This window comes from Gobio gobio (assembly GCF_949357685.1).
Source record: "Gobio gobio genome assembly, chromosome: 6".
Taxonomy (NCBI): domain Eukaryota; kingdom Metazoa; phylum Chordata; class Actinopteri; order Cypriniformes; family Gobionidae; genus Gobio; species Gobio gobio.
The window spans coordinates 17,191,330-17,335,508 of NC_137102.1; the positions used below are offsets into that span (position 1 = coordinate 17,191,330).

At 39.3% G+C, this 144,179-nt stretch overlaps 6 protein-coding genes across 9 annotated transcripts in view; 5 read left to right on the forward strand and 1 right to left on the reverse strand.

The window, feature by feature from the left end:
- atp1b3a (ATPase Na+/K+ transporting subunit beta 3a) overlaps positions 1–4,875 on the reverse strand; it is an 18,885-nt gene extending 14,010 nt beyond the window's left edge. The window contains exon 1 of the mRNA XM_079818528.1: positions 4,370–4,875. Coding sequence (XP_079674654.1) covers positions 4,370–4,484 — 115 coding nt within the window. The 5' untranslated portion in view covers positions 4,485–4,875. The remainder of the gene's footprint in view (positions 1–4,369) is intronic.
- Positions 4,876–11,180: 6,305 nt separating this feature from the next.
- LOC307127363 (uncharacterized protein) lies at positions 11,181–17,762 on the forward strand. Of its 2 annotated transcripts, XM_079818529.1 has the most exons (6): positions 11,391–11,647; positions 11,810–11,980; positions 12,422–12,685; positions 15,709–15,801; positions 15,992–16,006; positions 16,654–16,913. In XM_079818529.1, exons 1-6 carry the CDS (start codon positions 11,590–11,592, stop codon positions 16,770–16,772), a joined length of 720 nt encoding a protein of 239 aa, XP_079674655.1. In that variant the 5' UTR covers positions 11,391–11,589; the 3' UTR covers positions 16,773–16,913. The 2 variants fall into 2 exon arrangements, with proteins under 2 accessions (XP_079674656.1, XP_079674655.1); XM_079818530.1 differs by lacking the exon at positions 15,992–16,006 and having other exon boundaries at positions 11,181–11,647; positions 15,709–15,823; positions 16,654–17,762.
- A 6,865-nt stretch (positions 17,763–24,627) lies between these two features.
- On the forward strand, positions 24,628–53,533 carry xrn1 (5'-3' exoribonuclease 1). 2 transcript variants are annotated; one of them, XM_079818487.1, is made up of 42 exons: positions 24,628–24,848; positions 25,639–25,871; positions 26,112–26,209; positions 27,653–27,762; positions 27,839–27,949; positions 28,058–28,143; positions 28,232–28,319; positions 28,502–28,670; positions 28,762–28,829; positions 29,735–29,869; positions 31,675–31,744; positions 32,036–32,141; positions 32,254–32,343; positions 34,066–34,222; positions 34,307–34,426; positions 34,516–34,685; positions 35,626–35,743; positions 35,844–35,939; positions 36,100–36,200; positions 36,300–36,431; positions 37,908–38,070; positions 38,293–38,406; positions 38,483–38,581; positions 38,743–38,858; positions 39,521–39,667; positions 39,761–39,850; positions 39,944–40,079; positions 40,163–40,219; positions 41,982–42,114; positions 42,194–42,263; positions 43,251–43,446; positions 43,769–43,864; positions 43,980–44,072; positions 44,273–44,362; positions 44,527–44,604; positions 45,251–45,382; positions 45,495–45,636; positions 45,772–45,938; positions 48,640–48,753; positions 48,911–49,010; positions 49,091–49,248; positions 51,756–53,533. In XM_079818487.1, the coding sequence occupies exons 1-42, from the start codon at positions 24,774–24,776 to the stop codon at positions 52,029–52,031; spliced, it is 5,100 nt and encodes a 1,699-aa protein (XP_079674613.1). In that variant the 5' UTR covers positions 24,628–24,773; the 3' UTR covers positions 52,032–53,533. The 2 variants fall into 2 exon arrangements, with proteins under 2 accessions (XP_079674613.1, XP_079674614.1); XM_079818488.1 differs by having other exon boundaries at positions 24,632–24,848; positions 43,772–43,864.
- Positions 53,534–56,851: 3,318 nt separating this feature from the next.
- Positions 56,852–81,591, forward strand: gk5 (glycerol kinase 5). Its single transcript, XM_079819784.1, has 16 exons — positions 56,852–57,471; positions 57,574–57,667; positions 60,181–60,256; positions 60,340–60,433; positions 67,402–67,533; positions 67,608–67,683; positions 70,432–70,493; positions 71,829–71,902; positions 71,996–72,056; positions 72,202–72,328; positions 75,645–75,749; positions 76,019–76,113; positions 76,348–76,451; positions 79,392–79,451; positions 79,535–79,668; positions 80,197–81,591. The coding sequence occupies exons 1-16, from the start codon at positions 57,343–57,345 to the stop codon at positions 80,361–80,363; spliced, it is 1,590 nt and encodes a 529-aa protein (XP_079675910.1). The 5' UTR covers positions 56,852–57,342; the 3' UTR covers positions 80,364–81,591.
- Positions 81,592–81,802: 211 nt separating this feature from the next.
- On the forward strand, positions 81,803–90,811 carry ppp1r7 (protein phosphatase 1, regulatory (inhibitor) subunit 7). The gene is made up of 10 exons (XM_079819133.1): positions 81,803–81,860; positions 82,562–82,657; positions 82,805–82,860; positions 82,948–83,013; positions 83,155–83,285; positions 83,694–83,856; positions 85,649–85,765; positions 85,847–85,951; positions 86,350–86,436; positions 89,506–90,811. Exons 1-10 carry the CDS (start codon positions 81,821–81,823, stop codon positions 89,680–89,682), a joined length of 1,038 nt encoding a protein of 345 aa, XP_079675259.1. The 5' UTR covers positions 81,803–81,820; the 3' UTR covers positions 89,683–90,811.
- Positions 90,812–94,678: 3,867 nt separating this feature from the next.
- On the forward strand, positions 94,679–114,556 carry ubxn7 (UBX domain protein 7). 2 transcript variants are annotated; one of them, XM_079818504.1, is made up of 11 exons: positions 94,679–94,775; positions 96,091–96,247; positions 96,344–96,411; positions 101,735–101,800; positions 101,893–102,005; positions 103,725–103,871; positions 103,981–104,071; positions 106,859–106,986; positions 107,076–107,532; positions 108,368–108,447; positions 114,260–114,556. In XM_079818504.1, exons 1-11 carry the CDS (start codon positions 94,706–94,708, stop codon positions 114,419–114,421), a joined length of 1,539 nt encoding a protein of 512 aa, XP_079674630.1. In that variant the 5' UTR covers positions 94,679–94,705; the 3' UTR covers positions 114,422–114,556. The 2 variants fall into 2 exon arrangements, with proteins under 2 accessions (XP_079674630.1, XP_079674631.1); XM_079818505.1 differs by lacking the exon at positions 101,735–101,800 and having other exon boundaries at positions 94,685–94,775.
- Positions 114,557–144,179: the final 29,623 nt, after the last annotated feature.

Sequence of the window (144,179 nt, forward strand, 5' to 3'; positions counted from 1 at the left end):
TTAATGAAGTAGAAATGTGAAATTATTTTTGAATTTGGTGCCTTCTAGAGTGAGAAAAGACAGAAAATGTATTTTTGTCTCATGTGGATGAAAGACAACAACTCCCAGAATGCACTTGCTTCGCTGCCCTACGCGGCCACTCCCAAAGCCACGGCTATTGGTTATCACTTGGCCACCGCGGCACCGCCCCACCGTCGTTTTGATATTCATAGTTATAAAATCATTTCGTTCAGTTAGAGAATAGACAATTCAAAAGTGAATGTGTCTTTTCAATAAAGAGTGAGTGAGCCGAACGAAAGTCACGTCACAGATCGCATGTGGAATCTAAACTTTCATAGGAATTCATTGACAAGTTGAAACACTTACTTTGCTCCGTTCCGCTCCGTTATGAATGCCCGAGCCGAACGGCAGCGGCCGTGCGCATTTACATTCTGTGAGTGAGATCCCTCCCTTGTGGGCGGGTTGAAAACATGCGGAACTAGTAAGGAATAATTGACCCGTTCAATTATTAGAATAATAATGCACACCCGAGGTGGTGATGCGGTCATGACGCGAAGCGAAGCATTATTTTTCTATTAATTGAACGGCCCGGAGTCAATTATTCCGCTTATATTACGGTTACCACACCTCAAGACATCGATCCGATTATATATTTAAAGGGATTCGTCCGGTTTTTGTACTTAAATCGCTATTGTGAGTAGGACTATTTCTTCCGCGTCTCATCCAAAGGCTCTTTTGCTAGTTCCGAAACGTCATTTTAAAGCTGGTAATGGAGGCTTGAACCGTTGATAGCATTCTACTGCAGTTATTAATGAAGTTATTAGAAAGAGAGAGAGAGAGAGAGAGAGAGAGAGAGAGAGAGAGAGAGAGAGAGAGAGAGAGAGAGACAGCGCTGTTATTACCTCGCTAGTGAACAAATGTCATGTGTAGCCTTTAAGTTGCTAAACTATATAGGCTAACTGATAAAATCGTCAGGGCAGCGCTGACAACACCTTTTTGTGCAAACTGTAGTGCGTGTGCGAGCACATGTGATTGCAGTAATGAGACAAGCTTGCCTTTGAAGTCCGCTTCCGTTTGTTGGTTTTCATCTGGACTGTCTAATACTGCTGCCGCCCAGTTGTTGAACGTTTTATATCCACCGTTAATATATATACTTTAGGAAAATCGTCTGCCATGTTGTATTTTTTAGTCCTGTAATTTCCGTTATTACAGTTAACTATGCGAAGTGATATGGAACTGTAATGCGGTCAAGAGAGCTGCCTGGAACTATGTTCGCTGTACGTTTCCCAGAAAATAATTGCACACCTCAGAACGTTCATCAGCCAATCCGATTCAAGCATTCAACGGCCCGTAGTATAAGCTCCTGTAGTCTCTAGCCTCTGGCCAAAAATCCGAGATAATTATGCATTTTATTTCTGGAAAAAATCCTCCGATGACGCAACAATCGTCATTTTGCGTCATCGGAGGATTTTTTCCAGAAATAAAATGCATAATTATCTCGTCTCAGGGGGATATGAGGGGGAAAAGTACCATAATTCGAATATACTACCGGGTTTCTACTGATACTGATTTTAAATGAAAAAAGATCACAGGGGATACATATCCCAAATCTTAAAGATCGGGGCTTAACGAAAATCCTGTGTTGCCCACTCATTGTGATTCATGTGCGTTTATCTCATACTTGCCAAGTCCACGTATAACACGCGTTAAAAAATCACGTGTCGCGGGTTGTGGTTTTTTGGGCTTATTTTAAAAAATGTGGTTGCTTGTTAGGAAAATATGACAAGCAACTTTACATTTATGGTCACTGTTTTGTCCAATACATTGACTGACACTGTCTTCTCACAGCTAATAGCCAATCAGTGCAATGATACAAGTGCTGTAGTAATGCGTCCTCACATCCCGCCTCCTTCTCCCCATCATTTAAGAAAAATTGCATTCAACGTGCAAGCATATGACATTATAAATGCACGTAATGATAGTTAGTAGACGTAAATAGACGTATACATTTTCACAATCAATTCCACCAACTGGGGGTGGCAGTGGCTCAGTGGTTCATGTAGGTTGTCTACAAAACGGAAGGTTGGTGGTTCGATCCCCGGTTCCACCTGACCAAGTGTCGAGGTGTCCATGAGCAAGACACCTAACTCCAGCTGCTCCCGACGAGCTGGATGGCGCCTTGCATGGCTGACACCACCGTCGGTGTATGAATGAGTGTATGAATGAGTGTGTGAATGGGTGAATGTGAGGCAAACTGTAAAGCGGTCGGTGTATGAATGAGTGTGTGAATGGGTGAATGTGAGGCAAACTGTAAAGCGCTTTGGATGGCCGTAGGTCTGTTAAAAGCGCTATATAAATGCAGTCCATTTACCATTTACCAACAGTGATGTACAGAGATGGAGAGGAAACAGAGGCACCTAATTCAATTTTAAAAATATTTGTATAATGTATTTATCATTACAGGCTATGATTAAAAAAAAAAAGTATACTAATAATAACAGAAGTTACGGTCAAATGTATTTATTTACAGGCTATGATTAAAAAAAAACAAGTATCCTAATAATAACAGAAGTTACAGTCAAATTTATTTTATTATAAATGTGTGGCTATATTGCAGCGCTCCCTTAGTGCTTGCCTGCGTATCAATATCCATACTATCCATCCTAAATAGTATGTGACATTAGTAATTTTCAATACTATTTAGGGCAGATAGTATTGAGATGCAGGGCTTGTCTTTTTCACGGTTTGCAGTGTGTTCACTACTCAATGCTCCTAATATGTGTGCACTAATAATTGGTTACCATAATTGGCCTTCACGTCACTTTTTCTCTTTTTCCATCTCCAAACCTATTCTGTTCACAGCTGATCGGAGGATATTGCGTGATCTTTATTGCAATGTGATGATTTTTGTAAAATCACATCTGTTTTTGCTTTTCAAACTCCGAGAGGTTTCAGTTTAATGTGTTGCAGGCTCATTTATTGATATAAAATAATTGATCATAAATAATTAAAATTATAATAAATAATATAATAATATTGGGCTTTTTTTTTTTTTAAAGCTTCTTATTTTTCTCGCGAGAGTTGGCAACACTGGTTCATCTCATAAATACGATCTTTACGACATGAGTTGAACGCACCATAAAAAAGCAGGCTACTGTAATAGGCCTAGGTGAATCTGCGACTCAGCCCACCATAGGATGGGAGGCCCTAATACACCACTGGAGCTGCGGGGCCGGTGTCCCGTATACCCATGCATTCAGCAATCTTTTTTGACAGTAAAAAAAATCAAAGGTGTCATTCGAACAGAAGGTTTACTGAGGCGAGAAAACGGAAAGATTCCCCACTGGCCAGGCGACGTCACGGCGCTCAGCGGCGCCACTTTGATGTTACCGAGCGCTTTGACGCTGCCATTTAGGTCTATCTTCAAAACCAACGATGATGAATGAGTTTTTGAATCGGGGTCACTATTTTGACTCACTGAAAGCGTCTAATTCCTTTAGGCTTTTAATCATTTAGACGCGCGCGCTGGTATCATCAAGATAATCAGTTGTATTGACTAGGCATAATGGGTCTTAGGCCAATAAGAACAGGAGAAGGTTAATGACAGCCTTTCTCTTCTTAAGCTGTGAACACAGTATGTCAATTATGAGAGTTTCTGATCTCGTTATTTTTAAGGACAAAGTTATTTAATCAACGCAAGGTAGCTAAATAGTGTCTTGCGTTAATAAATAAACATATGTAGCCTACGTAGATTAAAACCTCACAACTACAGTCTGGAATAAAAAGCTTATTCTGCCACTGACCCAGTGTCTAATGACGTTTATTAGCGTCAGAATCCTTTTTCGCTCCACAGTGAATTTTGACTGCGAAACGCGGACAATGGTCGTTTCGTTCCATTTTTAAACATAAAATAACAACACCCTTATGACATTAAAGAATTGCTGCCGCTTCTAATTTTCGTAACATTTATATTTGTAACAAATATGGATTCGAAAATGTGTCGTTGTAGGTTTTACCCGAGAAAAATCTGCTAGAGCTGAAGATGTTGAGCATTGAGCAACATATTTACACTGTAGAACAGATCATTCGAAGCGCAGAGAGATGAGAAGACATTAAAATGCAACTGATGTCATCAGGGAACGAGTTGATGACATTAAGATGTCGGAATGCCAAAGATAACGATTGCGTTGGTCGTTTTCAGTGCTCAGTCGGTCTTCATTCATGACCCTGGGGGGCTTCGGGGTTTATAAGCTTGTGGTTCAACAGTTTCTTTCTGTCATAAATTTTTTCCTTATATGATTATTTATGTAAACTGCACATTTCATCACGAGCATGAATGACGCCGTTTGTAGGGTTTGTGTCAACTCACCCCAATTTCTACCAGTCCGACCGAAGAATTCTCCAGTTCTGGGATTGTAGATCACGTCTTTCCAGCTGCTCTCAGGCTCTTTGCCCTCCGATGGTTTTTCGCTCTTTTTAGACATACTGTAATTTAGGCGCAACTGATGAAAAAGACGCTGTGTGTGTGATGCGACCTGTCTGATGAGGCTGAATTTAGTGGGGCTGATGCCCTGGTCAAAGAGTAAAGAACCTCCGGGCTCTGACGTCTCCAAATGCGCTGCAACGAATGTTCTTGATTCCAATTCAAAACTGGTCCAACAAACCTGACCGACAGCAGCACGTTAGGTTGTGGGGGAGGGAACGAAGGGGCACAGCTGTTTTGCGCATGCGTAAACAGCGCAAACCTGGAATTGCAAATTGATTTCGAATTTTATATCGGAGAATCTTGACCGTCGACGCTCTAGTAGTCTACTGTGCATGCTATATGCTATAAGTATCATGGTACTGAACGAGTAGGCCACCATTTCACATCCTAAGTAGCCTACTTAAAAATTATCTTGGTGTTACCATGGTGCATGTTCAAAAAATATAAAAATACACTATTATTAATAATACCAATAATAATAATTATGGCCTAAATGTAGGTGTTGGGATGTTTTTCATTTAAATAGCATTGTTTGTGTCTAATTGTAGTTTTCAGAGAACATTGCACCAATGTTAACATGGGATGGGACGCATGAATAGACGCGGTCATTCTGAGATTCTGTGATGAAGAAATTCGGTGACACTTTATTTTAAAATGACGTAGTTACAAATTACTACATGTACTTACTATAGTAATAACAGTGAGGTAGTCCCCTTAAGGACTGTGTAACTTTTCTGTGAAACAAAAGTTAAATGTGTCTAGAATAGTTATCCTAGTTTTCAATGACAATGACATTTATAAACCAAGTATGAAAAATGTCCAGAGTTTCCATGTTACTAGATTTTTAACAAAAATTTGATTTGTACCAAGGTGGGGTAAAATGCCCCAACTCTGACAAAGCAATTTGCTTTATACGTTTACAGCTAAATCTAAGTATTAGCTTAAAATTAAAAAGACAAGCCAAAATAACAGTAGATAAATATGAATATTTATTAATGAACCATTTCGAAAATCAACCTTTTTGAAAAAAAAATATTGTTAACTGATGCTAACTGGCTGGCTAACTAGCTACTTGATTCTAATGTGAGATAATTTTTAAATATAAAGTCCAAATATTTTTATTCAGCCTCCTAGTTAGATTAGCCTACATTTGATGGAAAAACAAAGAATGTGATGTTCAGAACATGGTAACTACAGTAATTATGATAGTGGGAAGAGATGCCCCTTGGCTTTTTACCCCACAGACTTGGTTTGAAAAAAAAAATTGTCATTCTGAAAATAGAATTATATTTTCCTTACATAACAAGTACTCTCTAACTACAGGCCTGGCTCTTCTCATATCATATACAATTGTGATTTTCTGCAAAACAACAAGCTTTAAAACACTTTTTTTTCTTACTATTAAAAATAATATCGCTTAAAAATAGTAGGGGGGCGGGGGGCAATGTAACTATGTCACCTTAAAATAAAGTGTAACCAGAAATTTAAGTAGTAACTCCAACTGGCAAGATAGATAAGCTTTATGTATATGGTTTATTCCTAATGGGAAAGGTTTAACACCTTTTAAAAATCAGTGCACATGTAAAGCTTTAATCTTTTGTACTTGGTTGATACACGGATATTCACAAACCTGTACTAAAATCGACCAAACCTGAAAGTACACCAACCCCTTAAACACAAGAAAGAATGAGGTAAATCTATAATGAGAATAGAAGAAGATAAAGGGAACTATGAGAAGAGCTGCAAAATAAATGCTATTACCATCACTATTTTTTTCTGCTTTCTGAGCACAGCTGAGCTGTAATGAGGCTGTTAATTATGACCTCAGTAAACACAGAGGACTTATGTAACACATAAAAAAATAATTTGTTCAATGGGATTAATTATGAATTAAAAGCTAAAATTCCTCATCTAAAAAATGCACTAATGTCACAATTTGTTATTTGAGGTCAGTTGAATAAAACCAGCCATTTCAGATCGTTCATCTGAATGGATACTGCTTTTAATTTTTTTTCTTTCACATAACTGTCACACACAAAAAAAATTCTCATTGCGTGCTTCTGAAATATTTGTAGAGTTTAGGTTTTAAAAAATGCGAAGAAGATTTCTCAGAGCCCATCTTGCCTTATCAAATACTGCCTCTTACTGGTCAATATAGTTCAAGAAATTTGCAACAATGAAACCTATGTCTTATTTTACAATGCTGTTTTTCAGTGGGCTATATATTGCTTTTTAATGTCTTAATATTAAATGCTTTACTGGTATTCTCATGGTTCATATTGCTAAGAAAATACCTAAAAAGAACTGGCAATTCAGGCTCCAGACAGACTAGTAGTGTCACAAGAGGTATGAAGATGACGGGGTTATAAAATATCAACAAGGTTTATTAAACTAGCCATAACAGCTACACTAACACAAACAACAACTGACAACTGAATCGTGAACAAGGAGGAACTTAAATACACAGTTGTGACAAACTAAATGATGAGCAGCTGAGATGAATGGTCAGTGTCCATAGAAACATGAGTGGCGGGAAACAAAGACAAAGAACGCATGTGACTGATGAATACAAACTAAAAGTCCATGAAAGTATAACTAATCATGGACTGGTCCAGATATCCCTGACAAAATGCCCCCTCCCAGTAGGCGCAAACTCGCACCGTAATAGAAGTTGGTGAGGGAGGGATGGAGGGGGCTTTGGAGGAGGCCTTGGCGATGACAGGGAAGGAGAAGTTTATATAGCGCTTTTTACAATGCAGATTGTTTCAAAGCAGCTTCATAGTGTTAAACAGGAAAATAATGCAACAGAATTTTATTTGGCCGTACAGCCACTCCGGAGGAAACGGTGATGTCCTCTAGCTAATTTTTCGATTATCATACAGTGACAATGTGGGCAGATCAGTAATTTAATTTATATGGTTAATTTAGTTTACTAATTAGATTTATTTGGATATTTAGTTGAAAATTTCGTGTCAAAAGAAACAATGACTTGAACTTGACTTGAAACATGAACAGACACTCACCAACAGCAGGTTACATATAGCAAAGCTAGACAAGGGAACACGGCAAACATGAGGGCTTAAATACACAAGGACTAGTGACTAAACAAGACACACCTATGAACAATCAAGACAATGAACCAATGACAGAACTTAACTGAGAACCCACATGAGGATAAGGGAATCACATGACAATGGAGCACATGGCAGGATCACATGACAAACAAGTACACATGACAAAACCAGTAACAGGACAAGGATAATAAATACAAAGACATGAACCCAAACAAAACCCAAAACCGTTATATACACCCCCCCCCCCCCCCCCCCCCCTATGGACGGCTCCCGACACCAAACAAAACAAAAATTATCCAAACAGTCCAGGAGGGGGGTGGAGCGGAGGTGGTCTTGGGGGAGGGATGGTGGGCAGAAAATGTGGGAGCATGGGCGGACCTGGGCCGCGGGGCAATTCAGAAAGCCAAGAAGGCGCAGGCTGTTCAAGGGACCATGACGGTGCAGGAAGTTCAGGGGACCATGGCGGTGAAGGAAGTTCAGGGGACCATGGAGGTGCAGGAAGTTCAAGGGCCTTATCCAGGTACCTACTGCCCCCGCCCCCCAATTTTCTTGGGCAGAGCTATGGGGTAATGGCCTGGAGCCATCTCTGGATGCTGGTCAGGGGCTGGAGCCATCTCTGGATGCTGGTCAGGGGATGGAGCCATCTCTGGACGCTGGTCACAGGCTGGAGCCCTCTCTGGACTCTGGTCACGGACAGGAGATGTCGCTGGACTCTGGTCACGGACAGGAGAAGCCGCTGGACTTTCTGGTGTGGAGGGTACTGTGGGATTGTGGGGCTCCTCCACAACTACCACGGTAAACGAGGAACCACTCAACAGAAGTGCATAGTCTATGTATTCAGCAAGGGAGAAATTAAACAGAGCACAAGGGTTCACTTAATCCATAGCGATATGGCTGGCGCTGGTAAATCACATGAAAATGACAACATGACGAATGTAGTACGTCCAGATTATATTCATACACACATTCATATTATATAGAACTTCTTTTAGCAGTCGTGAAGTAATTACTTATTCAAAATAAGTAGACAGTATGTGATTTCGAATGCAGCCTAAAGGCTACAAACAATTGAGTTTTTTTCAGGGTTGGAGTTCCAGGACGTTGCCTACCCCTGCCATATGGAGGAACAAACTTTTTTTCAACCTGGTCTCATTGTGAAAATGTACCTCTGGCAACGTTTTTGCAAACCGCCAAAATACGTACCAATAAGTACATATCTCTGCAGTTTCAAAGTGAAATGAACAGTAGAGGCAGTAAAACAGCAAGCACTTTTTATCGTTTTTTTTTTTCCATGTAAATGAATAAATTTTGGAGTTTGCATCACTTAATCTGCTCCATATGCTCGGCTTTTTTATATAATAAGTTTGCTCAGTAGCTCAGCTGGTACAGATTTGTACTTGTAATAATGAAAGCTCAGGTACGAATCCCGTGAAAGACAAGTCATGATAAAAGAGCTCAAAGATGAGTTCACACAAGCTAAAAAGACATGGTTACTATTGTATTTTTGTCACATTTGCTTTTGTTAACACTATCGGTTAGGTTTAGGGTTTAGTGTCGGTGTACGTTAAAAAAAACAATGTCACAAAACGTCAGATTGACGCTCATCTGTTCCGGGAAAAAAACGAAGCTTTTGGCGGCACCCAGTGGACATATCACTTTGAAACTGCAGTGATATGTACATATTGGTACGTATTTTGGGGTTTGCAAAAACGTTGCCAGATTTACAGATATTTCCTTTAATCCTAAAACAATAAAATGGAATGCGTAATTCAAACACTGAAAAATCAGTATAGATTATATTATAATCCTTTATATTTTACAGAGTTGAGTGTAGTTTTACTTTCTGATAACTGCACCAACAATGCTGAAACATACATTTTTCAAAATAAAATGTTTCCATACCCTTTACATATATTTTACGTTGACTTCTTTAAAATGCCCTTCAACCTTCACCTTCCAATACAGATTTACAAACTGAATAATTATTTGTAACTATGCGATTTGTGTTAGCCAGAAAATGTGATAGGCATTTTAATGATTTACAGGCATTTGTGAAGCAGTTCTTGTAAAGGCATTTTTTAAGACTCGGAGACAACATGAGAAAATACCATAATCAGCATATTCAGTTATAATGAAAAAAACATAGGCCTACAGGATTTGTGGGAAATTGGAAGTTGCTCCCAGGGCGACCTTCTTAGTTTTGCTGTGCCCAAGTAAAATTTTCCATATAAATCATTGTCTTTAAGGAAGGTAACAGGTAGATACATCTGAAAATATGCTTTCCTATTCATTGAACATTATATCATTTACATCATTTGAATTATTTAAAACTTGAAGGCTGATTGTAACAATTCCATTGTTTCGTTACTGAATGAATCTGCGGTTTTCTTTTGAGTTTGAAGTCGGCCTGGGGCCCCTAGAATCGTTGTCCACTTTCTCCCTTTTAGCAACGGACCTGCCTTAAACCATTAACCAAAAATATGCCCTGTTAAGTCACTGTTCTTTCACTCAGCTCATTCTTTCTACACATTTGTAAATGTTCCAGCACTCATACGGTCCTCTCAGGATGAATGAATTCTTCATTTGTAAATTGCTTTGGATTAAAGTGTCTGTAATCTAAATGTAAACGCATACCACAAAAAAAATAAATGTCAAAGAGTATGTGCCATAAACTTCTACTGTTCTGAACAAGACTGTAAAAACCCTATTGTAAACAACCTTTGAGTTCATGGCTTCTCCAGTGTTTAGGGCAAAGCTAAAGAGATTTTAAAGGGAGCAAGTATGTGTTTTGGGGGATCTAGAACTTGCATGTCAAAGTTCTTATCAGCTTCCTTTTTTGCCATGACGTACATCATACCATGCCACTATGAGTCCTATTTTTGTACATTGTTTAACATGGTTTCTATCTGAAGGATTTTAAACCATCTGCTCTTGCTTTTCAGTAGGCTACTATAAATCCCTGCCTCTACTTTTGTCTTTTGCCATATATGGTTATGCCTTGGTCCTGCAAACTCTGTCTCTCTCTGTTCTCTTAAATATGTAACTAATGTAAGTTAAAAATCTATTCATTTAAAAACAGAATGCACAGATTAATTATTACCAGTTTTAGAAAACTCTATACATAGCCTATTACATAGCCTATTACAGATTGATTGCCTTCCAGCTGTTGCACCCAAAATTGTTTGTTTTTAAAAAATATTGTGCAGTTATTCCCTGCTGTTGATGTGTGGGATTTCACCATCTTCAATTAAATGAAGCCTTTGCTTTAGTTTCTTATAGAGAATGCGTGTCTCTTCTGCTCTTGGTCTTTGTTTACAGTATAGCCTACCTCATCCTGCTCTTTGTCACGTTTTTCCAACACCGCCCTTTATGGCCCGAATGCTTAATATAAGTTAAAGGAAAAGTACAACCCAAAATCAAAATGGTTAAACTTGTATTATAGGTCTTAGCAAATGATGATGACATCGTCGTTTTTGGGTGAACTGTCCCTTTAAACGTTCCACGTGCAGTGATTGTTACTGTGCGTGTTGTGGTCTTATTTTATTACACGATTCATAAAACCATAACATTGCAATGGCATCTCACTTACATTTGTAGATAGGTCTACAGTACAAAAAAGATCACGAAATTATCTAGTTTCCAAACTCTTTTCCACTTCATCCACAGTAAATGTTTTGATTAGTCGTTAAGATGGGAAAGTGACTCTCCAGTACTTCTTCAGATTGTTTTTATAGCTGTTAAATGTCAACTTCAGGTCAGTGTTCGTATGTTATCTCGTTCACCCTGGTCACGGTGTGACAGTCTCCCTCCTCACAGTTCCTCCTCGTGATACCAGCCAATGACAAGCAAGTGCTCTTACTGTCTTGCACACTCCGCCTGTCGATTTTTGCCCCGTATCTCGATTTAGCACACTTTATTCGGCTTTTTAAAAAACTGCGCAGTGTTAATAAGAATGATTACAAATGAAACCGAAAGAAAAAAGAAACAACTGATGCCTGCATCGCCGCTCGAGCTTTTTATTACGCAGAAATGCTCTTCAAAATAACCTTCACTTTTCTTGTCGCTTTATCCTGGGCTCTTCCAAGGGGTAAGTCTTTTATCCTGGCTGTTACACAGTAGCATCCTTATCATTCCCAACCAAGAATAGATGTTTTGTTGCTCATGTTTTGCATTTTGATGTTTTTTTTACTCGCTGCATTTATTGCTGGTTTGTTCTCAAGCAATAAAGGCTCGTGTGTCTTGTTGTTAGATATTGTAATTCAATTCGAGCGCCGAGTGTTGGCCAACGGGACTGTCGTGGAGAGGATCCTTGTTAGTCATGCACATTTAAAGGGACAATTCGACAACACACAACCTGTTGTCAGACCCATTCAAGATGAAGCCCTGAAAATGATGGTGGAGAATGATCATGATACAGCAAGTAAGGAACATGAATGCAGCAATTCAAGTATTATCATTGACCGATACAATATTCTTTTTACGTCAAACCAATAACCGGTTTTTGATCGTTTAATTTTAGCGTTTTTAATGATTACAATTACACCATAGTGTACATATTAAACGATTCATTATTTACGTTATTCATGCTAAGTCGGCTTTAATCTGTTTTATTTACTGTGCAGTTGACCTTCCAAATTAAAGCATTGCTTGCATAAATTGGCATACTCAAGCTTATATTATATTATATTTTCAATTGTCATTATTTGTTATTTTTATGCAGTTCTATTTATGAAGAGTTGGTTTTAATATCTCTAGGCCTATATCTAAAAAAGGCCTATGTGAATTTTAGTGATAAATTCTGGTCTATCACTGATTGTCAGAAGTAGCCACTCTGAGACAATAATTCACATTTATTTTTCAGGTTATGGCACATATACACGTTTGAGAGAATGCAAGCTGCGAGGCTATCGGGTCCTACAGCTGTCCGACCGGTTTCAGCTCAATGGCAGAGATTGTCTGACTTTAGATCCAGAAACTGATTTGTGGACAGTGCTGATGCCAGAGGCGCGGGATCTAAAGCAGTCATGGACGCTTGAGGCCGAGCACACAAGCCTTGAGAAAATTCACCTGAAAGAAGAATGTGAGGATTTCATGAAGCAAATGAACAACACCCAGAATCAAGAGGGTAAATACTTCTGATGAATATTTGTTCGAATAATTTATTGAGACATCTACACGAAGGTCCTACTGCTATTATGCCTTTTCACCTTATAGTGTGTGATATAGCTGTTTGTGAGTTTAATGTCTGCAAAGTTTTAAAGATCAAAGTGCACAACAAATAAAGTTATTGCTTCCTAAAAGAAAGAAAGCGATTCTGAACTGCTGAAATGAGTCAGCAATGCTAGTCTCAACCACAACCACTCTTAAAAGTTCAATGGGGTTCTATTAAATTAAAATTAAAATGAAAAATGAATTAAAACTAAATCAATAAACTGATGGGATGATGGGAACCCCTAAAATGTTCTATATATGAAGCGCTTGACATAACCCATTAAGGTTCTATAACCTTTTCTTCTAAGAGTATACCTTCCATTTTTGTTGTTGACATACTTCTTACATTCATTTCATACATTTTATAAATATAATGTAATATAATACAATATAATAATTAGTGCATCCAAAATAAAAGTTTTTGTTTACATAATATGTGTGTACTGTTATGTGTATATAAATACACACACATGCATGTATATAATATTTATATGTAATATGAATTATATAAATATATAGTGTTGGGGCAACAGTTTAGAGTGAATGAGACACGTGGTGATTTTCCAGATTCTGGAGCAGGCGCCAGCTTGCCCAAAACAACCCGTCCACTCATCTCTTAGGATGCCAGTAATCCACATCCAATACTGTTCTGTAACACGGAATATAGAGCAGATACACAGATACACAATATCTCCAAGGTTGGAGTTGAGCTCTAGTCCAAACCAGAAAAAGGTTTCCAAAACATACTGATAACATGTGCTTCTCTCTCAGTGAGAGGTACAGACAGTACAGGCAATATTCATTCAATTATTTAGGGTTTCAGTAAAAGGAAATATAAAATAAAATAAAGAAATAACATGAAAGACAAATCCATATTTAATCTCTGGAAGCCGGGCTAAATGAGCAATCACTGTTACTGCACTCCTGTCGAGTTAGGAGTGTGTGATACCTCCAAAATCCAAACACATGACTGAAATCAAATGTTCTAGTGACATCACACACCCCTAGGACAGACCCTCAGTCACCACTCAGAGACCAAATACAAACTTTAGGAAATATAAAGGCAGAACCAAAATCATAACTGGAGAGAATCATTAAAAATCATTATAATAATATAGAAAGATAAATATTGATTAAGGCTTTGATTATAAATTTAATTAGGATATATACGATTATATTGAAGCGGCAGTGGATCTCAGAATGCAACCTTTCAAATAATATATAGATGCAAATATTTCTTAAATATATACATTAATGAGTGTGTATTTATTCAATTCAAATTTATTTGTATAGCGCTTTTCACAACACACATTGTTTCAAAGCAGCTTTACAGAAAGTGCATTTCATAAATGTACATTGAAAAATGTTAGAAAGAGAATGTTAAAGAAAAATGTTAGAATAAGTTAATCAATCATGTATTAATTTAGGCCATAACAACGCTGGCGTTGAGCCGTCTCTTCACAGGCGTCGAGTCGTCTCTTCACAGGTGTTGGGGCATCTGAAGTCTCCATGAGAGGCTGGATACAAGCTGGAGCTGACGAACTAGTTACCTCGGGACTAGTGTCCCGAGATAACAACAGAAAAGCAGATGGGAAATAATTAGCATAGCTGCTGTTCAGAATATTAATGCTTTTGATCCGATTTAACTGTAGTATAAAACGTATTTATAATGTGAATGCTTGGCTAAAGAGATGCGTCTTTAATCTAGTTTTAAACTGGGACAGCGAGTCTGAACCTCGAACAGGAAGACTATTTCAGAGTTTAGGAGCTAAATGTGAAAATGCCCTCCCTCCTTTAGTGGATTTAGATATCCTAGGAATGACCAGAAGCCTCTAGTTTAGTGATCTTAAAGAGCACGATGGATTGTAGGGCGATAGAAGATCCGTTAAATACACTGGAGCTAAACCATTTAGGGCTTTATAGGTCAGTAGCAATACTTTGTAATTGATACGGAACTTAATAGGTAACCAGTGTAGAGATGATGAAATTGGTGTTATATGATCATATTTTCTTGACCTAAGAACTCTAGCAGCTGCGTTTTGGACTAACTGTAGCTTGTTTATTGATGATGCAGGACAACCAGCTAATAAAGCATTACAGATTTTCAAGATTTCAAGATTTTTCAAGAGTTTTATTTGTCACATACACAGTTATATACACAATATACAACTGGCAGTGAAATGTAAACAGGTCCGCTCCATGGACAGTGCAAATAACAGTTACAAGAAATTAAAATAGAAATAGAATAAAATTAGAATAAAAAGTATTAACATAAGTAGAATTATAAATAAATCAAGTAAAAGATAAAAATAGGAAATAAGATAAATAAAAATATAAAAAATATGTGGATATGATAAGTGAGATAAACTGTAGACTTAAAAATAAGTGGTTAACATAAAATATATATATATGTATATATAAAGAAGTATAATGTGCTAGGTTTATTACAGGTTGTTACGCAGTAACAATAGGAAAGTAAAGTGCAGTGCAATTGCAGTATGTGGATGTTAATGTTAAAAAACCGTATGTTTATGCGTGTGCGGGGTGAAGTGAAGTCACGTGACTGAGTTCAGGAGTCTGATGGCCTGGGGGAAGAAACTCCTCCTTACAGTAATCTAGTCTCGAGGTCATGAATGCATGAACTAACTTTTCTGCATCAGAAATAGATAGCATGTTACGTAGCTTAGCAATGTTTCTAAGGTGGAAAAATGCCGTTCTTGTAACATATGAAATATGATTTTCGAAAGACAATACAATTTATAATTGTATTGACAATTTATACATACATAATAATTATACACAGTACACACACATATATTATGTGAACAAAAACTTTTATTTTGGATGTGATTAATCGCGATTAATCGATTTGACAGCACTAAATGTAGTATTATATTATATTATATAATGTAATATAGTTTATTGAATGTTTTTCAGGGCTCGATGGGCTAAGAGTGATGGCTCCAGTTCTGGCCACTTTTCTCTTCATTGGATTTGTCTTTATAAGCCACCTTATCTTCAAACGACACGGTAAGCATACTGCTGGAATCATGTGCTGTGTCACATGCGTACTTACTGCAAACTAGTAAAGTCGCTAGAGACAAAAATGAAACGATCACAGTGAACATAAAATTATATTTTGTTTGTTTGGTGTTAGTTACATGTAACAAGGGCTCATTCTCCTTTCTTTGCCTTGCTCTTCCTCTTTTGCTTGATGCAGGTCGACAGCCAGGAGGTGAGATGTTTCACATTTTTTACCAAATGCTTAATTGCTGCAATAAAGGCTGACAGAAGATTAAATATTGACGTTGGTAATGTATAGCTGTCCCTGTGGATTGGATAGCACTCAATGAACTAAGGTTCCCAGACACCTATTAGTTAATAGGAAGTGAATCACTAAATATGTTCACTTAATAGTTCAATTTGGTTTAGAAAATACTGTGTATTTATTCAATTCAGGACAATTTTAGGGTGTATATTTAACTGTTTTGATCACACTTTCACCATACAATTGTGTAATTAAAAACATTGTGAAACTATTTGGTCAGATAAAACGGACATGTGCTTCATGTGATAAAATCTAAATTAACATTTCATTTGAGTCATATCAACCTTACTTAAAGTTACTCTGACAATAATTTGCTTCTGTGATTGTTATTGTAGGTATCACAGAAAGTAGATGAGCAATGAACTCAATATCAAATAGAGAAGTCTTTGACGTCCTGAGAAGATATTGCATACATACATTCCTTTTAAGACCAACAGAGACAGACTAGCCCAGGTGGAAATGTAATATTAAGGACTTCAGACGTACCAGACAGGTGCATCCACATGTTTTATGCTGTTGTTTATCTCATGTATAATTTCATGCCTTCCCTGTAGGTGTTATGGGCTCAATAATCCACTACCCAGCTCATCATTTTGACGAACCATTGGACGGACAGAGCCACAAGAACATCTATCATGTTCCAGTGCTGAAGGGTTATCAATCACGTACCTAACCTCCCTGACCCCATTTTTGTGAAAAGTCAACTCTTTCTCCTGATTGCAGAAGTCTTAGGGCGATTTGTAAGTTCAGTAAGTTTTTACGTTTGTAAGTTCCCAACCTGCCTGGGCACATTATTGTGAAAAGACTCGACTCTTTCTCCTGATTGCAGAAGTCTTAGGCTGGTTTTTAAGTTCAGTAATGAATTTGCTCCAATTTATATATCCAGTAAGAGAGAAGTATACCAGTAGACAAGGACATTTCTATTATAATAATTGTGATAATATTGTATGCACAAATTGTTACATAATGTTTTGCAGATTGAGTTTAACAACAACATTTATATGTTTTTAATGTAGTTGCGCTCTTTTAAATGCAGCTAATTGGTATGCTACCCTTTTACTATACAAAATATAATTAATTGTCTGTAGTGCCAGCTAGACTTACACATTTTTTTATTTGTTTGAAATGTGCTTTTTACGTTTTCCATCACTATATAAAACAGCTAATACCATGTTTAAATGCATCTGTATACCAAAATATTTTGTAATTTTATACATACAAAAAGAGCCAAAAAAGCAAATAACCAAATCAAACTAATTTAACTCATGATAGGTCTCCTCTTTCATGAAGTGTTATGTTATATGAAGAGAAAGAAATAAGTAAATGAGAAAGTGTTTTAGATAAAAATTCAAAATATACTCCCATTTCTATTCAGAGATAAGCAAATAAATGTTCTTGTAGGTATAAATAAAAATAAATAAATAAATGAATGTATGTATGCATTTATTTTTCTTGAAAAACACACACCTCCACTGTCATTGGAAAAGCACAATCTTTATTTTCTGAGTAGATTAAAGAAAGCAAGATTGCCTCAGACAACTTAATTATCAATATACAGTGGAGAGTGTACTGACATAATACATCACATCGTGGTATGGTAGTTGTACAAGAGAATAAAAAAAATGAATGAATAAATAAAAATAAACATCATCGACACACATTACCATCAGTTGAGGACATTTATTTTTCCAGGTGTCGGAGCAGAACCTCCAAAATTATTAGAGATCCCACGCACCCTGCACACTACCTCTTTGATCTCCTCCCTTCTGATTGAAAAAGACTGAAAAAAAACGTTTTTTTTTTTTTTTGCTAGAGCCGTACAACTGTTGAACACTTCCTGACTGATTTCCAGTCCTAAATTATATTTGTAATTGCACTGCACACAACTGTTGATTTTTTTACTGTAGGCCTACTAATTGTTTTATCTTAAGTATCTTTTTTTTAACTATTAATCCATATTGACATTTTTATATTTATTTTTGTGTTCTTTTTTATGCTGTTGTTGTATGTGAATATTTTTTTCAACATACAGTAAAACATACAAGGCAAGTTACATTAACAGCCCCAACACTAACCCCCGCTCTACGCAACGCTCTACGCAACGAGAAGTATGATGTATGTCAGCACATACTTTATATCGGCAAGGGCGCTTCCGGTTTGTTTGGTAACCAAGAGAAACCATCAGCTGTGTGCGAGACACGCCCCCTCACTAATACAATAAAGAAAACGACGTAGTTTTATACGGTTTTAAAGTGTTATACTAGTTTATATCTTCTCCACAACCATGGAAAAGACCGTTTTCCGACGTCAAAAGCAAATGAAGGCAGAGTCGGAGCACTGTAGTGTCCCGCTGTGCTCTGTCTTCACGCTACAACTCCTGTGCTAGAGTTCATTCCTTTCCGGTGAAGGAAGAGATCAGGAAAAACGGATGGTAAACTTTAGAAAGATCAACTTCCAAATCACGAAACACAAATGTATGCAGTGTACATTTCAAACCGGATGATTTTGTGGAAGGAACAAGTAGGAGGCGCCTGAAAAAAGATGCTGTTCCTTCAGTATTTGAGTAGAACCGTGAACAACAAATGCAGCCGCCGAGGTTAAGTGTTTGGGAACGTCGAGATCGACCACCGCTACCGGACTCAGATATGGAGGAAAACGAAATGGAAATTGACCGTGGACATGATTATTGTTCAGTTCCGGAGCCTGCAGCTCTGGACTTATCACTATGTGAAAATGAGGAGTTGAAGAGCGAGAGGCCAAGGTGAATAGCCGCTTTGGCCTCCAGAGATTCGCGGGGTCTGATGAGGATATCCGCTTTTAAACAAGGTAAAACCATTTTGTGATTATTATTTGCTATGTAAGCCATTAGCACAATGGTAAAGTTTTTGTTTTTTTTGTTTGTTATTGTTGTTTAGTTTTTAGCTCACATACCTGAATAGGGTTTTACCATCCATGAACATGTTCTGAATGTCTTTATAATCATCAAGTATCATAGTAAATGTGATAAATGGGACTAAAGTGCGTAGAATGCTGGGGGAACTTGTGTGTGTGTGTAGTGTAATGTTTTAGGTTGTTTGTGTGAGTGTTGAGGGGTGGGCGTGTGCAAAGTCAGTGTAGTTTCATTATATGAGAATAAGTTTAAGACTGTTGTAATTACCTAATTATTGTACCATGTGTTATGCCTTAAATGTTTTAAAATAAACAATTTATTTATTTGCAGATTTGCAACCTACAAACACATGATGGCCTTCTGGGAACAGATTGAACCTTCAACACACAGGATGATTTGCCTCACCAGGGAGACTCGGGCACTTCCTGCAATCGATGAATTCTTCCTCTTCATGATGCACCTTGCTTTGGGCCTCAAGCAGAAAGATCTGGCTCATCGCTTCCATGTCCATCAGACTACAGTGAGCCGCATCATAACCACTTGGGCGAACTTCCTCTATTTTCTTTTAGGTTCCGTGCAAATTTGGTTGCCGAAAGCGAGAGTACGAGCTTACCGGCCAGAGGAATTTGAGAATTTCCGAGACACCCAGGTTATCCTGGACTGTACCGTGCTCCGCTGCCAAACACCTTCGTCTCTGCTATTACAGGGTGAGATCTTTTCCAGCTACAAATCTCACTGCACCTTCAAGGCTTTGATGGGAATGGCACCTCATGGTGCAGTAACTTTTGTCTCTGGACTGTATGCGGGGTCTTTAAGTGACCGGGAGCTATTCAAGCAATCAGGGATCATCGACGTCCTCATGGCCATAATGGTGGACAAGGGCTTCTTAATTGATAACCTGGTACCATGCAAAATCCACAGGCCTGCTTTTGTGACCAAGAGCACACAAATGTCTGCCGGAGAGGTGAGACACACTCAGTCTGTGGCCAGGCTCAGGGTGCATGTTGAACGCCTGATCCGGTGGGTGAAGGAACATAAGTTGTTTGATGCAGTCATCCCCTTGTCCATTTCTGGTAGCATTAAAGGTCCCGTTTTTCCTGTTTTTTTGAAGCTTTGATTGTGTTTACAGTGTGCAATCTAACATGTGTTCATGTTTCACGTGTAAAAAAACACAGTATTTTTCACACAATTTACTTATCTGTATACCGCTGTTTTCACTGTCCTCAAAACGGCTTGAAAGATTTCCCTGTTCTATGAAGTCCCTCCTTCAGAAGCACGTAACGAGTTCTGATTGTGCCAGCGGTTCCCGTGTTGTGATTCGACAGCAGCTTAGCGCACGTTGCCCGGAAAGGTCACGCCTCTTACCATAACGGGGAGATGAACGCGCTCAAACTACAGCCCCTGAAGGCCAAACAAAGGTGATTTGACTCCGGGATGAAAATAACAGCGTCTGGACGACATGGCGACAAACGCAACCGAACGCAACACTTCCTCTTCTCCATGAGGGAGAGCAACAAGACCACGCCCCCTTTTTCGCGTACTCTTGTGGGCGGAGGTTAGTCAACAAACTGTTCTACTGACGTCATTAAAGCAGGATGTACAGGGATGTAGTCCAAACCGGCCGTTCGCTGTAGGCTTTGAAAGGGAACTTCTGTTAAATAAAATATCTCGCTTGGCATTGAACTTTGAGCTATATAATTTTACATGTATTATATATGCTCTAACAGCAACATTGCACACTAACTAAAGTTTGAAAAATGGGATCACGAAGAACAGGACCTTTAATCAACTGTTTGCAGTGTCATGTCTATCAGAATGGACCACTTGTCAAGGTATGGGCCCAGTGGGCCTACACAGTGTCATTCTTGTCTGTGTACTAAGTCTTTTAAAGTCTTTATTTGGCACATTGAAATTTTGTAAATATACTTTTTGTAAATATGGTCTGGAAAATTTTCTTACAGTGATCTTTCAAATTTTCTTACTATGATTGCCTTATAGATTTTTTTCCTTGTTGCTTTTGTCTCATCTGGGATGTTTTTGACTTGCCACATATAATTCTGTGAACTTTCAGAATGGACCACTTGTCAAGGCATGGTTTGAAATATTGTAAATATTTTCTGCAAACTGCCTAATTTTCTCAATATGAAGGCCTGTTTTTTTGCTTGCCTTTTGACTTGCCACATATAGTTCGTACCAACATTCTTTCATTACTGACACCTTATAATTAACATTCTTCTTGACCAGTTGATTTATTAAAAGCAGAATTTTACAATCCAACTTTTGACCTCCTTTCTTTGCGAGAGCAGCCACAGTTCTAATTCTGTCAATCTTCTGCCACCTGCTCACATCTTTATTTACAACTATGGTGAAAGACGAGACTAAGATACAGTATTTTCAAGTGTTTTTTCTATTTATTTGAATGTTGAGTCATAAGTTATATTTATGAATTACATTCATCATGATAGTAACCTACAACATTCCTTTGCAATTATTAAAGCAAATAAATATGTACACACAATCCCTTTCAGAGTCAAGTAACTTGATGGTCCATGGGCACTTTGGGAAAAGCTGTACTATTGTATGCTAGTCTACATTGACAGTTATGTAACAGTATAAAATATCTGTGAAAAACAGCAGTATACAGTGTAACAGTAAAACAATAACCGTATGTGTACTGTATACTAAGTAACAATTTCCATTTTGTATAGACTTGCGTGAACAACAGATCAGTTCTATTCTGTATAGACTCGCAAAAATGAACAATAGATCAGTTCAGAAACTGTATAAAATAAACTATAAATTAACACCTGAACTCACTGGACTGATTAAAATTATTGAAAGATACCATGCCCAAGGCCATTGGAGTGACTTACTGCAAACACTTCTGTATGTAGTGGTAAAAGAAAAAAATATCTGCTCTGTCTCTATTATATTATGTCATATCACCTTTTCAAGGCATGGACCCAGCCATACCAATACATCAATAATGATGATAACAATAGTAATAGTATTATTATTATTATTCAAGGTTCAAGTTTAGCCATTTCATCTATACAGTTGATAGGAATTTGTCTTGGTATGCTCACATAATTAACAACAATGCACTGACACAGCACACATATACACAGACATGAACAACACGTATTGCACATTAGGTGTGTCAACGGTTTATGGACCAGTCCATAAAGCTGCTTAGTGCAAGCGACAGCCAGAAATCAGTCCACAAGTTTATAACCTAAATCAAACATTCAAGTATTAAACCATGTTTAAATATCGTATTAGCTTGGAGGTAGGTGCTATCTCTGAAGCGTGATGTTCTGCTGGTGATGCTTCTGCTTCTTCCCAAAGTCCACAATCATCTCTTTGATCTTAGATGTATTGAGGATTAGGTTATTGTCCTCCTCGCACCACCTGACCAGCTGTTCCACTTCACCCCGGTAAACAGATTCATCCCCATCAGAGAAGACCTACTACAGTGGTATCATCTGCGAATTTTAACAGTTTAACAGATGTTGAATGGGACATACAGCTGTTGGTATAAAGAGAGTATAAAAGAGGAGACAGGACACACCCTTGTGAGGCACCGATGTTAAGAACCCTGGTTGATGACATATGATTACCATAATGAATTTTGACATATTGTTTCCTACAGGACAAAAAGTTCAGGATCCATCGACACAGTACAGTATTAACACATATGGCTATAGAGAGTTATACAGCGTAATAGTGTTAAAAGCTGAGTAATATTATTACAGTATAAATAATATATATATATATATATATATATATATATATATATATATATATATATATATATATATATATATATATATATATATTTAAATTAGCCATTCTGCGAGACAAATTATGTCAAACATCAAATACAGCATCACAACAAGGGTAAAGAAAGAGATTCATAAATGGAAAGTAAAAGTTAACAACTAGGTCATTCTTTCAGATTTTTTAAATATGACAAAATGGGTTCCCATTTGAATTAAACCTGTCCATAGATCCGCTTAGTGTAAATTTTATCTTTTCTAATTTTAAAAAGAACATCACAACTTCCAGCCAAGCTGTTGCAGAAGCAGGGGTAGGGGATTTCCAACTCAACAAAATTCTTCTACGGGCCAATAAGCAATAATGTCCCTCTGGGTTGCAGTTAAAGTAATGGTTATAGTGTAACTGGAGTTCCGAAAATAGCTATTGAAAAACAGGGCCGCAGTGTCACCCCAAGGGTTTCACTGATAGTTTTAAAAACCAATGCTCAGTAATTATTTAGAGAGGAGCAAGAAGGAAAAAGAGCATCTATAACATGCTGCATCTAACCCAGGATAGGCCTATATTCCAGCTAGCCATGCCTTGCTCAAGTGAACCCTGTGCAGCACTTTGAATTGAATGGGCCCTAACCAAACAGAGGATGATGATGAGTGGACCTTTTTAAGTGCCTCCCTCCAAAAAGCCCCAGATAACTTTATTCCCAGTTCATCTTCCCATTTGGATTTTAATTTTATACAGATTGTACCCTTTTTAAAGACATGAGCTGGGAGTATAATATGGAAATCAATCCTTTATTATTGCAATTGAGAGTAAGACTATCTAAGGGCGAGGTAGGAGGAAGGTAAAGGATGAGTGGAAATTTGTTGTTAACAAAATTGCAATTCTGAGGATGGTTTTGTGGGCAGTCATACAATCTGCAGAGGTTCTCGAAACTGTTAAATAAACCTTCAGTATATACATCTCTGATGCATATTAACCTGGAAGCTACCCTTTTGTGAATGTTTGAGAACGTGGGATACCAATAAAATGTTGTTTTGCACAGCAGTAGTACAATGACAATAAAGTCTTTAACTTAACTAACCCCTGGTTTAGGTCTTATCTTAAAATGTCAGTGCCATTGTTTTGTCTCAAGATGCACAATTAATGTTTTTTCTTTTTTTTTTTTTGCTAAGGCATGTTTATAAAAGCTACTTAAATGTCCTAATTAAACTAAGGCCTACTTCTGGCTTAATCTAAGCCTCGTATGTGAAATCAGGCCATAATATGTTAGTATAATACTGTAGATTTACTATGATAGAACAATTGAAACCATCCTACTAAAAGGCATGCAGAAGGATGAAAGAATATCAACTGCATACGTTTATTTTGCCGAGGTCTTTAATTATTACAGGGGTCTTTAATGCTTCTATTTCATATAAGTGACGCAGTAGGCACTAAAGGATGAGTTACATACATACATGTATACATAATGTACTGGTGAACTACACTTAACATTGGTCAAGAGAGACATAATGTTGTCGTGTCATTACATACATACATACATACATAATGTACTGGTGAACTACACTTAACATTGGTCAAGAGAGACGGAATGTTGTCGTGTCAAATAGCCTCTTTTTTTCTCACATTGCATCACAGCCCTAGTGGTAGATACGGAAGGGTGTGCTGGTCGTACAATCCTTGTGTATTTTCTCACAGTTATTAAAACGAGTCATCTATTGCTGTATAATTTTAAATTACTTTTACATTTTCAGATATACGTATTGTACTAGTTTCACGACGTTTATCTAATCTAATATTATGTTTCTATTGTTTTATGAGTATAGGAACGGTGTTACAACCTGTTACATCATGCGAGGTTCCACACGGACATTTTTATTGGCTGGACAGTAACAGCTCATACAGAAACAAAACCGACTAGCAAAATCAGTCTATGAAATTCTGCTCACATTAGCTTCTGCGTAGGGTTTCTTTTCATCCTTGTTATTTGAAGAGTTAAACGGGAAGATGGGAGTGCCTAAATTTTATCGATGGATATCGGAGCGGTATCCGTGTCTGAGTGAAGTTGTCAAGGAGCATCAGGTGAGCTAGTTTGGCTAAATATAACAGGCCGCATAGAGATCATTTACAGCTGTGTGAACAGAAGATACAACCTCGCCTTTTAATAGACATAAAAACCTTACATTTTGTGTCCCTTTACCATAAATATGTTATGTATGGAGGAAATTTTATCTTTATGTTTTACCGACATTATTTTTGTGATGTACACCATAATGACTGTGTCTTTAATTCTAATGAGCTGTCTATCTAGACGTAATTTTAAGCATCGCATGCGCTACAAATGCTAAATATCCAGCCAACTGTGATGAGGAGTAGCAGGTGATTCAAGTACCCAGTCTACAACATTTCTGGACCTTATTCGGAACGCCCCTTTGAAGCCCAAATTTTCTCCCTAGCTTGGCAGCTCAATATATGTTGAAACACAGCCTGTGTTCTGTTAGTTATTAACAGCATTTTTTTGTAATTTAATGCATTAAGAATTCTGCATTTAATGTGGCTAACTTAAAAAAAATTGAAAGCGGATTTGGATCCATACACACACACACACACACACACACACACACACACACACACACACACACACACACACACACACACACACACACACACACACACACACACACACACTTACAATGATACCAGTATCATTTACTTGCTTTTCATATCATCTCAAAGTTTCTATTATATATTGCAGTCGTTTTACTTTTTACTATTTTTTTTTTTACTATCACTGAAATTGTTATTGTTCATGACATTAGTCCTGTTTTGTCGAGTTTACACCAGCCAACTCGTGTTCTCTCCCTCATCACAGATCCCAGAGTTTGACAACCTATATTTAGATATGAATGGGATCATCCACCAGTGTTCCCACCCCAATGATGAGGATGTACACTTCCGTATTTCTGAAGAAAAGATATTCGCTGACATTTTTCACTACCTGGAGGTGCTCTTTCGCATCATTAAGCCCAGGAAAGTGTTCTTCATGGCCGTTGATGGAGTCGCTCCCAGGGCCAAGATGAACCAGCAGCGTGGTAGAAGATTCAGGTATAGCAAAAGACCCATACAGAGCATGAATTTTAGACTTATTTAATGTTTTCTGACAGGTTATATAAAAGCTTTTTTGTCTTTTCTTTTAATAAACTAGAAAAAAAAAAAAAAATTCCATTGCGTTTTGCATAGATTGAATCTAGTGTTCAACTAACTAATTCTTGAGCACCAAAGCAGCATGGAAATTAATGTGTGAAAATAATATGAAAATGTAATACCTTTCTTTGTGTTTTAAAGGTCAGCGAAAGAAGCCGAGGAGAAAATCAAGAAGGCCTTGGAAAAGGGTGAAGTTTTGCCGACAGAGGCCAGATTTGACTCTAACTGCATCACTCCTGGTTTGTGCATCTTTATCACTCTCATGCTGTTGTGTCTCATGGTAGTAATGTTATATACCATTTGTCGTCTCATTTTATAGCAGGATACATAAGAACATTAAAGGGATAAAATCAAGAAGATTAAAGGGTTAGTTCACTCAAAAATGAAAATTCTGTCATTAATTACTTACCTTCATGTCGTTCGACACCCGTAAGACCTCCGTTCATCTTCGGAACAGAAATGAAGAGATTTTAGTTGAAATCTGATGGCTCTGAAAGGCCTCCATTGGCACAATGGCGCTTTACACTCTCAAGACCCTTAAAAGGTACTAAAGACGTCGTTACAAAGTCCATCTCACTACAGTGGTTCCACAATAACTTTATGGAGTGACGAGAATAGTTTTTGTGCACAAAAAAACCCTAAATAACGACTTACATAGTGATGACGATTTCAAAACAAGGCATCATGAAGCTTCGAAGCGTTATGAATCAGTGAGCCGAATCATGATTCGGATCGCGTGTCAAACCGCCAAACTGCTGAAATTTGGCGATTCAAACTGCTGATTCGACTCGCTGATTCATAACGCTTCGAAGCTTCATGATGCCTTGTTTTGAAATCGTCATCACTATGTAAGTCGTTATTTAGAGTTTTTTTGCGCACAAAAACTATTCTCGCCGATTCATAAAGTTATTTTAGAACAAATGGAGGCCTTTCAGAGCCATCAGATTTCAACTAAAATATCTTCATTTGTGTTCTGAAGATGAACGGAGGTCTTACGGGTGTCGAACGACATGAGGGTAAGTAATAAATGACAGAATTTTCTTTTTTGGGTGAACTAACCCTTTAAGATATCTTTTAGATCCAAGAGCTTTCTGACCCCTCCATAGACAGCAACATTATTACCACTTTCAAGGCCCAGAAAGGTAGTAAAGACATTGTTAAAAAAGTTAATGTGACTAGTGGTTCAACTTTTAATTTTATAAAGCGACAAGGATACTTTTTGTGTGCAAAAAATAACTTCATTCAACAATTTCTTCTCCTGTGTTTACTACGTGAACAGCATCAGAGACTGACACGGAAGAGAAGAAATTGTTGAATAAATGTGTTATTTTTGGGGAGTTTTTTGCACACAAAGTATTCTTGTCATTTCATAAAATTAAGGTTCAACCACTGTAGTCACATGGACTACTTTGACGATGTCTTTCTGGGCCTTGAAAGTGGTTATTACGTTGCAGTCTATGGAGGGGTCAGAAAGCTCTCGGATTTCATCAAAAAACGGTTTAGTGAGTAATTAATGACAGGATTTAAATGTTTGGGTGAACCAACCATTTAAGATCTAAATGTTATGTTTCGTTGGGTTTAAAATATGGATAGGTTGGTCTGGTGTTTTGTTATGGGAGCTTCACTGGTGGACCCTGATCTATAATGTTCTGAGATCTGTTTCTCTTACTTGTCCACTGTAGGAACGGATTTCATGGCCAGGCTACAGGAACAGCTTAAATATTTTGTTAACAACAAACTGTCCACAGACAAATCATGGCAGGGAGTGAACGTGTATTTGTCTGGTCATGAGGTAAGTTACAAGACTTCAGAGCTTTGTGTCGTGTGTGTGTTTCTGTGAAGTTCTTCTGATTACCATTTTATCACAGACCCCTGGTGAAGGAGAGCACAAGATCATGGAGTTCATTCGCTCTGAGAGCTCTAAACCGGGTCATAACCCAAACACAAGACACTGCCTTTATGGTCTGGATGCTGACCTGGTGAGGACAGTTGTGTATAATAAAGAGAATTCATTCATAATCATTTTGATTTTGTTTGTATTGATTTTAAGCTGTCTTTTTCCTGCTTGCTCTCTTTTTCTTTTGTAGATAATGCTTGGCTTGACCAGCCACGAGCCTCATTTTTCTCTCCTCAGAGAGGAGGTACGCTTCGGAGGCAAAAAGGCACAAAAGAGGTGTGTGTGGCATTATTTTCATTGTGTCAAGATGAAAGTTTGTGTTCTAGTCTGAATGGGTTTTTGAATGGGTTTTTCTGGTCTGTAGGATAACGGCTCCTGAGGAGACAACCTTTCACCTGCTCCATCTCTCCCTTATGAGGGAATACATTGATTATGAGTTTTCAGAGCTCAGGGTGAGAATCTATATAACTCCTATAGGGCACAAAACAAAGCTAAATGAATATGACAAGTCATTGTAAACGACATACCGCCTAATGTTATATGTCAAATAATAATAATGTCAAATATGCTGTCAAAATGACCTGTGTTGGGATGAATCATGTCGTAATTTTATGTATACATGTAATTCCATCAGAAAAAGATCTCATTCGAGTATGACCTGGAGCGGATCATAGACGACTGGGTTCTGATGGGTTTCCTGGTGGGAAATGACTTCATCCCTCATCTTCCTCACCTGCACATCAATCACGATGCACTGCCGCTGCTCTATCGAACTTACATCAGTGTTCTGCCCAGTCTGGGGGGTGAGTCAGTCCACCAGCCAATCGCAGCACATGTGACTTTGTGATGGTACTGTAATACTGAAATAGTGCTGATCACTGTCGTCTCTATCAGGCTACCTGAATGAAAACGGTCATCTCAACCTTGCCAACTTTGAGAAGTACCTCGAGAAGTTGTCGGATGTAAGTGTTTGGTATTTTTTCCACAAAGTGTCAATGCGTTATCAGTAATGCACACCCAGTATTATTTTCACAGTGCAAGAAAAGACAAGTATTGTTATTATATTATACTACACTATATTGTGCTATTCTTCAATATGCTATAATAGGGCTGGGTGAGAGATTCAATACTCACAATACACTACTGTTCAAATGTTTGCTCTCTAATAAATGCTATACAGATGCATATAAGTGAACAACAGGATTTAATATTTTTCACTTGTACATTAAGCTATAAACCGTATGAAAAACATGCCGTGCTAATTTTCAATTAGATTTTGTTTCTACATTTAGTATTTTCAATGTAGTAGATTACAGTAACACAATAACGTACCTAGTAAAAAAAACCAGCCATTTCAGGTTTATCAAATGTCATATTTTACCCTGTGTTGTACTACACTACTTAATGTGTTGTATTGTGCTTTACTACACTATACTTGCTGTAGTATACTGCGTTATACTGTAATGCACTACACATATTCTGGTCTGTTGAGGAACACAGTTAGACCTGATACCAATATGCTCAATAGAGATTGGAAGTCAAAGCTGAATTTTTCCACACTTCCAAAGACCGTAAAAATGAGTGGATCCAACCTTGAGCTACTTATTAGAAGTTCAGATAATTCTAGCATCGTCAGAAAATGGTATTCTGTTCTTTATGCCAATGTGGACATAATCTTTGACACGCTCTGTTTTGCATTTATAAGCAACTAATGTGGGTCAGACCCTCAGTCACCTCTCGGATACCAAATACAGACATCGCCTGTCACATGATTCCATAGTTAATAATATAAAAAAGAGGAGGGGGTTGTAAATCCACCCCTTACGCTCTTACTCCATGTCATCATCCTCCTCTTCTCTGTTCTCAGTTTGATCGTGAGCACTTCAGTGAGGTTTTTGTGGATCTGAAGTGGTTTGAGAGTAAGGTGGGGAACAAATACCTGAACGAAGCAGCCGGGCTGGCAGCCGAGGAGGCTGATTTCAAAGAATCGAAGAAGAGTAAGGTGAATATTAGGAGTATGCAGCCAGACAGATGACACACCCAAACGCACTGTATGAGGTGGTGTTTATTCCTTTCATATCAAAGTCTAATTATCCTATACACATGTAAAATTATGACAAACAATGAGCCTATCCTTGTTTTAGAATCATGGTGTTTTAATGTAACCATGCAGTAGAATAATGTGCTGCTGCCATTGTCTCATGACTCACATGCCACTGTTTCTGCTCTCGCCACTTTTGTCTCTGTCACTTTTGTCGCTTCAATGAATGAGCATCTTTGTCTTGGCTTGTGCAGTGCTGACTGCTCTTTTCAGGTTTATTGTGTAGTTATCTAGCTGATCCTTAATCCATTTTAAAGAACAAAACCTATTTGGTAACCTTTTACAAAAACGTTCTATTTGTTAGCATAAGTTAACTACATTAGTCAACATAAAATCCTTCTAAAGCATTTAGTAATATTAGCTAATCATAATTTTAACAATTATTCATGATTTATTAAAACATGTTGTATCTGTTCATATTATTTAATGGAGTTAACATTAACAAAAAATAATAAATACTGTCACAAATGTATTGCTCATTGTAAGTTAATGTTAGTAAATGATAGTTTATGCAATAACTGTTCATTAATGAGACCTCATTGTAATGTATTAAGAAGTGTATCTATATACAATCAAACCAAAAATTATTCAGACACCAGATATAATTTTTTTACTAATAGATGCAGGACACTATAGTTAATTTATGTAAGTGAGGATAGCAAAATAAAGTAAACTGTGACATAGCCAAAAAGATAAATATTTGGGACCAAAATTATTCAGAAACTTTGACCTAACCATGTCTTGCTTAAGTGTTTTTTCTTTAATTTCTAATGCGACCTTTTACACCACAGACTGAACAAAATTAAATATTGCTTGATAATTGGTTGACCTAAATGAGTATTATCTAATTGTGTACTTAAATTTAACAGCTGACAGCTGATTGGTTGATTGGAACCCATTACATACCTTTCTATCAAAGTTATCTGACATTATCAAGATTAATTTATTCTTTCTGACACAGTTTAACTCTTGAGTTCTTGTCATATTTCATTACCATTTTCTCAACTATAGCGAATGTGAGAATGTTGGTGTCTCAATACATTTCGGTTTGACTGTATATATTACATTTGTTCATGTAGGACTTTCCTTACGTCATTGCTGCAAACCAGTATGCTTTTTTGCCTGTGCCGTTTACAAAAAATAACTAGTTATAATACTGAAATGAAAATGTTTTGAAATAGTTTTGGAGGGGTGCAGTTTAATAGCGGTTTGACCTAGATAAGCTACACCAGGTAAACATGACAGTGGTGTGGATGCACATCACAGTGACCAAACATTATGCTGGTGTAGCAATATGCAAAATTTGTTTGGCTGAAATCTTGCGAGGTGACTCATGACTGGTTTAATTTATCAACCAAGGACCTGACACTCTCAACAATATAAAGATTTGAGTTTCCCAGTTCCCAAATTTAAAACTCAAACTTAATTTTTAGGCTTTGTTTAAATGAAAAGTTTAATTTTGGTAATAAAAAAAAACAAACAATTAATCTGGTGTGGTTGAAAAAATGTGGTTCATACAACTAATGTGCTATACATAGTGTTATGAAGCCGTTTGTGTGACAAACAAAATGAAATTTCCATGTGAAAATTCGTAACACTTTTTTTCACACAAGAAAGAAAGTCATACAGGTTTGAACAAGACAAGGATAAGTGTCATAATAATAACAACAGAGAATCATTTTTGAGTGTTCCCTTTTTGTTTTTAGTCTTCAGACGACACTCTGTGTCTCTCCGCTCTTGATGGAGTCAGAGAATCTCACAGCACTCCAGGAAGAGGTACACAAACTCTAACCTCAAGTTCATTACTCTTGATAATTGATCTAGACACTGGCTAGCACTTTATTTTATAGTCCTGTGTATGGACTTACTATAATAACTAGGTAAAAACCTTGAACCCAAACCTAACCTTAACTCATATAAAGTAATTACCTTATGTTACTCAGTACTTTCTTGTGTAAGTGCACTGTAAGTGCATGTTCTGTAAAATGAAGTGCAAGCAGACATTAAAAACACATTTTAAAGCATTCAGCTTCTAAATAAGGTTTAATATTTCCCATAATGCACTAGATGGCGCAGAGGAGGATGGTGAGGATGATGACATGTTTGAAACCGAATTTCGACAGTATAAGCGCACCTACTACATGACCAAGATGGGTGTTGAAGTCGTCTCAGAGTGAGTCTCCATTCATTTTAAATTTGGAAAGGATGAAAGATAAATAATTTTTCTGCGCATCTGAAAATAAACGGTTCTGAAAAGTCTAATTTTCTCGGTATTAATCTTGCAGTGAGTTTTTGGCCAATCAGGCTAAATGCTACGTGGAGGGGATCCAGTGGATCTTGCATTACTACTACCATGGAGTTCAGTCTTGGAGCTGGTGAGCTGCACGATTTAGATAATAAACCTAATAGCAATTTCCCCCCTGATAAAAATTGTGATTTTAAAATGTGGTTAAAGGGTTAGTTCACCCAAAAATGAAAATTATGTCATTAATTATTTACCCTCATGTCGTTCGACACCCGTAAGACCTCCGTTCATCTTCGGAACAGAAATGAAGATATTTTAGTTGAAATCTGATGGCTCTGAAAGGCCTCCATTGGCACGGTTCACTCTCAAGACCCTTAAAAGGTACTAAAGACGTCGTTACAAAGTCCATCTCACTACAGTGGTTCTAAAATAACTTTATAAATCGGCGAGAATAGTTTTTGTGCGCAAAAAAACCCTAAATATTGACTTACATAGTGATGACGATTTCAAAACAAGGCATCATGAAGCTTCGAAGCGTTATGAATCAATGAGCCGAATCATGATTCGGATCGCGTGTCAAACTGCTGAAATTTGGCGATTCATAACGCATATTCATATAAAAATGCCTACATGTCATAATGGATAGTCATTGCATGTATCAGAATTAGCCTACCTATTTGCAGTAATGATGAGCAAGCAGACGTCATTGGACGAGCAGATCCGTTTCCTCGCTTGAGAGGCGTTGTTCCGCTTGCAAATTCCACCATGTAAATAGCGAATCCGCCATGGCGCAAGTGCAACTGGCTTTTAAAGGGAATGGGAAATGAGACTCTGATTGGTTTATTGCACGTTAAGCCTAAAACACACTCATGACTCAGATTAAGAGAAAAGGGACAACCATTTTGATCATGTGCTGACCATTTTTCCCGTTGTTAAAGGGATAGTTCACCCAAACATTTAAATTCTGTCATTTACTCACCCTCAAGTTGTTTCAAACCTGTATGAGTTTCTTTGTTCTGCTGAACACAAAATAAGATATTTTGAAGAAGGTTTGTAACCAAGCAGATAGAGCAACCATTGACTACCATAGTATTTTTTCCCCCTACTATGGTAGTCAATGGTTGTCTATCTGCTTGGTTACAAACCTTCTTCAAAATAACTTCTTTTGTGTTCAGCAGAACAAAGAAACTCATACAGGTTTGGAACAACTTGAGAGTGAGTAAATTATGACAGAATTTTCATTTTTGGGTGAACTATCCTTTTAAATTAGCAAAAGTGGATTCAGACATCCCCTAAGTGCACTTGCGCCGTGCGCTTTAGACCATGTGCTGAGATCTTTAAAATAGGGCCCTAATAATGGCACTAAGCCATATTGTGATTTCAGTTTTCGTTTGATTAATCATACAGTCCTATTTAAAAGTTTTAGGAACATGTATTAAAGTCGGCATGAAACGGAAGTTCAGAAAGTCTATTCTTCCCCATTATGAGGTATATCTCAGTGAAGTTTCTCGAACAATAAAAAAAATGTAGGGTGGGACTTGATTTTGTTCATTGGGAATTTATCGGATTGTTGTGGTATGTTATTGGAATGATCTCATGTGGGTGACTGGTTGTCCCACCATCACATCCGTGAACAACATCAGAGAAGAGAAGAGATGATGTTGCACGAGGGAGAGGAAGTTATTTTGATTAAAAATAATGAGGCACATGCATGGATAATTCCTTTAGAATAAATACTGCAATGTTTCTTAAATAAGAATGGTAGTTTTTCATTTCATGGTGTCTAATAAATTCAGTTGGTTTTGCTTTGTTGGCTTTAAAGGGAACTTGTGCCCCTCTCGTGTCACTACAGGTATTATCCGTACCACTACGCTCCCTTCCTCTCTGATGTGAGAAACATCTCTAGTCTCACGTTGACCTTTGATCTGGCCAAACCCTTCATGCCATTCGAGCAGCTCTTGGCCGTCCTGCCATCAGCCAGCAAAGACCTTCTTCCAGAGTGTTACCAGGTGACACACACACACTTCACGTCCTCGTCACATTGATGTTTGCTAGAAACTAACCGTCATTCACCGACTCTCTGTCCTTCACAGCATCTGATGACATCACCGAGCTCACCCATTGTTGAGTATTACCCACAAGACTTCAAAACAGACCTGAACGGCAAACAGCAGGAATGGGAAGCCGTGGTGCTCATCCCGTTTATCGACGAGGTGCTTTAAACATCTGCCTTCACTGTGTATCTCGCCATAACATCTGTGTTGTAAGTGCACTTTCATGATAAGTATGTGTTTGCATTCAGAAATGCTTGTTAGCTGCTATGGATCCCTACACTCATAAACTGAATCCATCGGAGAAGGCCAGGAACAGACATACTGAGTGTGCCGTCTACTGCTTTGATAAAGAGCTGGACTGTGTGTACAGCTCCCCCCTCCCTCAACTCTTCCCCAACATCGTTCACTGCCATGTCAGGTATGTCCTGTCGCCCACTCTGATGTTGATTCTGCATGCCGAGGTGGTATATTTCACCCGCTCGCATTTAAACTTGCAGCCACACTTTTGTATTTTTACTTTACACTTGACACTTTATAGTTAACATATTCTATTTATTATTTATTGTTGTTCATAATAATAATAAGAAGCTATGCATTCATTTGAATATAATGTCACACTTTTCTTTACACTTGATACTTATTTATTATTATTTATCGCTGTTAATAATAATGAAATATGCATCCATTTTAATGTGATGTCACGCTATTGTATTTAAACCTGCATTTGAAACTTTAGAATTAATAGATAGATTCTTATTATTATTGCTATTTATTATTATTATTAGTTATCTACCGTTTTGATGGTTGATGATAATAATAATGATGATGATAATAATAAAACAATGCGTTTACTTTAATGGTGTCGCACTTGTATTTACATTAACACTTTACAATTAACATATACATTCTTATTATTATTTATTATTACTGATAATACTATAATAAATGATGCGTTAATTTTTTATGTCGCACTATTGTATTTACATTTACTTTTGTAACTTTACCATTAACAGATAAATTCTAATTATTTCTAATCATTTATTTTTGTTAATAATAAAAATGCCTCATGATTTTTAGTTTAGTGACTCACTTTTGTATTTACATTTGTACCTTACACACACGCACACACACAGTACAATTAATAAATAAATAAATAACTTAGTTCTAATTTGCTTTTATCGGTTAATAATAGTAATAAAATAATATAAATATTATTATTAATAACAATAATAATCCATGTATTACTATGATTTTACTGCAGTTAAGACAACCGCTTCACATCATTCACTCTAAACAATGTCGACCCTTGACGTATTTGTTATCTTTTGGAAATCACATCCACTGTGTTTGTGTTTTAGGCAAACACCAATCCCGATGGATGCATGGCATGTATCACTGGATCACGTAGGGCGCAGGATTGACAGAGGAGCGCTTTACTTCTGTGGCTTCCCCACCTTACAGCACATCCGTCATAAAGTAAACCCCTCTATCTACAGATAACCGCTTATTATCCCAATATGGTTCATTGTCAGATCATCACAGGATTAATGCAGATTTCCTGCTGTATTTCTCACAGTTTTATAAGAAAAAAAGTGGAGTATTGGTGTTTCAACAAAGCAGCAGAGGCGAGAACATGATTCTGGACATTTTAGCCTGCCAGGAGATGGAGCAGGTATTCTAGTCCTGATCAGACATTCTAGTCCTGATTTTTTTTGTTTTGTTCAATTTGAATGCTTTATGTAGGACTGCCTCAGACACTGAACTGCATTTTATAGTTATGTTATTTCATGTCTATGGTAATGTGGTAATATGTGTGTTTCTCTTCATTGCAGGTAGAAGATGTTGCAGTGCTGGTTCTTGGAAAGTCTTTGTTTGTGAATTGGCCCCATTTGATGGAAGCTCGAGTTGTAGCTGTTTCAGATGGAGAAACAAAGTATGTTTGTTGTGTTGATATTTCAAGATTATTCGCTGTCAGATAAATCTCACTCAAACTCTCCTAGTCCGTTAAGAGCATGTCCCTCTTGGTCTGTAGGTTTTTTTTGGATGAACCCTCAGGATCACAGGTGTTGTTTCTGGAGAACAATTCACCGCCTACTAAAGTGACCCATATGACTGATAAAGAGCAGAAGGAGTGGATCAAAGAAGTGCAAGGCCTCTCCGAGCAGTAAGCTGCCCATTTTGTTCTCATTATTTGTCATTTGTAATAAGTTTATCAACGAGAATATTGTGCAAGTAATGAAACGGATTAATTCTCTGACCATCTGATGTACATACTGGACACAGAAATGGCAATTGCCAAATCGTAAGCGATTAGCTTGCATGACTTCCATGAGTGAGCTTTTTATCAGTCTAACCAGAATCAAAGTATGATACTGGAGAAGTTCTGGACTAATCAGTGGATTTGCCCAAATTAATTTGATTTGTGGCATCACATCTTTGAAAGATTGACATATTTTAGTTTGAGACTCTTAGTAGCCAGTAAACTAGATATCCATGCAGAAATGTACATTCTAAATTAAAATTAGTACCAAATTTAGTTGTACTAAATTATTAGTATGTATTTTTTTTTTTATGACAGGCATTCTGATCTTCAGGTCTCAATGTTTTCTAAAGCGCTGTTGATGGAGACCAGTGTGGCAATATTTGATTTTTTTTTCCGTTGAGGTGCCATTGATGGTCGCTGTGGTCATGCACACAGTCTCTTCCTTAATAAATGGGTCTTTTTGTTCAGAGTAAGCTACAAAGTAGACCACAATTTATGCCAGTAGGCAAAATTCTGGCTTGTTTTTATCTGTTAAGAATTGTAATAAAATAATATAAATATTATTATTAATAACAATAATAATACATGCATTACTATGATTTTACTGCAGTTAAGACATCCACTTCACATCAATTCACTCTAAACAATATAGATAGATAGATTTTAGTTTGAGACTCTTGGTAGCAAGCAAAATAGATATCCATGCAGAAATGTACATTCTAAATAAAATTTTCTACCAAATTTAGGTGTACTAAATGATTAGTATGTAATACTTTAGTTCAGACAGGCATTCTGATCTTTAGGTCTCAATGTTTTCTAAAGCACTGTTGATGGAGACCAGTGTGGCAATATTTGAATTTTTTTTTCTTTTCGTTGAGGTGCCATTGATGGTCGCTGTGGTCATGCACACAGTCAGTCTCTTCCTTTATAAATGAGTCTTTTTGTTCAGAGTAAGCTACAAAGTAGACCACAATTTATGCCAGTAGGCAAAATTCTGGCTGGTTTTTATCTGTTAAGAATTGTAATAAAATAATATAAATATTATTATTAATAACAATAATAATACATGCATTATGATTTTACTGCAGTTAAGACATCCACTTCACATCAATTCACTCTAAACAATTTATTTGTTATATTTTGGAAATCACATCCACTGTGTATGTGTTTTAGGCAAACACCAATCCCGATGGATGCATGGCGTGTAGGCAAAAGTCTGGCTCTGATAACCATACTGTATAAACTAATATTTTTCAATAATACATCTTAATATTAGCTCTGCATGGTCAGAGTCTTCGAAACATCTGCATTTAATTCTGTCAGGTTGAGTGTGTACGTAGTGTCCATATGTAAAATATCACCGTGTCTGGATTGCAGCTTTAGCAAACGTAAAGGCATTGTGATCAACGAGACGGATGTGGTGGTTTACGCCCAGCTGCTGACGGGAAGGAAGTATGTCATTGGTCAGAACGGAAAGGTCCATTTGGAGAAGCAGTTTGCCAAACAGGTCCTGCCCTTTCCATACCAGACCATTGTGAAGGTAATATTCACACTAGCCCAAAATATATATATTAAAAAATAAATAAAAATATAATGTAATTACACCAGTCAAAAGTTTCGAATTAAGCTTTTTATTTATTTATATATATATATATTTTTTTTATATACTGTTTTTACTGTAATTTTGATCAAATAAATGCAGGCTTGGTAATCTCTAATGACTTTATATATCTGTCTTGATGGGATTTTTTTTAATCTCCAGGATATCAAAACCTTTGATTCGTCATTGGCGCGCTTCAAAACACTGGAAGAGCTGTTTCCCCCAGGAACCGCTGTCTTCATGGTTGGAAACCCATATTACGGTGCAATGGGAGATGTAAGTACAGTTTTTTGTTGTTGTTACTATCTCCAATAGTTAAATGACAGTATTTAAGGATGTTTTGTTTGCTTAGGTACAAGATTCTAGTGATGTCATCAGTGAGGGACGAGTCAGAGTGGTCTTCACTGTACCATGTGAACCTCAACTTGATGCCTTAATACAGAACCAGCATGTAAGTATTGAGTCTGTCAAAATTACCCACTCTCTCATTATACTCTGACTGAATCGTGTTGCTCTTCAGTTTATTTATATATTTAACACTATACGTTTGGTCTAGGTCTTCTTACCGCTTTTATTTTCAGATTTTACCAATAGTCTTTTTGTTTTATTCAGAAATACTCAGTAAGGTACAGTCCCGGGTACGTGCTCGCCTCTCGCCTTGGTATCACCAGCTACCTCGTCTCAAGGTTCTCTGGTAGCATCTTCATCGGAAGAGGATCCAAGAAAAAGTCAGTGGAATTTAGGTTTTGAATGAAACCGTGCATACTTTGTACTTTATATTTTATTTATTATTTCATCATTTCAATTTACTTTTAATACAATGCTTTGCAAAAGTACCAATATCTTTAACCAATTATAGAACCTAGGTTTACATTTTAATATCTGCATTATTTGTCAATCTCTGTAACAACAATTTTATTGTTTTAACATTTAAATTAATCAAAGCATCTGGGATTAGTTATTCATCTAAAATGTTTATCAATTTGATAGACACACACACACACACACACACACACACACAATTTTGGATATTTAATTGTACTGCTAATTTCCCTTATTTTTACATTTAGATGACCTTTGCCATCACCCAACACACACTTAAAGTTAATCTTTAAAAACACTGATTTAATAACACTGTTATATGTAATCTTTAGCAGATCTCAAAATTGAATATGAATATATATAAATATATATATATATATTATATATAATATTTATTTATTTAGACACAATAGTGTACGATTACAATATCGGTCATTTTATTGGTTGTCGATAACAATTGTAATATTGCTCCATCCACAGTATTTTATTGTAATTATTTAATGAACAACACAACACAAAAATTAATTAACAAATTAACAAAATTAACAAATTAATTTTGCACTTTCAGTCCTCATGGAGAGCAGAAAGTCAATGTGGGCCTTAATCTCAAATTCAACAAGAAGAATGAGGAAGTTCCTGGCTATACCAAGAGAACAGAGAAGGAGTGGCTGTACTCTGCTGCAGTAGAGGAACTCTTGGCTGAATACTTAGAGAGGTGTGTATGTATATTTAAGGTTGTGTGTGTATGCCTGTGGTTGCACCTGTTTTTGTGCGGTTATTTTGACAATCTCTTGTCTTTGTCTCTCAGATTTTCAGAGGTGTTTGACTTCATAGCACGAAACAGTCACGATGACGTCTTTTACGAAGATGACATCTGGCCTGGAGTGGATGAGAATGGGTGGGTTTTTAATCCGTTTTAGACAAGCAGTAGTACATACATTTTCAGACTTAGTGGTGACTGTTTATCATTTGTGATTCTTTGAATGAAAAGAGTTGAAAAGATCCAGGAGATCCAGGGCTGGTTGAAAACCCATCCGGTCAGCTCCACCTCCAGAGCATCATGTGATCTGCAGATCCTGGACGGCGGTATAGTCGAGAAGATTGAGGAGGAGTTGGACAAAACAAAGGTGAGGATCACATACAGACCTCTAGAACAATCAGTTGTTGTTCCTGTCCTTATGTTGATGTGTTGATTTTCTTTGGGTGACAGGCAAAGAAGATGAACAAGAAAGTGCGGGTCACTGTGAAGCCCCACCTGCTTTTTAGGGTATGTGTGTCACTGTATACATGTATGATGTCTGTATACGTGTATGATAGGGCTGTGCAATTAATCGAATTTCGATTTCGATTTCGATTTTGCCTCCCAACGATCACCAAAATAGTACAATCGAGAAAAAACGATTATTTTGCCATGTTCAGTTTTGCAAGAACACTCTTATTTTGTCTTGCGTTCTGAATGAAACATCCGCCCCTCCCGAAGCCACAAATCTCTCTCAGTTCGTGAGTCTCGTGACTCGTGTGCATATCATCCGCTGGAATTTAAAAACTCTGCGCGAGTAAAGATGGCAGAAGGAGGGCAGTTACAGCAGCGTTTGGTGAGCAAAAAAGGCAAAACCAACTCCGTTGTCTGGGAACAGTTTGGCTTCGAGGAATCAGACGACGAGCAGAAATATGCTACGTGCAAGATTTGCTACATGGTATTTGGTAGTGACTGCAACGCAAGGGAACATCACGAATTTGTTTAACCACTTGAAAAAACACAGAGTGACCTATGACAATCTAATAAAGAAACAAAAACTGACGAGAGCAGGGGTGCCGTGTAAACGTCCTTTTTTCCCTTCATATTTTTCAAATAATTCTCTCTTTGTAAACTTTGTTCAATGCATGCGAGTGCTGCCATTTCGCCGTCTTCACCCGGGTTTAGTGCCAGAAGACGCGAATGAGAAGACGCGCGCGCTGTGAGAAAAATGTGCGCCTCACAGCGCGCAAATATTGAGTTCTCTTTGAAGTCTTGCTCTTGAACGGACAAACTCACACAAAACGTATGTCAACATGTCCATCTTGATGAGTATCCTAGCAGACATAGTCTGTATATGCCTTAAGTGAACTTTATACAGTCGAGAAAGACGACGCATATCCTCTTAAAGGGGCAGTAGCCTTTACTTCCGTCTGTTTAATGTCAAACAACAAAAGACAAGGACATCACTCACCGCTCTTGATTGAATAGCTTTTGTAAGTTTAATAGAATTAATCTTTAATTTATGCACTTAAATATGCAATGTTATTTTACTTTTGATACATTTCTCTACCTGAAAACTAATGTTAGACATACCTGAAAAGCATATCTAGCCGAACCATATTGTTGATCTTATTTATTTGTGGTTATCATTTTTACGTGAATACTTTTATACTTTGATTTGAATATATGTTATATTATTTATTTTAATAGTTCAAAAAGTACAACAAATGTTACAATTTCAATTGAATTGTTGAAAGGTGTATTTTTAATAAATGCAACACATTCCCAAAGTCATGTGAAATAATCGTGTTACATAATCGTGATTTCAATATTGACCAAAATAATCGTGATTATGATTTTTTCCATAATCGAGCAGCCCTAGTGTATGATGTATATGACATAAATGTCATTAAAATCAAACATTGGAAATTATTATTATTAGCATAAACTGCAACAATTTAGCAGTTTGCATCTAAAATAGCTTAAAGGTAATATTGCTTAACCATATTTTGGGGACAAAATTGTACCCAGAATTGAGATAAACCTGACAAAACCCCCCTAAACTTCCTTCTGAAGGCATACTCCTTTGTAAAAACGGTATAAAAATTAAGTAAATGAAAAAAGATTTGAACTTTTTGTTAGGTTTACAGTGTGGGTTAGGATTAGGTATTTATATCCAGCTGTATATAAAAACAATAGAACTATATGGAATGTTCACATTTAGATACACAAATAAACGTGTGTGTGTGTGTGTGTGTGTGTGTGTGTGTGTGTGTGTGTGTGTGTACAGCCTCTGGAGCAGCAGTTCGGTGTCATTCCAGATCCTGATGCAGAGTATCATCTGTTTGACCGTGTGGTCAATGTGAGAGAGAGCTTCTCTGTTCCACTTGGCCTTCGAGGAACTGTCATTGGTATCAAAGGAGGTAAAAACCAACAAACTCTCTGGCATCCTTCTGCTTTTTTGTTTTGGTTCTTCATTCTCTCTTTTTCATGGTCCATCAGCTGAACGTGAGGCTGAAGTTCTGTATGAAGTGCTGTTTGATGAGGAGTTTGCTGGAGGACTCACTGTCAGGTACAGAAGTTATTTCTCTAAATGATGTACAATGCAAATTTTGAAATAATCTCCAGATAATGCATACACATAGTCTACCATCTTTTTTTTTAAAAAGAAAGTGTTTTTTATTCGGCATGGCTGCATTCATTTGTTAAAAGTGAAGTAAAGACTTCTATAGTGTTACAAAGGATTTCAAATAAAGGGTTTTCTTTTAAACTTTCTATCATCATAGTATCCTGAAATACATGTATCACGGTTTCCACCAAAAATATTAAGCAGCAAAACCGCTGGAGACCAGAGTAGACTGGAGTAATGACTGCTGAAAATTGTACTGTACTAAATGGGATTGTACTGAATAAAAGACCCTGTTTACACCTGGTATTAAGATGCGTTTTGGTTGATCGGATCGTTTTGAGCTTGTCCACTTCCAGAGGTAGTTGTAAATGCATTCAACTGGATTGCTTTTGTGTAAATGCTCATGTGGTCTATAGTGGCCTATTGACTTAATGTGTAAACATTATGGGAAGTGCGCTAGCCAGACGGGATTTAAACTTTGTCGCTTGAAGACCCAAGTTTGGTTGGAAGACGAAAAACATACCAAGCACAATGTTCTCTCACCATTCCTGATTTCTAACACGCGCTCACACCATTCTCTGTGGTCTTGCGGGTATCAGCGCAGAAACGAAAGCTGCTGCTCTCTGTGTTTTTTGTTGTCTTAGGTGCGTTCATATGTAAATTCCGCAATCTTATTTTGTCCATTAGATCAAAAGATCTGAAAACCCCATACATTTACACGCCCATAGACCTTCCCCTCAAAGAAATCAAGACAGAAGTTGTTGAAAGTGGCAAAAGAGACTGGTTAAAACACCAGGTGTAAACATGTATGTCTCCCTCATCTACTTGTGATCCGATCGACCAAAATGCATCTTAATTCCAGGTGTAAACAATCATAGTAATATGTTTTTGCCGTTTTTGTACACCTAAAGACTTGTGGTCTTTGTGCAGGTGCTCTCCTGGGCGTGGCTATCGACTGCCTCCTAGTGCCTTAATCAACCTGAGTCATGGCAGCAGGAAGGAGCAGGGCTCACACAAACTCACTGCCATCGTCAAACCCCAGCCCTCGTCCTCATCTCATTTCACTCACAAGAGTCAGCTGGGCGGCCTTAATCACTCGCCACGCTCACCGTTTATACCTACGCAGGTAATGGCCACACACTCATAAGAGGCCCTCGTTGAATCTCTGCTAGCGAATAGGATACTCCAGACTAACTGATTTTTTAATAGGTGAAAATCTTCCTTTATGCTCCTTCTGCCAGAGTCCAAGCATGGTTTTGTGCTGGTTTTAACTCCTCTAGGTCCTAATATTTAGTGCGATTATGTTAAAGACATTAGAAAGTAGAAGTAGTAGGAAGTAGAAATCTGTGCAGTGCAACAGGTTCCAACAAGTTCCTCTTCAATAATGCAAAGGGAAATATTTTGTTCAAGTGAGGATAGTGTGACGGTGTTTAATTTCCTGTTGACAGCAGCAGAATGGCCGACAAAGTTTCAATCTCAGGACTGACACTCAGGGCAACAGAAACTCACCTCACAAAGCCCTAAACCAGAAAAACCAACACAAGGTATGAAGCGTATGTTAATAGGGCTTTCTGCTCTGGGAATTGCCTGTAATGTGTGTTATAACACCGTTATACACCATTATAACACTGTTGTGTGTGTGTGTGTGTGTTTCTGTAGGGCTCTAGTAATGAGAAGGAGTTCAGTAATGTATGGCAGTCTCTTCAGAGTTCAGGGATGCCCCAAAAACCACCAGCTCACTGGCAAAATAATGTAAGTACTGTCACTTACTCTGTGTGCTTGCTTGTGATCAGTGTTGTTATCTTTAACTAAAACTAAAAATACTGGAAAACATTTAGGTTCTTTGAAATGAATGAACAGAAATAAAATAGAATATAGAAAAACATTAACTCGTTGTGAAGGCATATATATGGTGTATGACCTTTACCTGGTGTTTTTTTTTTTTCTGACAGGATGGGAAAAGCTGTGGACCGATGCCACATCAGCACCAGCTGGAGGGAGAAAATAAACAGAGCCAAGGCAACGACCCATCCAACAAATTTGTATGTTTTCATATTTCATAAACCACCGCACTGTATAATTCAGCTGTCAAGCACCATCATCTGGTCACTGTCACCAGTTACAATATACCGGTAATGATGTTACAGTTTACCTTTTATATTGTATCTTTTATTCTAATGTCAGGTTTTCATTCTGAATTTTGCAGGCCTCTGGTGGCAATATTAGACTCCTGAAGAGAAATGAGGATCTGAATACGGCTCTCGCGCAGGGGCCTTCAAATAAGGTATCGTCATTTTGTGGTTTCTGGGTGGAATGTTGAAGGGACAGTTCACTCAAATTAAAATTGTCATTTACTCATCCTCATGTCATCCCAGACCTGTATGACTCTGTTTTTTCTGTCCATACAATGAAAGTCAATGGGGTCCAACATTCTTCAAAATATCATCTTCCATGTTTTGCAAGAAAAAAAGAATACAGACCACATGAGGGTGAATAAATAGTGATGGAATTTCTGCTTTTGGGTGAACTTTTCCTTTAAATGACTTTCTATACTGAGTTGAAAAATCTTAACATATTATATAAATCAAAAAGCCCCCAAACCCATTATCCATTCTTTGCCGCCCATTCAACTCGTATCTAAATTAAACCGACTGCTTGACTGAAGATTACTGCAAGTCAAGAGGTAGACTGACATGCAGTTGCCAGTCTATAATACACAAACATCTTAAATAAATACATATTCCTCTCTCCCTATTGCCCATGATGAGTCGCGTCGCAATGATTACCCTTCTGCATACCTGTTGTGCCATGTTGTTCTAATCTTACAGACTGTGAAATGAATATGAAGCATCACTTTAAAATACGTTTCTGTACATTTCATTTGCTATGATAAATTATGTAATTGTATTTGTTTGTTTGTTTGTTTACAGGCACCTACAGAGTTTGAGGAGCTTATAGCCAATCTAAAGATCTCAAAGGATCCTGAGCCCAACCAACACCATCTGCCTAAAGAGCCCAAGAACCAATCAGGAGAGCCTCTTTCCCCACAGTCCTTTGCCATGGTGCTCAGTCCATGTTTCTTACATCACTATTTTAGGAAATTCTTCTGCAAAAGAGTGAAAAAAAAAGGTTTATTTAATGTCTTTTAATTTAATTTTTTTTTTTTTTGAGCAGAAAGGAACTCTGGTATTGAAAGAGATGTTGAAGATTGACAGCTCTGGAGCAAGCGCTGCCCCTGATTCCACTTCTGGTGGCCAGAATTCAGAAAACCCCAGTAGCCAACAGCAGAGCAAGAGACGCTCCAGCAAAAAACTAGGTACTGCATGAGTCCAATCAGAACCAGAATCTATAAGATTTTGGGCTGTGGAACTGTAATTCAGTAAATAGATGGTTAATTCTTACACCTTGAGATATGCACAGTGAATAATTTGTAGCGTTCTCTGTCCCTCAGCTGCTCGGATAAACACTCCTCAGGCTGACGCCCCAGCTCCAATTGCTGCTGCTCCTCCTTCTCTGGCTGGACCGCCCCTTCTTCCCAGCATGGCCACTGAACTCGGGCGGGCATGCATGGGGCTTGGGATGGGGCCGCCAGAGTTTGCCTTCCTCCGCAACAGACAGGTTGGTCCATCTCACAAACTTCACCCACATCTTTCTAATCTTGAGTAATGTGTTTTTAAGTGGAACAGGGATTCATGAAACGAGGTTAAACTCAAATAGAGATAGAATGAGAGATTTAGAGAAATATGCAATATAGATGGAATTTATTTAAGTGTGCTGTTTACAGATTAAGAAAGAAAAGATTATTAAAATAGATTTGCAAAAAAAGAAAGTCAATCATAATTCCATTATATTTTTATTTTGGTTAGATCTTTACAATAACTGTCCAGAAATTTGGAGGAATAATACAAAATACCTAAACCATATATCTTCATAACTGACAATGGGTCTGATTCACTAGTAATTGCTTGGATTTGTATTTATACGCACTGGAGAACTTCTGAAAAATTCATTCTAAAAGCCTGTTTACACAAAAACAAAAGTTCAGTGCAAAAATCTGGTGAGATTTTAAACATTTTAATTTGCATGCGTCAAATTTAATTTGAATGCGTCTGTTCAGACCAATTTTTAAAAAGTAACAATTTTTTTAAATATAGAGGTTAATCTCCAATAAAAGTTGTGCTTTTAGTCATGTTCCCAGAGATGCAGTTGTGCTCATAAGTATTTTGCTGAGTGATGGCTGTTTGAAAACATTTAAATACTTTGTGTGTCTTTTTGTAACGTTTTGAACAATGGGCCTCATTTATGAAACTTTAATGTAACGTAAATACACTCACCTAAAGGATTATTAGGAACACCTGTTCAATTTCTCATTAATGCAATTATCTAATCAACCAATTACATGGCAGTTGCTTCAATGCATTTAGGGGTGTGGTCCTGGTCAAGACAATCTCCTGAACTCCAAACTGAATGTCAGAATGAGAAAGAAAGGTGATTTAAGCAATTTTGAGCGTGGCATGGTTGTTGGTGCCAGACGGGCCGGTCTGAGTATTTCACAATCTGCTCAGTTACTGGGATTTTCACGCACAACCATTTCTAGGGTTTACAAAGAATGGTGTGAAAAGGGAAAAACATCCAGTATGCGGCAGTCCTGTGGGCGAAAATGCCTTGTTGATGCTAGAGGTCAGAGGAGAATGGGCCGACTGATTCAAGCTGATAGAAGAGCAACTTTGACTGAAATAACCACTCGTTACAACCGAGGTATGCAGCAAAGCATTTGTGAAGACACAACACGCACAACCTTGAGGCGGATGGGCTACAACAGCAGAAGACCCCACCGGGTACCAATCATCTCCACTACAAATAGGAAAAAGAGGCTACAATTTGCACAAGCTCACCAAAATTGGACAGTTGAAGACTGGAAAAATGTTGCCTGGTCTGATGAGTCTCGATTTCTGTTGAGACATTCAGATGGTAGAGTCAGAATTTGGCGTAAACAGAATGAGAACATGGATCCATCATGCCTTGTTACCACTGTGCAGGCTGGTGGTGGTGGTGTAATGGTGTGGGGGATGTTTTCTTGGCACACTTTAGGCCCCTTAGTGCCAATTGGGCATAGTTTAAATGCCACGGCCTACCTGAGCATTGTTTCTGACCATGTCCATCCCTTTATGACCACCATGTACCCATCCTCTGATGGCTACTTCCAGCAGGATAATGCACCATGTCACAAAGCTCGAATCATTTCAAATTGGTTTCTTGAACATGACAATGAGTTCACTGTACTAAAATGGCCCCAACAGTCACCAGATCTCAACCCAATAGAGCATCTATGGGATGTGGTGGAACGGGAGCTTCGTGCCCTGGATGTGCATCCCACAAATCTCCATCAACTACAAGATGCTATCCTATCAATATGGGCCAACATTTCTAAAGAATGCTTTCAGCACCTTGTTGAATCAATGCCATGTAGAATTAAGGCAGTTCTGAAGGCGAAAGGGGGTCAAACACAGTATTAGTATGGTGTTCCTAATAATCCTTTAGGTGAGTGTATTTGAGCAAATTCTGAGTAATTTGCGTGTAAAATGGACCTTTACGAAAACTGTCCTCCGGATTCACAAATGCTTCGTATACCACGGATTCGGTAGTAAAACATATGTATATTAATGTACACACATTTATATCCATGGAAGTAATCTGTTACTAGCATCTCATTTTTAAGAATATTACTTAATATAAAAATGCAGTATCAAGCAATATTAACTTCTCCATTGTTGTTCAGTCATTGTACAAGCAGGATGATTGGCCAGTGTAGTATTTGTCCCGCCCCTCCTCCACTGTGATTGAAAGGCTGGGTAAAAAGTGACCGTGATAAGCCCAAAATTGAACAGTTAAGATAAAAAGAAAGTCAGGGCAAATCAACTCGTGAAATATTATTATGGTACATAGTGCATCAAAATGAAAAGTCATCAGTTTGCCTAAATTAGAACACCGAACCTTTAAACGTTTTACGCACCATTTACACGTGGTAGGGAGCAGGTGTACATTTCTTTCGTACCTACTAATATTTTGAAAATAGTTTCATGAATGAGGCCCATCGAACATAAAAAAGCAGCTATGACAAATACCAGTTACAGCTAATCAAATGCTGAGGCCGACATGAGAATATTAAGAATATCAGAGTATGTGATCTTTTTTGTTCAAAGATTATCAATGAATCATGATTTGTCTGTGAAAACGTTCATATGTAGATTTAATGTACAAACTTGTCCATACGCAAGGTAAGTAAACCACCTCATTTGCTCTTTTTCTTGTCCGGTAGAGTCTGACAGTGTGTCAGGTGAAGTTGTCTAATGGTCTGCTGGTTCACGGTCCGCAGTGTCAGTCTGAAACTGAAGCCAAAGAGAAAGCTGCTCTCTTTGCCCTTCAACGATTGGTAACTGTCAATGTCAATTGTCTCATCAAAACATTAAAGAATTCAATGCATGACAGTACTACATGTCTTTTCTCACGGTATGATCAAGTATATGCTTCATGAGCAGGTGCCTTATGGAATTCAGTTTTCATTTTAAGTTGCTTGTCGGTCTTTGCAGAACTCTTTGGGTTCATTCCCACTGCCTCCTCCCATATTCCCTGGAGTCCAGCAGATGAGGCCTCTTGCGCCTCATCCCTCCATGTTTGGTCAGCCAGCAGGTCTGAGTCATTGCATTGTTGGTTTTCTTTTTTTAATGCATATGTACTTGCATTTACACTTGTTCTGTTGGTTTTGTAAGGTGGTCTTCTGATCCCCCCACAAGGGTTTGGACCTCTTCACTGGGGTATGCAGTTTCCCCACCAAGGGCAGCCATTTTATGGAGGTACTTTTCCTGGAGCACGGACCTCTGTGCCATCAGCAGCCAGTGGATCCCACAACCAGTTTGTTCCCCTTCAGGTGAGGTCTTCTTAATAGCGTTTTCTAAACCATAGATTTTTCCATGCATATCGATTCTGAATATTTGAAAACGTTTCAATACTCCTTTTCCACAGTATCAATACACTGATAAAAGCTGCTCTTCTCTCTGACATCAAGTTGATTCAAATTGCAGTATTTTAATTGGTGTGTACAGTCCATTGCGCACTGCATGTTACAGAGTGAAATGCGACGCTGTAAACATTTACGTGCACCTAGGGTTGGGCGATGTCTACCAAACTGGCATCAGATGATGTCTACAGTGAAACATTGTGATGGACGATGACATCGGTTGGTTGCGTTTGAGTGTTAAGCTCCTTTAATGTTAGCCTGGCTCCGCCCTCCTTCGACTTCCGCTCAATTTTCATTTTCCTTCAGTACTCCGTCTGGGATTGCGGTATATTCTTAGGTTTTCGCCGAACAAATTTTTACCGGTCCAATCAGCGAACAGAGGGAGTGGCTGAGAACGATGACATGGATGTCGTGCGCTAGTTTGAGTTGTAGTTCAGTAATGGCGGTGGAGGAAGATGCGAGCGAAGCCATTCATTCCGTTGTGGCACCGCTGCCGAATATCCAGAAGTTAAAGCCTTTCCTGCTCGCTCCGTTAGTGGTGAAGGAGTTGCTGAAGCCCTATTCGGACGGTAATTGTGTCTCGTGGGGTCGGGAGGTATTGTCATCATTTACAGGGGCTAGTCAGTGATTTTATTGCCCTCCGTCTCCCACCACCTGCCTAAAAATCCCTGGCCGAATTACTTATTCGTCGTGTGGTAATTTAATTGCTGTCCGAATCCACATCTGAGTTTTCAAGAATATGTATAGAATATATAACAACAAAATTCACTGTTTATATCCTTTTTGACCACTGCAGAGCACCGTGCCGTTGCGCTGTAATTTGGATGCATTTATAGACTTGTATTTCTTTAAATGATGGCAAGTGTTTACAAGAGCAATATATTTCATCACCGCTCAAAAAATAAAAAGAAGAAAAGCATGTAAACATTTGAATTGGGCCGTTATTTACGGCACATTTATTCTTATCATACCAAGCATATGACATTTTATTTACAGCATGTATATTACCACGTGAGCAGCGTGTTCCCGATCACAAAACTGTGAATAAATCACATTCCGAATGCACAAGTTTTAGGTTTTATCACTGAGGTGGCGTGCACAATCTGCACCGTTATTACGGATTTCCATGTGAGAAACAGAGGCGAACGGCGCATGACATACGTCACGACCAAACGTTAGCGATTGGTTATGGCAGATCGAGAGTGGCTCTGGGCAGATCCAATAGTTTTAAACTTCAACAGAGTACCCGCCTACAAGGAAGTAAACGCTTGTCAATGGAGTGTGGCCCGACTCTCTGTACAAATGAAATGTATGAGAGTCTGGTAAGACCATGCTACGTTAATGTGCGCACGTCTGAAGAAAGAGAGAACGCGCATGGCGCTGAAAGGGCTTGAATGAAGCGTGTTTGGCTTTAGATAAAACTACTAGAGGATATAGTGATGAAATATCATTACCACAAGCGATCCCTGAGTGCTCGATGATGCCGGCCTAACATCGTGATGTCTGTCAGCCATCGGCAATGAACGATGACATTGTCTATCGGCCCAACCCTAGCATGCACAACTCGTGATCCGGTGTTTTCAGCGGCTCAGAGCAGCTAAAAACGCTATAAGAAAAACATAAAGCTTAAACAAATTAAAGCTTGAGAGTTTAACTCTTACAAGTAAAGAAATTATCATAAGTATTGTAATTTTACTACATAATATACTATTATGAAATAATTTTTTTACATTGCAGTTGTATTATAATAGTAAAATATTTCTTCTTGTTTTTGTTTTTATTATTATTATATAATATAATCCACCACAAAGCTATTAGGTACGAGGATTTATTTTCATTTGATAAGGAATTACTGTTAAAATAGTCTCCTTAATGTTCAATTTTTTATCTGTATTCTGCAAGATGAAAATGTCTGCATCTTTTGTCCACCAAATCAAAGTCATGTGGTTCAACCAAAAATCATGTGGTGCAAAGAAGAAGAAAAAAACATAAAACAGGAAGTATGACCTCATATGTGTAAGGGTCAAGTGTCTGAAAATATTAAGTCATTTGATCTCTCTTTAGTCAGGGTTCAGCTTGGAAAATGTCATGTGGTGCAACTCCCAAAAAACGTAATTTATATTTCTGAACTAATAATTCCTTATATTTGTTAAACGTTCCCATTTACTTTAAACTTTAAGCATTTTAGATGTTTTCAGGTTATGAAGAAAATGTTTTTTTTTTTTTTTTAATGATTACGCCACATGATGTTTTTAAAGTTGTTAAATGTACATTTTTCTTGAGATTGGTATAAAAGTTTTTCATAATCATATGAAACTAACATTAATACAAAGAGGATCATGGACACACTTATTTGTCCTTGACCCTTTTCCCCCTTATATGCAGCTTTAGCTAGAACATGCCATTGTGTCTTTTAGGTGACCAAAAAGCGAGTTTCAGGCAGAACCAAGAACCAAGTGTCAGGCAGCTCACCCTATGCTGGTCAGACCCCTGGCAGTGGACCGGCTGCTTCTGCCCCAGTGCCCTCATCAGCCCCCAAGACCCCCCCACCCATCAGCACTCATGAGCCTGCAGATAAGTCCACACCCAAGACGCCCAGGCAGAACGCCAATCCTCACACGCCTGGCTCGGCCTCCAAGCGGAAACACAGGAAACTGGCAGTCAACTTCGAAGCTGCCAAAGTGACAGACTGAAAACATTTACACACACTGTCCGTCTCTCTTGATCACAGTTAGAGGAGAAAGAGCGATATGAAGCCAGACATTTCATAGCAAAAAACAAGATGCAGTTGTCAGTCTTCGTGGTGAGACAATTTGTCTGTTAAGTTTTAGTTGGCATGTTTCGAGTGGAGGTAGTGGTGGAAAACATTTTATTGTTATTGATTAACTGCACCAAAATGATCATAGAATCATGAAAGGGGTTTTACATTTACCTCAGCTTCTTTATCTTTTTCTTTCTCTGACCCAATTTCAGATCTTTAAGCTTTTATCATGTTCACTGGTTACTTTTTGATGCTGGATTTTAATATTCAAAGTGCAATAAATAGTAGGCAGGACATTATGCACAAGGAAGGAATAGAATGTGGCAACATTGCTGCAATACACCATCTGTTTTGATATTAAAAAAATGTTTTCTTCAGTATTACTCCGTTGTGCAGTCCAGCATGGGAGGCTAGATAATGTTATCTACTTTCGGTGTAACTCTGACCGAACCCGTAAATCTGACCGACCCCTGGATCTAGTTTCAGACCTTCAAAATAAGCCCTGCTAACGATTTGTTGGAAGCACTAAAGCAGGTGTTAAAACCAGCCCATTACGTTCACCCAGCCAGGAAGCACACTGATTTAAGCAAAAGTAATCTCCGTGGATTATTGTGTGTGTACATATTAGACTAAATGTGGTCAGGCAGGGGATGCAAACTTAAACACAATTGCCTTTCTAATAAGATGTTGCTTGAATCATCTTTTCAGATAGATTGTGGACATTGGTTTTATTTTTGTATTAGCCTACCTTTATTTCCAGAGGAGATGTTTGAGTTCTATGATTTTAAAATGAATTTTGTGTATTTAGATCTATGGATTTTATATGCACCATTTTACAAAAGGGATAAAATAACAACTGTTGATATTTCTCTTTGGAACTTTGCTGGCACGCTTTTGTTTTCATCTTCTCTGCATATTTGTATCTTACCAGATCTCTCTTGTCTGCGTTTTAAAATGTTGAAAGTATGTAAGTAAAACCTTTTATTTTTAATGACATTTGAGTTGTTTATTTAATGACTTAAAACCAGAATGACAAAAAAAAAGAGTGCACCTCCTAACAGGGTGGTGTGCTGTAAATAGACGTTTTGTTATCATAATAAACATTTTCCTATCATAATGCCTCTGATGTTGTGATAATTATAAATTCTCTGTGGTGTTTATTTTTATTATTTTTTTTTAATGATTTTTAAATTGTAACTGGTTTTAAGTTAAAAGGCCAACACAACCAAAAATAATTGATTTCTTGGCTTATAAAGCTTTTTCAGTCGTTGCAAATTGTTAACATGTTCAGGCAGTTTGTTCTGGAAAAAAAACTGCAGCTGCAAAATTCATGTTTGAGGCATGATTGTAACTTGTCTCAAATGTACATCTTTTCCAATAATCTTAACCACAGACTTTATTTTGCTCATGAAAATAAAAACAATTCTGAAATTCCTCATGGCTCATAAATGCTAAAAACATATGTAAGGCCCGTTAAAATCGTTCCAATGGAGACTAACGATCTTTATCTGACTCCATTTATCATAATCTCAAATTTAGTTAGAATGCAAATTGGTTATTTGGTCATTTATATTTAATAGTTAATCACACATTTAATTATTCTGGTTAACCCTTTGTTGAAATTATACCCGTTCATAATCTATTAGAGATAATTAATAATTCCAGAGTAAGTCAGAATAGATCAAAATGTAACAATTTATTAACAGTCAGGTAAATGTATAATGCCAATTACGTAATCAATTCAAAGATAATCCATACATAACATCAAAAAGAGTGGAAGATGCATACCTGACTTCTGAATATTACATAACGCTGAGAGTATAGTAGACCCAGCGTTGTGGGCTATACTGATAACAGTATCGCGCCCTGACCTTTCTGCTACATCGCTTGAAGTACTCAGACCAGACCGAAATCTCTTTCAAATGGAAACGTGTAAACAATGAGAATTTACATTTAATCACTTTCCCATATGACCTGTATTGACTGTAAGAGGTGGGCCATTTGTCCGCAGCCACACCCACCGTAATGAGGCAACATTTCTCTAAACTCTTAAAACCTTTTATTATCTTCTTGTTTACTTCTGTGGGGATGTTAGGACGATTCTAAGGGCCCACAAACTTTTGGGGTCCCCAGAGATCCGTTTTATTAGTAGTAACAGTACTAGTAGTAATGTATTATAAATGTATAATCTACCAAAGAGTTACAAATATAAAAAAATGATTGCATTTCCGGCAAACTCTAGCAAAACGCTCCACTCATGAACCGCTCACGCTCACCGGTAAAACTACATTCACTCAAATCCCACTCCGACATGAAAATTCTCTGTGCTATAATTGTTGCAGCCATTAAGGTATTTATTTTTATATTTATGTTTAAATATTATAATGTTGTTGTTGTTTTTTCTATGTTGTCAATCTATGTCGATTATGAAAAGTGAACAGCATGAGATAGGACACATCATAAGATGAATGGAGTTGATCAGACATGATTGTGACCACTTCATTAAGTTTTGTTTTGCACAAATTGTATCTTAATTTTAATCAATGTTTCATCAGCCAATTGGGGCATTCTGGTTTGAGCGAGCGGAGCTTAATTGGTCAGTATTATTAAATTGCAGACAAAGATTTTGGATAGCTAGGTTGGTGTGGTAGAGGGCCCAACATCATATTCTTTCATAGGGCCCAAAATTGCTAGCAGCGCCCCTGTGTGTAAGAGACAGTTTAGATGTTTATTTCCAGAAAGTTCTTGTTCCTGGCATTTGCTAGTTTTCTCCAGTCTTACACGTAATAGCTTTAAAGAACATACAAATGTATACACAAATACCGAAGTGTACATATGGATCATTCATTAATCAAGTACTCTAAATTCATAAAAATATTGTCTTTGTGTTTTTTTTTTTTAGTTTTTTTTTTTTAGTTTTCTCCAAACAGGTGACTTGGTCTTCTGGAAATGAATTAAACTTGGCTTGGACCCTCACCATTTCTTCTAGTGTATGTGGAATTTTCCCTAAATAAGATATTATTTTCATACCAATGTAATGCATACCAAATATATTGAATATATCCTTCTAATAAAAATGACATATTACCCCAAAATATCTTTGTGTCTGCATACACACAAAAAAAAAGATATGTTGAGTTTTGGAACCGCATAGAACTACTCGAACTACTTTTATCATATCTTTCTTTGGCAGAAATAGTAACTGTGCGTTCACACCGCCGCCGGCGAGAGCGTCAAAGTGGCCGGAAGTCATTAATTCTAATTTGGTGCCTTCTAGACTGTGAAAAGACAGAAAATGTATTTTTATCTCATGGGGATGAAAGACAACAACTCCCAGAATGCACTTGCTTTGCTGCCCTCCGCGGCTCCACCCCAACGTCGGTTTCATTTTTATAGTAATACAATAATTTCGTTCAGTTAGAGAATAAACACTACAATTAAAAACGGAATGTGTCTTTTCAATAACGTGTGAGTGAGCCGAATGAAAGTCACAGGACAAACGCAGCAGGAGGAGGAGTCAGATTTCATTCATCACAAGAAGAGCTGAGCAGAGCTGAGGTAAGCGCGGCAGTCATTTACAGCGCGTGTCCAGTCTGGTGCGTTCTCAGATCGCATATGGAAGCTAAACTTTCATAGGAATTCATTGAAAAGTTGAAACACTCTCTGCACGGCTCCGTTATGAATGCCAGAGGCCGAGCTGTGCGCATTTACATTCTGTGAGTAAGATGAGATCCCTCCCCTATGAGCGGGTTGAAAACATGCGGAACAGCTTCCTCTACTGGCTGTATTCTTTAGCCTCTGGCCAAAAAATCCTCCAATGACGCAAAATGACGATATTTGCATCATCGGAGGATTTTTTCCAGAAATAAAATGTATAATTCTCTCGTCTCAGGGGGGTATGAGGGTGGAAAGTACCATAATTCGAATATAGTACCGGGTTTCTACTGATACAAAGCTTAATGCTAAATCACTGACGTTACCCTTTAAATGCACATGCAATAAGGTCAGCCACAAAAATAACTGCCCATGCGTTTTCAGCGCTAATTTTGTGTGGGCAGAGCTAAAGAGCTAGTTTGGCACCAGTTACTTTTTCGACTCTGATTGGTGTTATTTTCTTTACAGCATCATGGCCATTGGTAATGTAGTTTTTCACCTGGAATTCCGCTGTTAAACACAATTATTTAAAAAAATAGCAAATACCATCCATTAACTTCCGCTCACAGTAGGGCTCCCTTTAAAGATTTATAAGTGTTAAAAATAAACTACGGTCTTGCTATGTGGTTGCTAGCGTACTCAGGTGGTTGCTAGGGTGGTTATGCGGTTGCTAAGGTACTTGGAGTGGTTGCTATGCGGTTGCTAGGGTACTCGGGGTGGTTGCTAGGTTACACAGGTTACAAATGGTTACAAATGGTTACAAATGGCTCAAGCCAACTTAATAAATGGAGTTTTTACTTCCGGAACCTTGGATTCCATGGATTCTTTTTCGGTTGAACAAAAGCCTACTGAGTAGCCTACTGAAATATCTCTAATATGCTTTTAAATGTATTATGTAATGTCTTTATTATTTAAAAGTAGTTTCACACAATACTCCAGTATTTAGTCTAGTTTATTTTTCTGATAAGCTCTATTAACATATTTCCGTTTTTTCGCAGCGAGACATGACGTCAGCGGACTGAGAGTTCATAACCCCTTTTGTCTTCTGAAAATGATGCTCTGTCTCTTTAAGAACTCTCCACACCTATCGACTGATATGTGACGTACAGTTTTGTACAATCTTAATCGCCCGCCCGCTGTATTTTGCTCAGTCTTTACCGAGGTTGTCGCGTGTGCTGATAGTTTTTGCTAACTTTTATCATTCACTAATGAAAATAAGAAAATGTTTTAGGCTCAAATCGCAACTGTAGATATTTCATTTGCCGATTTAAAATAGGGCGCGAGACCACAGTTTAGGAAAGTTTGGGGACACACGTTATAACTTACTTAACAGTTATACTTTCGGTTGTTGTTTGCATTGAAAATACAGATTCAAAGCAATGAAGTGAACACATTCAGTCGTCTTTCTTAACGGAATGAAACACATCTGCCAGAGTTTGGCATTCAAGTGTTTAGAGGAGTGAAACTCAAATGTTTACGGACCAAAGTTGAAAACGGGATCATTTGACTAGAAGTTTGGATCCTCCCTGACGTGCCCATAGCCATGGCGACTCAAATAACTGCGGTTTTATGAATAAGCGCGTTGTGCAATGGGGACTCAGAGAAACGGGTTCTGCAAACGAGAGACTTACATTCTCTCTGTTGATGTGGGAACAACCTCCATAAGGTGCCATGTATACGACAAGAGTGCCAATATCAGGGGGTCCTGCTCCTCGAAGGTAAATGACAGCAGGCTGACTGGAATGACTGACTTGACATGATTGTGCCAGAACCTTCCAATGTGTGAAATATGACAGCATTTTTTTTGTTTTGTTTTACAGGTGTCCCTTCTGTATCCGCAGCCTGGAAGGGTAGAGATTGACCCTGAGGAACTGTGGAAAGGGTTTGTCACTGTAGTCAAAGGAGCAGTTCAAGGTGAGACTTCTTTATTCTGCTTCTAAAATAACACAAGCATGCAGGGCCCCCCAAAACAATTTAGACTCTTGTAAACATGCATGAATGTCATCACATCAGATAACAAAACATCACATCTAGTGGTATGCATGCAAACAAATCATTCTAGACAAATGCTGCATATTAAATAGCAAAATGCAATCATTATATATTTTTTTGTTTAATGAAAACGGTGTTATATAACATTTTCAGTATCAAATTTCATTGAATTGTATTTCTAATATGAGTATTTTAACAAGATTAATCAAGCACAACATGTTTACTGTCTTCTGCATGTGATTTTGAACAATTTTATTATATACAATATTAAAATGACCATGAATAATGAATGTTTAACGCTCTAATAAATCTTTTTTTTGTTTTTTTGTTGTTGAGAAAACTGTGAGTAAAACTAATGAACAACATTTATTTTATAATTACATCCTCGACCAGCTTACACATTATTATAGTCTTATTGTACATGTGTAATACGGACACCGTGTTAAATGTAATGCTTTATACGGGATGTCAAAATTGTATATATCAGCTTAAAGGGATAGTTCACCCAAAAACTGAAATTGTCATCATTTATTCACCTTCATGTTATTCCAAACCCATAAGATAACTTATGTAGTAACACAATAAGGTCATATAGGTAGCTATGATATTGTTGATGATGATAAAACAACACTTTTACATATCGTCGCTGCGGGGCGAAAACCTTCTATTTCTTTTTAACAATTAAACACAGTGTTGTCAAAGTTGGTATTGTGGCTTTATATACTATGCTCTTACACATGCATGTGCCATTATAATATTAACATTTTATGTAAATCAAGCTCATAATGGAGTTACAAGTTTTTTGACCAGCGAATGACAGAGATATGCATTTTGTCCGTCACTGGAACAGCCACATTACATTTTCATCAACTTGCAGGATATAAAGTTTATTGTAGTTATATGGGCACTGTTATATTTGTCTTGCTGTTGAGTACATTTGCCCAAAATTTATGATATAAAACACAAAGCACTATGCACACACAGGATATTTAAAACTGTATATTTGCTTCAACTAGATGGCAAATACCAGACTAAGACTCTATTCTGCTCTTTAAATATAAAAACATTAGCCTTTATAGACATAATGTTTCTTGAGTAAAGAAAACACTGTACTTGTATAAACATCAGTTCTTTATTTACCGTTGCTTTGCGAACAAGCAGAGATGGTCCAAACTGTGTGTGGAAAACTTCAAGGAGGGCCTCAATAAGTCTTAAAATGATTCAAAATGAGTTAAATAACATAATCTTAATTAAAATGCAAAATCACACAAAAAATGTAGTTGCTGAACTGTCATTAAACTGCAGCAGGCGCAATGATATTACACAGCGCCCGAAAATAGGCTAACTTTTGTCAACATAACCAACGTGACAACCTGCTTGCACAGGGAGCGTGCTGGGGACTACTTTCAGGCGCTGTGCGTAATATCATTGCGCCTGCTGCAGTTTAACGACAGTTAATTTTTTGCATTTTAATTATATAACTCATTTAAAATAATTTTAAGACTTAGTGAGGTCCTCCTTGAAGTTTGCCACACACAGTTTGGACCATCTCTGCTTGTTTGGTACATGTACGCCAGCAAAGTTCCTTGATTATTACGCAGCAATGACAGTATAGTTCCTAGCCTTATCGGTGTAGAAAATCGCAAATTTTCATTTTTTATCTGTCTTAGTACACAATGTAACTACAGAAGAGTCAAGTTTTAAATAGGAAAAATATCAAAATAAAATTTTTGAGATGCTAATGGTCTAATCAGATTCAATTATCTATTCTAAGCTATGCTAAAAGTGCTGAATCGAATCGAAAACGGTAAAACTCAACTGTTTAACTCTTGGGGAGTTGGAAAATTGGCCTATTTTTAAAAAAAAGTGGAGTGTTCCTTTAAGCTTTAAGTGAGGATGAGTTATGAGGTTTGACAGACAGTTTGAGGTCCATTGGAATTACAAGGTTTGACCTCTTTTAAATGCTTTTCATTGATTAAAAGATGACCAATAGCATTAATAAAAATTAAACAAAGATCAAACAAAAATGTGGAAATCTAGAAATACAAGGTTTCCGTCCGACAGCGACGATATATTCTTATTTGTAGCATTTATTTTTATTTTATTTTTTAAAATTTCCACGGCACACCTGGCAACCTGTCACTAGTGTGTGTGGTTGGGAAACACCGGCGTAGACTGTCAGTGGAGGGACCGAAATCTCTAAAATTCTCACTTTTGAATATGAAAAGTCTTACAGATTTGGAACGACAGTAAGTAAATGGTGACATTTATTTCATTTTTGGGTGAACTAACCCTTTAAATAGGAGGCCTTTGAATATTGTTTTTTGTCAAAGAGGTTTTGAACCACTGTGGTCAATGTTGTTGGTCCATGAGTTTAAAGGTCTGATGAAGGTTATAATAGTGACAGGTACCTCTTTGTTCTCTGTGTCATTCAGACTCAGGCTTACAGATGTGCCAAATGGAAGGTCTTGGCATCTCAACCCAGAGGGCAACATTCATGACCTGGGACAGGTTAGTATATGTTAAATCCTGTGATTGCTCCTCAGAGAGCACCGTGGACTGACAGAGGTGATGTTTTCTGTTATTATCTCCAGAAACACAGGAAAAACATTTCATAATTTCATCACCTGGCAGGATATGAGGGCAGACGAGTTGGTGAGATCGTGGAATGGGTCCTGCACTATGAAGGTGAGGTGATGTCATCATCTTGTCGATATATATATTTGTTAATTTCAGACTCTAATCAAGCCAATCACTCCAAGCCAACAGAACAATCGACATAATACAAATGACCACATCTTGGAATGACATCGACAATTCATTCATACGTTGTTATTATTATTACCTTTTAAACATTTGTGGTCAGTATGTTTTTCAAAAATTAATACTTTTATTCAGCAAGGACATATTAAATGGATAAAAAGTGACTAAGGACTTTTATAATGTTACAAAATATTGCCATTTCAAGTCAATTCTGTTCTTTTGAACTTTCTATTCATCACAGAATCCTGAAAAATGCCTCACAGGAATAAATTACATTGCAAAATATTTATTACAATTTAATATATTTTTAAAAAGTTGCTGCTTTTACTGTATTTATGATCAAATAAATGCAGCCACGGTGAGCATAGAGACTTCTCTCAAAAACGTAAAAAAACAAATCTTGCCCCCAAACTTTTAAACAGTAGTGTAATTTTATTACAGCGAATGAAAATTGTTCACAAAATTAACACTTATACAATATTTATGCAAAACATAAATTATGTATTATTGGTTGCACAGCTGTTGGTACAGTTAATGCTGATAATCTCCTAATGGTTAAACAATTGCTTATACTATTTAATAACAGTCAGTACATAACAGTTTACTGCAGTTTATTACTGCAAACACAGCATGTATTGTTTGGACTGTGACAGTTAGTAGTGTTTGTCATTCATTGTGTACGTCAATGAATGAGTGTTTCATTCCAAGTCCTGTAAGCTAAATAAGCAATACAGCAGTGAAACAAGAACCTCTACGACTTCTCGCAGATGGATTGCTGATATTTTTGTGTAAGGTGCTGAGAGTGAATATTTTGGCCTCAGTATCTTTGTGACACAAGCTAAAAGTGCTCATGTTTGAGTCGGCAGAATTCCCTCCTTAGTGGCTGGTTTGAATTTCATGACCTAGTGTGGTCAGTTAATGCTCCTATGGTTTTCATCATTCACATTGATTCGTTTTTGTTCCATCATTGCAGAGACAAAATCTTGTCAGTTTGAAAATTACGACCAATGTTATTGCAGTTTGCTCTAAGCATCCCTGTATTTGTAGTCACAGATAAAACTGGTTCTTCTTGAACACGTTTCAACAGAGGAAAATGTTTTCATTATCTTATCATAGAGGGCAAAGGTCATGCTGGAAGGTAGTGGTGGTCCTCTGTTTGACTTTTTTAAAGTTCGTCTTAGGGGTTTTTCTTGTCACAACTACTTTAAGCTGCTTTAATATTTAAAATATTTAAAGTCGGCATGAAAAGGAAGTGAACTATAAAAAATGTAGTGCAGGACTTGATCTTGTCCATCAGGAATTGATTGGACGGTTGTTATAATTAATTATAATTTGTTACATTTACACTGTAAACCCGAATAAGTTCCCAGAACTCAAAAAAATTGAGGCAACCGATTGCCTCAAATTTTTTAAGTTGGATAACTTAAAAGTCACAATTTTCCAGAACTTAAAAGATTGGATTACCTGCTACTTGTACCTTTTGATAACAGTTAAATTAAAGTGCTCATTTAGCTCAACTCAAATATTTGCAGTTAATATGACTTACAGTTTTCTGTTAAGGCAACTCAATTATTTTCAGTTATTATAACAAAGTTTTGAGTTTTCACAGAACTTAAAAAAATAAGTACACAACCACACCATTTTATGTTAACAAAACTCAATTTTTATTGCTTTGTGTTGTCATTGCTTTAAGTACATGTTAGTCAAATATTTTGTGTTTGTTTACTTAAAAACATGCGACTCAAACTTAAAATTTTGAGGCAATTGATATCCAGCACGGTTTTAATCAGAAAAGCTGAATAAGTTATAAAATAGATTGTATGTTAAGTACTTTGACCTCCTGTGAGATTTACTCACACACATACATCAAGAATCAGCCTATGAATCTCAACCATGGTGACACGCTTCATGCTGCAATGCATTATGGGAGCCATGGATGAGTTTCACATGATGCACCCAGAATGCATTGCGGCATGAATCATGTCACCATTGTTGAGATTCATAGGCTGATTCTTAATGTATGTGTGTGAGTAAGTCTCGCAGGAGTTAGAAGTGCTTATTGTGTGATGTGCTAAACCGGAGAAAAAAAACTTGCGTACACGTTTTAAAAATCGCTTACTTTATAGGCTACATTAAACTGATGACAATAAAAATACTATAAATAAATAAAATAAATACATTTTGTCTTCCACTAACGCATTTCAGTTTGCCCCAATTAAATTGTTTTAATAGGCTATGGTTGTAATTTATTTGTTATGATGGATTTTACTTATTTGGTTAAGCACTTTGAGATTTTATTTTATTTTAGCATGTGCTATATAAATTAAGTTTTTTTTTTAAATCATCTCTATTTGAAACAACAGAAATAACAGGACTTCATCATTCTTAGCATGTAATTACTTAATTCTATTAAGTTGTACTTAATTTATGTTTTTAAGTTATGTTTACTTATTCACAAAAAAGTTCCATTTAATCAAAAAATATTAGTTGAAATTACTCAAAAGGAAGACCATGTTACACCAACTTGAAATAATTAAAGGGGTGGTAAACCACGATTTCACTATTCTAACTTAAGCTAGCGTGTAATGTTACTGCTTTAGCATAAACAACATCTGCAAAGTTACAACGTTCAAAGTTTAAAGCAAAGGGAGATATTTGCTTTTAAAGAAATCCATTTCTAAGAACTACAGCAAACGGCCAGTAGGCGACTACACACATTCCTCCAGGGTTGGTGACATCACCAGGCTCAATATTTACATAAACCCCTCCTCCGAGAATATTAAATAGGGGGGGGGGGGCATTTTGTATCGCGGCGCTGTTGTGGTATAGTTAGGCTGGAGTGTTGTTGCCGCGATGCCGAGGAAACGCTGTTATATTCATCCGGATTGCAGGTCTGGGGTACTTGCTTTGTTCACCCTTCATAGGGACGGGGGTGCGTTGCAGAGCGTTTAACATACAACATGTTATATGCACGTGTGTATGCTCCCGCAGCACATCTCATGAAGGGAAACTTTCACAATGTTCGCGAGTTCAACACCGGATTTGCACAACGTCAGCTGCATAAGACAAACACTGACAGTGTGTGATTGCACGACGCGCGCGGGGCTCCCTCCCGCAGCAGTTTTTCACGGAGGAAAACTTTCACAATGTTCGCGAGTTCAATGCAGGATATGCACAACGGCTTGACCTGAAAGCTGGATTTACAAACAGAAGCTGTTTACGGGCCACAACCTGTAAGTCTGATTTATTTTTCATCGATGTGTTTTCCTGTAATAGGTTGTAGCAAGGAAGTAAACCGATGACAACACTGTTCTGCAAACCAGTCTGTTAAATGCTCATTCATACTTAACGTTATCCGACGAACACCTATCGTTACAAACACTAACGTTAAAATCTCAACAGCGAACTTGGCATTAGTGTAAATGATTCTTTGATTAGAGCTTTTATGTATTATTTATCTACAGGCATGCTAAACATGGTTCTGTGTGTGATTTGGCTACTATAGTAAAGCCAGTGTTTAGTGTTTTGGGTTAATAGTTCTTGCGACAGATATTTGGCTATAATCGTTCTAAAAATACAAAAGTAACAGTGCCATTCAGTAGCGATCACTATAGATCCGCAGTCTTTACTCATTAGGACTGAACAGCTTCTGCTCGATCATCTTCACTAAAATGTTCTGGGTCTGATTCGGGCTCAGATTGGTGTGGTTTTATTGACGCCATCGTTTCTAAAACTGACCAAAGCACAGTCTACCGGTAAGGTAAGGGGCGTGACGTTTCCGACAAACGTACACTGCGGTTAGCGAATCACAACACACTGGGCCAGCTAACCAATCTGAGCCCATTACGTATTTTTGAGGGACTGGCTTCATACAACCCGGAAAGCATCAGACCGTTTTACAAGGAGGGACAGAGCAGTGTAGAATAAATGTCAAATATATGAAAAATAAAGATTTTTTTTTAAAAACGAAGCATTAACACATGTTACAGTGCACCCCACAAACACAATCAAGCCTTCAAAACAATGTGTTTTACCACCCCTTTAAGTTAGTAGAACTTTTTCTAAAACTTTGAGTATACACTACTTAATCTATTTAATTAACATGAACATTCGGGTTTACAGTGTATATAGTGCTCATAGCTGTCAACCCTCCCGTTTTTTCCGGGTTTCTCGCGTATTTAGCTCTTTTCCCGCTGTCTTCCCGTTTTAGTATTTTCCCGTAAAATATCCCGTATTTTTACATTCTGATTGTGTTAACTCAGAACACGCAACTATCTGTGAGTGGCTTGCTCTTGGGTTGCTAGACCTTCAGTCAAGCAGGTGGCAGTACACAGACAGTAGCGGCCAGTGTTTCCCAACCGGGGTGCCGTCTGACGAGAGCAGGGGTGCCGTGTAAAAGTCCTTTAAATATATATATTTTTTTTCAAATTTTTCAAATAATCCTCTCTTTGTAAACTTTGTTCATTGCATGCCGTATGTTCGAATATGACCAGTCATTTTCGCCGTCATCACCCGGGTTTAGTGCTGCCAGAAGACGCGAATGAGAAGTCGCGCTAGCTGTGAGAAAATGCGTCTCTGTGCGCTCATCCGAAAGCACGCACACGTCTCACAGCGCGCAAATATTGAGTTCTCTTTCAAGTCTTGCTCTTGAACGGACAAACTCACGCAAAAAGTATGTCAACATGTCCATCTTGATGAGTATTCTAGCAGACATAGTCTGTATATGCCTTAAGTAAACTTTATACAGTCGAGAAAGACGACGCATATCCATACATTAGGTCTTAAAGGGGCAGTAGCCTTTACTGCTGTCTGTTTAATGTCAAACAACAAAAGACAAGGACATCACTCACTGCTCTTGATTGAATAGCTTTTGTAAGTTTAATAGAATTAATCTTTAATTTATTCTCTCAAATATGCAATGTTATTTTACATTTGATCAATTTCTGTACCTGAAAACTAATGTTAGACGTACATGAAAAACCTGAAAAGCATAGTTTATTTTATTAGTATCTTTTCTCGATAGTATTTATTTGTGCTGCTGCTTTTATTTAAATGATTTGTTCTTATTATTTTCTTTATTTTTATTTGACAGTAGTCCTTTTTTCCCTGAACATAGCAAATACTGAACTGTACCGAAACGGTGAACCTAAAACCGTGATACAAACCGAACCGTGAGCAAAAAAAACTGAAAAAAGGTTGGGAAACACTGACTTAGGCTACTATCGAAGAAGAAGAAGACAGTTGCAGCGGCGGGCGGGAGGAAGAAGGAAAAAGTAGCGGGAAGTAAACTTCAAGGAGAGTATAGTAGATGAGTGTGATGTACGATGATGGATCAGGACGCTCACGGCCAAAATCAAAATATATTGTGTAGTTATAAACTCTTTTTTTTAAGTTTGTGGGTAAGAATCGTGTAAAAAAAAAAAAATCCCTTATTTTGTGGATGGATTCCGGGAAATCTCCCTTATTTTCAATGTTCAATGTTGACAGCTATGAGTGCTTTTCTAGGCACTCAAAGCGCTTTACATAGAAGGGGGAATCTCCTTAACCACCACCAATGTGCAGCATCCACCTCGATGATGCGACGGCAGCCATATTGTGCCAGTACGCCCACCACACACCAGCTGATTGGTGGAGAGGAGACCGATTGATGATACCAATCGTATATATATATATATATATATATATATGGGGATGATTAAGAGGCCATGATTGACAGGGGCCAATGGGCAAATTTGGCCAGGATTACACCACTACTCTTTATCGATGGGCATCCTAGGATTTTTAATGACCACAGAGAGTCAGGACCTCGGTTTAACGTCTCATCCGAAGGACGGATGAGTTGTGATTTGCTATTGCTGTGATCTCAAGTGAGTGACATGTTGTCACGCCCTAAAAAACCTGTCATCAGAGAAGAGAGGTTATGTCGTTGCAAGTTATTTTGATTAAAGTTTAGGGCACATGAATAAAAAAAAAAAAATGCTGATGTGTAATAAATACAGCAATTTTCCTTAAAGCTGCAGTCTGTAACTTTTTTGGGTTAAAAATTATCCAAAATAAATTTTTGAGCAAGTACATAACCAGCCAGTGTTCAATACTATCTGCTTACCTTAGCTCGAAAGCTTGTAATAATGTTTTTAATTCCAGTGGTAGTGGTGGATTTCCGCGGGAAATTCAAGCATGTCTTTGCGTCTTTACATCACATCTGTACACATAAAGAAGGTGTCCCGGCTAGTAGGCTATATTGCGTGTGAGGATGTTGGAGGTGGAGATTTATAGCCTTTTCTCACAGCACTTGATATAATTAAACTTATCAATTTGATGGCGGATCCAGAAAGGTTCAAACACAATCACCAGTGACAACTGGAGATTCACCCGTTGTAAAATACAAAAGACTTCGGACTTTCGGGGTGCGTCTCAATCAGCTCCCTAGTTCAGTAGTCAGAAGTCAATGGGCTGACTCCCTGATCAGTGCCCTGACTACTGAACTAGGGAGCTGATTGAGATGCACCCTCAGAGTGGCTACAGAAAAAAAGAGACTTCAACCGGGCCAATGTGAAAACAAGGACAAAAAGGGCTTTTGAAAGGTGGCGAGAACTCTGTGTCAAAACGGACGCAGAGACCGCTTTTTTTCTGCTGGACAAGACAATTCAATGGTTCAATTATTTAACAATAGCACACTTGTTCGCTTAATTCATACAGTTACAGAGTTTTCTTTGTTTTGTGCCTTTCTCCTTTTGCTATGTGCATTATGGTAAATATCAATTATTATGTGCTAGCTATGAGAGGGAGCAATTCACCTCTACTACACTGCAGCTTTAAAAAATAAGAAATGTCCATTTTGATTTTATGGTGACTTTAACAGCATATTTACTTGTATGTATGTGTTATGACAGACGGTACGTGGGGTGATGAAGATGCTGTACTTCCTCACCAGACAGAAGCGGTTCCTTGCCGCCAGTTTGGTAGTTTTTACCACTCAGCATATGTCACTGCGTCTTGTTTGGGCCTTGAACAATATCCCTGAGGTAAACTAGGACTAGTTCAACTATGGCATTCAGTATTTGTCCACTCTTTTGAACCTAATCTTCTCTCTCCTCAGTTGCAGCAAGCGGTCGAAGAAGGCTTGTGTTATTTTGGGACCATAGACACCTGGCTGCTGTACAAACTCACTAAAGGTGGCTGTTCTATGTGCATAGTATTCTAGCTGGATTCATTTGGCTATGTTCACACTGTCAGTCCAAATTTGTTGGAATCTGATCTAAATGATCGACTGTCCAAACTGTGTATCGAAACTGTTCAGATCCGCATGTGGCGCGCTTTCATTTTCCAGAATATCTATTGCACTGACATTGCCTTGGAAGGCATATCCTAAAAAACAACAACAGCAGCAATACTTAGGGATTTGCAATACAGATGTTGTCTTACACCGTGTCTACACCGGACGCGACCGTTGATGCGTCAAGCCGCAACAGCTAGAAACTGTCTACACTGGATGCGACAAAGCGACCGTTGAAAAGCATTTGTCCTTCATGTCAGTACGTCATAAATAGAACGAGGCATCGGTTACTGTCTGCGATTTATGTCGTGTTGCGACGCGTCGCATCCAGTGTAGACAGCATCACTGATTATAATGGGTTATATTGTCTTTTGTTGCGTTGCATCGCACCGCTCGTGTCCCGTGTAGACACGTTGTTTCAACATGATGTGTAGATCTCAAAATTCAAAGAAGTGTTTAGACCAGGTTGACTAGCAGTATATTGTCATTTTCCACTCAACCTGCTCTTCGCAACAACAAAACCTTGTTTCTGCAACAACTTTCAGCATGTTTCCTACAACAAGGTATGTCATGTTTACATTTTACTTGCCGTGAGAGTGTGACGTAGGCAGAAAAGTTCAGCGAAATCAGATCAGCAGTCAGACTGAAACTGATTTCCAGAAATGTGATTTGAATAGGATTCCAAACCACATATTGGTAACGGATTTGTTTTTTTATTATGCTGTTCACACTTGCTAAATATCACTGGGTTCCAATCAGATATGCACAAAAACTGGATTTGGACTGACAGTCTGAACAAGTCTTTTGAGAGCGTGCAGAAATAAAACAAGTTATATTGGCTCTTCATAGTGATCTGTTCAATGTAAGTATGCAGCAGATCTGACATCTTAAATCACTGACTGACACTATTCTTAGAAAGCAGTTTCCCCACAATCCTTGGCAAAGGCGAAAGGCATACTGGCAGTGTTAATGAGTAAATAATCATATGCAGTCATATCTACAGTGATGGTTATCATTTTACGGTATTTATTTTCCAACTTGGCACATCACTGATAAGGATGGCCAGGAGCCAGTGTGAGAGTTTGTATTTGGTTGTATTTTGCGTTCACTGATCACACACTACCGTTCAAAAGTTTGGGGTCTCTTATGCTCACCAAGCCTGCATGTATTTGATGTAGAATACAGTACATTTTGTGAAATATTATTACCATTCAAAATAGCCGTTTTTTTTTCTGAATTTGGCTGAAATGGCTGAATTTTCAGCATCATTACTTCAGTCTTCAGTGTCACATGATCCTTCAGAAATCATTCTAATATGCTGATTTGATGCTCAAGAAACATTTCCTATTATTATCAATGTTGAAAGTAGTTGTGCTGCTTAATATTTTTATGAAAACCGTAATATTTTTATTTCAGGATTCTTTGATGAATAGAGAGGAATAGAAATCATTTTTTTATTGACCCAAACTTTGAATGGTACACATTTTTGAATTTGTACGTGCCCATTTGTGTTTTTTTGTGATGCATTGAATGCAAATTGTGACAAAGATATCTTTGAAGCATTAGCTATAATGGCATGCAAATTATAAATAGTAATGTTTTTATTAATGTATGGCTGTCACAGAGCTACATTATAGCGTTAACATTTAATGGTGTTCACCGATCAGACATAACATTATGACCACTGACAGGTGAAGTGAATAACACTGATTATCTCTTCATCAATTTGTCCTCAAAGTTGATGTGTCAGAAGCGTACGGATTTGAGCGAGTTTCAGCCGGGCTAGACGACTGGGTCAGAGCATCTCTAAAACTGCATCTCTTGTGGGGTGTTCATGGTCTGCAGTGGTCAGTATCTATCAAAAGTGGTCCAAGGAAGGGACAGTGGTCGACAACCAACAGGGTCATGGGCGGCCAAGGCTCACTTATGCATGTGGGGAGTGAAGGCTGGCCCGTGTGGTCCGATCAAACAGATTAAATGCTTCTGATAGAAAAGTGTCAGAATACACAGTGCATCGCAGTTTGTTGCATATGGGGCTGCTTAGCCGCAGATCAGTCAGGGTGCTCATACTGACCCCTGTCCACCGCCAAAAGCGACAACAGTGGGCACGTGAGCATCAGAACTGGATCACGGAGCAATGGAAGAAGGTGGCCTGGTCTGATGAATGAATCACGTTTTCTTTAGCATCACATGGATGGCTTACCTGGGGAACGCATGGCACCAGGATGCACTCGGCAGTGTGATGCTTTGGGCAATGTTCTGCTGGGAAACCTTGGGTCCTGCCATCCATGTGGATGACACATATCACCTACCTAAGCATTGTTGCAGACCATGTACACCCTTTTATTGGAGCAGTATTCCCTGGTGGCTGTGGCCTCTTTCAGCAGGATAATGTGTCATCTGTTTTGGCAGCAAAAGGGCGACCAACACAATATTAGGATTCAGATTAGGACAATATCACTTCACCTGTCAATATAATGTCATAATGTTATGCCTGATCAGTATAATTTGTCACACATACCAAATATGTTGGTAAAAACAACTCTGGCTATAAATAGCTTTAGCAGGTCGGTGTAAATGATATCAGGGTAGTACAAATCTGAACTGCTTGCAGTAAGTTCTGCTGTGTTTTATTGTTTGTTTGCAGGCCTGGTTCATGCTACAGATTACTCTAATGCCAGTGCAACAGCAATATTTGATTCCTATCAGGTCAGTTTGATTGATTGATTGATTATATACATTATTAATCCCGAAGGAAATTCAAGGCATCCAGTAGCTTATACACAAGACAACACACACACACACACACACACACACACTCACTATAGCAAAATATAAAACTTAATAGTAATAATAATAACAGTCTAATATCACCTTCAGAAATACCAGATAAATATACAATAGAGGTAATTAAAATTAATAGTTAAACACACACACACACACACACACACACACACACACACACACATATATATATATATATATATATATATATATATATATATATATATATATATATATATATATATATAATATACAAGTTTAGATTGTTTAGATGTGTGCACAAGGCTTCTCTGTCAATAAACAACTACTCGTATATAGTAATCGGGTACAGCTGTACGATTACTTTATTTGTGTAATTGCTGTTATCTGATCATTACCTTTGGATTGTGGACTTGAGTACATACACGCGTGCCTTGAGAGATAGACAACGAGACAGTTAAAGGTATAGTTCACCCAAAAATGTACATTCTGCCATTATTTATGTTTTTCCAAACATGTATAACTGTTTTACATAAAAGGAGAAACATTGCTGATTTTTAATAAAGTCGTTTTGAGAACCCAGACCAAATTTAAATAATTTAAAACATGAACTGTTCTCTTATGTCATAGCATATAACAAAAAATATTAAATTACGAAAATATCCAACTTGTTCTACCTTGGAAATTACTTTCCTGACAAAACTCTTTTTCAACCTTTCCCAACAACCTTCTGGGTAGATTCTGGCATGTTATTTTAAGTTGTAATATTTCCCAATATTATTACTCTGTTTTACTATTTTTTTTGGTCAGATAAATGCAGCATGGGTGAGCAAAAGTGACTTCTTTCAGAAACATTCAAAGAAATTGGAATGTTGGGCAAGCCAAACAAAAAATCTTTGACGTTTGACAAGCAAAATGATTTTCAGTCAGTGTTTAATTAATTATTTTCCTTTTATGTTTGAAAATAATTCACTTCATCTTTACTAATTTGCAAACACATCTCATGTTTTCTTGTAAAACAACAGTTTTCATCTAATTTATTGTTTGTGAATCAAACGCTTAAACATAAAGGGTGTAGGCAACATTGAATGAATTTAAGATGAATTTTATTGGTCTTTCATTTTTGGGTGAATTATCCTTTTAGGGCTGCCCACATTTATCATGTGTTTGTGTTTTTTCTGGCATATTTTGTCCATATAGTGTCTTAGAACATGTTTCTGTAAGTGGTGCTTGTTCATAGATACTGTCTGTGTTCATAGTGTGCGTTTGTGTGATCATCAGATGTGCTGGAGTGGATTTCTTTGCTCACTCCTCTCTATACCTCTCTCCATCCTTCCCACGGTGCAGAACACGAGGTACTCATGCACCCTGAATCGCTCCAATATTTCCAGAATACTTTTTAGTCCACATTTGACTAAATAATTAATACTCTCTTTTCTTGTATTTAGTCACAAATTTGGAACATGTGATCCATCCATATTCGGGGTGCCCATCCCAATCATGTCTGTTGTGAGTATTACTTTGTACAAATTTTACTTTGTTTATTTATAAAGACAATTAACATTTCTGTAAATGTGCCAGGTTTCTATTATTTAATGGCATGCACTTGAATGAGTTTGGTGCCACAACCCTACCTGTCATGTCTTTGTCACAGATGGCGGACCAACAAGCAGCCATGTTTGGAGAATGCTGTTTTGACATTGGAGATGTGAAAATTACTATGGGCACAGGGACCTTCATGGACATCAATACAGGAAACAAACCACACACGTCTATAGCCGGTATGATTGTACCTGTACTTGTGTAATGACAATAAAGTTTAATCTAATCTAATCTAATCTAATCTAATCTAATCTAATCTAATCTAATGATTAATAAGCTCACAATATTCAGCTGTAAAATAACTACTAATAATTTACTAGAACTACTACTAATCTAAACCAACTACACAGTAACACACAGCTAATTTAGACCCCGTGAAATCAAAATTGAAGGTTTATGACTTTTAGTGTATACTACCATTCAAGAAATTAATACTTTTGTTCAGCAAGGATTCATTAAATTGATCACAAGTGAGCATAAATGCTGGTCTTTTGAACTTTCTATTAATCAAAGAATCCTGAGAAGAAGAAGAAAAAAATCCGTTTCCAGAAAAATATTAAGCAGCAACTGTTTTCAACATTGATATTAAGAAATGTTTCTTGAGCAGCAAATCAGCATATTAGAATGATTTCTGAAAGATTATGTGACACTTAAGACTGGAGTAATGATGCTTAAATTCTAGATTAAATTCTAAAGATGTTCCACAATATTACTCATTTAACTCGTTTTTTCCATCAAAAAGATTAGCCTTGGTGTGCATAAAAGGCTTCTTTCAAAAACATTTTTAAAAAAACGTACCGACCCCAAACGTTTGTACAGCAGTGTACATTACTGGAAACAGCAGGTTAGGGCATGATGTAAATCTGTGTGATCAGTTAGAAAGGAGACAGTAACCACGTTTACATGCGCACTCTTTTGTCATTCTGATTAAAATCAATCAGAATCATTTTGTGACATGCGCACACAGTTTGTCTGCCGCATCAGATTCGTAACGTTGCCAGTTATAGTAACTGCGATGTTCGTGGATCTATAGTTCTGTGTTGGTAATTTTTTTGATTTATTTATTTTTCTGTGGGCGGACATGCAGTAGTTTACCCTAATTTATGTCCTATACAATGCCTATTTCAACAGCTGTGAATGCTGAATGCGGACTCCAAATGAATTCTGAAAAACACAAAATTAACAATAAAATGCAAACCCAAATTATTAATAATAAAAACATAGTATATACGGTAGTGTTGGGTCCGAGTCCACCTTTGTCGAGTTCGAGTCAAGTCCAAGTCTTAAACAATCAAGTCCGAGTCCAAGTCCGAGTCCAAAAGGGGCCGAGTTGGACTCAAGTCCGAGTTCTTATCGACCGAGTCCGAGTCGAGTCCGCCCGAGTCCAGAGTGTAATTAAATTGAAAAAAGATTAGAAATTGCTATTGTAAATTTTTATCTTCTATTAATATTTTAACTTTTCAACTCATTAAACCAATGGCAATATAACATTTTACAAAAAATATCACTATTACATCTAGCCATTGCCATTTAACATTTTTATTTTGTCAACAGATCAACTAGTTTCCAATCAAAAATAGTTTCAAACCATTAGAATGGACATAGATATACTGTATGTAGAACTTTAATAATTACAAGTGTAAGAAAAACACAAAATAACAAAGTTCATCTCACTACAGTGGTTTTACAATAACTTTATGAATCGGCGAGAATAGTTTTTGTGCGCAAAAAAACCCTAAATAACGACTTATATAGTGAAGCCGATTTCAAAACACGGAATCATGAAGCTTCGAAGCGTTATGAATCAGTGAGTTGAATCATGATTCGGATCAAGTGTCAAACCGCCAAACTGCTGAAATTTGGCGATCCAAACAGCTGAATCGACTCGCTGATTCATAACGTTTCGAAGCTTCATGATACCGTGTTTTGATATCGGTCATCACTATATAAGTCGTTATTTAGTTTTTTTTGCGCACAAAAACTTTTCTCGCCGATTCATAAAGTTATTGTAGAACCACTGTAGTGAGATGGACTTTGTAACAACGTCTTTAGTACCTTTTAAGGGTCTTGAGAGTGAACCGTGCATTGTGCCAATGGAGGCCTTTCAGAGCCTATATATATCGTCATATCACCCAGCCCTAAGTTATTTGGATTTAAGTTGGTTTTAAAAGTTATAATAAGCAACTTACATTTCTCTAGGTTTTCTTTGAACATGTTGGTAGAAAGTCGTGCCAGACACATCAGTTGATTTGCAATCCGCAGAGTGCTTCTTTTTACTGGATTTCTTGCAAATAAATTCTTTATGATTTTCAAAAGCAAAACAAATTATTGCTGACTCTGAAGACATTGTCCTAGCCACGCATTGCATCCGTGTGATGTGTGTATTGTCTGCAAGCATAAGATGATGCTACTGCTGCCTGCCGGTGTGGTGCAGTAAAATCACAAGCGGGGAGACGTTCATTAATTTCTTAGTTTTATGGCGGTTTTGTTGTTACACATGACTCGGACTAGACTGCACTCGGGATATTTTTCGAGTCCAAAATGTCCAAGTCCGTGTCAAGTCCGAGTACAAATTCACCCGAGTGCGTGACAAGTCCGAGTTCATACAAAATTGGACTCAAGTCCGGACTCGAGTCCAAGTCCGAGTACCCCAACTCTAATATACGGTGAAACATGTATGAAAGCATTGAAATACGTGCTCCGCATCATTACTAGTAGATAAATACTAAACCCATATTTCAAATAATTAAGGAAAGATACCATAATCACAGAGGTATAAATATTAACGAAAGTAATTCAAGTAGATTGTGGGTAATGTTACTTAACCAATTTGAAGCAGTTGTTGAACTTTTTTTATATAACTTACGAGAAACAGAGAGAAATGTCGACATGTCCTCTCCAGCAGCTTGAATGTTCCCCGTTGCCATGGCAACTCTCAACGGCCACCAGGACTTAAACAGTTTTATAAAAACTGTTTATTTGTTGTAAAGTGTAAGAATCACCTCAGAAAAATACATTCTTCTGTCAGGCGCAGTTGAAGCCTAGGACAAACGCTGTCAAGATGAGATGGTGTAGCCAGGCTATTTCTGTCGTTATTCCAACATTATGTTCATAACTTTTTACGAACTTGTTTAACACCTCAGAAAAATGAACTTTCCTCTCTTGTCAAAATTATAGCATGGTGTGAGCGCGGCGCGCTGTATATCATGTCACAGAAGGACATACACTCACAGTAATCGGATCAGTTCGTTTATATGGTGGAATTTTTCGTTTGATCGGTTCATGAAAAGGTTTATCACACCCCTCTTAAACCGATTACAATTTCGTTCGGTTTGGGCATTTTTATTCCGATTGAGGTGTTTATATGGAGCATTTTCATTGGGATTGGACTTTTAAACCGATTACAGTGCTCCATGTAAACGCACCTACTGATGTGTCCATTTGTTGGTCCCTCTCTCCTTTTCATGTGATCTGTATCATGTGTTTTCTGAATAGGCCTTTATCCGCTGGTGGGATGGAAGATCGGTGCTGATGTTGTGTATCTGGCTGAAGGTAATGCCGCTGGAACAGGTTCTGCGATTAAATGGGCACAGGATCTAGGTGAGTAGGATGACTAATGTACATTAAGCCTACATGCAAAATAACAAGCCCACGCATATCCCTTAACTTCAATATGCATTTTACACGACATAAATACAAAAAGAACCATTGAAGATTGTAGATGCACACTCAACTCCATTATGAGAATTTATTTAACTTGAATAAAACAAAAAGCTGAGAGAAAAAAATGCTGAAATCACTTGGTGACCGTTATTTTGTTGCTGTAATTCGATTATTGTAGTGTAATCTCTTTGATGCCTGTCTTACAGAACTCTTTTCTGATGTGAAGGAGACAGAAGCCATAGCTACTAGCGTGGAAGACTCAGATGGCGTGTATTTTGTGCCTTCTTTCAGTGGTTTACAGGTGTGTTTTATGTGCATCTGTGACATTTTTCCTCATAGACTTTCATTGTTGCCTATGCAGGCAGGTCTTTTTATGTCTACATGTTTTTTTTTTAACTTCATCTTGCGTATTCGTTACAAATCCAGCAGATTTTTAAATCTGATTTTTAAGTCATTGTCTGAATGAACTGTGTAATGAGATCCAAGATGATCTGAAATCTGGATGACTATGATTATGTATGTTTATGTGCCACAGGCCCCTTTGAATGATCCTAAAGCTTGTGCCTCTTTCATGGGCTTAAAACCTTCCACAACCAAGAGACACCTGGTCCGAGCCATTCTGGAGTCTATAGCGTTCAGGTGAGCTGATTTGCAAGATCTGACTGTATAATCAAAAGATCTCTCGTGAATCAAAGAATATGATCTGTTAAAGTTATAAAAAGGGGCAGATTTTGTCAAGGTCATAAATTAACCAGGGCTTTGGGAAAAATCCCGGCCCTTAATTAAAACAAAAGTTAATCATTTCTGACACTAGTATATGACCAACTACACTGAAAAACTGCTAGCCAAATCAATGAATAAGTGCGCATATGCATAGTGCTGGGGTCTGTTCTTCGTAAGTGGCTAACTCAGTTAGCTGGATTTGATTGTTGACGATTTGGCCTGATCTTTGATTGTTTGGTTCTCCGAAGCTCATCCTGGACTTGAGCAGGTTTATTTCATGTAAACAAGGTTAGATTGCATCTTTTAAAGCGGCGTTGATACTTAAAATTTGTCCCAACCACTGCTACTTTATTACAAGAGTTCCTTACTGAACCAAGGGTAATAATAATTTATATATAATATAAACATTTATTTGAAAATAATATTATAATGTTGTGTAGTCTATAATACTATAGACACAGCCACTTGATTAAGAGATTTATTTGTGATGGAATCATTACTTTATCATTTTATTGGAGTCTTACACACATGCTGTACAGTTAATCTGAGTCATGCATTAATTTGAGCGGTGACAGATATTATGGGAGTGGCTTGATGCAACGCAAGAGATGCAGACAACTTGAGCTTGACCCTTAAGAAACTTTAATTAATGCTGTACGTAACAAATCTAATTTGCTTCAAATATAGAATTGCTAATTACAACATTGAAATAAAAATGTAAAGGCTGTACAAATTCTAGATCTGAATCGTGAATATAAATAATTGGGAATCTTGTGCACATTTCATGTATTTATTATAACTTAAGTAGTTTTGGTTGCTTGGCTGTTTCCTTATAAAGGTCCAGAAATTCATCAAGTTTTTCATCTGGTGTCTTTTTTAATTATATGATGTCATTACGCTGCTGTCTTGCCGCCAGCCAATCACTGCATTGCTAATCGTGGTTTCGAGTATCGATGCATCTGCCCTCTTCAGGGCACACAAGAACACGCAGTAATCTCAGACAACTTAATCCAGATATTTTAATCAAATTCTTTTGAAGAAGCAAATTATCCAGAGATCAGTTATCCCGATTAGAAGATCTGGGAGCTGTCAAATCATCTCATGTATTAAGCGAGGTACGAAGAACAGACTCCAGGATTGCTTCATATCCTCTGTTATTGTTCCTGTTCTGATAAAACACAACATACTACCTACTTACCTGCTACCTACTATATACAACCTACTTGCAGTAAATGATTAACTAACATCTTTGGATATGAAAACATTTGAGTTAAACGGGTCACTGAAGATCAGTGTAAACAGACTTTGTCTTCAACAGCATGTATTTTGAGGCATGTGTAATCCTTTTCGTAGAATTTAGCTTGGTATTTAACACTTCCCAGATGTAGTTGGAATTAAACAGAAGTTGCATTAGTCTTTTCTTCTCTATTGTGAAGTATATCTGAGTCAAATGGCTTCTCGAAAAAATTTAGGGTGGGACTTGATTTTGTCCATATGAAATTGATTGGATGATTGTTGTTTGCTATTGCTGTGATGTTGTGTCATGTGAGTGAGAGGTTGTCCCGCCCTCATGCCAGTAAACATTATCAGAGAAGAGATGTCATTGAAAGAGGGAGGGAAATATATTTTGATTAAAGATTACAAGGACACATGAATTATATAATAAAAATAATTAAATAATGATGTGCACTGATAAATCATTTATAATACATACTGCAATATTCCATTAAAAAAAACACATTTTGATTACATGTTTACTTAAATGTAAGTGAATTATTCACAATGAATGTCAGCCAAATATTGGCAATGCATTTTTAGTTTAACTATCACTAGTTCTTTACTGCAGGGAATGATCAAACGATGAAATTTGTAGACAAGAAAACCTGCCAATTCTTTGAGCACAACACCTCAAACAGTGTCTGCAGGGATGAAAATGTCACTTGAGTTATAAAGAAAGAACATTGGCCATCTTAGACCCCTGATGATGCTTTGCTTCACACATCTCATTCTCACAATCAGTCATTATTGTAAACGTGTAATGAGTTCTTCGATTGTCATCTGACTTGGTTCTGCCTCTGCACAATCAAAAAAAAAAAGAAATGTGAAGGTGATTGGATGCAAACCACCATCCTTTGGCATTCTCTATCAATCTAGTGTAGTTAATCGGGACTTGTATATTAATAGAGACTCATTCCTACTTGCTTGCCCTTTGCACCCTTAAGAAATGTTCATCCTTCAGATAAATAAAGACCGAACTCAACAGCCCAGGGGCGTATTCCAGAACGCAAGGTTAACTCACGTATTCCATGAACTCTCGGTTGATTAACCCAAACCTTGTTTACTCGAGATATGCAGGTTCCAAAACCTGCTCTGGAGCAGGTTATGTTCAAAGAATTTGTTGCTATGGCTACATGCATACCCGGAAATTTACAAGTTGAGTAAATTTACCCGGCTAAGTCGCATAACCTGCTTTCTGGAATCTGTTCCTACTTCGTTCCTCAGCTGGTGTCTTTGCCCATCGTAATAATTATTGACTTATCCAATCCCATCTCATGAGAGAACCTATTTTACAAATTTGATTTTAATTTAGTATGAAAACATACATTTTTAAAAAAGTAAGCATGATAATATGAAGTATATGGGGTCCAACACTATAACCTAACCTTCAGTGGGCCATGAGAAGATTGTACAAATTCATACAAATGGCCAACAATTTGCCAAAACATAAAATAGTTACAAATTCCCATAAGGCTGTGATGGACTAATAGGTAACGACTAATGTTTTAATACCAGTCCATATCTAGTCATAACCTCCTTGTGTACAAACTGGCAAATAACAGCAATTCTGATTTTCAGGAACAAGCAGCTCTTTGATGTCATGCTTAGGGAAACACGTATTCCCATCACTAAAATCAGGTGAGGGTCTCACCCCGGTTCTGTTTTGTGGCATAGCCTGATCCTACCTGTCTGAACTTCCGTATATATCTACACATTTATAGGGCTGATGGAGGTGTATGCACAAATGATTTCGTCATGCAGCTGACGGCTGATCTGTTGGGGCGTAAGATAGCACGTCCAAGTCACTTTGAAATGTCCTGCCTTGGAGCTGCTTTTGTTGCGGGACTAGGAACAGGTAAGAAAAATAGTACATTATTGTGCAGATAGTACATTATAGTGCAGCAAACAAACCAATTCCTAATCTAGGCTTAATCTGATTCTATAAATCCTATGAAGTATTGTATTTGATGTGCACATTTCTAAGGCCTCTTAATAATCAACATGATCAAATATTTGCTGAACAACCTGTTGTACACAATCGACTACATGCCATCTGTCATGTGATTGATACTTCATACTTTTTTAGCAAGTAAAAGGCCTGTTAATATAATTGTGAAAAGTGTTGCTCTTAAAACAAAGCATTTAAATATTCTCACTAAAATAGAGTAGCAACTGATATGTGTATGCATATATATTTTAAGTAGTCTTCTGTACTGTTATAATGAGCTCATTGACTTGCATTACAAGCTATCAGAATTTCATATTTTTGCTCTGTTTGGGCCTCCGAATAAACGTTTTTTTCCCTCATATATCAAATATGATACTCAAAACTGTCAGGCTTTACAGAGTTAATCTGCCCATTTAATTCTGAATTGTCCTTTAGGCTACTGGAGGAACCAAGAGGAGCTGAAGAAGCTTTTGACCACTGACCAACATTTCCTTCCCAGAAGGAGTAAAGCAGAAGGGGACAAGAGGGACCAATACAGAGGTGTCCTGCAGAGCTGGGAGAGGGCTCTTCAGCGGTCCATGCACTGGTATAGCCAGCCCTGATTTACCACAAGTTTATTCTATAAACAGGTGTGGGGCGATTTCTCTTTGTCACTGTTAAAAACACTTGAACAGTATCATTTCCAATCTGGTTTTGTTAACCAGTTTATGTGTACAGTTTATGAGTCTTGCCTAATCATTAGGAGTTTAACAGATTTACAACTTGTCTGTGCAAATCCAAGTCACAGCACCAAGTTGTGAATCCAGTGGTATTATGATGACAAGGTGGCCGGCCGCAGCACAATTCCTACTTTAGAATAAGGCAGATGTAGTATTATGATTTTGCCAATCAATACTTCAGCCATTAGGCACTGAAAATCAATTGGTGCCTTTAACCAACTACTGTTTTTTTTTTTTATAAATATGAACAAATGAATTTGAACTCGCTATGTGCCTTAATGAGGTGCCACAGTGAATTAACCCAGTTTCTCATCTCCCAAATGATGACATCTCACCCTGAGAGAAGTATAGTAATTATGTATTTCATGTTTACGTAGATTGGATAGGAGTAAGTGAAACTTACTGCTCTTTCTCACCTTTATTAATTGACTTAGTTAACACGCAGTGTTCATCCATTAGTGGTGTGTGGTAATTTATACAAGCATTCATTAACGCTATTGTAATTTTCATGTAATAATAGCTGACATTTTCTAATTTCACATAATAGTATTGATGTTATATAGATAATGTTTTATATTAAATGTACCTCTTAATACAAAGACAATGCTGCACACATGGAAAACTTGTTACCTGAAGTGCTATATTTTTGTTTGTTTTTACTTTCAAATGATACTATCAAAAGTGGCTAATGATAAACTGTAGCAAATAAGTTACTGTGAAACTGTAATATCATAGTCTGTTATCAGGGTTTCAAAGAAAGAATATACTTTGCTATAAATAAAAATGTATTTTATGAATAGACTGTCGACTCTTAACATTGTGCCATGTTTCATGTCAGTATGTGAAAATATTTGTTTTAAATAAATATGCCATTTTAATGTCAAATTGTGTGCGTTGTCAGGGGTGAATGGATGCATTTAAAACGTGAGATTTTTAATTACTAAAATGAATGATGGGCGTTTCATAATGTGTGGGTCTAAAATTGTTAGTTACAGTTGTGCATTGATAAAAATAGTTGGCTGAAGTACTGGGTGAGTCTTACATCTGTGACGAACAATGTAATAAAACAACTGTAAAGTCGCACAATAAAGGCTAAACCAAAGAATTCCCCAACAATTATATATGTAAAAGATTCTTTGAGGATAAATTGGCATGGAAAAAATGACCGTAAAAAAATGTATAATAGTAGAGCATTATTTGTTTTGTCGTGCATTCAATTTATTATATAATCGTAATTATTTATAGTCCACGGACCACGGGCGTAGGAAACGGCCTCCATGTTTTCTATTGGTTTATCAAGGTGTCAATCAGCTGGTGAAGTGGGCGGATCTAGAGCAAAAATGGCGACGTTATCTGTTGGAGAGCCTCAAGAGATGGAAGGTGAGCGGACTTGTCTATTTTTAATGATTTATTTTCAAAGGAGCATTTAATAAAGCGGCGATTCTTCTTTTTTGCTCTAAGCTTTTGTACACGAGCTGGATTTTTAATAATTTCATATTATAGTGTCCTCTTACCATTCATTCACATGTAACGTGTGATTGTTTACGTTTATCAGACAGCTAACTAACGTTAAATATACTATAATAGTCTACACGCATGAAATGGCGATACAAGCTGCTTCGTTTCTTAACATTTCTTTTCATTGTATTTAAATGCAATTAGCTAGTACCTCTTTTTGGCTGTTTGTATAGTTGTGTACAGGGCGTCACATCTTACTGGTTAGCTAATGTAGCCCACCAGCTCGCATTACCTGTCAAAGTCTCACCTGTTCGATTGGATAAAGTGTAGGAGAACATGAATGTGAGCTATCAGACGTGACAAATCGAGCTTTTCTCGATGCCTCCATTTGTTTCCAGCTGCTGTATCAGCACAGTTTGCTAGCATGCTGCTGTTGTGGGATGAGGGTGTGTGTGTGGGATGGGCTCATTTAATAGATGGAGGCTTTGAAATTGTGTTTTCATATTCAAGTACGGGCAATCGATACATTTCGACCCAGTTAACAGCATTGGCATTCTGTAAGCAGGTTGGTGCTGTGGGTGTGCCCTAAAATTATTAGAAAAATATTATAATGTGATTTAAAGTCGACAGGAGGGGTGAGTCTGAGGAATCTGGTGATGATGAGACCAAGAGGAAGAGTCTCAATGGAGAGGTCGACTCTCTGCAAGCCCCTTCGACTGGTGAGCCTTGAGTTACGTTAACATTTAAAACACATCTTTATATATATATATATATATATATATATATATATATATATATATATATATATATATATATATATATATAACTATTCTCCAATTCTGTTTCCTTACCACTTTAACTTTTAGTACCTGAGGAGTCACCCGTTGACATGGACACCATAACCTTAGACCCAGATGAAGAGGTGACTAAGGAAGTTGATTGTTTTTTTTTTAGAGAGAGTTTAGATGTTATTATTAGCGCTATGATTCATTGCGTTTTATTTATTTAGGATGTGGATCTTGTCCACTGTCGCATTGGGAAGATTGAGGGTCTGGAGGTTCTCCGGAAGGCAAAGGTGAGAGTATCAAATGCTGTTTCTTTAAATAATTGATGTAGTAGAATTGGATAAAGAATCGTGGACAGTTATTTATTTACAATATCAATTATGCCTAATTACAAATCTTAAATGAGTCGTTTTCTTTGTTTCCACCATCAGACAATTTCTCTCAGACAAAACCTCATCAAACGGATTGAGAACATGGACAGCCTCGTCTCATTAAAGGAACTTGATCTTTATGACAACCAGATCCGTAAACTAGAGAATCTTCAGGCCCTAACAGAGCTAGAGTAAGTCAGACATGTGATCTTGTGATCTTTTTTTGGGGGGACAGATGTCAGACTAACTGCCATGATATCATAATGAAGAAATAAAAGATTTGTTAAGAGGAGAAAAATCTTGAAAAAAGAACCTTAAGTAGCATAATCTTTGAACAAAACCTGATTATTAATATTTTTAAAATGTTATCCACCAAATCAAAGTCATGTGGTGCAACTGACATTCAGGGGAAAAAAACATAAAACAGGAAAAATATAATAGAGAGGAAATTGTTTTTAAAACCAACATGAATACAAAAAGTACATTAAGAAAAGTTAAAATGTATATCGTCTCTTGTATTTGAAAAATTGATAAAGAACAAACAAGCTTTTAAAAGAGTTGCTGCATGCAGTTTTCTCATTTGTGATTGTGATTTGCAGGCAGCTAGATGTATCGTTCAACTTATTGAGGAAGATTGAGGGATTGGATTGTCTCACACAAGTCAAGAAGCTCTTCTTACTTCACAATAAGATTACAAGTATTGCCAACCTCGATCAACTGACGAGCCTCCAGATGCTTGAGCTGGGCTCTAACCGCATCAGGGTGAGACATCCAAGACCAAATCTGCTCTTTATATGCAACATATTCTCCTTCGCTTACTTAAAAGTGGGGTAAGTGCTTTCTGGTAACTGATGTTGATTTCAAATCACCCAAAACAAACACGAGACTATAGCAAGACTATGGCGGAATCTGCTCTGCCAGCCGGCCGAGGGTATGATGTCATCAATAAGTGAAAGCAATGTGTGTTACTATGGTAATCCAGGTTGAATGTTCAGTGAAAAAAATCATCCCTTACATCCCAAAAACACAAACGCAGTTCTCATGAACAACTCGATAGCACAAGCATGAAAGTCCAACTAATGAACATATTACAATTACAATATTACAAGATTAGAGGGTTATATCGATCACAAAAAGAACCAAAGGAAACAAACATATATTAGGAGTATATTATGTTGCTTTTCGTACACACTTTGGGAGCTGACCATAGACTGTAAAAAAATATGGACGTAGTGTCCGTGACGTCACCCATAGGATCCTGATGAGCCGCTCTGAAGCGCAAAGTATGGGCGAGCTGGCCGTTGCCATCTTGGCAGCGCGTCACTCCCGGATAACAGAAAATGGGCAAAAAGGCGGGACGTGGGCGGAGCTTAAGTGACGCAATGACTAACAGACAGCAGATAAATGGCTATCCGACTGTCACTCGAAGTGGCCACGCCCTTAATTATGCAGAACTTTAAGGCTTTATATAATGTAAACGAATGAGTTATAAAAAAATTCACCCCCCTCACAGTTGTCATGAAGGGCAAAATTTGGTGTACAGACCAAAAGCACAATTTGTACCAGGCTGTAAACATGTTTTATTCTGCTGTGAAAAGTTGGGCATTTTAACATGGGTCGATGAATTGCAGTTTAAAGGCCTGTACACACCGGGACGAATATCGCGCGCGCTTATCGCCAGCGTTTTTCGTGCCGTTTTTCGGCGCGTCTTGAGTGTTCACACCCAAGCGATTTTCACTGGCGCTGCGCCGAGTGAACGTGCACATTCAGTCGATGCGCTCCCGGTACACAAGATGGTGCTGCGGCACTTTAAGCCTCTGACACTCGCTTGTCACACAGAAGGAGAAGAGAGACAGTATTTACGTGCTTGCCAAAACCATAGGCATATTATGTATATGGGCAAAACCATTCACACACTTTTTGCTAACTGGCAAGCAGCATTAGCAGTTCAACTTCTTCTTTGTCTACTTACTACTTCTTCGTCGGATCAATGTGTGCTCGGCAAGACCGTTTTGTGCTTGAGCGCCACCAAGTCGTGTTTTACTGTCACTTCAGCAGCTCCAGGCACGTGAACAAAAGCGCCGATCTCATTGGTCGGACAGTTTTTTACGCGTCGCGTCAAAATAAAAAAACGAACCCGAGGCGTTTTTTTTTAAATGACGCTTTTACGCCTGGCGTTTTGCGCGTCGGTGTGAACACTCACATTGGCGCCCATTGTTTAGTCCCGAGGCGTTAAACGTCGGCGATAAACACGTGCGAAAATCGTCCCGGTGTGAACAGGCCTTTAGGCACTTCCGTATTGGCTTCAAGAGAAACTGCGAGAGGTTGCCGCTTGCGTGCAATGCGCAATTTCTTCTCCCCGTCATTAGTAGACACGCCGTCGCCCATTACTGCTGATTGGCTATAAGTTTGTTTTGGTACTCGGCCGGAGACACTTTTTTAAAAACAGTTTTGAAATACCACTTACCCCACCTTTAACATTTCTCTATTCATACTGTGAATGTGTTTTCAAGCTCTAATTTTATGCGTGTAAATACTTGTATGCTCATTTCAGATGATTGAGAACCTGGATTCTCTTAGTTCTTTGGAGAGTTTGTTCCTTGGCACGAATAAAATCACTCAGCTACAGAACCTTGATGGATTGCACAGTCTGACGGTTCTCAGTATCCAGGTGCGTTTGCGACAGAAAGTGCTTTTTTTAGCCATATTTACCTTCTCTATTGGTGTTATAACATCTGTTCTTGCCTAACAGAGTAACCGTATCACGAAGTTGGAGGGACTCCAGAATCTTGGGAACCTGCGAGAGCTTTACTTGAGTCATAATGGCATTGAAGTCATGGAGGGCCTGGAGAACAATGTAAGATCTACTATGGTTGCTCACGGATGCAGTACTCTTCCCTGTCAACATTTATCCATAAGATACTCTCTGAAATAATTACTTGCATGATATATTTGTGAGTGAGCAGTGGTTTACAAACTTATCAAATGTCTGTAGCAAATTGCAAGATAAAGAAGTCATCATAAGAAGCTGTCAAGCTCAAAGCGGTCTAGTATCTAGTAGTAGTTTCATGCTTAATTTCCCCTTTTCTCCAGCTATTTTGAAGTTCTGTGCCTCTCCACTGCATCTTTACTCCATAGGGGCTTTCTTTGTGTTCTGATCTGTCATCACATCTAGCAGTGGTTTTATTTTTATCCGTCCCAGAATATTTTAGTGCTAGAATACAGATCTTACATCTTCCTCCCTTTCTTTTTTAGAAAAAGCTGACAACTTTGGACATCGCTGCAAACAGGATAAAAAAGATTGAAAATATCAGCCATTTGACTGATTTAAAAGAATTTTGGGTAAGAAAGAAAAAGGTTTACTGTTTGTACATTTTATGTGTAGCGTACTGTATGTACATAAAAAATATATACACTACTGTTCAAAGGTTTGAGGTTAGTAAGAATTATTTCTTGAGGAAATTAATCTTTTTTCAGCAAGAATGCATTGAATTGATAAATTGATGGTAGACATTTATAATTTAAAAAAAAGATTTCATTTTTAAATGCATGCTGTTCTTTTGAAATTTCTATTCCTCAAGGTTGCCTGAAAAAAGTTACACTTTAGATTAGGATCCAATTCTCACTATAAACTAACTATTAACTACAACTTTTGCTGCAATAAACTTCCAATTACTGCTTATTAATAGTTAGTAAGGTTGTTAAGTTTAGGTATGGGGTAGGATTAAGGGATGCAGATTAAGGCATTAATATGTGCTTTATAAGTACTAATAAACAGCCAATATCCTAGTAATATGCCAGCTAATAAGTAACTATGTAATAGTGAGAATCGGAAAAAAAATCCACAAAAATCTCAAAGGGTTAGTTAGTTCACCCAACATTTTTTCCCCTTCTTTCAGACGAATACAATCTAATTTATATAAAAAAATCCAAGCTTTATAATGGCAGTGAATGGCAGCCCAAAATTTGAATCCTAAAAAGTGTATCCATCCATTATAAAAGTAATCCACACAGCTCCGGGGGGTCAATAAAGGCCTTCTGAAGTGAATAGATGGGGTTGTGTAAGAAAAATATCCATATTTAAAACTTTATAAAGTAAATGATCTAGCATTCACTGCCATTATAAAGCTTGGAAGTATTGAAAAAAATACATAACTCTGATTGTATTCATCTGAAAGAAGAAAGTCATATACACCTAAGATGGCTTGAGGTTAAGTGGGGTAATCTTGATTTTTGGGTGAACTATCCCTTTAAGCAGCACAACTGTTTTCAACATTGATAATAATATTAATAAGAAATGTTTCTTGAGCAGGAAATCGGCATATTAGAATGATTTTTGAAGGATCATGTGACTGAAGACTGGAGTAATGATGCTGAAAATTCAGCTTTTCCGTGATAGGAAGTTGTAGTAGTTGAATTGTAGTAATATTTCACAATATCACTGTTTTTTCTGTATTTTTCATCATATAAATTCAACCTTGGTGAGCATAAGAGACTTTCAAAAACATTAAAAAGTCTTACCGATCTTAAACTTTTAAATGGTAGTGGATGTAAAAAGTAGCCTGACAAGCCAGACCCACATCAAGATGTTGGGTCTAAGAACACACCATTGGGGGGCGGGATAAACGGTTGTCTTTCAAATTCCCTCTGCACGCAATAGGATAGTGCTACAACCAACCAGAGCAACGAAGAAGGTGAAGCGGAGCTAGTTGATAGATTAAACTTTTGCCGTATCCGGTCGGCAAAACTCCGAACACATCTTCCTTTTTTAAGAATGACTTCAGTGCTGTTCTTTTCTCAAAGAAAAGCTTAACTCCAAGTCTTACAGAGTCGCGGCCAAAGCGGTTTCGAAAGACCGCTGTTCGCCACCTTTGTTTTCAAGTAGTCACAACTCTGCCATCATTATGTTAAGCCCGCCCACTGACTCTATACACGATGTGATTGACTAGAGTTTGGTTTTTCCAGCTCGCAAGCCAACGGAGAGTTGCTAGACGCCCTGGCTGCAAATTACGTTGCCGCTAGGGTGCGTCTAGATTTCTAGGCTATGTAAAGTGTACTTCAGAGAATCAATTTATATTTATATTTATATATCATTTATAGACTTGGTCGGCATTACTGGGAACGCCCACAAATGAACGCCCTCATATCCGCCATATGCCGTGGGGGAAAACAAGCCATTAGAATGAATGCACGTAGACCTTGTTAGACGCCTTATCTTTACTCTTTGTAATGATAACGATTTATTTTTACTTGGTGCAGTCCCGAAAAGTTGCCATGTGGCGTTCTGCACCTCTAGTAAGTTAAAAAACCCTGATCTGAAGTTTTATACTGCCAAATAAACAGACGGAGCCGTTCCGAAAGCCTGCAATACGTCCATTACAATTAAACATTTGCTCTACATGATGCTGGTATTATTGTAAAGATGAAAAAAAAGAGATTTCATTAATTGCAATGGCAGAAGTTTGTTGAACAAAACGTCAATAAAGTCATACTTGTCACGGGACTCGTTAAAGCAGTTTTTCACAATGAGCGTTCACATAGCCACATAATGCGCAAGGTTATTAATGTACAAAACATTCAAAAGTCTTCTTTATTTTTGGGAAGGGCTGGGCTCATGCTTGTGCTTCAAGCTGATAGTCACATTATATGTACGACACTTGTACATTTTCTCGTCAAAATGCGTGCTGCTCCCACAAATATTACACAACATAATAGCTAGGTTACTTCATAAATCACCCAGTCTTTTGATGAAGACGGTTGCTATAAAAAAGTAAATAAAGAAAGTCGCTATTGTCAGTAATTCTAATAATATTGTGACACTGACAACATATTGTCAACTCCACATGACACGTTTATGATCTTTTTAAAAAGTTAAATGTAATCCATACTTTTAATCCATTCAATTCAAGAACACTGAATTAACGTCTTTATCGAAAGACTGGGTGATTTATGAAGTTGGCATGTCATACCTTTTATGGGGGTCGGCAGAGCAGCATGCATTTTGATGAGAAAATGACACCTCTGGCCATTGATTCCGTTGGGTTGTTTATCAGTCACAGATACTGTACGGACAATCTGACCCAATATGGCTCAGTTTTTCTATATAACCTGCTCTGTCAAGCGGCAAAAGTGATTCTACACAGGCTATACTGGGTTAACCCCATCCATTTACATTGTGGGGGAATGGACTGTTTTCCCCCACGCCGACTCCGCCTCCACGTCACGCCCCCAGCTATGACACGACGCCGACCAATTCTATAACCATAATCATTTTAGTTTACTCTCATATCTACGAAAAAACACACAACCAGTATGCTAATATAATTTTTTTTCCCTCTAAAAAGTTGTAAATCCTCAACGCCCTTGAAATTTGAATTGTTCAAATTTGTTTTCTTATTCTCTCTTATACAGATGAATGACAACCAGATAGAAAACTGGGCAGACTTGGACGAACTCAAGAACGCCAAAGGTCTAGAGACTGTCTATCTGGAGAGAAACCCCCTGCAGAAGGACCCTCAATACAGACGCAAGATCATGTTGGCGCTTCCCAGTGTCAGGCAGATCGATGCCACCTTCATCCGTTTCTGATCATCCACTTCACCTGCCCAGCCACATTTTGCCCTCCCTCACCCAACCATCCACTTCACATTACAAACAACATGCCACCATATTTCCTTCATGCACCTCACGGAGACCCTATTTACCTCTTTTATTTACTTTTTAACAACACAACAAAAAAGAATCTCACACTCCAAGTGTTGCCATTCCATGTGCCAGCACCTTTTACTCACACTGAGACTATATACCTATGCTCTGACTTATACTATAGTGTGAATGCTTGTTAATTTATTTTCAGTTTAAGACCTGATCAGTGTGAGCTGATGCCTGTTGCTCAGAAAATATATCAATGCTGACCCTTATTGCCCTTAGCATTTTGGTTAGGAAATGATTGCATTCTAGTCCCTTCACGCTTCCTCCATCCACGTAGGTTATAGGCTAACATCAGACATTTCTGCACTGTATGATTTACATCAGGCGTTGAGATCTTACTATATAGGGTGGTAAAAATGTCACATTGCATTCAGGTACTGAAGACGGCTATGAGGAAATTCGTATTCTTTGATGTGATCAGGGACTTTCCTTGAGTGATATGTAAGGCTACACTCATGGATTAAACTTGCATATCAGTTCTGTTTTTGGTTGTAGCAGTGTGTTAAAATATTAGCTGGTTGAAATGTGACAATGCATATTGTTCACTCTTCTTGAATATATAATAACAGCCTCAATTAGAGATTAGTTCCATTTTAAAACCAAGGTTATGTCACACTGTCCATGGCATTTTAGATGTTCTAAAGATCTTAGGTGATCACTATTTTTTTGAAGAATTAAATATCACATGCACTCTGAATATTCACACACTTCATTTTAATGCATGACCTGAGGAGTAACGTCCCCCCTAATAGAAGGTGAATGGAAGAGGCCACAGTATGTGTTACTGTGTTAGGCCACTCCCATTTGACTAGTGAGAGAGGGGGGTCTAGGAGGGCTCAGCTGATGCGGTATAAAATGAACCCAACCCCTTTAAAAGGGTCAATGAACAACTGCATAGAACTGCTTTTAATTTGCTCAAATTTTCACTTTGTTTTACAAGCTTGGTTGACTGTTTCAGAATTGAATGTACTATAAATAAACTGAATTTGAACAGTTCTCATCCTTCAGACACTTGTTTTGCATTCAAGACACAGGTTACCTTTCTCATATCACAATGCAACTCACTATACATTGACAATTACAGCGATATTGGATTAATTTGAGCATTTAATTCATATACAGAATGTATATTACCATAAACACAAAGTGAATTGATAGAGCTTTAAGCTTATAATAAAAATGGTAGGACAAGTGATCAAATGGGCTGAGTAGAGTAAGTCATACATTTAGTGATCCGAAGTAAATGGCTATTGTTAGATTATCATTGAGCTGAGAAAACTATTAAACTGAGATATTAAATAATTGCAGTAAGCATCCTTTATACAGTGGGGCAAAAAAGTATTTAGTCAGCCACCAATTGTGCAAGTTCTCCCACTTACAACGATGAGAGAGGCCTGTAATTTTCATCATAGGTACACTTCAACTAAGATACAGAATGAGAAAAAAAAATCCTGAAAATCACATTGTCTGATTTTTTTTATTTGCAAATTATGGTGGAAAATAAGTATTTGGTCAATAACAAAAGTTCATCTCAATACTTTGTTATACCCTTTGTTGGCAATGACAGAGGTCAAACGTTTTCTGTAAGGCTCCACAAGGTTTTTACACACTGTTGCTGGTAGTTTGGCCCATTCCTCCATGCAGATCTCCTCTAGAGCAGTGATGTTTTGGGGCTGCCGTTGGTCAACACGGATTTCCAACTCCCTCCAAAGATTTTCTATGGGGTTGAGATCTGAAGACTGGCTAGGCCCCTCCAGGACCTTGAAAGGCTTCTTACGAAGCCACTCCTTCGTTGCCCGGGCGGTGTGTTTGGGATCATTGTCATGCTGAAAGACCCAGCCACGTTTCATCTTCAATGCCCTTGCTGATGGAAGGAGGTTTTTACTCAAAATCTCACGATACATGGCCCCATTCATTCTTTCCTTTACACGGATCTGTCGTCCTGGTCCCTTTGCAGAAAAACAGCCCCAAAGCATGATGTTTCCACCCCCATGCTTCACAGTAGGTATGGTGTTCTTTGGGCGCAACTCTGCATTCTTTCTCCTCCAAACACGACAAGTTGAGTTTTTACCAAAAAGTTCTATTTTGGTTTCATCTGACCATATGACATTCTCCCAATCCTCTTCTGGATCATCCAAATACTCTCTAGCAAACTTCAGACGGCCCGGACATGTACTGGCTTAAACAGGGGGACACGTCTGGCACTGCAGGATTTGAGTCCCTGGTGGTGAAGTGTGTTACTGATGGTAGCCTTTGTTACTTTGGTCCCAGCTCTCTGCAGGTCATTCACTAGGTCCCCCCGTGTGGTTCTGGGATTTTTGCTCACCGTTCTTGTGATCATTTTGACCCCACGGGGTGATATCTTGCGTGGAGCCCCAGATCGAGGGAGATTATTAGTGGTCTTGTATGTCTTCCATTTTCTAATAATTGCTCCCACAGTTGATTTCTTCACACCAAGCAGCTTACCCATTGCAGATTCAGTCTTCCTAGCCTGGTGCAGGTCTACAATTTTGTTTCTGGTGTCCTTTGACAGCTCTTTGGTCTTGGCCATAGTGGAGTTTGGAGTCTGACTTTGAGGTTGTGGACAGGTGTCTTTTATACTGATATCGAGTTCAAACAGGTGCCATTAAAGGGTTAGTTCACCCAAAAATTAAAATTCTGTCATTAATTACTTACCCTCATGTTGTTTGACACCCGTAAGACCTCCGTTCATCTTCGGAACACAAATCAAGATATTTTAGTTGAAATCCGATGGCTCAGAAAGGCCTCCATTGGCACAATGCACTGTACACTCTCAAGACCCGTCGTTACAAAGTCCATCTCACTACAGTGGTTCTACAATAACTTTATAAAGCGACGAGAATAGTTTTTGTGCGCAAAAAACCCTAAATAACGACTTATATAGTGATGGCCAATTTCAAAACAATGCATCATGAAGCTTCGAAGCGTTATGAATCAGTGATTCGATTTAGCGGTTTGGATCGCCAAAGTCACGTGATTTCTGCATTTTGGTGGTTTGACACGTGATCCGAATCATGATTTGACTCGCTGATTCATAATACTTCGAAGCTTCATGATTTAGGTTTTTTTTGCACACAAAAACTATTCTCGTCGCTTCATAAAGTTATTGTAGAACCACTGTAGTGAGATGGACTTTGTAACGACGTCTTTAGTACCTTTTATGGGTCTTGAGAGTGTAAAGTGCATTGTGCCAATGGAGATCAACTAAAATATCTTCATTTGTGTTCCGAAGGTGAACAGAGGTCTTACGGGTGTCGAACGACATGAGGGTAAGTAATTAATGACAGAATTTTCCTTTTTGGGTGAACTAACCCTTTAATACAGGTAACGAGTGGAGGACAGAGGAGCCTCTTAAAGAAGAAGTTACAGATCTGTGAGAGCCAGAAATCTTGCTTTTTTGTAGGTGACCAAATACTTATTTTCCACCATAATTTGCAAATAAATTCTTTAAAAATCAGACAATGTGATTTTCTCATTCTGTCTCTCATAGTTAAAGTGTACCTTTGATGAAAATTACAGGCCTCTCTCATCTTTTTAAGTGGGAGAACTTGCACAATTGGTGGCTAACTAAATACTTTTTTGCCCCACTGAACAATTAATTAGTAGTCTGATTATTTATGTTTTTTGTTTTAAAATGCATATTTAACTGAGTTTGAGAGATTTCAAGTGTACTAAAATATGTATGTTCCCTATTTAGATCAAAGGTGTCCTGGGATGTATTTGCAACAATATATTCATAAATAAAGTGGTTATTTTGTAAATATAGATTTTTATTTAACATACAATTTCATTAAATTGTTTAAACCAATACATATTTTATTATATTGTAAGGAATTATGTTATGACTATATGTGTAAAAGCCATTGCATGTCATGGTTGATAAGGTGTGGTGAGTTTATAAATTTTCACAAATGTTGCAATATTTCTGACAGTTTCACATGTCACACTTTATTACAGGCTGGTGTTACACTAATAACTTAGATTTTACATAATTTAATATAAATTGTGATAAATTAACCCCCGGTTTCACATTCAAGGCTTAAGATCCCAGACTAAAATGTTTGAGCTGTTTTAACTGAAAGCAACTTGCACTGGTATATCTTAAAATATGTCAGTGCCATTGTTTTGTCTCAAGATGCACACACCAGTAATGTTTTTTCTAAAGCACGTTTATAAAAGCGACTTAAATGTCCTAATTAAACTAAGGCCTGGCTTAATCTAAGCCCTGTCTGTCAAACCAGGCCATAGTCTTATTAATATTCCCAAAATGTCCCTGTGATTTTTAAACTATCATGATGGCAGTGCCCATTTTAGAAAGGTCTAGATTTGTGATAATCTGTGTTTATTGTTTCCCTTGACAGAAATAATGGTAATACCACAGGCATAACAGTTAGCACCAATGCTTAAGCAGAAGCACCAGTATTTGACTAAAATCATTTTAGTAAAATGAATTCAAAATTCTTACTAAATATAGCATATTAAACAAACGTTAAATACATAGGCGCGCAATACAATATATTATTTTTAAAAAATTACCAATTCTTGTTCTTGTTTTTCGTGTTCTTCCAGCATTTTTAGAAATTTTTTGTTTGCCACTAAAATGAAGAAAAATAGTAAGCTCGTAGCAAAAATAAAGATTCTTTACAAGAATGTGTAATGAGAAACATGCTGCATATTTGCACTCGTGTAGTGCATTTATTATATAATTAACACAAAAATCTGTTTATTAAGCACACAGTGGCATCTTGTTAATGAAACAACGAATGAACTACGTTACCCAGAGATCCAGTGAGGTGACGCACGGAGTCAGACGTAGAAAGAGATCCTATTGGTCGATGCTGTGCATGCGTTCAGTCGTGTTGTTGTCAGTGGCGGCAAGATGGCGACTCTCGGAGACGCATCAGCCCCGGGGGTTAATGGGTTAATACAACAGTTTACAGCCATAACTGGTAAATATTGACATTTCGCATTTGCGGGAATTTTTGCACAGGCCATTTCGCTTGAGTAAAACATGTGGTCTTTAGAAATGCTGTATGTAGGGAAGAATAATCGAGAGGCATCATCATTACTGCCCCCTCTGTCATGCAAAGGAAAGGGACTAACGAAAGAGCTAGCTGCTATCTCCACTTGCTTTAATATGTCTCTACATGTAAAAGAAAAGAAATCAGAACAGAAAAGTGGCGATCAGATGTAGACTAATTACTAAAGTATGCCGATGGTAATGTAAAACTCTCACGGACTGAACTTTGAGCATGTGATTGGAACGTTACTTGTGTTATTTCACCATCGCTACATGTAACACCTTAAAATTCAAACTAGATCAGTACTGCAGTGGGATTTTCATACTTCCCATTGGCAAATTGAAATGCTACAGGTTGATTATGTGTGTTTGGATGTTTCCGGCCACCGCGAATGTTTAACAACTTCAGCAAGTGTGTCTGTGAATATGAGCCACAGTCCACAATATGGCGGTTTGTGTAGGCTGATTCTCAATCAGTTATCCGTTTGGACTGTATGCTTCTCACAAGTCACATCTAAGTGAAAGGTACATACGAAACTGTGATGTCTACACGGACTGGGAATGTTCAGTTTAACTGTTGTTAGAAGTGTACACACTGGCTGCTCTAGAGCCTCGCATGATTATGTGTATCATTTGATAGTTTCGGTTCTGTTGGTCAGAAATACAAGCCATGTTAAGCAGCTCGCTACTTTTTTTGTAAAAGGTGAAAGATGGGCTGGTTGTGCGCATGCGCGCTCCGAAGGGGTGGGGTTTAAGAACTGAAACGAGCGAGAGAGTCCAGCAGCTCGCGCTGCTTCTATGCGTTTACAACGTCATATTTCAGAATTAACCTAAGCATTTTGTTTAAATCCTCCCTGTTTTCGCGTAATGCCAATAAACATATAATGTGATCTTCATAAACCTATAAGGGACCGAGCAAACGAGATATTTATATAACTAATGAATAGTGTAATTTCTTAATGTCGGCTTCTTTGACATTTTTTACATACCATCCATACATATATAAACATACCATAGTTATTACACAATTTTCAGCTTATGTAATAGTTTTATTTCGCCTGTTTACAACAGCTTGTCTCTGGGGCAGTACCCTTAAAAGGACATATTTGTACCTTTTTTACCACAAAAAGGTTATACATATATTTCCATTTACAAATTCACCTCTTGAAGTACATCTGCTCTTTTTTTTCTCCCAGTGTGTTTGGGGGAATAATAAATCTTTGCATGTGTATGTTTGTTTGCAGGAGCCACAGAGAGTGTAGGAAAGCATATGTTGGAAGCATGTAACAATAACCTAGAGATGGCCGTCACCATGTTTCTAGATGGAGGGGGCATCGCAGAGGAACCCAGCACGAGCGCCAGTTCAGCCGGAGCCTCCAGCAGCAGACACCCCCCTGCAGAGTGAGTGGCAGTCTTTCTCAAGCAGCATTATGGTGTTTGTAAGTCACTGCATGCTCTGTGCTCTGAGTTTGATTGTTGTGTCCTCCTCTCTGTCAGAGATGACGTGCGAGCACCCATTCCTCAGAAGCAAGACATTCTGGTGGAGCCAGAGCCCTTGTTTGGAGGTATGGAGCCCTTGTAATGGTCACATGACATGCAAGTAAATGGATAAAATGGTGTTTTATTTTGACTTTGTAGCTGAACTCTAAAGTAGATTCACTCAGTCTGCATTACATTCACACTGGTATTAGGAACCCAATCCAAATTAATAATAATCATTATCATCAAAATAATAATACGTTATTGTTATGTTTTAACTCTAATCATAAAAACAATGACAGAACTATATTACGGTTGTAAATTACAATTGTTCTGTAAAATAAAATAAACGAATAGTGATGCACCAAAATATTTTTTTTATAGAAACACAGAAACCAAAATAAAAGCTAGAAACTGCAACTGTAAATGTTTATATAATAAATAATCAATTAATTCATCAAATGTATTTAATAATCAACACTCAAATAAAAACTGTTATATATAATTATTTAAACGTTTTAAATATGTAATTTTCTCCTCCAATTCATTGTTGAAATATAAACATTTAAACAGTGTCATACATTAAATAATGAAGACAACAGGTTAAGTAAAAAATATAATGACAATGTAATATATTGCATATAAGCATAAGGATTTGAGGAAGTTTGACAAGGGCCAAATTGTGATGGCTAGACGACTGGGTCAGAGCATCTCCAAAACTGCAGCTCTTGTGGGGTGTTCCCGGTCTGCAGTGGACAGTATCTGTCAAAAGTGGTCCAAGGAAGGAACAGTGGTGAACCAGAGACAGGGTCATAGGCGGCCAAGGCTCATTGATGTACGTGGGGAGCGAAGGCTGGCCCGTGTAGTCCTATCAAACAGACGAGCTACTTTAGCTCAAATTGCTCAAGAAGTGTATGCTGGTTCTGATAGAAAGGTGTTAGAATACACACCCCATCGCAGTTTGTTGTGTATGGGGCTGTATAGCTGCAGACCAGTCAGGGTGCCCATGCTGACCCCTGTCAACGTCCGAAAGTGCCAACTGTGGGCACTTGAGCATCAGAACTGGACCACAGAGCAATGGAAGAAGGTGGCCTGGTCTGATGAATCACGTTTTCTTTTACTTGGATGGCCGGGTGCATGTGCATCACTTACCTGGGGAACACATGGCACCAGGATGCACTATGGGAAGAAGACAAGCCGACGGAGGCAGTGTGTTGTAGGGGTGGGAATCTTTTACCATCTCACGATTCAATTCGATTCCGATTCTTGAAGCCACGATTCGATTCATAATCGATTTTCGATTCAAAACGATTCGATTTTATCCATAATGATTTCTAATCGGGTTTCTGATCATGATCTACTCTCATCTGCTTTGCTATACAGAATGACAAACGAAGACATTAAAGTGTCTTTTTCACATTTATTAAGTTCAATTCTCAGGAAAGTGCCTTTGTCTGGTTCTCAATTGCTACTCATTAGTAGCTAGCTATAAAATAAGTTGGAACAAAAATAAAGTGCTTCTTCAAAATACAAAATGGTTGAAAGTAGATGCATTTCCCAGGAAAGTTGCAGTTTACCACAAATATCATGTAGAACACAACCGGTGAAGACAAAAAAAATCTATTTCTCAGTCAGACAAAGTAACTTAAAGAATAACAAGTTATGAAAATAAAGTGCTGGGAGTTTCGTGAAACACTCCAGTGTGCGTTGGTCTGCAGCTTGCGGCTGACTCTGCTCCGTGTCGCTGAGCTCAGGGTGATGCCTAGTAATATGAGCCCGCGCATTTGTTGTGCTGCCGAAGTACTAACTACTTGGTCTTTATTTTGCAAAGCTTGCACACTGTGTGTGTCATGTCCAGCGCAGTGCTTCCAGGCATTCGGTAAAAACCGAAATGACGCCAAACTTTAGCTTTAAGTGAAGACGGGGCTGGTTGGATCTCCCTTTCATCCATATTTGCTTCCTCTCTGTTTTAGTGATTTGCCGCGCTCGTTCAAAAACTGGCTGCGTGGTGATGTCCAGACGTTGCGTATAGGCTAGTTACAAAATGGAGGCGAACAGCCAGCTGATTTTATTAATTTATTAAATCGATTCTTGGACATTTCAGATCGATTCTGAATCGTTGCAAATGAGAATCTAGATTCTTCTGTGAATCGATTTTTTGGCACACCCCTATAATGCTTTGGCCAATGTTCTGCTGGGAAACCTTGGGCCCTGCCATCCATGTGGATGTTACTTTGACACGTACCACCTACCTAAGCATTGTTGCAGACCATGTACACCCTTTCATGGAAACGGAATTCGCTTGTGGCTGTGGCCTCTTTCAGCAGGATAATGCACCCTGCCTCAAAGCAAAAATGGTTCAGGAATGGTTTGAGGAGCACAAGTTTGAGGTGCTGACTTGGCCTCCAAATTCCTCAGCGCTCAATCCAATCCAGCATCTGTGGGATGTGCTGAACAAACAAGTACGATCCATGGATGCCCCACCACGCAACTTACAGGACTTAAAGGATCTGCTGCTAACATCTTGGTGCCAGATACCACAATACACCTTCAGGGGTCTAGTGGAGTCCATGCCTTGACGGGTCAGGGCTGTTTTGGCAGCAAAAGGGACACGCACACAATATTAGGAATATTCATAATGTTATGCCTGATCAGTGTACATGTATTTAGCAAAATACTCCTCTCTGGAGTTCTTTCTTTTTTTCTAGTTGACTAGTTGGTAGTATTAACTGAGGAGATTATCAGTTTTTGTGAGGTCCATGTTGCCGCTTGAACTACAACGATCTGTCACGCCACATTTAAGAGCATCAAAACAACATACATTTTTTAGATTTTCCTTATAAAACTGACATAATTTGAAAGTTTCATATCAAAAGCACTAAGCTTATTAAAAATATTGGATGGGAGGCATGCTAAAAATAATGTTTAGCTAAATTTTGTTCTCGCATCAACAGACAACAGCATAGACTAAAAGATCTCAGTTCATCAAAATTAATCTTTTAAAAAAGAAGCTTGTCTGCTCAACCTATACCGTCCACACAGTTGACTTTTACCTGTTGTAGTTTATCCACTTTGTGTGCACAGAATAGACACTGACAGTCAAAACATGCCATCAGAGAAGCACTAATTAACACAGTTTCGGTTAATGATTTCACCCTTGAAACTGAAAATTCATCTTCGGTTGTCGAAATTTTGGTGCATCCCTACTTATATTCCCTACCTATTTCTAATATTCAGGCTTTAAAGGCACACTATGTAGTTTTTCGCCGCTAGAGGTCGCCTATTCAAAACAAAGGCGTAGCTTGATGACGCCAAGATTGAACGCTTTTGGGAGTTGTCGTCTTCACTTCACAGCCGGTGGAAAAGAATCACGGGACGGGACTCGGGCAGAAATCATGTTCTTGAGATTTATTAATGTTGTAGTATGAAGCAGAGCAGGGCCCAGTGCTGTGGGAGCTGAATGCTGTCGCTAGAGCGATTGCTAATGAGAGCGTGACGCACGGCTCGACAGCAGTGGAGCTTTTATTATGACACAATCATCGCTTTCGCTTCTTCCGATTAAGCGTATGTGGGGTAACGCAGTGCTTTATCATATTAAATACATTTGAGTGTGTTGAAAATTGTTATAACGTTACTCTATGCGTTCGCTCTGTGGCTGCTATGAGACACTTGTTGCACACTGCAGTAAGCTAGACCGATATTAGAATATCATATTAATAAATGCTTGTTGGCTTGTGTTGCTAAATTGCATGCAACTAATTTTAAAGGGGGGGTGAAACACTCATGTCAATCTTGAGTACCTATAAAGTAGTATTGCATCCTTCATATCTCCGAAAAGTCTTTAGTTTTATTATATATATAAAAGTACAGATACGCTGTACTGAGTCTTTCAAACATCCTTAAACGTGGATAAAAAAAACGTTATCCTAAATAAACCATTGAGATCAGTCAGATTTAGCCATACATATATGATCCAGAATCAGATCTAGAGGCTGAAATTGAACAGGAGAAGAAGCAACGACGACTACAGCAGGACGTCTCTATGTGGAATGTACTGTAACTGTAACATATACTTGCTTAGCGGCTTGTCATGCTCGCGAGTTTTACAACATTTTTGTGTGTTTACTCATGGTTTATGAGGACATAATTTGGTTTATGGACTGTATGCGATTTAATGTTTGCAGTACTAGTCAGACTAGTGCGTGTTTACATAGAAAAACAATGGAATAGTAGGGCATTTGAATGTAAGAGTTGATAGCTAATAACACAAAGACATTTGAAGCAGATTTACTCACCGCCTGGTTCAAACATACGACCGTGAACCTTAATCGCTGGGACTGCTCCATCTTTCAGCATTAGACGAGATACAAATCCGGAGATGAACGGTACCTTGTTTATAAACCATCGTCACCGAAATTCAGGGAACAAACAAAAACACAACTCCGTTGCTGCTCCGGAAAAACAAACTCCATCCACTGTCCCATTAACGCTGGGTTCTTTGGGAAGCTGTGCAGGGTTGTCTTGCCCTCACAACCAAAAAACACACTTCTTTGGTGACATTGTTGATTTCGTGAAGTCCTGTGACTGAAGCGCAGCCAGCTTCCCTAAAGCGGTTGCTCTCTCGCTCTAGTTGCACGCGCGCCCTTTTGGGAGAAGGACATTCCGCCCTATCTGACGTCAGATAGACCCATACTCTAAAAAAACTTTCCGAAACTTATGAGAAACTGGAAGGAGTATTTTTGCCACAGAAATACTCCATCAAACGTCCAACTTAAAAAAAAAAAAAAAAAAAAACTTTGTCCATGTTTAGCATGGGAATCCAAGTCTTTAACAGTGTAAAAAGCTCTGTATGCATGAAACAGCATTTCACCCCCCCTTTAAAACATATTGTGTGAGGAGAAAATGCTGTAATACTGTACAGTAATTCGTTTTCTGTCTATAAATGTATCCAAACAAATGTTTCCTTGTCTAATACAACATAATATATTAAGCATATTTGGTGTTTCTATGGTTTCTACAAAATAAAACCGGAAATCGAGGGTAATGCGGGTATGATGTCATTGATAGACGACGCATGGACACGGTCCATGTCCTGGTTAAAATTGCTTATTTCTCTGGATTTAAATATTCTTGGAAACATTTGCGATAATGTAAGCACACAAGTCAACAAAATATATAACTCTTCTAGTGGTTTTGGATATTTTAATCCAAAAATATTACGTATTGTGCCTTTTAATTTTGTAAACTTCTGTCCACAAAAATGGTTCCAATTGTGCGGAAAAAAAAATTCCCAAATTTTTTTCTTAAAACTACCATTTTACTTTCGATATAATCAATTATTAGCTTTTCATCCCTTATGAACTCTCAGGGGGTTGTGTTAACATAAGCTAATATATATCGTTTTTACAGTACCAAAGAGGCGTAGGCCAGCACGATCAATCTTTGATGGATTTCGGGATTTTCAGACTGAAACCAGTAAGTATATGTGATGCATTCTGATGGTTTCATTCAGCACACACGGTCTAGTTCATCCTCTGAAACCCTGCTGTTGTGTTGTGAATCTTTAGTCCGACAGGAGCAGGAGTTGAGAAACGGAAGTGCAATGGACAAGAAGCTGAGCACTCTAGCCGATCTGTTCCGTCCTCCCATTGAACTCATGCACAAAGGCAGCTTTGAGACGGTAAGGTCTATGACTGCTTTAGTACACCTATTAGTATTACTAGTAACGCTTCCAGTAATTGGCTAATTCACATGTTTCAGCCCTCTATGTCATTAAGTTCAAACTTTGTCAGCATAGTAATGTTTTTTGTTCCTGGCAAAGAACAAGTCAAGCCCTGCAAATCAGGGAGTGTCCAAACAGAACTGAAATCAGGCTGGGTGGAATCAGTGGACAAGTCCTTAAAGGAATGTTCCTGGTTCAATACAAGTTCAGCCTTTTTGAACGCATCTGTGACTGACAGACTTCGCAAGTGAGCCAAGACTATTAAAATATACATTTTATTTGATTTATTCTTTTGAGTTTTTTAAGAAATATAGCTATTTTATAATTATATATATTTTTTTACATCTATGAGTAGGGTTGGGTATCGTGTTTTTTTGTTTTCGTTTTTTTTTTTACGATACCGGTGACAAACCGATACTTTTAAAACGGTACCGGTGCCTAAACCAAAAAAAAAAAAAAGATTTTCTTTAAATGGAACAATTTATTAAAAGTATAAAGTATACTTAAATATATAAATATAAATGGATACAAAACACAATTTACTTGACATATTCACAGTAAAACCTAAGCCACCTAACCCAACTACAATGGGCCTAATTTAACACTAAATAACAGTTACAGTAATAACAGTAAAGTAGTCTGTATTCTTGGTATGCCACAAACCAGCTTCAAGGTTCAGCTTTATTTTGAAATATGACCATATTCTCTGGCTAAATAATTTTAGAACGCATCGCCTTGTTTCCATGGCGTAGCATCATGCTTCTCACATGACACACAGCAGCCGCAATAGTGCTATGGCAGCTGTATCGGTTTTACTTCTTTTTTTCTTTTTTATTCAAAATATTCACAAACTTGTTAACAATGTCATGAACTATTTGATATTCTGATTTTCAAATATGTGTGAGTGAATGTGTTTTGTCATTGAAAACCCTTTATAATGATCATGTTAGTTGATCTATAATGCGCGATGGGCGCCGCCATGTTATTTTGCGCCTCAGAGAATCGGATCTGTCGGATTTCACGTAAATTCATCCACATCTCACAAAATACATGAAAGTAAGTGACTGCTGCTGAACTGGGAGAAGAATAGAGTAAACTATAGTTACTGTATAATGTGTATCTGATATGAATAAAACACACAGTCAAATTATAACTGTCTGAAAGGATTGTCATTGCCACTTCCATAGACATCAGTGTGTATTTTTTGCTAGTAATTATGTGCTTTTAAATGTCTGAAACCTAAAATAAATATTATGTAGCTGAAAACACTGAATAGTTGTGATATGTGACGAGCGCTGAGCGTGTCTGTCTCTGGCTCGTCCCCAGCCAAAAGGCGAAAGCACGTTTGAATTTAAGTGGCACTGAAATGAGGCACCGAAATCTGCGTTCTGATTCGGTCCGATTACATACCGGTTATATTGGTAGGCACCGGGTTTCCGGTACTCAACCCTATCTATGAGTTATATTTGTCTCAAAGAGAACTGCATTCGGGATTGCGTGGTGTCTGAGAGGTGTCTTTCTGGGTGCGTATTTCGGGTGTGTGTCCGTCAGCAAAAGTATAAGCTGCATTTTTCTGCTTTTTAGTTTGTATTGGATCTGGAACATTCCTGCAAGTCAAGCCATTATTTCCCACTATCTGTATTAACTGTTTCCCACAATATATATTTCTCACTTCAGGCAAAAGACTCCGGTCAGCTTGAAAATAAATGGCTGATGATCAACATTCAAAATGTCCAGGATTTTGCCTGTCAGTGTCTAAACCGAGACGTGTGGAGCAATGATGCTGTGAAAACCATCATCAGAGAACACTTCATATTCTGGCAGGTAAACTTACACAGACATGAATGTCTTCTGTCTCTGTATCTTCCATGACATGACTTGACTTGTGAATGTGAGCTGTTGAATTGTTTAGGTAAGCTGTGTTTGCTTATAGGTTTACCATGACAGTGAGGAAGGCCAGAGGTACATTCAGTTTTACAAGCTTAACAAATTCCCCTATATTTCTATCTTGGACCCCCGTACAGGTAAGACAAACAAGGCATTGCTGAATCACTCCTCCTCAATGTATCTTTTTGCTAGATTTATTACTTTTTCTGACTAAATGTTTGGATCAATGACATGATGCTAGTTTTTTTCTGGATCTATGCATTTATTTAACAATGAATTTCATAAAGACAATGACTTGAAGAGACCTTTTCTATAATGAGCCTGTTTTTGATTCCTGAATTTAAATTAATTTAAGTGGGCATAAAGTCAAAAATGCATCATAATAAATTAAATGATCCCAAGATATATATTTTATGACAATGCAAGGTTAGTAGAGTTTGTAAAATGATTAGCCAATAACGTAATTATATTTATGAATTAAAGGAGTACTTCACCGCTGGAAAGATGAATGTGTATTTAAATTGGGTCATTTATGTAGTAGAAATTAGGGGTGTAACGGTACACAAAACTGACGGTTCGGTACGTACCTCAGTTTTGAAGTCACGGTTCGGTACGGGTTCGGTACAGCAGTTTTACAAAATTGCGTTTTATTTATTTTTATTAAACAGTGGTTTACTGAAAAAAAGTGCCTGTACTTAAATTAATTAAATTATAACTAAAAGTTTATTGGAGATATTGCTGTAAACTATATAGGGAGCCCTTACCTGCACATTAATATTAAAGGTTTAACACTCAAATAACATAGTATGCAAACATGTAAACTTAACATAAGGCAGTTTTTGCATTAACTTCTAAATCTAATTATAAAAATTATAATTGTTGAAATATAATCATTTATACACTGTGTCTGTCATTTTCATGACCGGTTTATTTAAACATGCATGAAATAATCAAGATGTACATCATTAACAGTTTAAGTAGAATATAATGAATATATAGGCAAATATAGTGCATATATTAAGTGAAAGAGTAGATTTCTCTAGTGAATAAAATTCTGTGGACGCTGAATGACTGCCTGAGGTAAATGTGATGCTTCATTGTTTAGTTTACAAGCAGTTATATTGAGGTCTTTCCGCCGTTGAAACACTGATTGAGCGATTACACCACATATGATACGTGACAGTAAGTTGTAATGTATCCTCAACAACATACCTTCAGATGTTCATTCATGTTTATTCTTTAGGAAGAGATGATCGATCGCGTTCACAGATGATCGCATTCACGCGCGGCCGCTTGATCTGTGATCAGTCACGCCACATTAAAGAGCGTCAAAACGGCATTTATCGTTTGAATTTCGTGATAAAATGGACTGAATACTTAATATGTTCATGTGGGAACTCGGATTGAAGTGTGTTCCATGCTTAAAACAAGCCGACTGTTAACTGTTAAAGATTGCATTCGGTAACCGTTCGGTACACGCGTGCACCGAACCGAAAGCCCTGATTCGAAACGGTTCAGTACGATTACGTGTATCGTTACACTCCTAGTAGAAATGTGAAATTATTTTAGAAGTTTAGAAGCCAGAAAATGTATTTTTGGCTCATATGGATGAAAGACAACAATTCCCAGAAGAATGCACTTGCTTCGCTGCCCTACGAGGCCACTCCCAAGTCACGCCTACCGGTTACATCACTTGCCCACCGCGGCATCGCCCCCACCGTTGTTTTGATTTGTATAGTAATAAAAGCATTTAGTTCAGTTAGAGAACAGACATTGTAATTAAAAACTGAACGTGTCTGCTCAATACAGCACGAGCCGAATGAGCGTCGCAGCACAAACGCAGCAGGACATGAGTCAGATTTGATTCATCAGAGAGCAGGGAGCTGACAGACAAGATGATCGCGAAAGATTTGGTTTCAAATTGAAATGACCGCACAGTCATTCACAGTGCGTGTCCAGTCTGGCGCGTTTTCAGTTCATGCCTATGGAAGCTTAACTTTCATAGGAATTAATTGAAAACACTCGCTTTGCTCTACACCGCTCCGTTATGAATGTCCGTCCAGCCGTCTGTGTCTTACATTATGTGAGTGAGATCCCACCCCTATGGGCGGGTTGAAAACAACATGCAGAACTAGCTCCTACTACTGGCTGTAGTCTTTAGCCTGTGGCCAAAAAAGCCTCAGATGACGCAAAATGATGATATTTGCGTCATCGGAGGCTTTTTTCCAAACATAACATACATAAATATCTTGTCTCAGGGGGATATATTGGGGGGGGGGCACGATCATTCGAATATACTACCGGGTTTCTGTTGATACAAAGCTAATGCAATGCTATTACAATGCTAATCGCTGAAGTAACCCTTTAACCATGCTAAAATATATGCAAAAACTTACTTGTACTTGATTTTATGACATTTTAAAGTTATTAAATAAATAAAAAATAAAAAAAATCTTTGAAAACCATACTTGTCATTTGACATTTTTAACATATTGTATAATTTAACACTAACATTTTCCATAATTATTGATAAATGTTTATCTTGCATATCAAGCTGGTTTTGCTACAGTTCATGTGTAATTTGAAATCGCAAAGAATTTCTCTTTTTTTAATGAATAAAAAAAGTGGACGGCATAGTAATAACATTGTAGTAACATGGTAACAATCACACCTTTGAAATGTTTAATTCATTAATGAAAATGGTTCATCAATACAATATGGTTTTAATTTAAAAATATTAAGTTAAAACTCTTTAATAAGCTTATGTTCCACTGGGTCAAAACTGTGTGGAAAAAAGTGTGCAGGTTTTTTTATGCATTATGAGGGTGAAGATGAATGATTAAAAATGTTTGCAATGTATTTAAGTGCTTCTGGTTATTGTCTGAAATTCAGAGTTTTTCAGTATTTTTATCTCTGACAAACAGGACAAAAGATGGTTGAGTGGAACCAGTTAGATGTGGCTTCGTTCCTGGATCAGGTCACAGGCTTCCTATCAGAGCACGGGCAGCTGGATGGGCAGTCCAGTCAACCTCCAGCCAAACGGGCTCGTTCTGTAAGTGTCCCCATTAAGGTTCTGGAGGTTCCGGAGAAAACATTTACGTATCTTTTCTTTAAATTGCAATCCTTTATGTGTCTATACAGGAGAGTTTGATAGATGCCAGTGAGGACAGTCAGTTAGAGGCAGCTATCCGGGCTTCTCTTCAAGAAACACATTATGAGTCCACCCAAGAGAAGGCAGAGTCACGCTCAGATGATGATTCAGATGCCGAGCCTTTCTCTGACAGCGAGGGCCTGATCTCAGTGGATGGTTCGGATAATGAGGTCGGTGGAGGGGAGGAATCTTTAGATGGACACATCTCTGCAGAGATCGCTCCTCCCACCAGGCCAGACAGCCCAGTCCATCACAGGAAGTCTCCGCACAAAGAGTTGTGCCACAGGAAAGAGGAGAGTAAGAAGAATCACCTAGAGCCGGTTGGATTCAGTCACAGTCAGACAGGACAAACAGAGTCCCAACAGCGGATGGGAGAAAACCACAGATCAACATTACACCAGCCCTCAGAACCTGCCGGCACCAGCACAGCAGATCCAGACGACAACGGTATATGGCTTTACTGTTATGTCAGATGTCTGTTTCATCTTTGGGCGAACTAGCTCTTTAAGCCAATTCTCTCATTATTTACTCACCCTCTTTCCTGATTGCAGTTATATTCTCCACAGAACATAAAACGACATTGTTGAACATATTGGCCGTTCCTGTGAAACTACTAATAGCTCTACAAAAGTAGTTCATATGACATGTGCATTATAATCCAAGTGCTCTAAAGTCAACTTTGTGTGAGAAACCCACTGAAATTTAAGTCTTTATTCTCTGATAATCTTCCCCCCAATGAACTGTCAATTTGAGAACCATTATGACCGTATAGCGACAGTGAGCTGATCGTGAGAACCGAAGCAATCCTGTTTGTGAATTAATCATTCTTTTGAGTCAGATAAGAACTAGTTGATCAAAATTCCAAATCGGACTGAAAGATTAGTTCACAAACCCGTTTGCGAGTTTAACGGTTGATTCAGTGATCCAATCATATGCAGTTTGTGTGCTAACAGCTCACTGAAGAGGAAAATTAATGACTTAAATTTCAGTCTGCTTCTCACACAAATCTATTGGATAGCTGTAGATAGAAGACTTGCATTAGAGCACACAAGTCATATGGCTAGCTTGTGTAGGTTTTGTTCTGTCATTTTTGGAGCTGTCATATGTGGAATAGAGCTGACCTTTAAACATGTCCTTTTATGTTCTGCAGAAAAACTAACGTACAGGTTTAGAATGACATTTGTCAACTGTCACTTTTAAAGGATTTGAACTTTTTTACATGGCAATAATATTCAGAGAGAATGTAGTAATAATAAATGTACTAAAACAACTCTGTCCGCAGGTCCAAAGGCCCGCTTAATGCTGCGATATCCAGATGGCCAGAGGGAACAGATAGCATTGTCTGCGAAAGCTAAACTTATGGTGGGTAAAGCGTTTCACAATTTGTGTAGTTCATAGGTGTCACACTTTTTACCATTGCCGCCATTGATTACTAGGCATGTAACAGTATCAAATTCATAACAGTATTGAATCACATTACACAAACAGGTTGAAAAAATAATCAAACTTCAGTGTTGTCCTTTTAATTAAGTTTAATCATTTTTTTTTTTCAAAAGACAAAAATAACCTTTAACATTTAAATACAATTAAACTGTATAAAGAAAACAAATGCAAAAGAATAAAGAAGAATTTTTAACCAATATCTAGATGTCTTGTCTGGGTTGGCATGTTTTGGTATAAGTGCAAACTAATGTTTGAAAATAAATATTAAGATTTTGAGCATTTTTGAATACGAAACATAGTGAATACAAGAATCGAATCAAATACAAAGATTATACAAAAATCTAAGTGGCTGTTTGAAAGCGTGTAAATACAGTTTGACTTTCAGAAAATGTGCAGTGTTGCTTTGTGGACCGGGGTATTTCCACATACTGTCAGAAAGCAAATTTGCATTTTCATTCCAGTTAATTTGTACGTTGTAATCGGTTGATGGAAAATAAATAATTCGGATAGTAAGGTATTTAGAATTATTCACAGTTTTTCAAGTGCCCACGATAACAAAAACGAGCATGTTCATTACTGCAATGTACCGTATTCCTGACTAACGGCACGTTTAGTTCCTACCAATTTATGTAAGGAGTAATTGACTCTGGGCTGTTAAAATTATACACACCCGAGGTGGCAAAGCCTGATTTCTTACGCATATAATCCCAAACCTCCATTGCTAATTCCAAAACATAATTTTAGAGCTAGCTATGGAGGCTTCAACCACTGATAGCAGACTAATGCAGTTATTAGAGCGAGAGAAAGAGAGAGAGAGAGATTGGTTAATCGTAAGGGAATACGTCTGTGCGTCTCTCAACAGTGTTCGGCAGCAGCGTTTCTACTGCTTCTACTAGGTTTATCTGCTTCCAGAACAGAGATGTTATTACATTTCTAGTGAGAAATGTATTGTAGCTTTTAAGTTGTTAAACTATTTTGCTGATAAATTCATCAGAGCAGCGCTGACTAGGGATGCACCAACTGTTCGGCAACTGAAAAATACGTGAAAAGATAGAATAAATTTGACAGAAAATTAGGTTTTTGATCATGCGATCAAATATATAGCAACCAGCGCGTGTATGAGAGAGGCGGGCACGCTTCTAAATGCAGCACATGTCGGAAGTGTGGAAGCATTAAGCCTTGTTTATACTTTAGTCTTGCTCCGTAGCGAGAGCATCCGCTGACTGCGCGCACGCCTTGTCCGCTTGGCACTCTGCGATGACGTCATTTTTGCTGCGCGCACCCTTGCGCTCGTGCGGACGCGTAGAATATAAACAAGGCTTAAAGAAGGCTTTAAAGTGAAAGACACAGAAAGGGCCGTTTGTAGACCCTGTTCTGCTGCATTGTCGAAGCACCCTCAAATGCAAGCAAGAGCACCCTCAGTTGATACTGTAATAATATATGTTTGTCAAATGAATCCATTTATAACGTGTTTTTGCAGCGTTGACATAGTTGTTGATCTCTTGTACGCAATGGCCAATGTGTTTAAAGTTAGTCAGACTCCACTCACTGCTCACCCGCCAGAGTTTTTATTCAGTGCGGAGATATACAGGCTTGCAAAACCTTTCATGAACAAACAAACACAATTTGATTATGATTTGATTGATACAGTGGGGCAAAAAAGTATTTAGTCAGCCACCAATTGTGCAAGTTCTCCCACTTAAAAAGATGAGAGAGGCCTGTAATTTTCATCATGGGTACACTTCAACTATGAGAGACAGAATGAGAAAAAAAATCACATTGTCTGATTTTTAAAGAATTTATTAGCAAATTATGGTGGAAAATAAGTATTTGGTCAATAACAAAAGTTCATCTCAAAACTTTGTTATATACCCTTTGTTGGCAATGACTAGGGCTGTGACGGTAGTAGTGCACGTGACCTGACACACTGTATGAAATGCAAAAAAAGTTTTGTATAGAATATAACATTTGCAATAGCAGTTGCTATTTATAACCTGTACCTTTTAGCTCTATGAGTTTTATAGACTAGCGTATAAAATAGCTAATTCATTAATCCTTCACACGCCATATATGGCGTTTCCTTTAGATGAGCGAGTTTGAGCGCGGCAAAATCCAGTTTCTTCTGCATTCCGCAAATTAATATCGTGTTGAGCAATGGACCTGGTTGGGAAACCAAATACTACATCGCCGATCTGGGATCATTTTGGATTTGTGCCTAACGAAAAAGGTGAACCTTTAAATAAGGATGAAGCCATTTGCCGGATTTGTAAAAACAAAATAAGTGTTAAATGGGCGAACACATCAAATCTCAAGAGCCATCTCCAATCATGCCATCCATCGGCGTTTGTACAATTTATGTCCCGTGAACGCAAACGCCCAGCTGGTGGTCAGGCTGGTATTGGAGAGGCTTTTCGCCAAACAGGCCAAATACAAACGAGAGAGTGACAAGTGGAAAATGCTGACAAGAGACGTGGCAACGTATTTGGTTGTGGAGAATGCGCCGCTCCGCACTGTGGAGAAACCAGCCTTCAAAAAAATGCTCCAGTCGTTCGACAAACAGTATGAATTGCCAAGCAAGAAATATTTTTCGAACACTGTAATTCCCCAGTTATACACAGAAACGAAGCAGAACATAATGGCTGAACTGCAAGAAAGTGTTTTCTTTTCCACCACTACTGATATGTGGTCCAGCATTAACATGACTCCATTTATGCGTCTGACCGTGCATTTCATTACCAATGAATGGAATCTGAAGAGCAGGTGCCTGCAGACTTCGTTCACACCCGAAAGCCACACGGCGGAAAATTTAGCTGAAACTCTCCGCTGTGCATTCAAGGAATGATGACCCACTTGTTTGGTGGCGGAACAATGAGGCAAGATACCCTCTCTTGGCCGCGGTTGCGAAAAAGTATCTATGCATATGCGCCACGAGCACACCATCTGAACGCGTATTTAGTGCTGCTGGAAATATCGTAACACCAATGCGGCCCTCTCTTAAACCGGACAATGTCAACATGTTAGTTTTTTTGTCAAAGAATTTAAAATCTAAATAGAAAAGCCAAGGTAGGCTTAAAGCATTTATGTTTACTAATTAGAAAGCTGAGTTCTAATTGTTTGCAGGCCTGCGCAGTTTTTATTCCCCTGCATGTTACGAATTCTGTTTGAAAGTTGCAACGATTTATAGTTTAATATTTAACTTTCTTATTTACCCGTTTATTTCACTTTATTATCTCTGATATTTATTTTATTTATTTAAATGTTAGCAGGCTGTGTTTCACTCAAGTGCTGTAATAAACAAGCACGTTTGTTAACCGATGTTTGAGCCTCATTTTTTAAATCTCACAATATATATACTTTTAAATGTGAATTGTTTTATTTAAAAGCAGACATTCAAGCTTTCTTTAAACATATGTTTCATGTTTGTGTGATAAGTAGGCTATAGCGCAGTATTTTAGTTCATTGTTTCAGTTTCAGTTTCATCCCCCACCCCGAACCCCACAAACACCGTGCCACCGCCAGTGGTTGATCAATAACCACCGCGGTGGTAAAAAACTGCCACCGTCACAGCCCTAGCAATGACAGAGGTCAAACGTTTTCTGTAAGTCTCCACAAGGTTTTCACACACTGTTGCTGGTAGTTTGGCCCATTCCTCCATGCAGATCTCCTCTAGAGCAGTGATGTTTTGGGGGCTGTCGCTGGGCAACATGGATTTTCAACTCCCTCCAAAGATTTTCTATGGGGTTGAGATCTGGAGACTGACTAGGCCACTCCAGGACCTTGAAATGCTTCTTACGAAGCCACTCCTTCGTTGCCCGGGCGGTGTGTTTGGGATCATAGTCATGCTGAAAGACCCAGCCACGTTTCATCTTCAATGCCCTTGCTGATGGAAGGAGGTTTTTACTCAAAATCTCACGATACATGGCCCCATTCATTCTTTCCTTTACACGGATCTGTCGTCCTGGTCCCTTTGCAGAAAAACAGCCCCAAAGCATGATGTTTCCACCCCCATGCTTCACAGTAGGTATGGTGTTCTTTGGATGCAACTCAGCATTCTTTCTCCTCCAAACACGACAAGTTGAGTTTTTACCAAAAAGTTCTATTTTGGTTTCATCTGACCAATCCTCTTCTGGATCATCCAAATGCTCTCTATCAAACTTCAGACGGGCCCGGACATGTACTGGCTTAAACAGGGGGACACGTCTGGCACTGCAGGATTTGAGTCCCTGGCGGCGTAGTGTGTTACTGATGGTAGCCTTTGTTACTTTGGTCCCAGCTCTCTGCAGGTCATTCACTAGGTCCCCCCATGTGGTTCTGGGATTTTTGCTCACCGTTCTTGTGATCATTTTGACCCCACAGGGTGAGATTTTGCGTGGAGCCCCAGATCGAGGGAGATTATCTGTTGTCTTGAATGTCTTCCATTTTCTAATAATTGCTCCAACAGTTGATTTCTTCACACCAAGCTGCTTACCTATTGCAGATTCAGTCTTCCCAGCCTGGTGCAGGTCTACAATTTTGTTTTTGGTGTCCTTTGACAGCTCTTTGGTCTTGGCCATAGTGGAGTTTGGAGTCTGACTGTTTGAGGTTGTGGACAGGTGTCTTTTATACTGATAACGAGTTCAAATGGGTGCCATTAATACAGGTAACGAGTGGAGGACAGAGGAGCCTCTTAAAGAAGTTACTGGTCTGTGAGAGCCAGAAATCTTGCTTTTTTGTAGGTGACTAAATACTTATTTTCCACCATAATTTACAAATAAATTCTTTAAAAATCAGACATGTGATGTGATCAAAATGTGATTTTTCTGGATTTTTTTTTTCTCATTCTGTATCTCATAGTTGAAGTGAACCTATGATGAAAATTACAGGCCTCTCTCATCTTTTTAAGTGGGAGAACTTGCACAATTGGTGGCTGACTAAATACTTTTTTTCCCCCACTGTATCATAATCAAATCATAATCAAATTGTGTTTGTTTGTTCATGAGAGGTTTTGGTAAGCCTGTATAACTCCGCACTGAATGAAAAATCTGGCGGTTTGAGCAGTGAGTGGAGTCTGACTAACTTTAAAAACATTGGCCATTGCGTACAAGAGATCAACAACTACTTTGCCCCACTGTACTTGTAGGCATAATAGGCCAAATATAAGATAAGATGGCCAAATAAAAATATTTACATTTTTTAGTTATATTGTGCTTTGTTTGTATGTCTACTGGAATGCTAAAAATGTTCAGTGTTAAATAAATATTTTGAAATTAATTTATTTTAAAAGCAAGACAAAATGGTAAAAAAGCTGATTTATGCAATGGTGAAAAAATTGGCAAAATAAATGAAAAAAAAAATAGAAAAAACGCGTTCGGTATTCGGCTTCAGCCAAGTGTTTTATTATTCGGCTTCGGCCAAGAATTTTCATTTCGTTGCATCCCTAGCACTGACAACAGGTTTCTTTGCAAGTGTGTGCGAAGTGATATGGAACTGTAATGCTGGAACTACTACTTTAATAATTGCACACCTTAGAATGTTCATCAATCAATCAGATTCAAGCATTCAGCATCCCCGTAGTATAAGAAAACAGAATTAAGGCTAAAAATGAAAAAAGCTTGCAACAAGATGTATATAATACAGAGACGGTGTTAAACACAAGCATTTCCAAATTTGTTGTAATGAATTTTGATTTAGTGATGATCTAATGTAAAAACTAAAAAGACAATTTGTACCCTTCATTTTTTTTCCTTTGTAGGCACTGGTGAGACACGTTCAGTCTAAGGGATTCCCCAACGAACGCTTCGAACTTGTCACCAACTTCCCCCGCCGAAGACTCGCTCATTTGGACTATGACATCACACTGCAGGACGCAGGACTGTGTCCGCAGGAGACTGTGTTTGTGCAGGAGAGAAATTAGCCCCTCCCAATGTAGATAAACCACACCCCCTTCTATCCTGTCACTTGTGCCCTAGAAAGACTGAATCGACTGTGCCCTGTTACCACTCGTCTTCTTCTTTTTTTTTTTTTTTTTTATAATAATAAGTCCAGGATACACAGAACATTTGATAGTTCATAGGGACCGTCCCCTGAGCTGCATTTGTCAACGTATTTATTTACAAACAACTCGGCACATCCCATCCTGTCTGGGTCTATTTCTTCAAGACTGTCCATGTTACATGAGTTACGCTCATTTTGATATGGAAGTTTAATCCCCAAAAGCTTTTACAGATGGCCTTGATATAAGGAAAACATTGTGTATCATGTGTATGCAAAGTTTCTAAGGACTGAACATCAGTTCCAAAATGCCTACAGTTCCTGTCAAAATCATTGGAGCAGGTTGGGATCCTGTTGAACATGGGTTCAGGTGATGAATTGGGGTGGATGCTTATTATTTAGAGGTAAACCCTCACATATCTCATCTGCAATGTGCAGGGACGAATGGAGTAGTGACATTTAGCTATAGTAAGTTTCTGTCTCCTTTTTTTATATACTGCATCATTTCCACAAAAAACTGATTCTCAAATATAATCATTGAAACAAAAGGGACAGCTGGTCCACTTGAGTATTTCTTCAGTAACTTTCTCCTGATTTGTGACATGATTCTTGTTGGGAACATTGCGGTTCTGAGCTGAATGTTCTAGAGGGTGCTTAAACATACAAGACTCATGTGCCACAGATCTGGTTGTCTTTTTACATGCATTTAGGGCAACCTTTTATTTATGCATACAGATCTTAAGTGATTCAGAGTAACGATTATGAACCGTATGAGCTCAAGAATGTGTCCACTGGGGGCAGATGAATACTCAAAGTAGCTGTGGTATTTTTCTTGTTGATATCTATGTGTAGAGTCCGCATTAGTGGCCGTTTCATTTGCTGCTAATAACTTAAGACTTCCACTGTATTGGAACGGTGCAACCTAGTTGTTCACATTAATGAATATCTATTTCTGCAGTAGTCTTAAGCAGATGATTTACGCAGGATTTACTTTACGTTAATGCTAGATCATTCTGTATACATAAAATAAAAAACATTTAATTGAAGCTTATAAATATTGATTATCAGAGGATCCTACCATAGGTTTCTTACAACGGTATGCTGCACATTATAATATTTTCAGTTTGTTGGTGTGAGGGATGAGCAGCATCTGGAAAGCTGACTGTTTCATATAAATGCTGTTATTTTGAGCTTATTATTTATCAAAGAAAACTTAAAACCACAGTTTCCACAAAAATATTAAGCAGCACAACTGTTTTCAACATTGACACTAATAAGAAATGTTTCTTGAGCAACAAATCAGCATATTAGAATGTTTTCTGAAGGATCATGTGACCCTGAAGACTGGAGGAATAATGGCGAAAATTCAGCTTTGCCTTACAGGAAATAATTACATTTTCAAATGTATTTAAATAGAAAAATCATAATATTTCACAATATTACTTTTTCACATTTTATTTTATCCCTGTGCTGTGGGTAACACTTTACAATAAGGTTGTATTAGTGTATGTTAGTTGATAAAAATCCAGCTGTTCATGGTTGGTCATGTTAGTTCACAGTGCATTAACTAATCTTAACAAGATTTTAATAGTGCATTAGTAAATGTTGAAATTAACATTAACAAAGATAAATAAATGCACTAATGAACCTTATTGTAAAGTGTTACCCTGTGCTCTTTTATGCTCACCATCAAGGTAAACGGTGTAAAAAAACTGATTAAACTCCTATGAAATATCAGGAAATGTTAAAATTGTGACATCCAGGCCTGGAAACACAAAATATCTAGAAATATTTGTTCAGTGAAATATCTGTAATGAATCATTGTAGTTACTAGTTATGGTTGGCTTTAATACCGTATATATTTCATCAGTTCAAAGTTGCTCTGATGACTGAAGTTTGATAGGCAAAGTCAAGAAGTTAGAGTTTGCCTGGAGCAGGAAAACTGCTAAACATTAAATATGATTTAAAGAACACCTTGAGATCAGACAAAGGTGAAATATCAAATAGCAGTACAAGATGCGTTCCCTCTAAGTTAATGAATTAACTTACACCACTGCATGAAAGTGTGACTTGCATCATGGCATTCAGAAACTTTGAGGTTGTTGTTATTCGGTAAGTAGGAAATCAGTAGACTGGGTAAACCCAGCCTGATCTGCCGGTGATTTGATTTCGCCCTGCAACTTCATCTGGAAACCTGTACGTTAATTTCTACTGCTTCTGTTACACTTTTGCGGGAACTAATCACAGACTGGCTTATCCACCTGGCGCGCTATTGGCAGGTTTTACACGATGACGGATAGCGAAGCGATGGGTCGTTGCCCGTTGATCACGCCTCTTGTGGTCTGATTGGTTGAAGAACTCTCCAGTTGCATACAGAGTCATTTGAATTATGCTCGTTGATCACGCCTCTTGTGCAGTAGAAAATACAGAGCAGGCTCCCCAGACCAATGTTCAATCTTTAATTGAGCTTGGTCTGGTGATAGCCAGACAAGGAAATCAGGCCATTGTTAAATAGTTTTTCTGCACCATGTCTACTGTAAAACAGTGAAGCTTAATTCAGACATCATTTTTTGTCAGTTAGGATAAGAGACTATGCAGAGTCGTCAAAGGGATTATCAGAGCACCTTCTACAGCCAAAAGTATAAAAAAAATGTTTTACGCGTACCCGAGCGCATGCATACAGTCGAACGCACACGCTTTGACTGCCGGGTAGAAGTCCTCTGCATAGCTCGCGAACTTGCGGGCACTGCTGAAGTGCGCATCGAGTGTGCATAACAGCCTCAAGGGGGAGGCCTATATATGACGAATGGGATAAATGACGAATGGGATAAATGTTGCAATAAATGATGAAGGGGACACCCTACGGACTTATGGATTTAGCGGACACGCGCACGCAGTGGCCATTGTAAGTCCACAAGACCGAAAGTGCACATACAGGCCCTGTCCCAAATGGCACACTTCATGTGCACTTTCGGTCTTGTGGACTTACAATGGCCGCTGCGTGCACGCCGTTAAGTCCATGAGACCGTAGTGTGTCCCATTTGTCATTTTAGGTCTCAGAAGGGTGCTTGCAAGTGCCCACGATGCGCACTTCTGCCGAGCCGGCACTGGTGCGGGTTACGCAGCGGACTTCTTCCCGGCAGTCAAAGCGGCATTACGTCGTGAAAGTGCGGACTCAGAGGAAGACCGTGAGGGTTTAGGGTGCCATTTGGGACAGGCCTGAAGTGTGCCATTTGGAACAGGGCCAGAGTATTCTCCTTTTGACCCGTGCCAAGCCTCACTCGTGTTAAAGCCAAAACGTCTCTATCGCCCCCAGGTAGTTGGTCCCAGTATAGGTCATCATAACCCCGCCCCTACATGTATTCTAATGGACGCGAGACAAACTAAACAATAAAATTACACTTCATATATTTTTTCCCCAAAGTTGGTTTCTGTCATTTTAGGCAGTTTTTAGCACACTGATTTAATTTCAAGTGTTTGTTTTTTAAATAGGTTTGGTTTTAGTTAGTTAGTGTGACGTCATGATTGACAGCTTCTCTGAATGAGGTAGTCACTGAGGCACCAACTGACTTTTTTCGGGAGCAGATTGGAGCTTTAGCTTTAATTTCTACATTTCCATAACTGTTTATTTCACACCAACATAATTGTTCGGCGTCTGCGAGAGTGTGGGCGGCGGCTTCACTTTTCTTCAGCGGAAGAGAATGAAGTTGCGTCGTCCATATTTTTTTACTGTCTATGACTCGTATGCATTCACAGGCATTCGACGCATGAGCTTTTTGAGCAATCTCTCGCCACGAGTTACAACCGATGTTAAACCTACTGCAAAAAATTAAATGGGCAAATGCAACCTGCGCGTACAAAGTATGTTACGCAGTTACAAAAATCTGGCGGTGCGGGTGAAATTCGTAACACGCACTGTACGCTGACCCTCGTGTACGCGTAAAAAATTAAGTATACTTTGGCCTTTAGACAGGATGTGAAAACCTGAACTGGGATCAGAAAAGGTGAGTAACACTAGTATCAGACATTTATGATAACAACAGAACAACACATAGCCTACTTAAAGTCGCAGTATGTAAGTTGCACCATGGTCGCTTATTCAAAACAACAAAAAAGGGGTAGCTTGATGATGCAGTGAATGAGCGTGGAATCATGGGAGTTGTCGTCTTTACTTCCACAGCTGATGGAAAGCAATCCAACGGGACTCGGGGAGAAATCATGTTCATGGATGAGCTAATGTATTTTAAAGATTTAACGTTTTTTTTATCGCCTAGTACATTTTACGTTGCTGTTTTTATTATGCTTATATGCTGCAGTTGACCCCTCCTCACCTTTTTGTTGTTTATTTATGATTAAAGTAAGCCTACATTTAACGGTTGCCTCCTTCTTCCCTGAACTTGAACTTTGTTAAAGTTACGTGTGATCACTCAAATTCACATTATTTGATTTCATTCTAATGAAATAGCTGCAAATGCTGAATTACTCATGCATGGCAATTTATTTAATGAATTCAAATTGTGGGGTTTTACTTGGTTAAAACAATCATACTAAAATACATTTGAGTGTGTTGAAAGTTATATTATAATGTTACTCTGTGCGTTAACTCTGTGGCTGGTATGAGACACTGCAGCAAGCTAGATCAATGTTAGAATATCATATTAATAAATAAATTGCTAAATGGCATGCAGTTCATTTTACAACATTGTATGGGGAAGAAAATGCTGTGTTACCCCTAATTTCCACCGGCTGCGGAACGGCTCCGCTGCGTGACAGCTCCGTGTTCCGTCGTCCGTCTATACCCACCAGGTCCGGATTTGTTGCGGAACGGCTGCGGTCATGACTGACAGCTGATGTCACGAGGCCCCATGTAATCTCGCGAATTCTGGTGTGATCGCGCGATATGTAGTTTCTATAAACAGAACTACCAAACCAGGAACAGTTTTCCATCCTTTTTAATGTTGTCCTTATAAAAAGGATGTGAGGGGTCATAGATGATGGGTTGATTCTGTACCTCAATAATCAGCATTTCTTCATCCATCGTGTCAACGGGGTTAAAACAAGCCTGTCTCCGCCCATTATGACGTTTTCAAGGTGTAGTGTAGGGAAATATGAGCGCGGTGTATTTTATTTTGAAAATTAAATGGATCTTTTATTTTGTTTCTGGCTGTTCTGTTTTGTCACTCGACTTCCTGTCCTGCGTACTCTGCCCTGTAGTGCTGCGGAGCGCTCCGGCATCCGGCAAAAATAGAAGCTCTGCGTATTTGATGCGGAGCGCTGCGGCTCGCCGGAGTCGGAACGCAGCTGTAACGCATTCAGTGGAAATACACTCATTGACTTTAATGGAAACCTATTGACTCCGCTGCCGTGACGGAGCCGTAACGCAGCCGGTGGAAATTGGGGGTTACTGTTAATACAAATAAAGCTCTTTCTGATTTTGCTATGTTAGCCACTTGACAAAAAAGTGTTGTCTCTGAAGCATGGTACAAACATGTTACTTGTGGTAAATCAAGAAAACGAGATTCAAACAAGACTAAAAGTGTAGAGCTATATAAAAATTATACATTTTCTGTCGTTAACAGTAGTGCAGTGATGTTGGGCACAGAGGCTTCGAAGCTTGCATAAAAAACCCCAAACATCACATATTAGCTGCATCCCAATTCGGAGGCTGCATTCGAAGGCCGATTGCATCACTGTGGCGCGACGAAGGCTGCCCAGATTCGAAAGCGACTTCAGATACACCCTTCATTTCTCAGGCAATGAAGGATACAACAGATGGATGCTTCACGGCCTACCCTACCCCAGAATTCATTGCGTGCCGGTGACTAAGGGATTTTTATTCAAAGAAAATGGTGGGTGATTCTGTGGCGGCTGAGGAATTCACATATAAATGTTAGTATTGTGTTTTAATTTACTACGCCGCAGCTTGGTTTGTTAGGTGGTCTGAGGCAAAACTTCTAATATTCAGCAATCTCAGTTTCTGTAGTTACATTGTGTACTAAGACCAACGGAAAATTAAAAGTTGCGATTTTCTAGGCCGATATAGCTAGGAACTATACTCTCATTCCTGCGTAATAATCAAGGAACTTTGCTGCCGTACCATGGGTGGAGCAGCGCAATGAAATTGCACAGCTGTTCTCTTTCATCCTCTCGTGTTCGAGATCCACCTATGGGAAGGGCATCCGTACCTGACCTCTGCAGGAACATCCAATTGCACCAAGTCTGGCAAGACAGACAGGAGCGCGCAGCCAATGCCCGGCAAGGCCCCGCCCCTTACCTGCGGCATATAATTGCCTGCACGCGCTACTGTACTCCAGTTGACATTCGCTTCTCGCGATCTCTGCACTGACACAGCTCGGTCGAATTTGCGCTGCTCACTTATTGTCTGCAGGAGGAAATATCTTCGGTTCAGCCTCCGCCGGGCGTGACAGTTTCTATTCTGCCAGTTTCTCTGTGTCTGCTCTTGGAGCCGCCCGCGCTCTCCCTCGTCATTCCTGATCCACGGCTGCCGCCATTGATTTTTTCTGAGTTCTTCGCCGGTATGTCGCTCTCTATTCCTGCTTCTTCCGGCGCTAGTTTATCACGGGCCTGCCCGGCTGCGTGTGGTGCTCTTATTGCCGCTATGATTTTCACCCTTTCTGCGCGGTCTGCTTGGGCCTCAAGCACGCGGAAGAGGCCATAGAGATCCCGGAGAACTGCAGTCACTGCCTGGTGCTGCCTAGTTACTCCTGCGACGCCACCATAAAATTGCTGCTATCCAGTGGGACATAATGACGACAGCCCGCCACTGGGGACCTCCCGGAGCGTGACTGCTCTTGTCTGGGCTGACCAGCCCAATCCTGAGTTCCCCAAAGAGGACATCTTCGCGGGAAACCCCCCGCTTGCCGACGATCCGGCAGGTTCCGGTGATGACGATGGCGCGGGACTTCTCATTCGCGCGAATTTTGCTGCAGAATGCCTATTCGCGTCTTTGCATTGACTTAACATGAAATGTAACTTAACATGTAAATCACTCGCGCGAAACGCTTCATTCGCGTCCGGTGTGAACGCACCATCAGAGGACGAGGAGGCCATCCCGCCCTCTGGCATTCCCCAGGCTAGCGTCCCCGCAGCCTTGCCTCAATCCATCTTCCTGGATGTGTGCGAGCGAGTGGCCGCTTGTCTCAACATCAGCTCCACAGAGCGCCACCGACCAGGAGAGGTATATTTACAACGGGAAAATGCTGGGAGCTTCCCTAGGTCTGCAGTAACCCTGTCCAAAAGACGGAGGGTTTCTTCTGGAGGGTACCCCCCTCCCGTGGCTGCCCAGCCTATGTGTTTAGTAGATGGGGTGTCTTCCCCCCCATTCAGGGGGTCTGTTGTGAGGGAAAGTGCAAAAGCAGTGTCACCACACCGCACATACTGTGTCCCCTCACTCAGCTAATAAAGGCTTCGGCCCCAGTTTTCCCAAAAACAAAACACACAAATAAACACAAAAAAACATTAAATCAAACTAATCAAATTAATTCGTTACAGAGAGATACCCTCTCGCTGCAGAAAAAGAGTGGTCACCTCTCTGAACTCACGCTTGCCGTCCCTAGTTTCCCCACTAGAGGGTGTCATTGCATCACAAATAAGCCCGCTGGGCATTCATTAAGCCAGCATGGCTGGGGTTGGCACGCTTGCGAGCCGTGTGTCAGCTTGGCGAACTGCCGCACCATAATGCTCAATATCGCAGGGCTATCGTCTGCAGTTTACTATGAAACCCCCACGTTTCAGCAGCGTTCGCTTTTCTCACACAGAGGAGAGCACGGCGTACGCTCTGAAGGAGGAAATCCCCTCTCTTCTGAGTAAAGGTGCGAGTCAGGTGGTACCCCCCAATCTGATAAACCAGGGTTTTTATTCTTGTTATTTCCTGGTTCCAAAGAAGGACGGTTCCCTCCGTCCTATTCTGGACCTCAGGGTGTTGAACAAACATTTGAGGAAATACAATTTCAGAATGTTAACTCATGATTTGCTCGCCCGCGCCATAAAACGGAACGACTGGTTCACATCGGTCGATCTGTTAATGCTTTTTTTTCTTCACATAAGCATTTACCCACCACACAAGAAGTTTCTTCGTTTTGCCTATCAAGGCATTTGTTACGAATTCACGGTCCTGCCCTTTGGGTTAAGTCTAAGCCTTGCACATTTTTTCTGTGCACGGAAGTGCGCTTGACTCCCCTGAGAATGTCTGGTCTACGGATCCTGACATACATAAACGATTGGCTCATCAGAGCCGATTCGAGAGAAAAGGTGTTGCAAGACACCCGCCATGTGCTCGCACACATCACATATCTGGGCTTCAAGGTGAATGTGAACAAAAGCATTTTTACACTCAGGAAGAATGTGATCTTCCTGGGCATGGAGCTGGACTCAGTCTCCATGCGAGCGCGTCTCTCTCAGGAGCGCGTTCACTCTCTGATGAACTGTCTGTCGCAGTACAGAGAGTGGGCGAGGGTGCAATATCGCACGTCTCAGGCTACAGGGTCTTATGGCTTAATCTATCCAGATTTTGCCACTAGGACTCCTGAGAATGAGGGCATTCATGAAATGGGTTTTGTCACTACATTTCAGCCCGTTACACAATCTTTGCCGTTCTGTGACAGTGACGCGCACCCGCGCTGCAGCTCTGCACCACTGGAAGAGCGTGGACCTTTACGCACAGGGCACCCCTAGGGGGATGATTATGTTGCAGAAAGTTGTGACGATGGATGCGTCCTTAACAGGCTGGGGTGCCACCCAAGAGGGCAGAACTGTGAACGGTTTGTGGTCGAGCAAACTACGTTCAGAGCACATAAATTATTTAGAGCTTCTGACCATTTGGAAGGCTCTGAATCATTTTCTGCCTCGTCTGCAGGGACATCATGTGCCCGTACGCTGCGACAATACCACGGCAGTGGCTTACCAACCGTCAAGGTGGCGTGCGCTTGTCGAAACTTCATGCCCTAGCTTGCAAGCTGCTGGTATGGAGCAGACGTTTTTTCCTGTCGCAATGCGCGACTCATGTTCCGGGAATCCTGAACAGAGGCGCGGATCTTCTATCGAGGGGGTACCCGCTCTTCGGAGATTGGCGCATTCACCCTCAGATAATGAGCATGATATGGATGAGATTCAGACAGGCGTTTGTAGATCTATTCGCCTCATGTGAAAACAGCCATTGTCCTATGATCTTCCTGCTAAAGGACTTGGACGCGCCCCTCGGGGTGGATGCACTGGCCCACCCGTGGCCCAAAGTGCTGCTGTATGCCTTTCCTCCCCTGTGCTTGATAATTCCTACACTGGCCAGGGTGAGAGAGGGGGGCCTGTCTCTCATTCTGATAGCACCCAGGTGGCCCAAAGCGCCATGGCTGGCGGAGATAATTCCTCTGTTACATGCTCAGCCGTGGCGCCTCCCCCTCCGCACGGACCTATTGTCTGAAGCGAACGGGGAGATTTATCACCCACACCCGGACAGGGTAGCTCTCTGGGCCTGGCCCGTGAAAGGACGAACCTGAGTGCATTAGGGCTTCCCCCGCACGTGGTGGCTACTATACAGAATGCCAGGGCCGTTTCTACATGGTCCTTATATGGCTGTAAGTGGCAAGTGTTCGATGAGTGGTGTGATGGGCGGGGTCTCACTTCATATCAGTGTTCAGTCTCTGATGTTTTGTGTTTCCTCCAAGACCTTATGGATAAAGGCAGGTCCTTTTCCAATATTAAGGTCTATCTGGCAGCTATATCTGCTTGTCATGTGGGCTTTGAGGGCTCAACGGTTGGGCAGCATCCTCTAATCCGCAGATTTATGAAGGGTGCCCGCCGCTTGTTGCCAGTCATTAAGGGAACGATCCCTGAATGGGACCTCTCCTTGAGAAGCTCTGTCTCAATTCCCTTTTGAGCCACTGGGGGATATTTCCATAAAGTTGCTGTCTTTTAAGACAGCTTTGCTCTTGGCCTTGGCGTCTGCCAAACGTGTCAGTGAGTTACATGCACTCTCGGTAAACCTAATCCAGCCTTCATGCCGAAATGTTTTCCTGCGTTCACATCGGGGGTATTGGAGCTGTCCGCTTTTCACCCTCTGCCCTTTTCCTCCGCGGAGGATCAAAGGTTAAATGCGCTGTGTCCGGTCCGTGCGTTACAGACATATTTGGCTAGGACCAGTGCATTCCGGAAGAGTGATCAACTCTTTGTTTCATGGGCTCCTCCACACAAAGGGGATCCCCTGTCTAAACAACACCTTTCGCATTGGCTTGTGGACGCTATCATTTTGGCTTACGAATCAAAGGGAGTGCAACCTCCAGGGGACATCAGAGCTCATTCCACAAGGGGCTTAGCTGTTCAGGGGAGTATCACTGCAGGATATCTGCTCTGCTGCCAGTTGGGCTTCTCCCCATACGTTTGTGCGTTACTATAGGCTGGATGTTACCAAAACTCCGGTAGCACATTCGGTTTTGGAGGTGGGGTCTTCCTAACCCTGCCTTCTCTTGTGTGTGCCACACACATGGTTCATGCCCTGCTTGTACACCGCAGTTACGTGTGTGCGTCGGTGTGGCGGGTTCATGAGTATGAGACGTGTTAAGCACCGCCCCCTTGGGGTGACCGTCTTTTTCTGGCTAACAGAACCTCACTGTGAGTATATCAGGCAATCGGGGAGCTGTCCATGTCTCTCCCATACGTGGATCTCGAACACGAGATGATGAAAGAGAACAATAGGTTACTGTCGTAACCCCGGTTCTCTGAAACATCGTGTGGAGAGATCCACCAGCCTTGCCCCGCTTGCTGCACGAGAAGCAAATATTCTTACTGGAGTACAGTAGCGCGTGCAGGCTATATATGCCCGCAGGTAAGGGGCGGGGCCTTACCGGGCATTGGCTGCACGCTCCTGTCTGTCTTGTCAGACTTGGTGCAATTGGATGCTTCTGCAGAGGTCAGGTACGGATGCCCTTCCCATAGGTGGATCTCTCCACTCGATGTTTCAGAGAACCGGGGTTACGACAGTAACCTATTGATAACGTGCCAGACTGGACACGCGCAGAGAATGACAGCCGCTCTTACCTCAGCTCTGCTCAGCTCTTCTCTCGTGAGGAATGAAATCTGACTCCTGCTGCGTCTGTGACGTGACTTTTGTTCGGCTCACTCACACTTTATTGAAAAGACACGTTCAGTTTTTAATTGTAGTGTCTATTCTCTAACTTATTTTATTACTATGAATATCAAAATGACGTTGGGGCGGTGCCGCGGTTGGCAAGTGATAACCAATAGCGGTGGCTTTGGGAGTGGCCACGTAGGGCAGCGAAGCAAGTGCATTCTGGGAGTTGTTGTCTTTCATCCACATGAGACAAAAATACATTTTCTGTCTTTTCTCAGTCTAGAAGGCACCAAATTCAAAAATAATTTCACATTTCTACTACATAAATGACAGTTTAAATACACATTCAACTTCCCAGTGCTGAAGTGCCCCTTTAAAGGGATAGTTCACCCAAAAACGAAATTTTTATGTTTTTCTGCTTACCCCTAAGGCATCCAAGATATAGGTGTCTTCGTTTCTTCAGTAGAACTCAAATGAAGATTTTTAACTCCAACCGTTGCAGTGTGTCACTCATATAATGCTTGTCAATAGGGTCTAATTCTATTAGAGTACAAAAAACATGGACAGACAACTTCAAATTAAACCCCGCAGCTCGTGACGACACATTGATGTCTTAAGACACGAAACGATCGGTTTCTGAGAGAAACCGAACGGTATTTATGCAACTATTTCACCTCATATCAGACGTATGTCTTCAGCTCTCCAGACTGCCATCACTTCCCGTGAGTGAGGTCAAAATTCCGGCCGGGTCATAGATATATACATAGATTCCTCATTAGTGCCTGCGTGGATCGCTCGAATGAGGAATCTACGTATACATATCTATGAGTATATATCTTATACTCTTTACTTTACTATACTTTTTCTTATATTTTATTTCGTCAAACATGCATTTTCTGTAAAGCTGCTTTGAAACGATATACTGTGAAGCGCTATACAAATAAATGTGAATTCAATTGAACGAGCCATTTGTTGGCTCTATATCTTGCCTGTCTTTGAAAAGGGTGCATTGAAAGGTTCACTAGTGGTTTATACCCAGTGTTCTTGTCTAACACCATGCAAACAGGCATTGCCATGACATTGTTGGCCCGTTTGGAGGTGCTATATCTCAGGTTTCTTTGAGGGTGTGTTAAAAGTTTAACTGGGTCCTTACCTAGTGTCCTTGGTTATCACCTTGCAAACATTCAGACAATATTATTGTACCATTTTGAAGTTATTGTCCTATGAATTTGACTTTTGTGACAATTCAGTTGAAGGAGCCATTGCATTGTTGGTCCATTTGGAGGCGCTATATCTCAGCCTTCTTTCTCGCTGCACTGAAAGTTCCACTGAGGGCTTATACCTAGTGTCCTTGGTTATCACCATGTAAGCATTAAAACAATTTTACTGCACCATTTTTAAGTTATTTTCCCATTCATTTGACATATATGTGACAATACAGTTGAAAGAGTCGCTGCATTGTTGGCCAATTTGGAGGGGCTATATCTCAGCTGTCTTTGAGGGCGCATTTAAAGTTTCACTGGGGGCTCATAGTGTCCTTGGTTATTCAGACAAATAATTACTGTAACATTTTGAAGTTATGGTCCAATACATTTAAACTCACAAGTAGCTCTTTTGAGGGTTGGCTCTTTTTTGAGTTTGATATTGTAGAGATCTTAAAAAGAAGACTAAGTAATATGCAAGTAATCCTTGCAAGACAGAAAGTAAGGTAATTTATTACATTACATGCAAGTTGTCAATTTATACAAAACTGTGAGATTTCTTTCTGTAAAGAGTATTGCATAATTACATGTTAATTGCATTTCAGTCAGAATCACATAAGTCAAAAAACACCATAGACCAACAAACATTTTAGTCAATATATTAGTCTCCACTTAGGCAGATGGAGTTTTGCTAAAGTTACATTTGTGTTTTTTAAAATAAATAAACAGAAAAATTAATAGAATAGTTAAGTTAGTTAATTGGTCAGGTGCTGCTGGAAAAGATATGTCTTTTGAAAATGGCTATGACTCGGCTGCTCGAATTGAGATAGGCAGGTTGTTCCACCAGGTGGGAACAGTCCAGGAAAAGGTCCATGAGAGTGATTTCGTGCCTCTTTGGGATGGCACTACGAAGCATCGATCACTTACAGAACGCAATGCTTCTGGAGTCTTCTGCCTCGGAGATCGGAGAGAAGGAGGGGAGCGTGTGGGTGTCCGTTTGTGGTGTGGAGAATTGGAGAATGTTGCAAAGTCGTCAGCAGTTGGTGAAGGGTGAAGGGTGAAGGGGGAGGGGGAAGGGGGAGGGGGAGGGGGGAGGGGGGGCAAAGAAGAGAAGAGAAGTTTTGAAAAGTGTGCGAGAGTCAGAGCAATTGTTGATTTTGTTGTGGTAGTATGTTGTTTTAGCCGTTGAGACATTTGCAGGGAAGGAAGAGAGAAGAGACTGATACAAGCTATGGTCAGGGGGCAGAGGGGTTGGTGCGGGCTGGTCTGGATGAAAGGGAGCAAAAGTTGTCTAAGCAAGATGTTAGAGTGGAGCAAAGAGTGTCAGTAACACTGTTAGTGTCCAGTGCTGAGAACTGAGGAGGTGGAGGGAGGGAGGGAGGATGAAACCATAGTGGATAGGCAAGAGGGAGAAAGTGAGGGTAGGTTACACCGAAAGGTGACCTGCGGAGGAATGTGTGTTGTGTCAGGAGTTAGTATAATTGTAAAAGTGATACGAAAGTGGTCTGAGGTGTGCAATGGAGTAATTAAAGTGTTGTCCGTGGAGCAGTGGCGTGTGAAGGCAAGGTCCAATTGGTTACCTGATTTGTGAGTAGCTGTAGTAGACACTCGCTTAAGGTCAAAATAGGTCAGTAGAGTGTTGAAGTCTGGTGTTTTTCAAGGTGGATGATGAAGTCACAGAGGAGTACCAGAGGAGTACCATCCTCAGGGAAGTTAGAAAGTACCGCATCCAACTCCTCCAAGAAGCTACCCAGTTGACCTAGGGGACGATAAACAACTACAATGTGGAATTTAACAAGGTGAGTAATAGTGATTGAGTGTGATTCAAATTAACTGTTGCCAGATAGAGATGGTAAAGGATTACATTGCCATTTGTTTGAGATAAGCAAACCAGTACCTCCACCACTCCCAATCGGGCAAGGGGTGTGTGAAAAAGTGAAATTAGTACAGAGGGTTGCAGGAGTGGCCGTGTCCTCCGGTTTGATCCAGGTCTCAGTAAGGGCCATGAGGTTGAGACTTGAATGAGTTGCGATTGATGAAATAAAGTCTGCTTTGTTTACAGCAGACTGTCTGGCAGTTCCAGAGGCCAATAAGAATAGAGAGTAAAGTAGCAGAGGATATAGGTATATTACACAGATTATTAGGATTGCGCTGCCTCAAATGTACAGAGCGCGATTTACGAGTGTTAGTAGTCATAGAGATTTGAAAGCACATAGTGAACTCAGTAAAATAAACAGATGAGAACAAGCTGAACACAAAGGAAAGAAAAGGAAGGAAAAAGCAATACTTAAGAGTAAGGATGGCTGACGCGAAACTGACGTTTCGGCACTTTGTCAAGATCCCGAAGCGCAGATGTTTCGAAACACTATGGCAAGCCGTTTTAGCATTTAAACCGTTGTTCTGACTATCTATAAATATATGTGTGGTGATGTAATCAGCCCTCATAGGATTAATTCCCAAATATGGTGTGTCCGCGTATATAAAAAGAGATGCGACGAGCATGTAGGCACGCTTACTATTCCGGGTCTGGGAAGTGACGTCATTCTGGGGCGCCTGTTTTGGTTCAGGAGTGTGGCGGAGGAGAACGGCAGACACGGGGAGTGAACGCTATCATTGCGAGCCTTTTGTTGCACGTCATCGAGTGCACTGCTCGGCGTGAGTTATTCACCGCAGTGGTACATGGCGTGGAGGTGTTGCAGCAGGCTTGGCAGACTTTGAGGACGCTGTCGGCTTATGCTACTTTCTGTTATTCCTATCTGCGTGTGACATTGGACGACTTCGGACGGACTGGGTGGTGTTTCTCTCGTAAAGCGCCGTCTCGTGCGTCCGTCTCTTGTTCTGTGCTCTTTCTATGAACTCGTATGAGAATTCTAACTCGACAGTGTGACGGTTTCCATCCGTTGAAGGACGACGCCCAAATTGGTCTACGCGGACGTACAGCCTGCCATAATCCACACTGGGGCTGTGATTTTGGACTGAGGACGAGAAGTGGGTGGTAACTTTGTGACGACGAAGATCCACGGTGGCACCCTGATGTTTGGGTGTTTATTAGTAGTTTCGTCTGGGTTTTGTATTTCTTTTTTTTTTGTTCTTTTCTGTGTTTAATTGATTTTCTGTTTGTGATTTTGGGTTTAGTCGTGTCTTGAAGTATAAGGGAATGATCCCTTATTGAGCCCGCTATTTTTCTGATTACTGGTCACAAGTATCAGCAGAGTAGCTGATATTGCGACTGAGAGAAGGGCTGGCCTTTTCTGGCCGTATGTGATTGTATGCTTCATTGACAATTTTACGTGGAAAGTGTGTGTGTTTTTGTCATATTGATTGATTTTTGTTTCTTCCCTTCAGAATCTGGGGTACCTGTGGTCCCTGAAGTCTTCTGGGTGTGGTGGTGGTTTGATTGACAGTCTGCAGTGTTCACAGCGTGTGGAGTGTTGTGAGAGAGCACGAGTGTTTGCTGTGTTGACCTAGTAGTCAGGACGAATTCCCCAGGTTCTGAAGTGGTAGGTGTATGTGTGTGTGTGTGTGTGTGTGTGTGTGTGTGTGTGTGTGTGTGTGTGTGTGTGTGTGTGTGTGTTGGACCTATCTGGTTTTAGGATTTCTCATTAAAGATTGTGCTGTGTTTTATCGAATGGTGTTTTCGAATAAATTGTTTTATACCATCATCGTCATTGTCTGTTATCTGACTCAGCCACTGCGTATCTGCGCGCTTTGAGTATTTAAATTCATCTGTGGGTTCCCGGGCCATTTCCGGGTGGCGTAGTCGGACTTAATTCTAACCCAAACTGCCACATATGTAAAGATAGTAACAATTGTATTTTGACGAGTGATAATTATAATTTGACTAGTCAGAATGACAATTAGAGATATCTGCAATTATAGTTGCCCTAGTAAGAAATCCGATTTGAGCTATCTGTAATATATATTTTGACTATACAAAACCCCATTTAAGATATCTGTAATGATGTCATAAATTTAAAAGCTGCGTCATTTATCTGCAAAGGTAATTAGAGATATCTGTTCGGTTTCGACTAGTCACAATTATATTTTAAGATATCTGAATTGTACTTGCTCCTAGTCGAATCCGCTGTTGTGTGACGTAAAACTACATTTCCTCAGCACCAGTGATGGGAATAACGGCGTTCTAGATAAACGGCGTTACTAACAGAATAATTTTTTTCAGTAACGAGTAATCAAACAAATTACTGTTTCTCCCGTTACAACGCTGTTAGCATTACTTTAATGTCATATACCGATCGGTCTGTGCAGACCTGCTTCAAGACTGAAGCAAGTATGAAAACAGAAAAACTAAATCTGGATATTTTAGGCAATATTGAATTCCTGGTCAGGATGCGTTTGAGAAAACGGTTCATTGACAATGCAAAACAAGCCCGTGATTTGCAAATAATGCAGTTACTATACCAGTGTTAATAACATACACAGTTACTTTTTCAGTAGGCCTAATTGTATTACCTGAAAACCAGGTCAGGCCGTTCTGAAATTTTTCGGCGCGCTCCTCAAAGACAATATGGCTAGAAAAGGCGGGGCTTAGCAAAGGGGTGGTTTGAGTACACAATTAAGATATCTATAAAATAATTTAGACTAGTCAGAATGTTCATTCAAGATATCTACACTGAAATTCTTCCTAGTCACAAAGCTGAATGCAGATATCTCCAAAGAAAGATCATCCTAGTCAAAAAGCAGACTGAGATACCTATAATTAAATTGAAGATATCTTTAAATGAGTTTTGACTAGGACGAATTCCAATTCAAGATATCTCTAATTAAGTTTTACCTAGTCAAAAATCCAGTTCAAGATATCTGCAACTGTAATTTGACTAGTAATAAACTACTTAAAGATATCTACATATGTATTTTTGGATATCTTAAAAAATTATGAATTAAATATATCTCCAATTTGATTATGACTAGAATACCTAACTTGTTGGTTAAAACCTTACTGTCTATGCGGTTAAAACCACGTTTTTCACATGTGCGTAACCATCAAACTTGCTATATGATCCCGTATCCTTAAAGGCGTACATACACACAATATATCAACATGAAATTCATTCACATTAAAGTTCTGGATTAGAACCAAACAAAAACAAATAAATCTGAAATAAACCCATTAACTGTAAAACTGTATTCTACTGGGTTACGCATGCAAGTGACCACTGGGTGTCGCCATAGAGACGGGTGTCGGATCGATTAGAAGCTTCGAAACAATATGGCACATTTGCTTCAACTGTTTCAGTGCTTCACGAAGCCTCGGTCTGCCCATCACTACTTAAGAGTCGCTGGTCTTTACACTCTTCGTTCTTCGCTTGAGGGCTGCCACGGAATACTACTCTATTTTATACTTGCTTGAAGTGTTATTGAATACAGCAGGCCACGCCTCTCCGGAACTGTTTACAACGTGAACAAACGCTAACTCACGAGACTTCAACAGCGCGACTACATGTGTGAACACACTAAACAAACAAACTTTCTTAGTAACAACAACTGAGCTAAAATCAAAGGTGCAAAGGTGAGAGGTGAGAGAGTTATCTCAGTCCCATTGAGTATGTCAAAAATGAGATTCAGGGAGGCAAAGTAGTTGAGGCTACACACAGGGGGTTAGTTTATGGGGGGGGGGGGGGTATTCAAATCCATCAGTTACAACCCCCCCAATATTTCAACATGGAAATCACAGTAGATCAAATGAACAAAATGTAGAATTCATTTATTTTGTAACAATAATTTTGTTTCTAATCAAATATGAGTTTGTCGTAATAAATCAGACAAAAAATACTCCCCCTCCATTGAACCGATTGATGTAGCCTACACAGCTAAAAACGTCTCAGGTTACTTGCGTAACCTATGTTCTCTGAGTAGGGAACGAGACGCTGCGTCACTTTAATGACGTAATGGGACGCCCTCTGGGTGTGCCTATTGTCTGAAGCCCTTATAGAATCACGCCAATTGATTGGCTGATGGCGCGCACGATTGGCCCCACTTGACTGCGCCATCTGCTCCTCAGATTTCTCTGCCGAAAAGGAAGGCCTGTCGGCAGAGCGAGGAGCTTGGCAGCGTATGCAGCGTCTCGTTCCCTACTCAGAGAACATAGGTTACGCAAGTAACCTGAGACGTTCTCTTTCATAGGTTCACTCGACGCTGCGTCACTTTAATGACGTAATGGGAACGATATACCAAACACGCCAAGCTAAAGCGCTGCCGTATCTGGCTCAAAGAACACCAGATAACCTGCATGACTAGGTTAAGCAGACAGGACATGCGAACCCGGAGCCATGTCGAGATCCAAACTATAGAATCTCACAAAAGTGTGCGGAGAGGACCAACCTGCCGCCACACAAATATCCTCCAAATGGGAAACCCTTTGCTTCTAAGCGGCAAGCCCACGGCGGCCAGCACCGAAGCACACTAACAGCTGGTTAGATTTCCTCCACCCGTCAGAACGGTCAACATAACACTTCAACGCTCGAACTGGGCAGAGCAAATTAAGTTTCTCGTCTTCCTCCGAGCCAAACGGAGGGGGGTGAAAGGAGTGAAGAGTAATAACCTGAGAGCGAAATGACGTGGACAAAACTTTGGGCACATAACCCGGCCTAGGTCTTAATGAAGTGCTTCCGGATAGCTCTGTCCATAATTTATTGCACTACCCTAATCCACTGCTATTCCTCATATTAGCCTAGCATATTATTGTATACCTCTATCTGTAAAATTCTGTTTATAGTAATAGCCATCTGTATATTGTATTCATAGTACATATTCACCTGTAAATTCTGTTTATAGTAATAGCCATCTGTATATTTATTCACTGTACATATTCACCTGTAAATTCAGTTCTGTTTATAGTAATAACATCTCTCTATTTATACATATTTATACATATTCAGTACATATCCATGTCCTGCACTTACGCATCCATTGTATATCCTGCACTTGCTGCTATTGCACTTCTGGTTAGACCTAAACTGCATTTTGTTGCCTTGTACTTGTACTTGTGTAATGACAATAAAGTTGAATCTAATCTAATCTAAAGGTACCTTGACTAGGCCAGGGGCAAAATCCATACAGGTCCCGTTAACAGAGAGAGCCTGTAGATCGCCCACTCGTTTCAAAGAAGACAGAGCTAACAAAAGAGCAACTTTGAGAGTCAGAATTCGCTCAGGAGCTGACTCCAAAGGCTCAAATGGAGCCAAAGTTAGCCCTTCAAGGACCACGGAGAGGTCCCAAGAGGGAATACCAGGGGAGCGTGCTGGTCTCAGGCGCCTAACCCCTCACATGAAAGATGAAACCAGTCTATGCTTGCCTAGAGGGATTTCGTCCGACTCCCTACCGGCAGCTATAGCTGAGACATAGACCCGAAGGGTGGTGGCCGCTGCTCCAGCAGCAAACTTCTCCTGCAGGAACTCCAGAACCGAACCAACCGGGCAGTTAACTGGATCTACTGCATGAGTCGAGCACCACGACTCAAAGACCCTCCACTTGGAGGAATAGAGCTTCCTTGTGGAGGCGGCTCTCGCATTAGCAATGATCTCCTGAACGTCCACAGAAAGACCAGTGCTTCGTGTCGTTGGCCCTTGATGGGCCATACTCACAACTTCCAAATCTCCGGGTGAGGGTGCCAAATCCTGCCCTGAAGTTGTGTCAAAAGGTCCTTCCTGACCGGTATCTCCCATGGGGAGGAGTCCAGGAGGAGAACCATCTCCGAGAACCAAGTCTGGGATGGCCAGTATGGAGCCACCAGCAGGAGGCTGGCCCCACTCTCCCTTACTCTGTACAGAACCGCCAGAATCAGCTTGATGGGCGGGAACGCATAGAGTTTCAGATTGGGCCATTGATGCGCGAACGCATCTATCCCCAACGGGGCCGGAGAGCTCATAGAAAACCAGAGCCGACACTGGGACGACTCCTTCGAGGCAAAGAGGTCCACTTCCGCTTTCCCGAACATCTCCCAAATCTGTGACACAGTTTGAGGGTTCAGCATCCATTCCCCCGACCGGAGCTTCTGTCTCGACAGATAATCTGCAGCGAGGTTTAAGACTCTGGGTACATGGACTGCCCTCAGGGACAAAAACTTGTCCTGAGACCACAGGAGGAGTCGGCGCGCATGCCTGTCCAGGTTGCGTTACCGTGATCCTCCCTGGTGATTTACGTGAGACACCACTGCCATGTTGTCGGTCCTGACAATGACATGATGCCCCCTGAGTGAGGGGAGAAAATGCTGAAGGGCCAGGGATACCGCTCTCAACTCCAGGCAATTTATGTGCCAGGAGAGAACTTCCCCCTCCCAGATCCCCATAGCTGGTCTGCCCTCGAATACCGCACCCCAGCCGGTAAGAGAGGCGTCCATCGTAACCATTTGGCGACGGAAAACAGCCCCCATCTTGACCCCTTTCTGAAGAAAAAGAGGGTCTCACCACATTGATAGGGCACGAAAGCAGCCGCGTGACACCTTCAATAGGCGAAGGGCCGATCCTGTTGACCGAGCCCCTGAGCGTTTCATCCACCAGAGGAAGGGCCTCATATGGAGCAGTCCCAGGGGAAGCACCGGGGAAGCTGCGGCCATGAGACCCAGGAGCCTGCGACACGTACCCACAGAAACATGATGGCCTAGCCTGAAGCGGACCAAGCATGTTCTGATACTGGAAATCCGAGCAGGGGCCAAACGGGCCTGCATCGGAACGGAATCCAGACGAACACCTAAGAAGGTGGTCTGCTGAGCCGGAGTAAGAACGCTCTTGTCGGTGTTCACTCTCAAGCCAAGAGATTGAACGTGTCGAAGAACGACATCTCTGTGATGATAGGCTAACTCCCTGGAGTGGGCCAGAATGAGCCAGTCGTCCAGGTAATTGAGAATACGGATGCCCTGGAGCCTCAGCGGGGCCAGAGCAGCATCCATACACTTCGTGAACGTCCTTGGTGCCAGGGCAAGGCCGAAGGGAAGGACTTTGTATTGATAAGCCTTCCCTTTGAAGGCGAACCTGCGAAACTTCCTGTGTCGTCTGACAACCTGAATATGGAAGTAAGCATCTCTCAGGTCTATAGTGACAAACCAGTCCTCCGCACGTATCTGAGACAAGATAGTCTTTAGCGTTAGCATCTTGAACTTCCCTTTGTAGAGGGTGAAGTTCAGGCGGCGGAGGTCCAGGATGGGACGCAGACCGCCGTCTTTCTTCGGAACAAGGAAATAACGGCTGAAGAAACCACATTTCTCCTCTGTTGCCGGAACTTCCTCTATTGCCCCCTTTAGGAGGAGAGAAGAGAGCTCTTGTTGTAGCACAGAAGCCTGAGAGGCGCTGTTTACTACCGTTTGAGCGACCCCGTCGAAGCGAGGAGGTTTGCGACAGAACTGAAGCGTGTAGCCCGACTGAATCGTGCGGAGGACCCAGGATGATATCCCTGGCAAAAACTTCCACTCGTGGAAGAAATTTGACAAAGTGGGAGGTATGATGAGGTGCGGTGGACATACCTGAGATAGGGTGTCGAGCTGGACCTCTGAGGGGGGTGTGGCCATCCGCAGAGGAGGGCACGTGGCGTCCTGGTGCGGAGTAGGCAGTGGAAGGCTGGGCCGCTCTGGTTCCCGGAGAAGACCGGATGTGTCTCCGTCTGGACGAGCGGCGGATGGTGAGCCGATCAGACATGAGGGGAGAAAGCAAACAGCGTCTCCTTCCTTCAGCGCCGAAAAAGGCGAGGATAGAGTCGGTTCTGTATTCCGAAGCGCGCTGGGCGGCGGAAATGACAGAGCTGGATAGGGAGAGCTGGTGGGGGGCGGGCAGAAACGCTTGCGCGGTCTGACCCAGCCCCGGTCGTGAACTGCAGCTCCCCTTTTTCTGACCAGAGGGTCAGGAGCGACTCGAAGTGGCCGAAGCAGAAGGTTTGCTGGGCCGCTTTGGGTCGATGCGTCTGTGAGGACGTTGACGGGGAAATGGACGACCGCGAGCTCCCCAGACCGTGGTGGTTTGAGGATGACTCTGGTCGCTCCTCCTGGCGGTAAACTCCCTTCTAAAAGAGGGGCGATCTCTGGACTGAGAGGGGGAGGGGGAAGGAGCGTCCCTCGTTCTCCTCGGCATGAACTGCTTAAGAGCGGCAGACTGGGATTTTGCAGATCTGAACTTCTCAACCACAGTATTAACCGCCTCCCCAAACAATCCGGACTGAGAAATTGGAGCGTCCATAAGGAAAACTTTTTCCTTATCGCGAATCTCAGTTAGATTGAGCCATAGGTGGCGCTCCGCCGCCACCGCGCCCGCCATAGAGCATCTAGGGACTTCCACGAGGGAGCTGAAGATGGCGCGAGGTGAGTGGCCAGCGTGTCCTCAACCGCGGGAATCGCGGAATAGCCCTGTTCCTCAAAACCCACGAGGTTGGTGAAATCAGCGGCTGCCGCGTTAGTTAGGCGGGCTGAGAACGGCTGCTTCCAGGATCTGGAAATCTCACTGTGTAGATCACTGAAGAATGGTAGCTTCCTCCCGCGGAGGCCTAGAATTAGGGCCGCTGAGGAATCTCTCATCCAACCGAGAAGATTGAGCTTCGCGGGGTTCATCCGGCCACTCGATCGCGAGCTTCTGTGTAGCACGCGCGAGTACATCCACGAGCTCCTCATATGCCGCTGATGGCCGCGCTTCCTGGCCGCTTGGCGGGAGAGCGTCGTCAGTATTTGCAGCACCGAAATCCTCGGAGTCGGATGCTGCAGTGAAAATGACATCCTCCAGCCCGAAGGAAACCGCATCGCGTGCCTCCGGGCTGGGACAGAGATAATCATGCGAGTATTCCACAGGCAAAGTTCCGCGCACGTGCTCGGGGGAGAGACGGAGAGAAAGGGCGAGGCCCGTCTGCTCGCACTCCACATCCTCGAGCTCTACATCCGAACCCCAGGTCGCGGATCCAAGAGAGGCCTGCGCGGCCTCGGGAGTGCGACAGGGAAAAACGGATGACTCCCTCTCAAAAACCGTGAGCCTCGAGCGGAGGGTTTTGAGAAGGAGGTTATCGCAGTATTTACAGTTAGAGAACCCCTGAACCGCGTCGCGTGCGTGAGGAAATCCCAGACATTTAACACACTTACTGTGGGGATCGTCGATCGCGATGAAGCGAGTGCACGGTGGTGGGCAACGTCGGAATTCCATAGCACTTCACCACAAGGAGAACAAAGTTCCACAATCTGCGGTCGCTGAAGTGCTGAGGTAGATATCGACTGAAATCCTAGAATTTTGGGCCAGAAAAATCGAGAACCGAAGGGCATAAAATGGCCGCTTTGTGAAGGCAGATAAATCTGAGGAGCAGATGGCGCGCGCGCGCTAATATAGGTGACTACGTCAAGTGGGGCGACGTGCGCGCCATCAGCCAATCAATTGGCGTGATTCTATAAGGGCTTCAGACAATCGGCACACCCAGAGGGCGTCCCATTACGTCATTAAAGTGACGCAGCGTCGAGTGAACCTATGAAAGAGAACTAAACGAGATGGATCATTTAAAGAAATGTTATCTGTGGTCGTACAATTTGAGAGAACCCTCCCTAAGTCAGTGCAAATGGGATAGGCCTACATGAATTACAGTGTGAGAGAGTACATCCCTAAACCTCTAAGGTGCTATAAAGCAGTGCAAAGGAAAGCTAAGGTGTGCAAGATGTGGAGGTCAGTATGAGTAGCCTATGGCAAATGTGAAATGGATGCAAAGGTTCAACAGCATCGAATGACAGAAAATCCAGTTGAATGGTACAAAGAAACATTACATCAGTTCATCAGGCACAAATCCAGTTTCCAGGCCATATGCAGAATGGTTGTGAGCACAAATGTAAAGTTGATTTTGATACTTTATTAGTGAAGAAAGTGAATTTTGCGGGTTTCATTTGTCACTATCAATGTGGCATCACAGTTAAAAAAAGAAAAGTGATAGAGTGAAGGCTAATGTTGAGGCAGCAGGAAAATACTTTGACATGAGAGATGTCAATGCAGATCAGATACATGCATTGTTAACAACTGTAACTTAAAATGGAGAAAATATAAACTGAAGGTTAAGACAATAATTATGGTACTACACATATTACAGTGGAACGCCAGAAGACTAATAGCTAAGGATTTAAAAAACACATTCATGAATTAGATGTTGTTCCAGAAGTAGTATGTGTACAAGAAACTTGGTTACAAGCACAATTGATCTATCGGTAAGTCCCTCCCCATGAACGCAGATTAGCCAATAGCAGTTGAGTATCAGTTGCGCTGGGACCGGATCTCGGACATCTTTAGGTGTCAGCCATAGAGAAACATTGGAAAATCCGAAGCTGTCATCAATTTGATGGTGTTTATGCTACAAAAATACTAAAATGTCGTGCCTGAGGTACTGTAACACTGATTCCAGGGATCCTGAGAGGATTTTCTGAACTCTCGTTAAGTTACGATTAAAGTCCCTGCTAACATACAAACCGAAATAACTAACATTTTAAAGAAAATCTCAAAGTGCTACAAAGGGTGGAAAAATTTTTAATAAAGCAGTTAGAGCAATTAAGAATTAAGTTAAAATCATCTTCCAACTGAAATTATCAGAAAAAAGAAAGAAAGGAAGGAATAATGCATTTAGAAAAGTTAAATTAACATTAGCTTTTTGTGATCTTGTTTGTTACAGAAAAGCTCAAGCAAAAGTGCGAAGAACTAGAAAGAGCAAAGTACATAATGGAAAGATTTTTGCAACTCTATGGGGAAACACAGATATCAGACATCTGATATATGATAAGGAAAATGGCAGGAATTAGGAAATACAAAGATATACCTGTTTAAACATTAAGAAAAAAATGCTATCTGAGCGACAAAGCTGAAATGTTAAGGATTTGTTAAGATAGATCCATAATAATGAGAATCTTTCAGAAGAGGAAAGGAGTTGGGAGAGTTGAAAGTTCCATGGATGTTCCTTTATTTAAAAGAGCTATTGCAGGTGCCCATACATGTCCGATGCGTTTGTGTAATGAAAATATCCATATTTAAAACTTTATAAAGTAAAATGTCTAACTTCCGGCAGACCATCTTGGCGCCTTCTGTATTCAACTTACGGAAAAAGTGTTGCGCCCGCGCCTCTCGCAGTTCAAAATGCTTACGCTACGGCTGAGGAGCGTAACTGGTGTGCAATGTCGTCAGACGTAGCATAAGCATTTTGAACTGTGAGAGGGCCTGCGAGAAGGGCCCCTGGAGCCTTGTGGAGCAGTTATGATGGATATAGATGCACTTTTAAGGACTTCAAAAACAGAGCAACATTCACTGCCATTATAAAGCTTGGAAGTTTTTTGTATGTCATATACACCTAGGATGGCTTGAGGGTAACCAAAAAAATGGGCTATTTTTAATTTTTGGGTGAACTAACCCTTAAGCAGTACTTAAGAAATGATGTGCTTTTTCAATAAGAGAAAGAAAATCACACGAGTTACAACATGAGGGTGAGTATAAATTATCAGGTTTTTGGGGGGGAGCTGTTCTGTAAAGAGTTCTGTGGCACCCTCAAGATTCATGTCACAAATTGATCACCAGAGGTCACTATCAATTTTGTTTTAGCTTACCCTAATTATTAACATCCCCTGTTAATAATTAGGGTAGGCTACTTTGTGTTCTTAGTTCATATTTCTCATTGTTTATTCTGATTTTACATTTATTCCCTATTTTAGATATGACTGATAAGGTGTTGATCTGTAAAAAAGTATTTTGCAAATCACACCATGTGTCCATATGGTCATAACCATACAAACCATGCTATATGATCTCGTTTCTAGCTCATGTATATAGCCTACTAGGAAATGAACCCACAATCTGCATTAGTGACCAAGATGCTTCACTGTTAGATTACTACCCTGTGATATAGACCCGGGCGGTCGCCAGGAGAATCGCACCAAGATGTAAGAATCGTGGCGATATTTGGCTTCCAAAAATATCTTTATTCAAGCTGATGTGCAAAATGTGCAAATAAATATGGTTAAGCGAAATAAAAACAGGTTATCATTAAAAACAGTCTAAAAAACTAGTACTGTTGTGTAGTAAAACAGTACAAACTCTCCTCGGTGCACTCAGACAGCCCCTTACTAACCTCGTTCTAATCTCTAAAATCATGGCTGCAGAATTTCTATTGCACATTTTCTCGTTATAATTTTATTATTTTATTAACATTTTGCTAATGAGTTAAAATAATATTCAAAATGTTTCTCAACATGATTCTTTCTCAGGGTAATACATAAAGGAAAGTACTAAATTAACTTTCCATTACAGTATACCTGCATGGTAACAAGCACAGGAGCATCAACTTGAAGAAAATTCAAGAGATAAAATAGAGAGCTTAAAGGGTTAGTTCACCCAAAAATGAAAATTATGTCATTAATTACTCACCCTCATGTCGTTCGACACCCGTTAGACCTCCGTTCATCTTCGGAACACATATTTTTGTTGAAAGCTGATGGCTGAGAAAGGCTTCAGATAGGCCTCCATTGGCATTCAGTACATTTACACTCACAAGACCCATAAAAGGCACTTAAAACGTCGTTACAAAGTCCATCTCAGCACAGTGGCTCTACAATAATTTTACGATGCGACAACAATAGTTTTTGTGCGAAAAAAAAAAAAAAAACGCCTTTATCCAACTTGTTCTTGTCTTCCGTGTAGGCCTCCACGACGCATGCGCGAGAATATGACGCAGATCCGGCGTTCGGACACATGACCCTGAAGTGATTTGTTTACAAGCAGAGGAAGACGCTCGTATCTAAGCTGTTGGATTCTACATTGATCGTGCTTTAGGTCTCGGCGTAGTGCTCAAATGGGACTAAAGTGTGCATTCCATGGATTCCCGAACGCCGGCGCTACGTCTTATTCTCGCGCATGCGTCGTGGAGGCATACACGGAAGACAAGAAGAGGTTGAATAAAGCCGTTATTTTGATTTTTTTTGCTCACAAAAACTATTGTCGTCGCTTCGTAAAATTATTGTAGAGCCACTGTGGTGAGATGGACTTTGTAACGACGTTTTAAGTGCCTTTTATGGGTCTTGTGAGTGTAAATGTACTGAATGCCAATGGAGGCCTATCTGAAGCCTTTCTCAGCCATCAGCTTTCAACAAAAATATCTTAATTTGTGTTCCGAAGATGAACGGAGGTCTAACGGGTGTCGAACGACATGAGGGTGAGTAATTAATGACAGAATTTTCATTTTTGGGTGAACTAACCCTTTAAACACACCATTCCAAATTTACATGTTTGTTTTTTTGTCACTTTTTATAAATATTGATGGTCAGTTGGTGGATCCGAGAACAAATGTATGTTGTTATAAGTAAAAGGTCAATGGAAGATCTTTTTTTTTTTTTTTTTTTAAGAAATCTAGTCATATTCAAGGGGGGTGCAGGGTGAAAAGGGACAATGTAAATGAGTCACATGAGGTTCAAAGGCAGAATGGTAGAATTCCTAGAATTCATTCCAGAATGAATGTCCTGAGATATCTTTATTTACCCGTGTGACGGGATCTCCAGAGTTACAAAAGCTTATATTGCAAATTTATTAAACAAATCAAAGTCATATTGTCACGGGTGGTTGCAGGAAGGCAGATTAATACGATGATTATAGAATTACAATGCAGTTTAATGAAGAAAATACATATTCAAATATCAAACAGGCAGGAGCAATACGTGAACATAGACCGAACAAAGACAGACTGTTTAGAGAAGTATTAAAATAGTGGCTGCGTCCAAAAACCTAGGCAGCTGACTTGTTGCCTCGCTGCCTTATCGGACAATGACTTGTGTTGGTAGTGGCAGTGTTTGTGCATGAAAGCACCTCCTGAAACTGATTTTGGACAGACTTCTAAGGCAGTGTTGTGAAACAGTTAATGAACTACAGCAAAATAGAGAGAGCTTTGGTGAGAACTAAACAAATATTGGTAACACTTTACAATAAGGTTCATTAGTTAACATAAGTTAACTGCATTAGTTAACATGAACTAATAATGAACTGCACTTATAGAGCATTTATTTATCTTTGTTAATGTTAATTTCAACAATTACTAATATTTTATTAAAATCTTGTTAACATTAGTTAATGCACTGTGAACTAACATGAACAAACCATGAACAGCTGTATTTTTATAAACTAACATTAACAAAGATGAACAAATACAGTAACAACTGTATTGGTCATAGTTAGTTCATGTTAGTTAATAATTAACTAATGTTAAAATATTAACGTTAGTTAATAATTAACTAATGTTAAAATATTAACTAATGTTAACTAGTAAAACACTAATTGTAAAGTGTTACTCAAATATTTAATTACTAGGCCTGTATTAATAATTTCTCGCTAGAAATGACATCAGAAGTGGAAAATGTTGGTCAAAAACGTACCTTTACACACAAACGAATGTCTGAAGCCCTAATACCATCACGCCAATTGATTGGCTAGTGACGCTTAGCGACGCCTTTAGAAATACGTCATGTATGCTTATATGCGCGTGCTAGGCGTCATCTCATCAGATTTCACTCCTTCAGGAAGCGGATTTTCTGTTGCCCGTTGGAAAGCTTTTTCTCGTGTTCTTAGCAGTTTAACTCCTCTATGCGGACACGATGAGCTACAAGAGATGCATTGACCTGTTCGGCAGGTTCATCGCAGGAGGAGACACTCACGACAGGTGCGTGCAATGCTTAGGCTTTAAGCATGCTCAGGCCGCGATTAGCAGCCTGTCGGACTGTCAACACTGCGATAGCCTACGTTTAAAAGTGCTGCATTCGAGGCTCGCTGCCTTTACTTAAGGCCCTAGGTCTAATCCCCGCCTCTCCGTTTCTGCGGCCGCTGAGACACAGCATGAGACGGACGCTTGGGATGAGCTTGTGACACGATTTCTTTTGGCAGTGGCTTTCTAGATGACTATGTTCTATCTACCGCAGCTTCCGAGTCTGAAGAGCTCGTGGGCGATTTGAATAGCTCTCTCCCTCCGAGCAACAGGAGAAACGCGCTTCCCTGTCATACAGGGAGCTGTTGTAAGTAGTTTCCCGCGCTATAGATAAGCTCGGGCTGGAATGGGACAGTGAGCCCGCTCAAGATCAGGCCCAATTTAAGCTGGATGATCGATTTCTAACGAGTCACGCGACAACCCACCCCCGTAGGCCTCTTCCCTTCTTCCAAGACCTCCACCACGAGGTTTCGAAGTCTTGGAAGCAGCCATTTTCGGCGGCCATCACTAATCCCAGGGCTGCGGATTTCGCAACCATTTCCAAGATGGCGGATCATGGTTATGCCACGATGCCTATCGTCGAAGAGACTCTCGCGGCTCATTTAGCGCCTACTTCAGCTCCATCTTGGAAGTCATGCCCCCTGCTGCCTTCCAAACCATGCAGGATTACGTATAATTTGATCAAAAAATCTTACAAACAGCAGCTACCCTCC

Bases quoted from the DNA above. Each gene is read 5' to 3' on its own strand.
- ubxn7 (XM_079818504.1), top strand. From the start codon at position 94,706: ATGGCGACTCTCGGAGACGCATCAGCCCCGGGGGTTAATGGGTTAATA. The intron at 94,776-96,090 runs GTAAATATTGAC...GTTTGTTTGCAG, and splicing joins ACAGTTTACAGCCATAACTG to GAGCCACAGAGAGTGTAGGA. The intron at 106,987-107,075 runs GTAAGTGTCCCC...GTGTCTATACAG, and splicing joins CAGCCAAACGGGCTCGTTCT to GAGAGTTTGATAGATGCCAG.
- ppp1r7 (XM_079819133.1), top strand. From the start codon at position 81,821: ATGGCGACGTTATCTGTTGGAGAGCCTCAAGAGATGGAAG. The intron at 83,014-83,154 runs GTGAGAGTATCA...TTCCACCATCAG, and splicing joins AGGTTCTCCGGAAGGCAAAG to ACAATTTCTCTCAGACAAAA. The intron at 85,766-85,846 runs GTGCGTTTGCGA...CTTGCCTAACAG, and splicing joins TGACGGTTCTCAGTATCCAG to AGTAACCGTATCACGAAGTT.
- gk5 (XM_079819784.1), top strand. From the start codon at position 57,343: ATGGGGACTCAGAGAAACGGGTTCTGCAAACGAGAGACTTACATTCTC. The intron at 67,534-67,607 runs GTAAACTAGGAC...CTCTCTCCTCAG, and splicing joins CCTTGAACAATATCCCTGAG to TTGCAGCAAGCGGTCGAAGA. The intron at 76,452-79,391 runs GTGAGCTGATTT...TCTGATTTTCAG, and splicing joins CTGGAGTCTATAGCGTTCAG to GAACAAGCAGCTCTTTGATG.
- xrn1 (XM_079818487.1), top strand. From the start codon at position 24,774: ATGGGAGTGCCTAAATTTTATCGATGGATATCGGAGCGGTATCCGTGT. The intron at 36,201-36,299 runs GTATGTTTGTTG...CTTGGTCTGTAG, and splicing joins GTTTCAGATGGAGAAACAAA to GTTTTTTTTGGATGAACCCT. The intron at 40,080-40,162 runs GTGAGGATCACA...TTTGGGTGACAG, and splicing joins AGGAGTTGGACAAAACAAAG to GCAAAGAAGATGAACAAGAA.
- LOC307127363 (XM_079818529.1), top strand. From the start codon at position 11,590: ATGCTCTTCAAAATAACCTTCACTTTTCTTGTCGCTTTATCCTGGGCT. The intron at 11,981-12,421 runs GTAAGGAACATG...TTTATTTTTCAG, and splicing joins GAATGATCATGATACAGCAA to GTTATGGCACATATACACGT. The intron at 12,686-15,708 runs GTAAATACTTCT...AATGTTTTTCAG, and splicing joins CAACACCCAGAATCAAGAGG to GGCTCGATGGGCTAAGAGTG.